This window comes from Furipterus horrens, unplaced genomic scaffold, assembly GCF_987537825.1.
Source record: "Furipterus horrens unplaced genomic scaffold, mFurHor1.1.pri manual_scaffold_10, whole genome shotgun sequence".
In the NCBI taxonomy this organism is placed as follows: Eukaryota; Metazoa; Chordata; class Mammalia; order Chiroptera; family Furipteridae; genus Furipterus; species Furipterus horrens.
This window is the reverse complement of record NW_028327180.1, coordinates 28,143,724-28,287,902: the sequence shown is the minus strand read 5'-3', so window position 1 is coordinate 28,287,902 and position 144,179 is coordinate 28,143,724. Positions and strand designations below refer to the sequence as shown.

The 144,179-nt window shown below is 34.8% G+C and overlaps 2 protein-coding genes and 1 pseudogene across 3 annotated transcripts in view; 2 read left to right on the top strand and 1 right to left on the bottom strand.

Moving 5' to 3' along the window:
• The window catches only part of LOC149999407 (putative ATP-dependent RNA helicase DDX60), a 71,008-nt gene extending 12,665 nt beyond the window's left edge, over positions 1–58,343 (top strand). The window contains exons 8-37 of one of the 2 annotated variants that reach the window (XM_090288832.1): positions 1–111; positions 904–1,059; positions 2,086–2,188; positions 5,963–6,072; positions 7,773–7,939; positions 9,936–10,188; positions 11,546–11,709; positions 12,159–12,314; positions 14,973–15,122; positions 16,768–16,887; positions 17,356–17,451; positions 22,239–22,354; positions 23,002–23,141; positions 24,747–24,856; positions 24,956–25,060; positions 25,655–25,780; positions 29,740–29,867; positions 31,202–31,360; positions 33,158–33,302; positions 35,203–35,355; positions 39,826–39,930; positions 40,886–41,086; positions 41,800–41,904; positions 42,048–42,192; positions 43,914–44,035; positions 46,393–46,540; positions 49,834–49,976; positions 51,632–51,783; positions 58,065–58,127; positions 58,226–58,343. The exon at positions 1–111 is cut by the window's left edge and continues 31 nt beyond it. In XM_090288832.1, coding sequence (XP_090144958.1) covers positions 1–111; positions 904–1,059; positions 2,086–2,188; positions 5,963–6,072; positions 7,773–7,939; positions 9,936–10,188; positions 11,546–11,709; positions 12,159–12,314; positions 14,973–15,122; positions 16,768–16,887; positions 17,356–17,451; positions 22,239–22,354; positions 23,002–23,141; positions 24,747–24,856; positions 24,956–25,060; positions 25,655–25,780; positions 29,740–29,867; positions 31,202–31,360; positions 33,158–33,302; positions 35,203–35,355; positions 39,826–39,930; positions 40,886–41,086; positions 41,800–41,904; positions 42,048–42,192; positions 43,914–44,035; positions 46,393–46,540; positions 49,834–49,976; positions 51,632–51,783; positions 58,065–58,127; positions 58,226–58,328 — 4,055 coding nt within the window. In that variant the 3' untranslated portion in view covers positions 58,329–58,343. Of the gene's footprint in view, positions 112–903; positions 1,060–2,085; positions 2,189–5,962; positions 6,079–7,772; positions 7,940–9,935; positions 10,189–11,545; positions 11,710–12,158; positions 12,315–14,972; positions 15,123–16,767; positions 16,888–17,355; positions 17,452–22,238; positions 22,355–23,001; positions 23,142–24,746; positions 24,857–24,955; positions 25,061–25,654; positions 25,781–29,739; positions 29,868–31,201; positions 31,361–33,157; positions 33,303–35,202; positions 35,356–39,825; positions 39,931–40,885; positions 41,087–41,799; positions 41,905–42,047; positions 42,193–43,913; positions 44,036–46,392; positions 46,541–49,833; positions 49,977–51,631; positions 51,784–58,064; positions 58,128–58,225 lie in introns of both variants that reach the window. The other variant, XM_090288830.1, reaches the window with a different exon arrangement.
• Positions 9,029–9,763, top strand: LOC149999408 (large ribosomal subunit protein uL6 pseudogene; annotated as a pseudogene).
• A 4,415-nt stretch (positions 58,344–62,758) lies between the features above and the next one.
• Positions 62,759–132,719, bottom strand: ANXA10 (annexin A10). The gene is made up of 12 exons (XM_090288494.1): positions 132,431–132,719; positions 104,205–104,286; positions 96,503–96,597; positions 76,960–77,073; positions 75,071–75,161; positions 74,008–74,087; positions 69,638–69,691; positions 69,450–69,543; positions 68,655–68,750; positions 66,595–66,653; positions 63,702–63,824; positions 62,759–63,019 (listed from the first exon to the last, which is right to left on the bottom strand). Exons 1-12 carry the CDS (start codon positions 132,446–132,448, stop codon positions 62,951–62,953), a joined length of 975 nt encoding a protein of 324 aa, XP_090144620.1. The 5' UTR covers positions 132,449–132,719; the 3' UTR covers positions 62,759–62,950.
• Between the last annotated feature and the right edge of the window lie 11,460 nt (positions 132,720–144,179).

Below are 144,179 nucleotides of genomic sequence, written 5' to 3'. Positions count from 1 at the left end.
AATTAAAGGCTAGAAATAATTGGAATGTGGATTTCACTGGCCTACCTGATTTAACCGATAGTAGTTTGTGGAAAAATATTGCTTATTATTATGAAATTGAATATAGTAGAGGTATGTTTTAAATAACTGTGTAGTTTTTAAATTTATTTTTGGTGGGTGGGTGAGAATTGTTATCTGACAAATCATGACAATGAGCTATTCATAATATAACTACGAGTGGATAGGAAGCTTTCTTTGCAGATATTTTCTATGGAAAGTCTGCATTTTCATAAAAGGTAAATGTTTCCATTGAAGACCTTGTAAGGATTTTTTTTTCAAAATTGTGATACAGTATCAGCTACTGGGAGGGGAGAGTTTAGGCGGAAGGACTATGGGAGCTACTCCTAGAACACTACGGTAAATGTTACCACTTATTGTATATCTTTCATATATTAGATAATTTACATATGCTATAAAATGACACTATCGCTTTGCTGCTGATTGTTTTGGGCAAGGTACTGATTCTGTGAAAACTGAAAAAGGAGTGTCAGGTTGACACTTATGTGAAGAAAGGAAGATGCTCAGTGCTGAAGCCCTGCCCCATTTCCTCCAGCATGACTTTGAGAACTCGTGATACTCACTTCTGACTGCTTCACCTATCATATTGAAGCCATGGGCCTATCTGGTTTTGTTAAGAGTGATAGAAAAATACAGCAATGCCAGTAACAGTTCAAAGATACTTTTACTTTTTTATAACATTAGTTACATGAAAATATGCCAGATCCTATTCTATTTTGTTTCAAGCATCCAATATGAAATACAGACAAATGTGTAAAATAATGCATATACTCATAAAACATAAAATATGGTGACTATCACACAGATTTTAATCATTACTTTGGATATGTTTTTCCTTCTACCTAGGGCTAAGCCTGGAATTGGGTGGCATGTTGAAACAGGGCTATCAGAAGTTGTGGGACACAGTTTTAACATTATCAGGAGATGGGGATTTTGGGGAGCCCATGCCCGTGAGGACAACGTCCAGACCATTTCTTACACAGAAAGAAACATCACCTAGAGGTACTGATGAGTTTCAAAAGTACATATTATTCAGGACAGAAAAAGATTAGTAATACAATGCATGTTTAGAAAATAAATCTGACCTTTTAAAGTTTTGTCTTTTTGCAGGGTTAGTCCTGCTGATTAGTTTCCGTAACTACACACCTTCTTTGTCTTCTCATTTACTTGTTCATTTCTTTGCTTATTTATTATTTTAAGGAAATGAGAAAGAGAGCTAACCTTTATTAAATACTCATTCTGCCAGGTATTGTGCTCTGCCATTCAAAACAGCCATACTCATGGTATAATCCATCTCATATTACAGATAAGATTTTGGGAAGGTCTAAGGTCACATAGCAAATTTATGGTAGAAGATTAGAATCCAAATGTCTGTCTCCACAGTCAGACATAGAGGACACCTTAATGATATCTTTATTGTATTTTCTACAATAAGAATAAGTTTTGCTAAGGCTCATATGAAGACACCCGTTTGTATTTCAGTAGACCTGTGGGGATATTGATTGACAGATTAGACCAGCCTGTTTATGTGGCAAACTTTTATTTGGACTAAATGAAATATACAAAGGTTCTTTTAAGTTTCAACTAATCAAAGAAACATAATTATTTTTATTACTATTTCATGTTATTAATACTGATTATTAAATTTGAAAATTTTTAATAAAACTATATTTCTTTTGGTCCCTGGGAAAATAGGCATATTTCTTATTGTGATTCAGAATAAATACTTGTCCTTTCTAGATTGCTAGTGGTTTCTTCACCACTTCTCAAAAGCCTTCAGTGCTACTTCAAATGAAATTCTACATCAGTTCACACAATACATATTTACACTTGTGACTTAATAGGTATAAATAATATAAAGTTGATCTAAACATCCTGATTTGCAATAATTCTATTGAAGTGTTAATTATTTTGAAATAAATCATGAAAATGTTTAACTTGGCTGTTTCAGAAACATTTGCATCACAATGGTAAATTATTATTAGAGTTTTGTGTTCAAATATTAATTGTATTTCTAAATAATACCAGGATCAAATCAAGAAATTCATAAATTAGGACTCATCCCTCTGAAAGCCGAGATTATAGAGGATTATGCTGGAGATATTTTGTCAGACCTACTTTTTCTAAGCAGGTATTTATTAAAGAACTTTGCCTGTTTGTGGTATCACTGGGTGTACTGAACTGGATTTATTGCTGCATATATTGTGTACATGGGATTAAAATTTTGCATTGGAAGATAAATTTTAATGATAATTTAGTGAATTTTCCTTTATATATAATTATTATAATTTTTAAACCCTTCTAAACCTTTCTTAAATGTGCCTTTTTTTTTTCATTTCTCACATATAGAGATACCTCCTTTACCTTTTTCTCTGTAATAGGTATGACAACTTAAGGGTATGATTAATGAGTAGCTGAGGCATGGTGGTAGCCAAAATATAGATATTAAAGGCCAGATATGAAATGTATCCTTAGTGTGGATCTTGAAACCATCAAGAATTATGTGAGAAGAAAACAGTAGGGAGAAAGAGTTAGGTAGGTTTATACCTTCAGTGAAAGAAAGGGAGCAAAAAGAAGACAGCTTTCCCAACGAGGAGGGTTGTTGATGCTGACATGGGAGTAAGGCTGCATGAAGTATCCTTATACTAAAATGCATTCATTGTTTATATGAAATTCAATTTTACCTTTGTATCCTACATTTTTATTGGCTAAATCTATGACCCTTATATCAGAGTCATATCAGAGTCACTTATTTCAATGGAATGGAAAAGGGAACAGATGTCCAGAAGTGGTTTAGACGAGCAAGGAGGGTATTCCCTTGTCTCTAGACCCAATAGTAAGAGAAGGATGGGAAAAAAAGGGCAAACAATTAAAAACAACAAACAAAAACAGAAAAGTCCTCAGGGAAGAGTGAGATCTTAGAGGAAGTTGGATGAAGGGAATATTCAAAGAAGAGTTTATGAACAGAGGGAATTACTAATAATTACTAGTCTCTAAGTCCTAGAAGATGTAGTGAAATGATTTAGTGGGGCAACCAAAGTAGATCATGTGAAAATTATAGTTTGGTAATGATGAATGATGATATTATAATTGTAGACTTTGGATGAAGAATGAGATAAACATGCCTGATGGATCTATGGTTCTGAAGATGGTTTACATAGTCCAATTATTGACCATCATGCTAGGAATGTGTCTTTTAGGCAATTAATGGTGATAAGACCAGGAGTATGGTGGGGAAAGTGTGGACATTGGTTGTCTCACAAGGAGAAGGAGCATTTGGAAGTAAAGGTGATCCTACCAATAGCATATATAGAAGACATGACAAAACTAATCATTTTGAAAATAACAAATTATTTTGTAAATGTCACATATTTTTAAAATATGTGTATATATTTTTCAAAAGTGAAATTTTGTCTCTACAAGATGCCATGTAACAAAATAAATTCTAAGTGAATAGAAATCTAAGTGTGAAAGTCAACAACCATACCTGTGGGGAAAAATGTAAGAAAATATTTTTATAACCCAAGGTGGAGATATCAGAGCATTTAAATACCATATAAAGCACATCACTTTAAAAAAGTGATTTTTGACAATATTAAAATTAAATACTGCAATATAAGAATATTGGAGATATTTAGAATGTCTGTAACCAGCATAGGATTAATTTAAATAATTTAGTGTAAAAAATTCCTGCAATTCGTTAGAAAATTCTGAATAAGACAGAAGAAAAGGAGGGAAAGAAAAGGTGAGCAAGTATGGTAATAGCGAATACAACTTTATAAAGATGTTTAACTTCATTGTTACTGAAGGAAATAAAGATTAAAACTATAATTAGCTGCTATTCAACACCTTTCATTTTGGTAAAATTTGTAAGACTGATGCCAAAGCTATGCAGCAATGAAAACAATGCTTACATCTCCAGAACTTATTTCTCTTATGATTAGTTTGTGTCCTTTGACCATTATCTCCCTATTTTCCCCAGTCCTAGGCAGCCACCATTCTACTCTCTGTTTCTATGAACTTGGCTTTTGAAAAAACTTCCACAGAAGAGTGAGATCATATGGTATTTGTCTTTCTCTGTCTGACTTATTTCACTTAGCCTATGAGTGCCCTCTAGGCATATCCATGTTGTCTCTAATGGCAGAATTTCCTTCTTTTTAATGACTGAGTAATATTCCATTGTATATGTCTATCTATAAATGTACTTCTATCTATCTCATTTTCTTTATCCATTTATTATTAATGAATACTTCGATTGCTTCCATGTCTTGGCTGTTGTTTTTCATGAACACATCAGTCCCGCCTCACAGCCTATCTATTTGCTGTTCTGTTTGCTTGAAATGATCTGACACAGACAGCCCTTATCCCATTGCTCAAATACCTTCTCAGCAAGACTTTTCCTGACTGTTCCTCCTAAAATCACACCATCTCTTCCTCCCAGAATACACTATCCTGTCTCCCTGCTTTATTTTTCTCTTTCATGCTTTTCACTGTCTCGTACGGTATAGGATATATAGTCATACACCATATGACCTTTCAGTCAACAATGACTACATATACAGCAGTGTTCCTATAAAGTTATAATGGTTTATAAGCAAAAGAGTTTGTTTGTGATGTTGAAAGAAAAAGATGGATTCAACTACCATGTTGAATTTACTGTAGGCTCTGGGTTGTTCAAATAGCCAAGGACGCTCAGCATGCTGTCCTGTGCCTGCCCAAGACTGCGGCACTGAATTGGCAAGGGAGAGAGAAGAGTGAGCTGGAAAGAAGCAGAGCCAGGAGCCTGTCCCTCCCATGGCCCAGCCACTGCATGACCACATGCATGTGTGTGCACACATACACTGGCACAAACTCATGTCCCTTCCTGCTCTCATTATTGCCTTCCTCCCAGTCCCTTTCTGCTCTCCCTCTCCCTCTCTATTCTATCCCCTCTCCTTTTTATTATTTCTATTCTTAAACTTCATGTCTTTGGGTTGCTTTCAATCTCTGCTCTCCCTTCGCTCCCTCACTCTTTCTTCTTCTTCCTGACATCTGTTCTCCCTCTGAAGCACCCCTCTCCACAGTCCTCTCCCTGTTCCTGCAAGTGTGGATGTGTGCACAGATATTATCTTTTATACCATATTTTTACTGTACCTCTTCTGTGATTAGATACACAAATATTTAACCATTGTGTTATAATACAGTACAGTAACATGCTTTACAGGTTTGTAGCATAGGAACAATAGGTTATAACATTTAGCTAAGGAGTGCAGTAGGCTATACCATCTAGGTTGTGTAAATGCATTCTATGATATTCACACAATGAAGAAACTGCCTAACAAGGCATTTCTCAGAACATATCCCATCATTAAGTGATAAATGACAGTATCTTACCTTTATATTTTTTTGTTGTCTGTAACCCTCTGTTAGAATACATAAAATCCACAGACATGTTTTTGATATTTTTTAAAAGTCTGTTTTGTTCAGTAATATATTTGTAGCATCTAGAAGAGTGCATAGAGCATAGCAAGAACTCAGTGAATATCTTAGAATAAATGAATATTTTCTATTTTTTTCCTCTATGCTTGAAATATCTTATAAGTACACACACATACACACAAACAAGCTAAAATATCATCTCTTATAGGTAATAACACATAAACTTCATTATTATTTGGTATGTAATTAAATGCCACATACAAATAAATTCTTAATGTGCACTTTTTATTGCTATAGAAATGACATTTCTCCCAATATTTTGCCTATTTCTTGACTACTTCTTCATGAGATTCATTAAAAAACATATTTTGTTCATTTATAATTATAAAATTAAGGGTAGAGACCCTTTAAATAAATTCATGGCTTATTGGAGAAACTAAACAAATATGTGTGTATTTTAATATATGCTTTTTGATTTTTTCTCCAGTGATGATCCAGATGTTACATCTCTTTCTAAGAAGAAAGAATTTGATGAACTGACACACTGGCATTCTTCTAGACCTCTCAGTGATGATTTTGAAAGGACAAGGTGCAACAGTGATGGTAAGTATAACTAATATCGTCAACATTTTCAACATTCTTATCTACTAAAGAATTTATCTTATGTATAAGAAAAAAACGACTCACCTGAGATTAATGAAATCTAATGTATAGTCTCTCAGGCCACTATACAAATTCCCAATACCTTTCACATCAGAATCAGGAAGAAGCTAGTTTTTATAGTATGAAAAATGAGATTCCAATCAATTTGTTTGGAAGTAGAGAAGTTGTTTTGTTGAGACAGGATTTAAAAAAAATTTTTTTTGGTTTTTACAACAAATTACTTTATATATTATTGTAAATATTTATTTAGTTCTTTGTTCTTCTCAATTAAAAATTCCTGTTGTGTTATGAGACCCAATACCTTCAGTAATCACATTATATTTTCATCATTTGCCCAGATTACTAATTCTATTAACTACTTGGTTTAAAATAGTTTAGTAATTATTAATTAAGTGATATAAATTATAAATGTTCAAATAACTTAGTAATTACTTTGGCAGTGAGACATTATGGGCCAATATAATTTTCTAATCTTGTTATTTTCTTGATTTAAAACTGGAACAGGAAAATCAGCATAGGGATATTAAACATCAGCTGCACACAATTAGGATTCCTTGTAAATTGGGAAGTGGCAGCCATATTTGGTATTGCAAGTCTCTGACAGACTCATTCAATATCTATCCTATGAACTGAGAGTTCCTATGTGGGCTGCGCTCCAGGCATCCAGCTAGGAACATGAAAGATACGTTCCTGTTCTTGTAGGGCTCGCAGTCTATCAAGGAAAGCAGATGTTAAACAAACCATTACAGAGATACTTTTTAAAAATTATGATGAATACTGCAATCAGGTGCAAGGGGCGTGAAGAGGGTCGGCTCAAGGGTTTGGGACATTTTCCAGACAAATCTGAAAGAGGACTATAGTTAGCAGGGTGTGTGTTAGTGGTGGGGAGCAATAAGAAAGTGGTCAGAGAGCCTGTAATACAGGGAGTGATGTGAGGTGAGTCTGAAGCATGCAGGCTTTAGTGAGGATTTTGAATGATAGAAGAGCAACAGGAAGCCACTAAAACATTCAAACCGCATGAGCAGCATGCTCAGGCTTACATTTACTTGGGGCAGCAGTGTGGAGAGAGGCTCAATCCTTTTAGTTGTGTCCAGGGCTGGTGCAGACGAAAGATAGTCTGCAGAGTGTTGAGACCTTGTCCCAGAGTTCATTCTGTGATGTTCTCTGGGATTTGATTAGTTGTTTTAGCCAAATGTTTCTGACCTAACTTTGGGGTAATTTTCAGACATTCTGTTTCTAAACTGGAAGCTCTTACAAAGTACTCATGTCTTTAGTCCTTGACTCTATGCCAAGTGCCATCAAAAATACCAAAGGACTGACATTTCTTTTGCAATTTTGATGTCCTGGAAGAAAAGTAAAGCATGAGCTCGCCATTGATTTATTTTTGGGAATAAGGTCTATAGATTGTAACAAAGTGGAAATGCAATGACAGGCACTGATTTAAATTCCATGTTATTTATAGGTGGCTCAAGTAATTTGAATTTCTCTATCTCAAACTCTAACATGTCTAAATTAGATTAGTGCAAGTTTTAAGGGGATCTGTCAAAGCCTTTGTCATGAATGCTTTCTATGTGAAATTCTTGTTTATAAATGGCATTGTCAGCATATTTTAATAATGTATTTATTTCCTACAGCTAAATCCAAAGGTGCCAAGGAAAGAAGGGAAATACAGAAATTACAATGTTTTTATCACCTCTTTGGAAAATCCATGATAGGAAGTAACAGATCAGTAAGGGTTATAAGAGGAAGAGATCTGCCACCTCCAGAAAATTCTTCAGTGCAAAAGAAAAAAAAACACCAGGTACATTCCTGATCTATCAGGGCTCAGTCACGTGGGGGTCCCAAGACTCAACACCTTCCATGTGGGATCTTCCTTAACAATATCCAGTGTTGTGCACATATCAGTGATCTCATGTTTTATTAGAGAAGAAGAAAAACACCTTTTTCTAAAAAAAAAAAAAAAAAAACAGAAAAACTTTCAAATCAAGTGTAGTCTGAATACTAACCATGAGTTAACAAAGATACTTTTAAGATACTTGTCAAATGAAAAAAAAAAAGTGAAATGAAGAAAACATAATCCTAATAAGATTTTAACATTTTGGTGCATTTCCTTATAGTCATTTTCTCTTAATGTTATTGAAAATCTTCTGGAACACATTTTTATGATTGTATAATCTATAGTATAGCATGCTTTTATTTGTTTAATTATTTCTTTTGAAATACAGAAAAACAGGTAAGAAAAAAAGGAACAAAATAAAAGTCTGTTCTCACATCCCACAGATAAACACTATTAACATATTGACATACATCCTTCCAGTCATTTTTATTCATGATGTTCATTTAAAAAAATTCCTCTATATACTTCTAACCTAGTTCCTCCCTTATCAATAGATACTGGACATTCTCTGTATTGTTAAATGTTTCCATTATAGCACATTATTTCCCAAATTTTAAACAGCCTTTTAAAAAAGATTAAAAAGGTCAAACATATTTATTAAATTTAGACTATCTAGAAAATAATTTTAAAAATCACTAAAATTTTGCCCCACCCCCAAAGTTACTTTTGTTAACTGTCTGGTGACTATACTTCCAAGATTTTTAAATCTATACATGTATTTCTTCTGGGAATCACTGGGCAAGGTTATATTTGTTTTCTTCTCGAAAGCATAGCATGCTACCCTCCTGGCCAGTTTTTGTGATTATATTGAAGTACCACACTTTGCCTAGTTTTATAAAAGATAGATATTCCACTTGGATATAAGTTTGAAATGGTTTTTCTTAGACCCAACCCCACAGACTTGGAATGCCAGAAGACTGTTTTTTTTTTTACATGATGAATTATGAATATAATAGCTGAAGATAGAAAGAAGAGAATGTTGAATTATCATTTATGTATGAATATGGATGTTTGCATTTAATTATTCAGGACCTCTAAAGTCCTCTTTGCTGTGCTACTTAATGTGCTAAATGTAAACTAATGGCCTGAGATTAAATATTCCTTTCAAAAACTATTAACTGTGAAAGGTGTTCATTCTCTCTGCCTTGCTGCATCTACTGACAGGATAAAGACCATTTTCAGGGATCAGATTGACATTCTAGAAAATGTTGACATCACTCTGAAGGGACACACAGTTATTGTGAAGGTCCCGAGAGGCATCCTGCAGAGTCCCATCAATGTGGAACTCAGTCTCCTCATAAAGAAAAGAAGAGGCTCCAGATTGAGTAAATAATGGGAAATAGAAAGTGGCTACCATTTGCACTATCTGTAGTCCTATACAGAACATGATCAAGGGTGTTACACTGGGCTTTCATTACAAGATGAGGTCTGTGTTTGCTCACTTCCCCATCAATGTTGTTATTCAGGAGGATTGTTCTCTTGTTGAACTCTGAAATTTTGGGGGTGAAAAATGCATTTGAAGAGTTTGTATGAGTTTAGGTGTTGTTTGTGCAGTATCTCAAACCAAGAAAGATGAGTGAGTTCTTGAAAGAAATTACATTGAACTTGTATCAAAGTCAGCTGCTTTGATTCAGCAAGCTACAACAGTTAAAAACAAGAATATCAGAAAATTTTGGGATGGTATCTATTTCTAGAAAGGGAACAGTTCAACAAAAAGCTAATGAATAAGATTCAAGTTGCTTAGCAATAGGAATAGTAAGATGCCAAATGATTCCTCAGACTTATTTTTGATATTTTAAAGATGCAATAAAAGCCATGTATTGAAAAAAATAAAATGTATTATCATGGAAACATTTATTTTATTGTTGATATTCCCTGTTTCTCTGTTTTTTTCCTTTAGAAGACAAGTGCAGAAAAAATTATTGAGGAAAATCAAAAGAGACAGCTAGCTAAACTAGAGAAAAAAGAGGAAGAAAGATGGAATAACATGTCCAAATATATTGAAAAGGAAATTAAAGAAAATCCTAATTCTGGAATAAAAAGACTAGAAGATTTTATCCAAATGTGCCCTGTTAGATCTGTAAAATTTGCTGCAGAAATTGTAGGATTGGATGCCTGTTTCAAATTATGGATGGAATACTGTTCAAAACCAGGTACATAAACCATTAATTTTAGAAATTTCTTGAAATATTAATAAAAGATCAGTAAGAACAGAGCAAAAGAACTGATCCTGGCCACATATGCTGATTTTTCTGGTCTGTATGACTTCAGGAACTCTTTGATGCCTAAGAGTAAGAACATATTCTTTTGTTTGATTCGCTAATAATATTGTGATCATTTATGTATGTGATGAGTATTGGTGACTAGATTTAAGTTGAAATTCAATTTAGCAAACAGTTCTTCAAGGTCAGTCATGAGCTGAGTACCTTATTAGATGTCCATGTGGCTTCTGGAGACAGAGCATAGGACCCACTCTGAAGGTGCATATTGTGATAACCACAACCAAAACTGTATACAGTTAAGTCTCATCTAAAGTAATTTATAGGTTCTGTGACTTCAAGCAAAACAATGTATAGTGAAACTAATTTTACCACAGGCTTATTGATATTCACAGGAGTTAAGTTCCTAAAGCATCTCATTAACATTATAACAAAACAATATTGAACAAAAAGTTATTCAAGAACCTACTATATACATGTATATAAATTCTCACAATACTCTGAAGTGGGTTTCATTACCCTGATATTACATCTAAGAAACTGAGGTTCCAGGAGAACAAATTATGTGCCCAAATGTCAATGACAGAGCAAGAACTTTAACTTGACATTCTTACTCCAAAGTATATGCACAATTTAAATAATTAACTAAATTGGGACACAGCAGTGTCTGCATGATGACCAGAGAATGAATATTTGACTGAAGGGAAGATGAAAGATATTTATCTCTTAATTGTATTCACAGTAAAGTAAATATTAAAATAATAAAATATGGAATGACCTTTTAAAAATGTCAATTCAGTTCATTCTCCATATTAATCCTTATGATTAATAACTTCTGCCATTATTGTATCATTTTATATAAATTAATTTATTTAATCTTAATAATAATCAGATGAGAGAGACCTATTATTAGTATCTCATTATCTATATAAAGAAAATGAAGTTTAGAGATGTAACTTTTCAGGTTCCTAAACCAAGTACAGGCAAGTTAAATTTGAATTCAGATAAATAACATTTTTTTGGTATATGTCATGAAATATATATCTCAAACAGGATCTTTTGTATTTTTATTTGCTAAAGCTGGCAATCCTACTCTAACTTGAGGTCACACTCTTAACTTCTATGCATTTGACTAATCACTATGAATTCTTCATTTTTTTATGAGTGATTCATATGAATATGCTTGCTTTTCTTATGCTGCAATAAAATTAAATCTGGCTTGGCAGTTTTATTATCAATATCTTGTGTAACTTAAGTTATACATGCCAATGTTTGTTTGTTTTTTTAACAGAAGCAGGATCCAGAGATATAAGCATAATAATTAACTTGATGAAAAGGATTCACATAATCAATGAAAAATATTCAGAACTATTACAAAATACACATCGGCAAAAATTAGCCAAATATCTAAAATATATTGGATTTGACAATTTGGCACACTTATTATGTCCTCAGGTAGAATTCTTTGGTTAAAATAAATTGTACAATGATGTGTACTTATTATATAGATCCTTATAAGAATTTTTTTTTTTTTTTTTTACTAACGATGCCGTTTTAAGATTAGGAAAGAGTCCTTTCACTGAAACAAAATTTCAGTGTGTGTGTGGGTTGGGGTTGTTCATATTTAACAACTATCAAAGGTTACACTGAATTATAATTAAGAGATTAATTTCATATTACATTTTAATTATATTCTATGGAACATAGCATTGCACATAAAACAGTATTTAAAAATTATAGTGGAGATGTAGTATCTATTATCTTATTCTCCATTGTTAACTCTGAACAATTGTGAAACACAAAATGGTAATCTTGTTGAAACAAACTACAACATGATTGATAATATTTTTTGCCCAGGTTTAAAATTGAAAGTATGAACATCTAACCTGTAATACTTATTTTAGGTCCAGGAATCCAGTAATGAGAAGGATATTTCTAAATATTCAGTTCATCTGGGAGCAGCTCGGTTTCAGTTAACATATATGGGCCCCTACTTATTTCGAGAAGAAAGAAGTGATCCAGATCCCAGAGTGCATCATTTTATACCAGACACCTGGCAGGTATGTACTGAAAAAGTCTGCATCCTGGAAAAGCCAAGAAACTTGATGGAAGAAATTGGTTCAGATCTCACTGTGCAACATATTTTGGATGAGTAAGTCATTATAGAATGCAACATAAAGACAATGAGAGACTTCCGGCCAAGATGGAAGCTTAGACAAACATGCTGGGTCTCCCACCAAAACTAAGAAGGAATACAACTACCTCAAAACTAGAGATAACCAGAAGTTCCAGAAAATCAAGCTGCATGGAAGTCCAACAAACAAGGATATAAAGAAGAAATATTCATCCACACAGGAACCCAATATTTTCTTCTGTGCCTGGGGCCTCAACCAACATAAATCCATCTCTTCCAGGGCAACAGCTAGAGAGGCACCAGGCCCATATGGAAGTGGGAGAAGTGCCTGGAAAAGGGGCAAGTGCTGAGCGAGTGTCATTGTTCCCCTCCTCCCCACACAGCGCCACAATGTGGTGAACTGGCTTGCCCTGTACTGATGAATCCCTAAGGCTCCACCTCTTACAACGTAACAGGAACAACAGCTCTACCTAAGACACAGCGGCAAACAAACACAGGAGCCTGTCAAGATAAGGACAAAGAGAAGTATGGTTGAAAAGAGGGAACTGATCAAGATTCCAGTAGGAGAACTAAGCAACAAGGAGACAGCCAACCTAACAGATGAGGAGATAGCCAATTTAACAGATGCAGAATTCAAAACACTGGTGATAAAGATGCTCACAGGCTTGAAAGATATGCTTGAGTATGGCAAATGCATAAGGGAATAAGGGAAGAAGTGAAGGCTATGTTAAGTGAAACGAAGGAAAATCCACACAAAACCAATGATGAAGGGAAGGAAACCGGAGTTCAAATCAATGATTTGGAACATAAGAAAGAAAAAAACAGTCAACCATCACAGGATGAGGAAACAAGAACTGAAAAAAATGAGGTGAGGCTTAGGATCCTCTGGGACAACTTTAAACATGCCAACATCCAAATCATAGGGGTGTCAGAAGGAGAAGAGGAAGAGCAAGAAATTGAAAATTTATGTGAAAAAATAATGGAGGAAAACTTCCCAAATTTGGCGAAGGAACTAGACATACAAGTCCAAGAAGCACAGAGAGTCCCAAGCAAACTAGACTCAAAGAAGACCACACCAACACACATCAAAATTAAAATGCCAAAAGTGAAGATAAAGAGAGAATCTTAAAAACAGCAAGAGAAAAGTGGAGAGTTACCTACAAAGGGGTGCCTATAAGACTGTCAGCTGATTTCTCAAAACAAACTGCAGGCAAGAAGGAACTGGCAAGCAGTATTCAATATGATGAAAAGCAAGGACCTACAACCAAGATTACTCTATCCAGCAAAGCTTTCATTTAGAATGGAAGGGTAGATGAGGTGCTTCCTAGACAAGGTAAAGCTAAAGGAATTCATCATCACCAAGCCATTATTATATGAAATGTTAAAGGAACTTATTTAAGAAAAAGAAGATCAAAACTATGAACACTAAAATGACAACAAACTCACAACTATCAACTGAATCTAAAAAATAAAAACAAAATTCAACTAAGCAAACCAGAATAGGAACAGAATCATAAGTATGGGGATGATTTGGAGGGCTATCAGCTGGGAGGGGGGAGGGGGAGAAATGGGGAAATGGTGCAGGGATTAAGAATCATAATTGGTTGATACAAAACAGACAGGGTGAAGTTAAGAATTATATAGGAAAGGATGAAGCCAAAGAGCTTATATGCACAATCCATGGACATGAACTAAGGGGGGTGGGATTGCTGGAGGGAAGGAGGGTACTGGGTAGAGGGGAACAAAGGGAAAAAAAATGGAACTACTGTAACAACATGATCAATAAAATATACTTAAAAAAAGACAATAAAAATAAATTATGTCTTTACCAAGGACATAATGGAATAAAGAAAAGTTAATTGGAATTTAAAAAAAAAATGGTTCTGTTAAGTGATAGAGCCTGGATTAAGAATTAAACTAATTCTACTTAGACTGCTCCTAATGATTATACTATGTAATTTTTATCCACATTAATTTAATTTCAAAATGTAGTGCTTGATTTTTAATGATATATACTTGGCAAGAGTTTACTGTTGTTTGAAAGTAGTAATGCTTTCAGATTGTCCCACTGTTTAGAAGCAGTCATTCAAAATACATAGTGATAAGTAATGATAAATATATAGCCTATTACATATGTGCATGTTTTATATTTTTTAAAACTGCCATTTTCTACACTGTATTTATTTGTTGACCCTATATTTATAAACAGAAAATGGCAACTTTAAAGAACAGTAGATTTTGGTAATTTTGATTTTAGTCTACGTTTCTCCAACTCAAGCTAAAAAAAATGCAGAGAGCTGGGCTATATGATAACCTGGGCAGACCCCTCTGTGATGATGTCTGTTTACTTGGATATTTTTATCCACATTTAAGTGAAGAATTTTTTAGTAGAAAGTATGATGTGAATTGAGTTATATCCAAATAACATAAAATGACGATTCCCTGAACTACCTGCCATCTGGAACACTAACCACTGTGTCTCAGAAGAAACTGTGAATACTAATTTGCTGTCAAGTTGCCTTTAAATTAAAATTTGACACTAAATATGTACTTTCAAAATGAAATGTGATTTCTTTTTATCTAGAGAGAACTTCTCGATGTCGTAGATAATAACGAATCTGCTGTAATTGTTGCCCCGACTTCATCAGGGAAAACCTATGCTTCCTACTACTGCATGGAGAAAGTGCTGAGAGAGAGCGATGAAGGGGTGGTTGTGTATGTTGCTCCAACAAAGGTATTGTGTCCATAGGACATTATCTATATTACGGTAATTTTTCTCAACTGTAGTTGTGCCCTTAATCATAGCGCGGTACCGGAGTGTACAGGTCCCAGCATTGCAGTCATGGATGTGCGTGCTTTTGTGCTGTGTGATCTTGAGCCAGTTTCTTACCTTAGTTTCTGTACCGGTAAAAAGAGGATGATAATGCTTGCCTTGTACGGTAGTCCCCATTCATGCATGATATTGCTTCCCATGGTTTTTGTTGTCCACGGTTAACCGTAGCCCAAAAGTATTAAATGGAAAATTCCAGAAATAAACAGTTCATAAGTGTTAAATTGTGTGCTGTTCTGAGTAGCATGATGAAATTTTGTGCCAACCCCTTCTGTCCTGCCCAGGACCCAAATCATTCCTTTTCCAGTGTCTCCATGCTGTATGCATTCCCCACCCATTCATCACTTAGCAGCCCTCTTGGTTATCAGATTAACTGTCATGATATTGCAGTGCTTGTGTTCAAGTAACATTATTTTACCAAATAATGGCCCCAAAGTGCAAAATTAGAGGTGCTGGAAATTCGGATATTTCAAGGAGAAGCCATGACGTGCTTTAAGTGAAATGGTATGTATGTATAGGAGAGAACATGGTATTGTATGTAAGGTTCATTACTATCCATGGTTTCTGGCATCCGTGGGGAGTGTCAGAAAATATACTCCGTGGCTAAGGGGGGACTGCTCTACTTTAATTCTAAGCATTGAGATGATGTATGTAAAGCATCTAATGTATTGCCTGGGTGTAAACATTAACCAATAAGTGGTACACTTCATCCTATTTTTTGTTCATTTTATTGCTTAAACCCCCTTAGGTCCAGCAGTTGTTAAAAATCAGAATTTAACACTTTTGAGAATTTTGCTAAAAGAAAACATTTGATTCTGTGCCAGGGTTAAGATAGTATAGACAAGTTCACAAGAGACAGTAGGAGAGGGAGAAGCAGCCATTCTCATTTTGCCTTCCTGCTCTGAGGAATCGCCCCTGATTATTGCAAGTGCTATAGGCTTCTTTATTTATAGCATCCTGTATAAAACAAAGTCAAGAGGTTCTTAGCTAAATCAGGATTTTTCTCTTTACCTGAAAGGGATTTAGAGTATTTCTTCCTCTGTCTTTCCTAGGAGAATACTTAATTTCAGGCCTTAAAGAGGCACTGAAAGAAGAAATTCAGAATGCTAGAGTTGCAGGACTCATCTCTCATGTCACCCCCCCCCCCCCCCCCCCCGCTTTACATTTGAGAAAACCGAGGAATTGTGAAGTTAAGTAATGTGCCAATACTGGAGAACCCAATAGATTTTTGAATAAAAAATCATCACATGATTTCACCTGTATAAATAGGTATCACATTTATGTGACATAGATTGTTGTTTATTGTTTTTAGCCATCACATTAATAAGCAATGTAATATATTAAACATTAAGGAAAACTTCAAAATTAAATTAGTAGGAAGCATTTAGTGCAAGTAGTTCTTTTGTTAAGAAACAGTTACATAAAATAAAATCGGTACTGTACTTTTTTGCATGTAAATTTGTTCCAGAATTTATTTTTTTACTTTAAACAATTTTTTCAGTGTTGTCATTAATTACTGACTTGCAGATTATGTCTTTTATGATTTAAGGCTCTTGTTAATCAAGTGGTAGGAACTGTCTACAGTTTATTTACCAAAGCACTGCCCAAAGGATTAACGGTGTGTGGAGTTTTTACACGAGATTACCGTCATGACACCTTGAATTGTCAGGTATGTCATAAACATGAGCAAATAATAAATAATGATGCCTATTTAGGCACTTAGGTAGGCACTTCAAAGTTTTAATGTACTATAAAGTAAATTCACAATTGCCCTTAGAAATATATTTACATTTTAACATTGTTCATATTATTTTTTATTTAATAATTTGATTAAGTTTCAAAAAATTATATTTTCTATACAAAATAAAATACTTTTTCAACACGAGAAAGTAGTTCCTTCAATGGTAATGGTTTCAAATTGTGATGCTTTAATATCCCCAGTGTATGAAGTGGGAAAATGTTTCTTAATGAAATCAGTTTAACGTTTTTTGATACATTTGTTACACAAATTTGTTCTACTTTTTCACAAATGAGATTGAACATACTGTGTCATTTAACATATTTTATTGATGTTTAAAAGTTAAAGCTTGAGATTTAAAAAAAATTAAGTTAATGCTTTTCTATTATTTTAAAACAGATATTGGTGACAGTGCCTCAATGTTTGGAAATACTCTTGCTATCACCTCGTAATCAAAAGTGGGTGAAAAGGATGAGATATGTCATATTTGATGAGGTATGCTACCTTTCATTACTATTATTTCGCTAAACATTTTTATGTACATAAAATATGCAGCTATGTATTTAGTAAAGATGGCAACCATATGGATAGTTTTTAAAAGAAATATTCACTTTATGGAAGGGATAGACTGACCGTGCTGGTGGTAAGAGATAGATCTGGAAGGAATTAAAATGGGAAAATGAAAAAGAAAATCTAGAATAAAAGTGATAAAAGCAGAGGAAAAGTATCTCAGAAATCATTGGACACACCAATGACATTAGCAATAGACATTTTTTTCTTTAAGCCATAGACTTTTATCCCACTGAACCAACTATCTTTATTTTATTTTATTTTTAATTCTTTTACCTTCACCTGAGGACATCCTTATTGATTTTAAGGAGAGGGGAAGGGACGGAGAAAGAGAGGGAAAGAAACATCAATAGGTTGCCCCTTGTACGTGCCCAGCCTGGAAACCAACCCACAACCTAGGTACATGTCCTGACCAGGAATCGAACACAAGACCTTTCAGCTTATGGGATAGATGTTCCAACCAAACTGGGCCTCAAAGGCCAGAGGTGAATTCACTATCTTTTAATAGATACTTTCTTATTACCTTTACTCGTTGCATTAATGGCTAAAATTATTCATGTCACTCTATTGCCTGTTTAAAAGTGCCTCATACTGCTAGACAGCATTTATTTGATGGAAGGGATATCAGGAAGGAAATAAAAACAAAATACAAATAAGCAAACAAAATAAGTAAACAAACTAAAATAAATAAAATAGACAGGCTGCAAGTTTAAGAAGATGACATAATTTGAACATGTATTCTTTGTTATTTTCATGTATGCATTCTTTTCTAATACATTAATATATTGAAGTTTATACATTAACCTTAACATACTGCTTTAGCACATTTGAAAATTATATTTGTTATCATTCAGTTTAAAATATCTTTTAATTGCCATCATGATCTAGTTTTTGGTTCATTGGTTAAATAAAAATTATATTTCTTAATTTCCAAATATACTTTTTGGTTTGTATTTCTAGAATAGTTACATCAAGGCCAAGAATATATCTTTATATTTTTTATCCTTTGAAATTCAAATTGATAAATAATTTTCATATCAGCAACACATATTGAGAAAATAAGATAACCATTTTAATAGCATTTGTAATATTACAAAATATATAGAGTAGTTTGAAATACAATTTTTAAAAATGTACAGGGTTTTTATATAGAAAGTGTTAAACTTTACTAAGTTATATTTAATAAGATTTTTTAAGAGAATAAAATAAATAGAGATAGTCCATGTTTTTACATTGGAAAATTCAATATTACGATTATAATTATGATAGATCATTTTGGATACAAATAGGTCATTTTGGACAATTAGGAACTCCAGATTGTCCTATAGAGTCAGTGTAAGCACAATAAAAACTCAGATTTTTTTCTGTCCTTTCATGGTATTTGTGTATAAGTGTGTGCATGTGTGTGTATGTGCACATTTGCATATTGGGAGGGGGAACTGATTACCAGATTCTGAAATTTACATGGCAATGCAAAAGGCAAAAAGTAGCCAAGATGCATTTGGAAAAGAAGATTAAAGTAAGCAGAAAGATGCATTTGAAAAATAAAATCAAGGTGGACAAACTTCCTCTTTTAAGTATCAGGATTTATTGTAGATCAGTGGTAACGAAGTGATGATGTCTTTTGAAACAAGGATAAACATATAGGCAAATGGACCAAAGAACCCAGAAATAGAATCATGTATAGACCTTTTATTTAAGAAAAAAAGTGGCACTGGGAACAGTATTGGAAAAACTGGGAATCCATATGGAGATAAAAAAAATTAGATCACTTCCTCACATCATACACAAAACCAATTTCAAATGGCTTAAACATAGAAATGTCAAAGGCAAATTGATGAAACTTTTGACTATATTATCTGAAGAGAATATCTTTATTATTTAGGAGTAGATAAAGACCTCTTAAACTTGAAAAGTACAAACTATAAAAAATAGATTAACCACTTTAACTGCGTTAAACCAACAAATTTTATTCATTAAAATATATCATTGAGAGAATGAAATTATAAGTCGCTGAATGGGAGGTATTTGTAACTTACAGTTGGACAAAAAGCTATCATTCAAAATATATAAGGATTTCTTTAAAATATTAAGAGGAAAAGAACTCACAAAAGGAGATTTCCAAATGTCAAATATACCCCTGAAAAGGAACTTAACTAAAATGCAGATGATGCTTTTTTGAATTGTACATACTTAAAATGTGTGTGGCTTTGTGAACCAATGTAACCCCAATAAATTACATTAAAAAACATAGTTACATTAAAATCACAATAAAGAAGTCTAATCAAGGAACTTGTATAAAGGACCCATGGACATGGACAACAGGATGGGGATTGTCTGTGGGAGTGGAAGGAGGGGTGGGCAAGGCAGTGAAGATCAACAGGGGAAAAACAGGGACAACTGTAAAAGAATGACAATTAAAAAGGCAAAATAAAATAAAATAAAATATAGAAAAATCCCAGAAAAAAATCACAATAAAACACACAAACCAAACAGTAAAGTTTAGAATCTGGCTGTGTTGAGTGTTGCAGAAGTGAAGCAATGGAAAGACTCATACACTTTGGAAATTGTCTTGACAAAATTTAATGAATATGACAATAGTTCATGAACAGGAATTCCAATTATAGTTATATACCTGAGGACTGGAAAAATATATTTAAGATCTTCAAAAACAAGACAATTTAAGAACTCCCACACCTGCGGACCAGGAAACATACAAAATGTTTAGAGTAGCAACTCCAATGTCCACTAGTGTGGAAATAATAAAATGGGGTATATTTATACAATAGAATACACAGAACAATAAAAATAAACATATAAAAATAATCTTAAAATCATAATATTGAGTAAAGGAAGCTAGACACAAAAGGACACATGCTATAATTTCAAATTACAAAACCTTACAAAACTGACAAAATCAGCTTATGTTTGTGAGCACACACATATTCATATATAAAGACATACAATGAAAACCAAGTCATAATTAAAAACAACAGCAGCATAGTAACTATCGAAGGAGTTTGTTATAACATGGACTTCTGAGAGACTGGAAATATTTGTCTTGGTTTATAATATTTGTCATTGGTTTGCCTCAATGAGTTAATCTGAATAATACTTTGTTAATATAAAAACCTATTTTACACAATTTATTGAATGTCATATTTCACAATAAATCAGGTTAAAAAGGGCTACAAAGATTGAATAGATAAAAATAATTTTACATATTGCTATACATAAAGTTCTAATAGCTACCATTATTTCAATGTTTACTGTGGATATTTATTCTAAACAAGTTCTAGCTATAATGCCATTTACTCTTCAGAAAAACCCAATAAAGTAATTACTATTTTTATTGCCACTGATTTGAGGCAAACAGATTAACTTTCCTGAATTCACCCCACATTAAGTGCAGAGTGAAGATTAGAACGCAGGGAAACCTGCTTCCATTTTCTGTGCTTTAAATGCTATATACTGCTTTCCTGTGCTGTAATGCAGCACAGAGATACAGAGGTATCTGTACATGTAAAAAGATGAAATTAAATGTCCTCTAATATAACAATGAAGGAAAAAGCTGAAAAGTGTTCATTTTAAATCTTATCTTTTGCATCTTGAGTTAAAACTAAAAGGAATGCTTCTTACCAAATCTTACTTTGTTACAATTTCCATATTCATCTCTGATTTATTGGTATTTCAAACACACACACTTTATTTATTAAAATGACATTGTTATCAATATATTTCTGATGTCATTTACATATTTTTCTTTTTGGTCTCTCTGTATCTTGACTAAACATTTTTAAAAGGTTTTCTTTACCTCTCCACAGTGCCTGCTTCATAGTGGATAAGTACTTCATGAAGGATAAAGGCTTCAGTAAAAATCAGAAATAAAGTATAGACAAGACTTTTGAAATAGAGTTGGTTTTAATCTCTTGTATTAATTCTATAAAATATAGGCTATAATATACATAAGGATCTAATTTTACTAAATGAAAGTTTATTGTTGGCTGGGAATCTTACAGATATTGATTAAAATCAACTCTTTTAAAGTTGTTCTGGGTTTCATATATTATTATTAATTGCCCATATCATTGTGGCAAACTAGTGATGAATTGGCTAATAATCACTGCTCTTATCTTATCTCCATTTATAGTCAGAGGACCAGGCTTTCTCTAGATTTCTAAGTAGGACAAAATAAGTGCCCTGTGTGTATTTATAGACTGAAACCTGGAAAACTTTATTTACTTCAAATTAATTTGTTTCATAAACATTTTTATATGCATTTCAGTGATAAGATTAGTCACACAAATAAATGTTTTATTTTTATAGAGATTTTTCTTCATCTTATCTTTCTGTGGGAATCACTATAATTTAGCCAGTATTTCATTTGTAAACAAGACTTACATAGTGCATTCTTTAGCTCAGTTTGTTCTTGCTTATGAGTATTATTTACATGGTATATAATAATCTTTTTCACAGTCCCAATATAATCATGCATAATAGAGTAAGTCATCTCTCAATACGTTATTCTCAAACCCAGTTTAATTCTTCTCAAAATCATGTTGGGATTCTTTGACCAACTTTATCAGGAGAGAATGAACATTACTGAATGTGAAGAGAGATATAAATGATAAGTTCTGCTAGTATAATCTATTAATATTTTAGAAAAAAAGTATAACCGATCTTATATGTTTTCTATTTAACCACATTGCCAGGTACACTGTCTTGGGGGAGAAATTGGAGCAGAAGTTTGGGAACATCTTCTTGTTATGATTCGGTGTCCCTTTCTGGCACTTTCTGCTACTATCAGTAATCCTGAACACCTCACCGAGTAAGCCTGAGTTTTGCATTCATTGTAATTGCTATTTGTGATGATGATGATGATGATGATGATGATGATGATAATAATGATAATAATTAATTATCCAGTAGATTTTTAAAGCATAACCTCTAAAAACAAACAAAAAAAAATCTCTTCAAGTTAAGACTCATTTTCTTTAAATTTTGTTATACTTAACTAGAAAACATGTGCTCCCATTCTTTGACTAGATGTAATTTACTTACCTGGTTCTTCAAGAACTTTGTGTGAGAGTTATTTAATTTTTCTGTTTATAAATTGATAGATTCCCAGAGAACAGCATAAGGCAATTTAGAACTATCCTTCCAATATACTATGTACACTACATTCCTATGCAAAATAAACATGTTTTCACAATGAGTCAACACATACAGCAGAAATGAATATAACCATTTTTATTGCAACAATGAATTTCATAAGTAACCTCAAAGTATCAGTTCTTGGCAATTGCATGAAAATGAGAACTGATTAAACTATGTGAATATAAATATAGTTTTAGTATGTATAAAGTTCAAAGAAAATTTTGTTCTCGGAATCAATTTTAATGATTTTTCTTAGAAAAATGATATTATAGTTTATTTTTTCTGTGGTAATAATACCTTTCTTTTTTAAATAACTAGATGGTTGGTGATAATTAAAAGGTACTGGCAACATGTTGAAAGCACAGTGGAAAATTCTGATCCATCGCAAAATGCCTTGAAAGTTGCAAAGAAACAGCAAAAAAAAAGAGTAGAAAAGCCATCACACAGAGTTAGACTGGGTATGACTGTCTTAACGTAGAGAAGGGGAGCGCTTTGTGCTTGTAATATATTAGGACATCTTATACATGTAAATCAATTTGATTCTTACTGCAACAAAATCAATTTTGTTTTAATATACAAGGGAAATTAAATAAGAATATTAGATTTAGGAGATTGACATGCTGAAGTGCATACAGCTATAGCAAGTGGTGGATCTAATAATCCTTATGATCAAACTCTTTGCAAAGATTATCTATTTTGAAACAATGTGAATTCTTGCATTATTATTCAGTGTGGTTTAAGACAGAATGGTAACACAGATAAATGTTTCACTCCCTATTTTGTAAGAAAAAAATTAAAAACAAAAACATTTCTAGAGGGCAGCTCCATTTTGTTTTGCTGAAAAATCATTGTTTCAAAATATCCTGTTTCACTGTGGTCTAATTCTGTGCTATCATTCTGTTCTCATACCACAGTAGTCTTTCTCTTCATGAATTTTCTTGACATTTGGGTTATTCATTATTTCTCAAAACTTGCCTTTGCTTTTTAAATTCCTTTTTCTGGAATAACCTTTCATCTGCACTTGACCAAATTTTATCTATTCATTATTTAAGATAAATTGTCTGGATGCACAGCTCAAATACAACCTAATTCTTTCATTTCAAGTCCCATAGTATGTCCTGCATTATGACATTTCCTACTATCTATTGTAACTACTTTTATATGTCTTATTTGCCTTGGAAAACACTACACATTTTAAGCATATATGTAGATATATTTAAGTAAGTATATAATATAAAATGTATTATATGTAAAAAATATTGTTTTTAATCCATATCATGGTGTCTTTTATTTTATATGTACTCTCCATATTTTATGATTGAATTAATGAATGTTGTTTTATGCTATATACTTGTGACTGTTTATATATGAATTCTGTGGAGTAGTATAAAATTATATATTTTTCTGGCTACTTTTCAGCTGCAAGCTGCAGATACCCATATGTGCCACTCATACTTTCACTTAACAGAAGTTAAAATACCTGCTGTGTGCCAGGTCCCATTATTGTCCCTAGAATTACAGTAGGAGAGAAACATTCTGCTTTTCTAGAGCTTAAATTTTAATGTGGACATTGATTAAACAAAATGAATAGTAAATAAAATAAAAGTAAAATAAAATAAGAAACATGCTAGGTAGTGGTAAGTGCTAAGAAAAAAAAATAAAGCCAAGTGTTATAGTAATAAAGATATTTAGACTATTAGCTTTTTAAAGATAGATAATATAATAATAATAGTAATAGTGATAGCCAATGTTTCTCATTAATTGTATGTCTATATAGTTATTTATTTATCTCATGCCCCATTACACAAAGGCATGCTTTACAAGAATACATAGAGAAATAAGTTACTGAGAAATGGTGATATAATACAATAGATGATTAGACCAGGAAGAAAAGTAAAGCACTGATAGGCACTGAATCCTCTTTCAAGGTTCCTCCCAATGTTTCTAACATTTTATTGGCGATGGGCTTATGCATAGGTCTTTCTAGGCCTGTAAAATCATAATCGGGTCATTGTTTTGAAAGCAAACAAATCTTAATGATCATTTCCATCCTATGATTACAGTATGGTACAAAGAGCGTTACAATGACCTGGAAAAGTATGTGTGTTCCCTAAAGGATAATGACTTTATCATTGAACATTATCACCCATGTGCTGCACTTACAGTCAATCATGTAAGTATAAACCAGTTTGGAAAATGAATATGTATCCAGATTGTTAAAAATCTGTAGCTGGAATAGAAAATTAATAATTTTGTTTTTTATGGTTTTTAGATAAAGAAATATGGAATCCCTTTAGATCTTGGATTTTCTCCACGGGAAAGCATACTGCTATATAATGCAATGGTACATGTTTGGCCAGAATGGACAAGAAAGCAGGTGTGTAAATATACACACTCTATGGCTGATATCTTAGTTCTTTGGCTACGGCAGTCCATTAATAATGAGCAAATTTATGAATGGTATTTATTCTAGTATAGATAAAGGCAGCATGTTTTATTGTTAAGAATTTAAACTCCAGAGCCACAATGCTCCAGAATTGAGCAAATTGGTTCTATTTTTTTCTGTTATCCATATTTTTCTCTACCCCTCCAAAAATATCTACTTCATTGAGTTATTATGAAGATTAACTAAATTGTGATTTGTGAAATGCTTAGAGTAGTGCCTTGCCATGGTAAAAAGAAAAAAAACATGTATTTTTAAAATAAACATTTTAGAAATTTTTATTTCTTTTATTTCTAAAGCTAACTACAGTATTTAAAAAACATGTATGTGTTGGTATGTTCTAATGAAAAGACTACTAAGCAACTGTTACATGGAGAACAGAACTGTCAGCCTACATGCAGTTAACTCTAACTGAATGTGGATGAGTATTGACTCCTTGAGAGATTTCCTTCATAAGGTGTATATGGAAAACTTTAGAAAGGATGATGACTTCATTTTTCTTGGTATTTGTGGGTCTTCATTTTCAAGGAGTTAGAACCTGAAGAATTCAGCTGCTTCAAAAATAAAATAGTCATTATGAGGGCAGATGCCAAAAAATATGAAGAGGAACTGAAAAAGGAAGTGATTCGTTGGATTCAGCTGGAACCAAGCAAGGTACTGGATTAAAACCATTTAGGGTTTCTTTAAATTTAATATTAATAAGAAATGGATCTGACTTCATTTAGGGTCAGGAGAATCATCCATAAAGCTCTCAAGCATTTGAAGGTGAATACCTCATTGCCCGGCTTTGCTATTCTAGCTTAAATTTAGTTAGCTAGATGTGGAAAAATGCAACGAAACATTACTTGAGCTCCAGTTTGGACAACACACACATACTAGTAACATGTATTCCCTGAATCTCAAGTTGGGCTATTGCTTTTCATGGACAGGACTTCTTTGATTTCTGACACAACTGGGTCATTTTTCTGATTTTCTTCCCCAGTATTTTTCCAAGGAAGATTGTTTGTTTGTTTACTTATGTGAATAGATAACTGCCTAGTTTCTTTCTATTGCCAACAAACTGAGAAGATAAAAGAAATTATAAGTATTATTTAATTCATCTTACTTAATATAAGTTCTATTCTTTGCTTTTTTGTCATGACAAAATCCTGATGATGCTTTACTTCCTGAAAGTGGGTACTACAGTATTTCAATGCAAAGGCAGTGGCACACATCCATAGGTATCCCAGACTGATTCACCAGGCTACAGAACACGGTCAGCCTCGTTTACATATACTGACGTGTAATATCAAACAATCTTCACAACTCGGGGCCAAAGTCATGGTTAACATGTGATTAGTTCTTAAGCAGCATGGTTCAGGTAATAGAAGCGAAATTTTAATCCATCCCTATTTTCTGCCCTCTTTTTCCACATTAAAAGGAACCCATGGTTTTTTGTTTTTATTTTTAAATTTTAATTGCACAGACTACCTGATCTGCCAGTCTGAAAACCACTAAATGTCAAGAATTGCTATTATATTAAATAGAGATTTTCAACACTAGCTGTTTATTTAAAAAATGCAGCTTATTAAAAATTCTGATTTGATTGGCCTTTTGTGAGGCTGGTACACTGGAATTTTAAAGCCAAATCCTATGAAATTTTAATGTGCAGACAGAGTTGAAAATCTTTGGTCTATCATTGCTGTTATCTGGCTTTAACACACTGGGATATATAGATACCAGCCTAGATCAAACTTAATTTACTTAGTCCCCTTGACTTACTATATTTTAGGAGGTGGCAAATCTCTAAGCTCTAATTAGTTCCATCCAATATTCTTTCCAGTAGGCACAAGTCATATATTCCTTTCCCTTACAGCTTATGACATGCCTTGTAGCAATAAGCTGTGCCATTCCTAATGTGAAATCCTCTTCTCATCTATTGTATCTTGTATAGAAATTTGTGTTGGACATTTTATATTCTTTTCACCTAACATTTTAGTTTTAAACATTTATTCTCTTAATTTTTAAATTTTAGATATTTCATTAAAAATATTATTTTTATACCAGTAGAGTAAATATATAGAATATTGATTGAATGAACAAATGAGGATAAAATGATCTCTTAAATTTATTTTTTTACCATATATTCTCTGGTATAGTAATCTAAATTTTGCTTTTAGTTGGTATTTATGTGGCTAGCTTTTTCTCTTGCTATACCATAATATTTTTACTCTATATTATTTCTCATTAGAAGACTGGTTATAAATATTTCCTAGATAAACTTAAGTTGTTTTGATTTTTTAGTTATATCATTTCTTTGTGGTTTGATATGGCTTTGATTAATGTTATAATTTTACACTGATGAGGATATCAACACATTTTCCAGTTATGAATTGAGATACCTCTCAGCAGATATTTAACAAGTCCTAATTGACATCAGTCTTAGAGTTGGTAACAATCTTTTTTCTTGTGTTGGCATCTATAATGATTTCTTGTTTATCTGAATTTCATGGAAGTCTGTTTAGAAAGTCTGTTTTACTGTATTCAGGAAAAATTTTCATTGTAAATCTCATGTTTCAAAATTTCTTTAAAATTTTTTTTTCTTTTGTATTTTTTTTCTACTTTAGTTGATTTTTTAAAAATCCATATATTTTCTTCTTTTGGCTCTCTTGGCACTGAATCTATTTATTTATATTTTTCAGAACTTCTTATTCTGAGGTTATTTTTCTACTTCCAAGTCCTTATCAGCTAATTTCAACATCTTTATAATCTTTTATGTTTTTCTGGGATAATTTTCTTTCCTCTTGAGAAGGGGTCATATTTCCCTTTTTCCTTATATGTTGATATTTTGGAGGATATTCTATTGTGGGAATTCTGTATTCTGTTATAGTACTCTGAATATTTTTCTTTTAAATTTTATTTTAGAAGGCAATTATAACTTAAATTCAAATTACAAACCCTGTCTTCTGAGTGACAGGTGAAATGTCCATTCTTCCATCCTTAGTTGGGCTGTGTGGAGTTTGTCTTGCCCATGCGTAAGTCAATAGACAAATTTGGGCTTAGTTTATTCACAGGTTTTAGGAATTTTTGTAGCTCTCCTTTTCCGGAACTCTCCCCTCACTTTAGTGGCTATTGTTCTTAGCTGGATTTTTTGTTTCTTTAGACAAAAGATTGCAGGACAGGGGTGGGAAAGAGTTTGTCAACATTGTGGCTTTGCTACACCTCCCCAGATTAAAAGCCAGGAAGCTGTGTTTTTCCACTCCTGTTGTTCCCGTTCCCGTATACTCTCCTCCAGAACCTGTCTGCTTCTGTTTCACTTTTTGGGTCATTGGTTGTATTTTTCCCCAAAGTGACCATTGTTACCTGTAAGAGGGTGGGGTCCAGTAAGAACTCATTCACCTGGAACGGAAGCAGAACTCCTGCTTTTCTTTTTGTTCTGAGAATTCCTCTCACACTCCTGAAGGAGAATTTGTGTCATACTATATTGCCATAACTTTCTGGGAATTCTATTGGCACTTTTCACCTATATTGACTTATCTCCTTCTGCTCCATTTTACCTATAGTATATAGACTGTTTACTGATGAAAGCACATCTCTTTTTTTCTCCAAATATGGGGCAACAGTATCTCATAAAGAAAACAATCCTTCTCATTTAAAGGCAGAGTAAGCTTCACCACAGCAATTTTCTTCAATATTCAGCTTCCTTTACTGAAGCCAGAGCTACTGAGGCCTACTGGGAGTCCTTTTGCAGGCCATAGGCCTGGCCAGGGAAGGTTGAATCATTACCTTATAATAGTTACAGATGGCTCGAGAGGTGTTTCTTCAGGGTGAGTCAACTGCTTGAGTGGAAAAAAATGAGAGAATGGAGCAAAGCTTGTTCAGACTTTTTACAATGTATTTATTTATTATGTATAAATTTAGTCATTAAATATTGACAAAAAACATAAGAAAACATGCTATACATAATTTTGAAAATTGGAAGAGTTCCCCTAGTGTTTTATTACTCTGTGAGCTTATATGGAACTACATACTGCTCTAATCCCAACATTTACAGGGTTTTTTTGCTTTAATAGTTGATTTGTTGTGTCTCACATGGCTGGGTTCCTAAACACTTGGTGAGTTAGATGAATTCTTCTCATAATTGTATTTGTTCGCATTTCTTAGTTTTCCCAGGACACCCGTGGTTTGCCCCTCTTGTTTTTAGCTTCTGCAATCTTTCACTCTTAACATTAATTTAATGATCAATTTGGACAAATACATGATATCTGATATGTATTTGTAGAATTTTGAGCAATTTTGACACTTTATGTTAAAGTCTTACCATACCCTGTGTTTACCCTATTAATAACCAATATCAATTTGTGACAATCTATATCCCCTTCCATAAACACCGTGCCATGATATTACATAGACGTGATTATAATTTTGTTGACTATATCATTCAAGTTTTCTTAAATTTTAATTTTACTTAAAAATGTGCATGATTTAAATATAATTTCCAACTTACTCCATGAAAATGCACTAAGCCTTACCACTTTGATTTTCAGTCTCAAATGCTAGCTGATTATATCATCTTTTCTTTACAGTCACAAATATTTAATGATTTCTCTTTTACTTATGATAATTTTATTTAGGTAAATCAGTTACTAAAGTACCTTAAGCCTCAAACATTTGACAGTGCAGAAACTGAAAAGCGAGCAATGTTTCCCCGTTTTGTAGAAATACTTAAAGAAATGAATATGCTGCCTGCAATATTCTTTTCGTAAGTAACATTTACTTAGTTTTATCTTATTATTGTATAAATTTGAAGACTTTTGAAAACAATGATTGAGGAAAGATATATATAACCTCTGATTCATATTAGTAGAATTTTAAGAAATTTTAACTCTATGTTGAAGTCACACAATATCAAGCTGGGTATAGGATGAGAGGAAGGAACTCTCATTAAATTACACTGCAGTAGAATTCTCTGGCCTATCAATTACTAGAAAAGTTCTTTATATCATCAAAGTAAGATAAGGAAAAAAAGGGTAAAATATAGTGTGCACTTGCCAAAAGAGAGCATATACAGCAACACATGCACATCACATGCACACACACACGCACACCACATGCCCACATGTGACACACATGCATACCATATGCACACATAATGGCTTTGCTTTTTATGTTCTGTGGGTTCTTTGCAAAAGTGGTTACATCTGAACTCTTCACTAAAAAGGAAAGAACTTCAGTCTGCTAGTTTCCTTTTTCTACTTTTCCCTTCAGAGCATTAAAAGAAAAATTAACTGGGGCTTAGTCGCAACATAAAATAATTAGGAATCGTATTTTCATTATACTTAAAGATTTTCCCTTTGGGGAATATTTATTCAATCTATATGGATGAAATGAGCTCACATTTAGTTCATTGCACTTTGCTTCTTGGTGCTGGGCCCAGGGCTCAGGGGTACAGAAACAATCTGTGACTTGACTGCCCTTAAGAAAATGATAGTAAGAAGAGGGGTTGTAGATGACCTTGAAACATTTAAATTCAATAGTTTAGCCAGTCACTATATAAATAGTACTTAACATTTTAGTATTTAAGGCATTCTGTGGATGGTAATAATGAATATGAAGAGATATTTGTCACCTCTGGGAATAGATGGTAAATTGTTAATTGTAAAGCATAGTCTGTCCCTCAAGGATATAACATGATATACATTTTAAATAAATGTGTGATAAAAACATTAGGTGTTTCAGAGTTTGATGGGAAGAGACAGGAATGCGTTAGAATGGTTATAGATACTTTTACAAAGGGACTGTCTCAAAGTGCAGATATTCTAGACAAGGAGAAGAGAGGAAGAAACCTAGACCAACTTATTCCATTCCATTTGAAACAAAACCAGATCTCCAAAGCAAACAAACAAATTAAAGGTAGGTGATGAATAAAACTTACATGATTATATGCATATATATATAATCTATCTCTCTCATATGTATCAGATATACCTATAAGGTATAGGAGTATACACACACACACACACACACACATATATATATATATATGATTAATACAAAGATGAAATTATTAAAAATTCTTATAAATTTTTAATTTAGATTCAACATTCATTCCGTGGAACTATCAGCTTCACGAGTTCTTACTGATTTGATAACCAAACAGAATACTCATAATGATCCAAGTTTTGAAAAAGAGAGGAAAAATTTAAACAAGAAACTAGACAAGGCAATAAAGTCTCAAAAAAGAAACTGTGCTGTGTGAGTATTTTTACTTGGGTTATGAAATTTTTAAAGTTTTAAATAAAATGTATTAGTCTTTAGCTGTTTTTATAATTCAAACTTGTTTTTATAATATGATGATTGTCAGGCTGTGTTTGCTCTGAGAAATCACCCAGAGAACAGCCTAAGATTTTACACCAGGTTTATTGAAGGAAGGGAGGGAGGTATTGGGGTTAGAGATAAGAGGAAAACTCCTGGACCAGCTGGAGAGACCGTTGGAGTCTCCTGCTTGTGTGGCTGCAGGTGTCATGTCCACACTTTTCCGAACATACATTCAGTTAGGGTGAGTTTATATATTCAGCAGGTTATTTACATCCCCCTGCTTGTACCCCACAGGGCCAGTCAATATATCATGCTAGGTCCATCACCATTTTTATTTCCTATGGGAGAAACTGGGACCATATTAATTTGTATATGGTTCATTTGCATATGTCAAAAGTCACGGTGGGCAGACCTGCTGCTGCCCTGTTCTGACAATGATATGACTTTTTTCTTTTGTATGACACATCCAGTTAATGTAATTATACTTCACTTTTGGGAAGACATCCAAAAGAGGACTTTTTGAGTATTTTACAATAATAATTATATAATAATTAGCAATAATTTTCTTCGTTGTACTAGCTTATTTCCTTTTTCTTAGATGTGCAAGTTATACATTTGTTTTTTAGAAATTACAAGTTTGCAGATTTGCTAAAAATAAATTGTATAATTGTTTACATTCATTTTTAAAAGGTACCCATTAAATATCAAACAGCTAATTAGTCAGAATAAGTTCACTAACACATTTGTCTTTTAATATAACACAGGAAATATGGTTTTTCTATTTTTATGCCCTTATTGTCTTAACACAACATATACAAATATGTAAAGAAGTGCTTCTATTTTTGTTTTGGCCTAATGTATAAATTAACCTGGAAAACATCATACATGAATTTTGTTACATAGTTTTATTTGATAGCATTTACACAATTCTCACTCTCACGCAGGATTCTTTTCTAGCATTTGCCCTTACCTAATTTTTCTGACTGCTTCAGGTATATATCCGAGATGGGGATGGTCATATAGAATAGGTTTGGATCTTAAAGAGTGACATTGCAGAGAGGATGACTGATACAGACGATGCTAATGGCCCAGCAGGCCACGCACCCTTCCTCCGTGTGCCGTTCCGCCCCAGAAGTGGCTCAGTAAGAAGTACCCAATGTATCTCAAGGCTAATCTTAGCATATCCAGAAAATGAACTACAGTATATGTTAGAAAGTAGAGGGTCTTGCAGATAAAATTTTTCTCTACTTCTTCAACTGTAAAGAATTAGCATTTGTATGCAGTTATTAGGAAAATTAAATTTTTCTATCAAATTTAATGTCAAAAGTATTGTTCTACTGGATACAAATTGATGTTCCTATCTTCCTCTCCCTTCCTCATGCTCTAAAATCAATAAATTAAAAAAATTGTTGTACATATTATTCCACTGGATATAGAAAATAAATAACATTTGGGTAGCATGAGAGATAGGAGAGGTGCAGAAGGCTTTTCTGCTTTGTGTAAATGCATTTTAATTAATATATTTAAATATACTTAAATGGGAAACAGATAAAGAAACAATTGAAGTAAATAAGGCCTGATGAATATTCTCTAATAGGCATCTTGTGTTTCAGATTTAAATTTTCTGGAAATCTTTTCCCCAGCATTTATGCATATAATTTCAAACTTAAAAAATAAAATGAAAGAACAAGCTATACAATATATTTACTAATTTTCTAACTTTTTTATATTCAGATTTTTTAATTCATATTCAGGTGCTAGAATCCAAAGAATCATTTTATTGGCAGCTGAAATAAGGGAAATGAAGAAAAGCCTTAAGAAGTATTATCAAGTTCCTCCAGACTGTACTTATGCAGACCATACAGTTGTGGATAACCGGGTAAGGGAAAAGAAACAAGGATGCATTCAGGGTGTTCAGGTATGCATATTGACTTGCTAGGACTGCTGTAACAAAGTGTCACTGAGTGAGTCGCTTAAACAACAGATATTTATTTTCTCCCAGTTCCGGAGAGTAGAAGTCTGAGATCGGTGTTGGCAGGGTTGGTCCTTCTGAGGATTATGAAGAAAGGATCTGTCCCAGATCTTTCTCCTTGGCTTGCAGATGGCCATCTTCTTTTTGTATCTTCATATATTCTTCCCTTTTATGTGTCTGTGTTCAATGTCCTCTTCCTGGAAGGACACTAGTCATATTGGATGAGGGACCACCCTAATGACCTGATTTTAACTGAATTACTTTATAAAGAACCTCTATCAAAATACAGTCACATATGGATGGTGAGGGTTAAGACTTTGACATAAGGATTTTTGGAGAAACACAGTTTAGCATGTAAAAGTCAACATAGTGTCTATATTGTGATAAGGAATCTACAAAACATACCACATAATCTAAGTTAATCTTGAAACAATAGATTGGAGACTAAAGCTGAAGGCCATAAACATTAAGATCATTTGTATGAGTAGTTTATACAGTTATTAAAAGCAGCTCAAAGATTTGTGCCAAAGTATAACTTCAATATCTATGAAATTGCATTTATTAATTGAAGTTAGTTCTATTTCTATATTAAAATTAAATGTAAAATATTTTTTCTGAGCTATCGGCTTACGCAACGACTAGCTAAAAGAACCTCAAAGTCATATTTGTCTTTCTTCTAAAAATTCTTGTCCATGTTTTTACCTATCTTGTACCTAGTTCTTCAAACTGGAAACTGTGGAGTTATGATGTCTTATACTTCTCCCTTAGGCCACACCTCACTCAGAAAATTAACTCTAGAACATGTATGGACACCCTACACAATGGGTGCTCATAAAATGTTTGTTGGTTTACCTAATCGTTCATGTAGTCGTCAGAGAAATGTGGTTATTACTTGTTTATGTTTTTTTCTCTTTCCTTAAGTAATGGGAGAGAGGGAGAAAAAGGCAGAATGAGAGAAAGGGATGAAAAAGAAAAAGAGAAGAGAGGAACAATAACAGTGATTGACAGAGAAAAAGTGCACAGAAATAGACCCAGGAAGTTTCAGAAAGAGAGAGAAAGGAGAACAAGAGAGAAACTGGGAGGGAAGAGAGAGGGAGGGAGGGAAGGAGGGAGAGGAGAAAGGCACAGTAACAGACACAAAGATAACACACAGAAAAGATAGGCAGCAAGACACAAAGAAAGAACGAGGGAGAGAGAACAACCAACACTGATCAGACAGGACTGGAGGTGCTAATGAAAAAGAAACCCAGTAAGTTAGATTTGAATTAACAGCAAAAATAAAACAGAATTGGGGTGGTAGCAAATTAGACTAAGCTGAGAATGTAGGCGGGGTGTGTTTTGGTCTTGGCCTCAGGGTACTCTGGTCCCTCCCCCTTCTCATTTTTTCCCTCTGGTATTTCCTTGGAGCACTTAGTTCAGTCCTTTGGAGCAATAACCAGTGATTAAGCACTTTGGGACCAAGGGTAGGTCTCAACCACTCAGTGGGTATGGGAAAGAAAATGGTGTGCATGTTATGATGGATAAATAAATGAAGAAAGCATAATCATCTGTAAGGTTGGGTTACATTTGCTTGTATCAGATATCAAACTTTGAATGTCAGGGACTATGAAACCATTCTACTAAAATATCATATATTGGGCATCTTATAGTTTAAATAAGGCTTTGGGTTCTGACCACAACTATTTTTAGAAGTGTGTCCAACTCTGCATTGATTTCTAAACAGCTTTTTAACACATAACATCATTGTTAAGTTGAAGGAGAAATGTTTTAATGTGATAATGCAGAGTCTTTGTTTGGGGTATTTCAGACTTTAATAAAGATCTTACGCAGACTGAGAGGAACAAGAAAACAGTACAAACTGCAGAGTCTGTTAAAGCGGGGCATTGGATATCATCACGGTTCAATGGAATATAAACAAAGACAAGTTGTAGAGATGCTTTTCAGACTGAAGCATGTCAAGGTTGGTGAACTTGGAGGATAAATTTCCTAAAACCAATGCCCTCATTCCTTTGCCTTGAGTAGGAGAAAGAAATGTACTCTGACATAATCCCTCCACTTGGAGGGGTGTTCTGTTCTGCTAACATTTCAGTGTATTATATTCTGTTCTTTCAAATATATTTTATATTGTTAATATATAATGTATATGCAATTAGGAATCCTTTCTGCTTTGCCTAATAGTATATAATTAAGTCTATTATGAATTAGCATTATATAATAAACAGTTTACGAGTGTACCATAATATACATATACAATTCACTTAAACATTCTGCTAATGTTGAAGTTTTTTTATAATATATATATATCTAATTATTTATGATTGTTGATGGGATTAGCTGATTCTGCAAAGTGACTGTTTCAAAGAGCAAAAGTAATTTTCACGGTCCAGGATACATTGCTAAATTTCTTTCCTGACTTATTCATTTGTTTCCTTCACCTTGACAAATTTTGAGTATTATGGTTTAAAAATTGGAGTTGTGAATACAGAGCAGAGAGTATCTTGTATGGCATGCACTCAATTTCCCATATTAACATCTTACATTAGTGTAGTGCATTTGTTACAATTATCTAACTAATATTGGTAAATTTTTATTGACTAAAGATTATTTTTTATTCAGACTTCTTCAGTTATTCCTCTAATGTCCTTATTCTGTTCCAAGATCCCATCCAGGTTACAATATTTTATTTATTTGTCAGACCTTTTTAGTCTCTCTTGCCTATGACAGTTTCTTAGATTTGCCTTGTTTTTAAAGATCTTGATGGTTATGAGGATAATTGTTCAGATATTTTATAGAATATTACTCAGTTGGGATTTCACTGATGTTTTCCTCATGATCACACGGGGTTTATGTGTCTTGAAGGAAGACCACAGAGATAACATGCAATTCCCATCATATTATATCAGGGTTATAGACTACAGACATGAAATCACTATTGATGTTTATCTTGAGCATGTGGCTGAGATCATATTTGTTAGACTTTTCACTATAAAGTTACTTTTACTGTCACTTTCCATATTATCCTCCTTGAAAGGAAGTCACTACACACAGCCCATACTTAAGGAGTAGGTAGTTCAGTTATACTCTCCTTCTTACAGTTGGAGTATCTACATAAATTATTTAGAATTGTACAAGAGCTGTGTCTCTTCTCCATTATTCTTTTGTGTACCCAACATTTATTTACATCAGTATGGACACATGGATATTTATTTTATGCCTTGGATATAATTAAATGCTACTTATTTTCTTGTTCAAATTGTTCCAGTTTTGGCAATTGGGAGCTCTTTCACTTGCTTTCTATAACCCTTTGGTGTGCTTCCATCATTGTGAGTTGTTTGTTTTTGGGCACTTCCTTAATTTCTGGCAAAGTAAGATGCTCTCTCATGTTGTATATTTTTTGCCTGGTCTTAGTATAAGTCATGTCTTCAAAGAGCCCTGATTTCTTTTAGACAAGCCTGAGAAAGTGTTACAACCAAAAAATCAAAGGAGGCATGCCTATCAAATGCCATATGGTACTGTGGGTGGATCCAGAAAAAGGAGATTAGATAAAACTAAGAAAATCTGGAAAAAATATGAGCTTTAGTTAATAATCGTCGGCAGCCGTCCGTCTCGAGAGACGATGGTGTAGCTTCTTAAGAGTCTATCTGCACCGCCGAGAATGGCTGTGCAGTCCGACTCGGGAGTGACACGGTATCTGTCTCCTCCCGTGTTGAATCGACATCTTGCGATGACGCTGGAGTGTCCTCTCCAGTGAAGCTGAAGCTACAGAGCCTGGGCAGGGTGATATGGAGGGTCTGCTGTTGCCCATGCAGCAGACCCCCCCTCTCTTTGCAGCTGAAGGGTCCAAGGGAAAGACAGAGTCAATACATCTTGGCTTCAGGTGCGCCGCAGGAGTTGCCGGTGTTGACTACAACGTCAAACCGCCTTAGGGACTCCGGCTCCGGATTTTCTGTCGGGGTTTACTCCCTTAGCCTTTCCCCTGAAGAGGTATGCCGCAAGGCAGCGGAGGTTTTTTGGAGTCAGAGTTTTCCTTCTCTGATGTGCCCTGACTGGAAGATCGAACCAGCGACACTTAGCTCGCAGGCCGACGCTCAATCCACCGAGCCAAACCAGCCAGGGGTATTTAGTTAATAATACTGCATCAGTATTTTATCATTAATTGTAACAAATGTACAGGACAAATTTAAGATATTAATAATAGAGAAAACCTGATGCAAAGTATAGGGACTCTGTATTATCTTTGCAAATTTCTATTAAGTCTAAAAGGGTTCTAAACACAATGTTTATTTATCAATATATTCTATACATGCCTTAAAGTATGTGTCCTGAGGGTACTGTTTTCAGTGTTCTATGAGGCTTCTTAATTAAAATCTGTATTATGGGTACTTTTTAAAAACATTCTATCAGAATTATAAGTGTAGAAAGTGTTAAAATCTCTCATTCTTAATGTAAATTTTTCATTTCTCTTTGTAGTTCTGCTAGTTTTACTTTATACATTTTAATGTATAATGTATTGTATAAGAAAATGGCATTAAGGATAAAGCATATTGGAAGCACTCTGAGGAAATAGATTACTGTAGTTGAGTGACATCTGACTTGTCTAAAGCAAAATGGAAATCAGAAATAAGTGAAATTTTATCTTCAAAAGTTTAAAGAAAATAACTTCCAAGTTAGATTTTATACACAGCAAAATTATTTTTCCAGGATGAGGGCAAAGTGGAGAATTTTAGACAAATAAAAGCAGAGCTTTCACCATATTGCCTCATCGCTTAAAAGAAACTTCTAAATTAAGCAGAATGGAAGAAATTTCAGGAAAATAAGAGTTGTTTAAAAATACGTATGATAATCCTACAAAAAATGCAAATACAGTTTATTATCTGAAGAAAAAATAATGCTTTGGAATAAAGAAAAGAGAAAATAGGTTACACCAGTGTGTGTTTCAGAAATGGAGGTTATTTGAGGTAATGTCTAAAGAGAGAATAAAATTATTGATTAATCTTGGACCTTTTAAAAGTAAGTACAGGTTATGTAAGTTTGTCAATACCCACTGAAAGAACAGAATTTGAGTGTTCAACATCCAAACTACAGAAGGAAAATAAATGGCATTAAAACATCTGAATAAATGAAAAACTAACCAAGAAAGCAGACAAAAAAATTTTAAACACTTTGACTAACAGTATAAAATGACAGCCAGATCATAAAATACAACAATTATATCAATTATGTTAAATAAACTGATGCATATGAACATAATGATTCTAATTTAGGGGAATATTTTTAAAGTTGATTAAAAAAATATTCTACTAGGCGTTGATTATATGGGACACATTTAAAACATAAGAAGAAGAAAAGAATTGAAAGGAAAAGAAATATAACTAATAACCAAAAGAAACTTGATATCACTATGATTATATTAAACAAAATATATTTTAAGATAAAATCATTAATAGAGGTACACATGGTCCCACCATTAGAAAGGTATACTAATTTAACATTTTTACATAATCACAATGTAAAAATATATAAATAAAAATCATAATGGAATTAAGAAAATATAGAGTTCATAGATACTATAGAGCCAAACTAGTACTTAGAGAAAAATATAGAACCATAATTGTGTCTATTTTGAAGAGAGAAAGCCTAAAAGAGAAGTAGGAAGGGGTATGAGCAATCTCAAGTGGGGTTGGGATTAAAAAAAGAGATTAGACATTCTTGCTGTTAGATTCAGTTTTTACTAAAAAAGGTTAGTCAGAATAGTATTTTAAAATTAAGGTAGGAGAGTGAAATCTCAGGAAATATGCTTTATTTCATATATTTTATCTCAACTGAGAATACCATTTTCTACTCAATACACCATCAGATCATCTGCAAAATTTCTAAACACCCCTATCAGATCATTAGCTTCCATTCTTCACCTCCTAAAATTAGTTCACAGACTAACCAAAGCAATTTTATAACTATTAATTATCTCATGCTACTCTCCTTTCTCTTAAAATCTAAACTCCTTAGAGTGCTTTTTTTAAGGCTTGTTGTGACCTTGTTCCTGCCCTCTCTCCCTGTGTTTATACCCTGCTGTTTTCTTAGAAATGTTTTCATGTGAAATAATACTCTTATTAAAACTTGGTGCTTTTATCTATGCAAAATAATTCCAAGCTTACCGAATGGCTATGATTTCACTTTATTTTGCAATCTAAAAATGCTAGATAATTGTAATATTAAGGAAAACATTAAAGTAAATGCAAATCTCTATGATAGTTATTATTTGAAAGAAAATGTAGAGTTTGTAATTTTGATGACATTGGCTTCCCATTGGAGTTTACTCAAGAAAAATTATTTTAGGAGATGGGTTTAATCTAATCAAGGTTTAAAGACTATGCATACATTTATGTATTCTATGTTAAACTTATGTATTTATTTTACCTTTCACCCTTAGGTGGTAACAGCTACCTCCACTCTTGCGTTGGGAATCAATATGCCATGTAAATCTGTTGTTTTTACGGAAGATTCTGTTTTTTTGGATGCCTTGCACTTTCGACAGGTATTTATACAATCTGCCTGTGTTACATTTGCATATAAAGGGATTGGGAACATCTTTTCAGTGAGCCAAAATAAACCATGTTTATTCTGAAATATTTGAGGATGAATAATATTTTACAATGGGTTCTAGATATATGACATTGTATAAATATGATCACACTTAAAGGCATTTTGAGCACATATTGCTTAGCTAAATGGATTAGTTTACTTGAGAATGTTCCTGCTTTGGTAAATATTATTGAACTTAAACAAAAATAATATAAAGGAGAGGTAACCACATCTTCTGAGAACACAAAGTTGCCAAGCACCTACAATTTAATTTGAGCATCTACAGTGTTCTCAGTTCAGACTAGTTTCTGGAGAGCCATTGGTAAATAAGACAGAACTTGCCTTTATTTTTTCCTCTTTCTAATCTATACTTGAGGACATGTTTATTGATTTTAGAGCGGGGGAGAGAAAGAGGGAATTAGAGCGGGGAGGGAGAGAGAGAAATCAATGTGAGAGAAAAATATTGGTAGGTTGCCTCCCATATGTGTCCCAACCAGGGAGCGAACCCACAACCTAGGCATATTCAGACAATGTTCCAGACAACTGAGATACCAGGCCAGGGTTTTATGGTTTGATTCTTGTATGTGCCCTGACTGGGAATTGAACCTCCCACCTCTTTGTGTATAAGACAACACTCCAACCAAGTGAGACACCCAACGAAGGCATCCCTACTTTAAAAGTCATGATCTTAAAACATAGGCATTACTAAAATAGCAAACACTTTGATGATATATTTTTTAAAATAAAATAATATTTTAACCTTTGCTAAAATTAATATACCAAGCAACATAGAACTCTTTCAAGGTTTTTGAAAATTTGTTTCTCATGGTATAGGTAAGTCAGACATCAACCATTTACAGAGGCAAGATTTGAAATGACTGAAAAGTGTTATGTGATCATCTCTTTAGATGTCTGGTCGTGCAGGAAGACGTGGAGAAGATCTTACAGGAAATGTGTTCTTCTATAATATTCCATTACCTAAGATAGAAAGGCTCTTAAAGTCGAATGTGCCCAAACTGAAGGGCCAGTTTCCTTTAAGCATTTCCTTGGTTCTCAGACTCATGCTTTTAGTTGCCAAAGCAGATGACAAAGAGGATGCCAAAGCAAAGGTACACTTTCATATTATTTAAATTGCCTACCTAAATATAAACATTTAAGCTCAGTTTTATAATAAACTACATAAGTTGAAGAGAATAAAATAATGATGTGCTATAAATAAACTCACTATATTTGATTCTACTTTATACTGTAGTACCCTTATTCAATACAGAAACTTGCTTTTAATTTTCATACTTTCAAACATATGGAAAATTAATCTCATGATTGTCTTGTTATAATAACCCCTGGACTCTATATATATTAGAAGAGAAACATTTTTTATGTAATTATATCTGGTCTAAAACATTTAAAAACAAATTTCAAAGAAATGACTAATGGTTGAAAAACAAAACGTTCTGCAACATTCATAATTATTGGTTTTACACTTCTTTATTTTTATTTTACTTTTCACCTTTCATGCATAAAGGTGTAATTATTTATCTTCCCCTGAAGTTTTTCTTACTATTTTCAATTACACACACATGTAATATAAAACACTATGGAATGCCTAATTATAGTAAATATAATAATTATAATAATATAATAAATCAATATTCAATGCCTAATATAAAAATATGTCATATGTTGTATGTAGTACATAAGTATATACAGCACTCTCTTCTATAACAGAAATGTTTAGTTGTCCTTTGGATATTACATTTGGAAGACACACTATACAATTTGCTTGATATCTAACTTGGTATTTTGATATATGTATGTATAGGCATTATCAGTTCTCCAACATTCATTGATGTCCTTCAAGCAACCAAAGATCAAGTGCATGTTAAAGTTTTATTTCATATATTCTTTGCAATTTTTGGTCAGAGAGGTAAGATTTAAACCTATTTCCACTAAATTAGGGTGCTGGTACACATGTTTAATTCCACTGTACTAAACTGCCGTTTAATAATAACAACTCATTTGTTCGATATTTCTGAGGCCTGGAGACTGAAGTTAACATTAATTTTATAGGAATACTTGAATCAAGAATGCATTCCCATTGGATATTCTGGACTTGTGTCCCATTTGCACTACCATGAACCTGCAAACTTTGTTTTAGTGAGCTTTCTGAAGAAAGGTTTATTTCATAAGTTGTGCATTCCAACCAACATAAAAGGTAGGCAGATATTCCTTTACCCACCTTTGCTCATTAAATTGTGTGCACAAACACACACACAGACCGCAAGTGTATTTACATATATATCCACAAAATTCCCCGAATACATTCACTCTGATGGTATGATTTTCTAATTGTGTTCTCTCTTAATGTATTTTGAACATTTACTTTATTTTATATTATTATATATGTTTCTCAAAATATTAATAATGCATGGTATATTTATAAGTGACTGTAAATATTCTAATGGTCACTTAATGTACTTTAAAAATAAATAAATAACTCTTTAGAATAATAAATATTCTTCTAGAATCACAAGGCACTTTAATATATACATATATCAGTAGAAATAAATTGCAATAATATATGTAAAATCACTAATTTGTCTTTTTTGTATCTGGTCATTGAAATGAAAAACAGGCCTCTTTGTGATAGCCTCACATTTAGGTCCTAATCATTAGCTGTATCATAGTAAAACATAAAGGTAACAGTTCAAAGTCAAATATATACTGTAGAAATATATTCGCATCACAACATTGTCCTCTGAAGTGATGACTTCCTTTTTTAAAAATCATAAATTATTTTTCTCTTTTCCATAACTTTAGCATAATGAAATTTAATTTTCTATAGAAAGAAATAAAGTGATAGGATCCAAATTCAAATGAACTCAAGTATATGATTATCCCATTGTTCATTTAATTTTAGGAAATTACCAACTTTTAAAAATAACTTTAAAAATAATGTAACTATTATATAATTTTACCTTAGAACTAACCATAAAGACTTTGATACATTATTAATCTATATTTTTCATGAAAAGATCATAGAAAGTAATCATCACTAAATTTTACTTTATACATATTGTGAGCATCACAACATTAAAAGAATAAAAGAAACTGAAAAGAATTTGCCAATACACTATCAGTATAAACACATCAAGTTGAGGTGTTTTTGTTTATTTTCTTGGTGTCTGCAAGCTTCGCTCTTAATGCTCTGCATTTCTCTGGTAGTGTTAGTGTGGCTTGTTTCCAGGTTCTCCCATGAGTCTGCATTAGTGTGGGCATGGCGCTCTGTTAAATACTGTGGCTGATTAAAAATCAGGAATCAGGCATAGATTTTTCCATGAAAGTTAGTACCTAAAATAACGCTTGTCAATAGGAGTAGTTGTGAGACTGATTTTGGATTGTAATGTGTGCTAAAGACAGAGTGAGTGCAGGCTAACATTGGGCCTCAAATGGCAGATAAAGAATTTTGAAGCTGCATTAGGCCTTCATTCCTTGGTAGGTTTTGAAAACAGGTGGAAAAACTGAATGAAACAAAACACTAATGGGAAGGTTTGAAGCTCATGATGGAATCCAAGGCAATTCCAGAACTAAAGACCAAACGGCAATTTTGTTTTTTGGTTTTGGTTTTGGTTTTGGTTTTGGTTTTGGTTTTGGTTTTGGTTTTGGTTCTTACAGCTAAGAGTGGATCCAAGGATACCAGGGTCTGTGTCCGTAGAATGTCAGTTAGTCTGCATTATTATAAAGTGATATTGTAATTTATTTAAAAATTCACCAAACATCTAAAAAGTGTTTTTTTCAAATGTGTCTTACCTTAAAATGTTAAGTTTAGGTATTAAGAACTGATTCCGTATATTTCTTTTTTTTAAAAGTATATTTCTAAAATGATGAATTTTGTTTTCTAAAGTATTGGAAAATTAAACCCTTTATTTCAAACAGGCCAAAAGAGCTTTTCTGAAGATGTGATGGAAACCTTAGTGGTGGTGTTAGCAAATCTTTTTGGAAGACGGTATCTTCCTCCCTGTGTGAACAACTTTAAAAAGAAAATTTCTCATTCAGTGGTAAGAAAAAATATATACTATGACCTTGTAATTTTATTTTTTAAATTTCCATTATAATGTGCAATGCAATCGTATTTTCCCAATAACAAAGTTTTGCTGTCATTTACTACAGTTACCTTTTCATCATGCCTCAATCTGTTCTTGGTATATACAGTGAGTTCTCCGATGAGGAAAAAATTGAGGTCTTGTTTGAAAATGGAAAACTTGCCCTGGCTGGTGTTGCTCAGTTGGCTGAAGTGTCAAACCATAAACTGAAAAGTTGTAGGTTCGATTCCCAGTTGGGGTGCATATGAAGAGACAACTGATAAATGCTTCCCTCTTGTATTGATGTTTCTCTCCCTCCCTTCCCCTCTCTCTTAAGATAGACAAACATGTCCTCAGATGAGGATTGAAAAAAAAAGGGAAAGCTTTATTTGTTAGAGATTTTTAGCAAGTGAATGACATAGGTTTTTTTTAAATTAATTAATTAATTTGTTTATTTATTTTTAGAGAGAGGGGGTAGGAGAAAGAGAGGGAGAGAAACATCTCTGTGTGGTTGCCTCTCACTCGCGCCCCCAACTGGGTACCTGACGTGCAACCTAGTAATGTGCCCTGACTGGGAATCGAACCAGTGACACTTGGCTCGCAGGCCGACGCTCAATCCACTGAGCCACAGCAGCTAGGTGACATAGGATTTTTTATTACATTGAAGATAATCTCAATCATTACATTTAATGGTGAAATAATGGCCACAGTAATATTTAATTTGAAACAAGAAGGCTGAATTTAACAGCCATGATTGTTCTGGGAATTCTACTCATTGCCAAATGACAAAAAATAAAAATACAGTATAATTATGGGAAAGGTAAGCATAGTAAACATGAAGTACTGTAGAGTAATTTAAAGCCAGAGAGAGTCCTTGACTTCCTCCCAACTCTGCTACTTAGCACATAGACGGCCTTAAGCAAATTTCTTTTTCTGGGCATTTTGCTTAAATGTAAGTTGGAAATCATAATAGTACCTACTTTAAAGGATCAATATGAGGATTAAATTAATTAATATATGCAAAATGCTTAGAACAGTGCTTAGCACTTAAGAAGCATTCAGTAAGTGTTAGCTCTTTTTTTAACAATTATTTTTATTTACAGAAGAAATGAAAAAGCCAAAAGGATGAACACAAAAATGATTAGAATTAATGACAGTTCAGTAAGCCTTCAAATACAAAAAAGATGTAATAAAATATAAATATTTTTCATATACTAAAGTTATGAAAAAATAAAATGTAAAATAACCTTACCACTGGTAAAGAAAAGGATATTATTCAATAACAAGATACTATAGTTCACTTATTAATATGGCATATATTTCAATTGACAGTTATGTTGACAGGACTGTAAATAGATATGTCATTTAAAATATTCTTTAATGCAGTATTGCTACTTCTTGGAATCTATAATAATGATATAATCAAAATAGAAATTAAAATTATGTAAAATTATGTAATTATTTTATTAGTTTCCATAGGCAGTTATAACAAAGTACCACAAACTACCTTAAACAACAGAAATTCACTGCCTCAGTTTTGGAGGCCAAAATGTAGATAGGATTGCTTACTTCTGAAGACTGAAGGAAAAATTTGTTCCATGCCTCTCCTAGCTTCTGGCAGTTCTTTGGTTTTCCTTGACTTATAGATACATCACCCCAATCTCTGTCTTCATGTTTACAAGGCGTTCTCCTGTGTACATGTCTCTCTATCCAAATTTTCCATTTTCATAAGGATACCAATTATGTTGGATTAGGGGCCCATCCTATTCTAGTATGACCTCATCTCAACTAATTCCATCTGCAATGACCCTATTTTCTAATAAGCTTACATTCTAACCCTTAGGATTTCAACATGTGATTTTTTGAAGGACACACTTCAAACCGTAATGTATCATAATTATTTAGAAGTGAAAATTAGATGCCACCTATATATCCAACAAAAAGAGAATGGTTAGAGGAATTTTAGCAAACCTTTATGTGGCAATATATAGCCACTAAAATTTATATTTTTAAATAATATTCTATGACATGGGAAAATCCTTCAGGTATAATATTGAGCATAAACATCAGACAGAAAAGAAACTGAATACTACAACATTTGTATATAAAAGACTGGAAGGAAATACTAGACACCCAAATCGTTATTACCTGTATTCTTGAGAGGTAGGATCACAGGTGATTTTAGTTTTTGTATTTATATTTTTATAAATAATGGAATTCGTACTTAAAAATATTTTTATATCTAGACTTTAAAGTATTTTATGACCCTCTGTATCACAGACTTTAGTAACCCTCTGCTTAAAAAAAAATTGTTACAAATTTGTTGTTCCTAGGTAATTCTAGATGAACTTCCCAAGGAATTTGCTGAAGTTGTAGAAGAGCACAACAACATAATTCACAAACATTTTGTTTCCTTCCTCCTAACAATTTCTAAGTTGGCTGACATGAGAAAAGAATACCAACTGCCTCTCTCAGAAATTGGTAAGGTTGTGAATGTACGTAAATAGAATGAGAAATCAATAAAAGAAAATGGAAATGTTTTGAGATAAAACTAAACTTTACAAAATAAGGACAGAACTATGGCAAAAAGAATACACTGGAAACTAACACAATTGTTCAGACCTATGCTGTGGAAATTATATTCTGAAAACATTATTTGGAATTAGCTAAGCCAACCTAGACTTGATTTGATATTGAATATTTAAAATATTTATATGTTTTATAGTGTCATTATAAGATAACAGACCATTAAATGGTCTAGATTTATTCTAAACTATCCTCTTTCCTATTGGTGCTATATTTAGTCGATATTGATGCTCTGAACTAGTTGAACTTTCAAATCTGAATAACTGAAAACATAAGAAAAATGAATATTGGTATATCTATTAGTATGTTGCACTTCCTCGACTACTCTGGGGGACATTAAAGTTAAGGCATTGCCCAAGTCTTTGAGGAAAGACAGAATAAATTAAAAAGAAAATAAAAATAGAAGAAAAATTCTGTAATGTATGCCGGATAAAGTAAAGGTATTAGAAGTAGAGAATATACTCAGTGCTCTAAAATGTAAAGAAAGAAAGATTGAGAAATAAGAGGAAAATGAGAAGGGGGAGAATTCTGTCTTCTAGAATACAGACGAAGCAAGGAGAAAAATATGGGAGCAGTAAGGACTGATTTTGTTTATTCATATTTCTGGGTAGAGTATTATATTGTAATGTAGAAGGCTTATAAAGGATAAAGAAAAAATAGTCAATTTATTCAACCATGGAATGAGAAATTAGCCAGTAATGAGGCAACTTCATGGAAAAAAATGTAAGTGCTCCCAGGCAGTTCCCTACATTTGGGACTTGACGGTGTGAATACAATTATTATTATTTTTTTTCTGAGATGATTACTGTAGTAGGCAGAATAATAACCTCTTCCAAAGATATCTGGGTCCTAATCCTGGGAACCTGAGAATATGTTATATTATGTAGTAAAAGGGAAACTAAGATTGCAGATTGAATTAAATTTTCTAATCAGCTGACCTTGAGATGGAGAGATTATACTGGATTATATGTGTGGACCCATTGTAATCATAAGAGCCCTTTTCAATAAAAGAAAGAAGCAGAGGAATCAGACTTAGGAGCATGTGATATGAGAAAGATTTTATCGACCATCACTGGCTTTGAAGATGGAAGGGGCTACAAACCAAGGACTGTGTGGCAGCCTCTAGAAGCTGGAAAAAGCAAGGGAATAGATTCTCCACTAGAGCCTCCAGAGAACAAACAAGCTTTGACTATACCTTGGCTTTAGCTTAGTGAAACTCATTTCAGACTTAGATTTCCAAAACTATAAAATAATAAACGTGGGTGGCAAGTTGCTACATCATCATTAGGAAACTAAAATGATTTCTAAGAAATGACATGTGAAAAACATAATAGTTACAAATATAGGCATACATTTTCAAAGTGTTTTTAAAAATTGAGATGAAAGTTATATAATATGCAATTATATAATTTCCAAGTAGTGTATAATATTCAATAGCATTTGGTACAGTAAAATATGCACCCACAAGCTCTAATTAAAACAAATAACTTCACCCTGTCAGGGCACATTACTAGGTTGCACATCAGGTCCCCAGTTAGGGGTGCGAGTGAGAGGCAACCACACAGTGATGTTTCTCTCCCTCCCTTTCTCCTTTCCCCTCTCTCTAAAAAAATAAATTAATTAATTAAATAAATAAATTATTAAAAAAAAACAAATAACTTCAGATAATAGTAATTGTTAAAAATGCAGGGTTACTTATTAATAAATCAAAGTCATTAATTCATGGCTTAAGGGTCAGACATTAAACCCTTGTATTTGACTCCTAAACTTGGGATCAACTGAACAAGTATAGGGGTTAATATAGATAAAGCTGAATTAGAAAGCGTGGTTTCCATTTTCAGTCAAATGTGTTTCACAAAGCATTGCCCTCCGTGAAGCTGCACTTTCCTGTCCCCTAGATGAAACAGCAATACCCCTCTCTTGTAATTCTCTCCTCTAAATTACCACACATACTAGGGAAAATAGTGGAATGTATTTCTTAGTCATCAGATGGATCTTAAACAGAGATTGGAAGACAGATAGAAATGCAAGGACAGACAGAAAGACTGACAGGCAGACACAGAGAAGTGTGCATTGGATGGGCAGAGATACACAGAGGAATAGATGCATAGAGTGACACACAGAAGAACAGAAAGAGAGAGACAGAGACAGAGATTGAGAGAGATAGACCAAGAGAGAAACAGAGATATAGAAAGAGACAAACACATGGACAGAAAGACAGGAGAGAGGCAGACTTATAGAAAGAGAGAGATTAACAAAGAGGGACTAAGAGAGTGAGACAGAAAATACAGAGACAACAATACAGAGAAAGGTACAAAAGAACAAACATGATGAAGAGGTAGAGAGAGCTACAGAAGAGAGGCAGTGAGTCAAAGAGAAACAAAGAGACACTGAAGCAAGAGTGTTGTTGTCATAGAAGGAAGTCAGAGAAAGAAGGAATAAAGAAAGGAAGGTAGGCGGGAAGGTGATAGGTAGGTAGGTAGGTAGGTAGATAAATAGGTCGACAGGTAGGGAACCATTTGAGGTGGACATGACAATAGCTCCTTTTCCCTAACTCATTCCTCAGGTCAGAGGTGACATGATTGATCTCCATAAGACCTAGAAATGTTCCTCTATTACTTTTGCCTCCTGATGAGTGAAGTAGGAGTGTTTTCCCTTCTGTTGGGATGTGTATAGTAGAGTTAGTGTAAGAAAGTGAGCATGGTGTCAATTTTAACTTTATTATGAGAAATTTTGCAGTTTTTGTAGCTCCATATTGTCTTGAGAAGAATTAAATGATAATGAAATTCATTCTGAAGGACAGGTGGGTGGTGCTGGTTTTTGACCTGGGGTTCTCAGATCTACTCATGTCCCAAGAAGCATGTTTTCTACTTTGCCAGTAGTGTCTGTGTGATAACTTTCTGAGTGGATAGACATGGAGTTACACAATTGGACCAATTGATAACTACAAATAATACAACCACTTGCAGATGCCAGAATGATTTTAGTTTGTGAAGAAAGTCTTCTCAGTGGTCATCTGGCAATGCACTCCTTACATTTTTGTCTTAAATATTTTTGTTAAAAGAAACTTTAATAATTTGCCTAGTAGTGATGGTATAGACAAATATGATTTTTAAAAAATCATTTGTGTTTAATAGGAGAACAGTCTTCAATTTTCCTATTTGATTTTCTAATTGACTTCTTATTAGACTTTTCAGGTAAAGAATGTGAAGACTCTGAACTGGTCTCTCATTTGATGCCTGGAACCGAGAGCAGAATTGCTGTCTCCCCGTTTGCTTGCCTGTCCAACATAACTGATCAGGATTTATTTCATATTAATGTATTAAATGATGTATGTAAAAAATTTTAAAGACTTTATTTATTTTTAGAGAGATGGGAAGGGAGGGAGAAAGGAGAGAAACATCAATGTGTGGTTTCCTCTCACTCAACTCCAACTGGGGAGGTGGCCTGCAACCCAGGCATGTACCCTGACTGGGAATCGAACCAGTGACCCTTTGGCTCGCAGGCCGGCTCTCAAGCCACTGAGCCACACCAGCTAGGATGATGTATGTAAATTTTACTGTGAAACTTTCTTGTATTCTATTTATCACTTAAGATAAATAATTTTGTGATTATACTAGCTAAGTATCCAGTAAAACAAAGCTATTGTATTCTCATTCCAGAATAATAGTATTTTTCACTGAAGTGGAAAAAAGTTCTCTCTCTCTCTCTTTCCATAAGTAGTTTTAAAAATAGAAAAATTGAGTTAGATAATGAAAAGAATGTTGTCTCTCAGTTAATCATCATGTATGAATTACCTTGTCTTACTTGGGTGAATCACTATAGCATAAGCCCTTGCTACTCAGGTGGGAATCAGAGACCAGCAACGTCAGTATTACCTGCTACAAATGTTTCATTAACGTGAAACAGACTCATAGATAACAGAGAACAGACTGATGATTGCCAGTAGGGAGAGAGGGTGGGGGGCTGGGTGAAAAAGGTGAAGGGGTTGGGAAGTATATATTGGTAGTTACAGAATAGTGAGGGGTATGTATAAAGTATGGCATATGAAATATAGTAAATAATGTTGTAATAGCTATGTATAGTGCCAAGTGTATACCAGAAATAGCAGGGGAAACACTTTGTAAAGCGTATGATTACCTAATCACTGTGCTGTGCACCTGAAACTGGTTCAAAATAATACTGCAATACAAAGCAAACTGTAATTAAAAAAACAGTCAAAGATTTAAAAAATAGCATAAAAAATTTTTAAAGAAGCCCTGCTATAAACCATGTGAGGACAGTTTTTATTTGCTCCACCTTTGTGATCCTTGCACCTAAAAATGTGTTCAGTACAGCGTAGAAACTCAATAACTGTATATCAAGCGCTATGATTGTTAAAACTGATGCAAAAGTCACTTTGTTTACCGCCCCACGAGATTGGGAGCAGTGAGACTACCAGTCCTACCTGGACCTCTGACAGCTTATCCATAGCATGTTGATGGAAATAAATTCCAATGACTGTGATTGTATCATTGACCAAAATCACATACTTATATCCTGAAAGAAAAATTAGATGCACGTGGGGGAAAAAAGAGCAAGCACTATTACTATTATGTGTAGCTGATACCAATATAAGTTCGTAAGTTCACAAATACCTTATCAGGAAAAATGATTAAAAAAATATTTGTAGCATTTTTTCTGTGGTTGTAAAAGTGACTAGGTCTAGGTCTCTGAACTCTGAATAAATAAGCTATATCATTTTTGTGAGTTCAAAAATAGTTTCAGTATCTTGAATATTGATGTTTTTACTGATTTTATTTGGTCATTTATGGTGAAGTTTGGGTAACCTTAATACACTTAATATTTGATGACATTTCATTAAAGTATATTGGGGTATTGTTTTAGTTAGCTAGATGTAATTAACCACAGTAATCAAAGTTTATAATAGATCGAGGCATATCTCAAAAGAAAATTATAACCATCTAAAATCTCTGCATTCCTCAGGCTATGTTACGAACAATTAATGTGGATGTTACAAAAATTCCTTTCTTTTGCTTGAATAAATATGATAAGAATGGAAGGAAGTGTCCATTGAATGGTTATGTATTGAACTTCTACAAAAACCGTTCCCTTTCAGCACTCACTTCGGATAATTGGTATAAATTTTTCTATTTAAACATTCTTTATAGATATATATGTGCTTGTGTAATTAATGTTTATTGTGCTATGGCATTATAACTTATGAGGATAATTTTAAGATGCAGTAATTTAAGAAGAGCCATAAAGATGCATTTTACTTGGAACTATTTTTAAAGGCTATTTATTCTTATTATTGAGGGGAAGTCCATATAACATAAAATTAACCATATGAAAGTGAACAATTTTGCAACATTTGGTGCATTCATAATATTGTGCAATGTCTATCTGCTAAACATTTTTATTATTCCAAGGGTAAAATCTGTATCCATTAAACAGTAACTCTCTTTCCTTCCTTGCCCCATCCTCTGGAAACTACCAATCCGTTCTCTGCCTCTGTGGACTTACCTCATCTGAATATTTAAAAAAATGAAATCATATGCAACCTTTTATGCTGACTTCTTTCATTGTAACATTTCAAAGTTGTAGTTTTATCAGTATTTCACACCTATTTATAGCTGAATAATACTCTGTTGTATGTATCTATACAAATTTGTTTTTCCAGGTGATAAACATTTAGGTTGTCTCAACTTTTGGTTATTGTGAGCGGTGCTGCTATGAACATGCATATGCATGTATTTGTCTGAGTACTTGTTTTTAATACTCATGGGCGTATTTCTAGGAGTAGAATTGTTGTGTCATATAATAACACTATATTTAACTTTTTGAGAAGCCATTGAAATATTTTCCACAGCAGTTGAACCATTTTACTTTACCATCAGTAATGTACAAGGTTTCTATTTCCTCCATAATCTCACCACATTTGCTATTTTTATTTTTAAAAAATTATAGCCATTGTAGTGATTGTGAAGTGATATATATCTCATTGTGGTTTTGATTTGCATTTCAATGTACGCTGATGATGCTGAGTATCTTTTCATGTCATGAAAAGATGTATATATATTTTTGGAGAAATGTTTATTCAAATTTTTTGTTCAGTTTTAAATTGTGTTCTCTTTCTTTTTGTTCTTGAGTTGTAGAAGTTGTTTATATATTTTGGATAATAGACCCTTATCAGATACATGACTTAGAAATATTTTCTCCTTTTCTGTAAGTTATCTTTTCATTTCCTTGATAATGACCTTTAATATGCAAAAGTCTAATCTAGTTTTTCTTCTGTTGCTAATGCTTTTGGTGTCATATCTAAGAATCCATTCACAAAATCCAAGGTCATGAAGATCTATCCCTATGTTTTCTTCTAATACTGTTATAGTTTTGGCTCTTCTATTTAGGTTGCTAATTCATTCGTGAATACATTTTGTTATACAGTATATGAAAAGGCCCAATTTTATGCATTTGCATGTGAGTATACAGTTATCCCAGCACCAGTTTTTGAATTCTTTCTATACTGAATGGTCTTCACACCTGGTCAAAAATTAGTTGGCCATAGATATATGACTTTATTTCTGAACTCTCAATTCCATTCCAGTAGTTTACAGTGCTATATGCGAGTACTGCACTGTCTTGATTACTAAAGCTTTTGAAATAGGGAAGTGTGAGTCTTAAAACTTTGTTTTTTTGCATTCAATATTATTTTGGCCATTCAAAGCCCTTTGCAATTCCACATGGATTCAAGGATTGTCTTTTCCACTTCTACAATAAAGATTGGAAATTTTGATAGGAGTTTCAATGAATCTATAGAATATTTTGGATAATATTGTCGTATTAACAATAATAAGTCTTTCAGTCAATAAACATAAGATGTCTTTCCATTTTTTAGGTCTTTAATTTCTCTCAGCAATGTTGTTGATTTCAGTGTATAAATCTTTAACCTCTTTGGTTAAATTTATTTCTAGGTATTTTATTTTTTGAATTCTATTATAATTGGATCTTTCCTTTAATATCCTTTTCAGAATGTAACTTGCTTGTATATAGAAACACAACTGATTTTTTAATATTGATCTTGTATTCTACAACTTTACAAAATTTGTTTATTAGGTCTAATAGTTATTTTGTGTATTCTTCAGGATTTGTTATGTATGGGATCATGTCATTTGTAAACCGAGAGTTTTACTTCTTTTCCAATTTGGATTTTTTTTCTTTCTTCTTCTTACCTAATTGCTCTGGCTAGTATTTCCAGTAAAATGCTGAATGGCAAGAGTAAAAGCAGATATCCTTGCTTTGTTTCTGATCTTTGGTAAAAGATTCCAGTCTTTTATCATTATGATATTAGTTTTGATATTTTCCAGAAATGTCCTTTATAATGTTGAGTAAGTTTCTTTGTATTTCTAGTTTTGCTGGGTGTTTTTATCATGAAAGGACTTCTTTCCAGTGCTTATTCTGCATTAATTGAGGTGCTCATGTAGCATTTTTCCTTTATTTTATTAATATAGTGTATTACATTAATTGATTTCCTTATGTTGAGTTTTTTGCATTCCTGGGATGAATTTCTCAAAGTCATAGTGTATAATTTCTTAAATATGCTGCTACGTTCAGTTTGCTGGTATTTTGTTGAGAATCTTTGTATCGGTGTTCATAAAGGACATTGGTCTGTAGTTTTCTTGTAATGTCATAGTTTAGTTTTGGTATAAGGGTAATATAGGCCTCATAAAATGAGTTAAGAAAGTTGGCATTAATTATTTTTAAATAGTAGAATTTATCAGTAAAACCAACTGGTTTGGACTTTTTTTGGGAGGGGGCGCAGTTGATAACTAATTTAATCTCTTTACTTGTTGTAAGTTTTATTAGATTTTTCTATTTACTTTAAGTTTTGATAATTTGTGTATTTATAGAAATGTTTCAATTCAACATAGGTTATCCAATTTTTGGTATAGAGTCAGGTGTTTATAGTACTCTCATATAATTCATTTTTTTTCGGTAGCATAGGTTGTAATGTCCCCATTTTCATCCCTGCTTTTATTTATTTGCATCTTCTTTCTATTTTCCTTTGTCAGGCTAGCTAAAGGTTTGTCAATTTTGTTGATCTTTTCTGAGATCCCATCTTTGTTTAGTCAATCCTCATTATTATTTTTCTATTCTCTACGTCATTTATCACCACACTGATCTTTTTTATTTCCTTTCCTCTGCTAACTTAGGTTTTAGATTACTCTCTTTTTTTCTGTTTCCTTAAGGTGTAAAATTAGGTTGTTGACTTGAGATCTTTCGTATTTTTCAATGTAGGTATTAACTGGTATGGATTTCCTTCTGAGGACTGTTTTCTTTGTATCCTGTAAGTTTTGGATGTGTGCTTTCACTGTCATTTGTTTCTAAGTGTTTTCTAATTTTCCTGTGATTTCTTCTTTGATCCATTGTGTGCTGTTTAATTTTCATATATTTGTCAATATTCTAATTTTTTTTCTTTTTAAGATGTAGCATCATTTTATTGAGGTATGAAAAGATACTTTGTCTGACTTCAGCATTTTAAAATATATTGAAACTTGTTTTGTAGCCTGGCATATGGGCTCTTCTGGCAAATGCTTGATATGCATGTAGGAAGAATGTATGTTGTTGAGTGTAGTTATCTAACTATGTCTGTTAGATCTGGTTGGCTTATTGTGTTGTTTAAGTCATTTATTTTCTTATTGCTAGATGTTTTATCCATTATTGCAAGTGAGGTATTAAAGTATTCAACTGTTGTTTTAAGCCAGTCGGTTTCTCCCTTTAATCCTGTCAATGTTTGTTGCATATATTTAGGAGCTCTGTTGTTTGGGATCTGTATGTTTATAATTGTTTTTCTTCTAGATGAATTAACCCTTTTATCAATATATAATGTATTTCTGGTCTCATGTAACATTTTTTGACTTAAAGTCTATTTTGCCTGATATTAGCATAAGCCACCCCAGCTCTCTTTTATTTATTATTTACATGAAATATCATTTTTCATATTTTTTTGTTTTGGATACAAAGTAAGTTTCTTATAGACAGTATACCTTTGGATGATGCTTATATTTTATCCATTTAACCAATCTTTAACCTTTCATTGCATAATTTATTTACACTTAAAGTAATTATTGATGAGGAAGGCCTTATTTTTGCCATTTTGACGTTTGTTTTTTATGTCTTATACCTTTTTTTTCTTTCTCAGGGATAATTTATGATATTTTATGCCAGTGGGCACACTTTCCTTTTTCTTTCATACTTAAAAATTTGTTGGAGAACTATACATTTTGAATATTATAATGTAATTCTGGAATTTTCTCCCTTCTCATTGTTTGTTGTTTTTGTTTCTAGTAGTCCACCATAACTGCTGGTTTACTGAGTGACTTTTATAAATTATTTTTTAAAATCTATATTCTTCGTTATGTGTGATCTCTGAAGCCCTTCTTTTTCTTTTAGTTTGTATTCAGCTAGTGTTTTGACAGATTTTTTGAACACAAGATGAGAAAGAAAGAGTATGGGGAAGGAAAGAGAAAAAAAGGGTATGTATGTGTGTGTGAGAGGGAGAGAGAGAGAGAGAGGAGAGGAGGGTGAGGAAGAGGAGAAGGACAAGAAGGAGGGGGAGGTGGGGGAGAGAGTATAAATGTGGAGGAGAGAAAAAATGAAGGAAAACTCACATTTTTTGCATGTTGACTCTGTGTTGGGATACTTCTATCAACACTTAGTCAATTTACAATTCTGCCTTACCATTGGCTTCCTGCTTGCATTAATCTTGGAGATTAGCCAGAGGGGCTTCTCAGGTCTTTTCTAAGCATGTGTTCTGCCCTAGGCATGAGCACGGCCTTCTACAATAAATTCCCCAATATACTGGTTGCTCTTTCCAAGATTATCCTCACAGGCTTTCATTACTTAATTGTGTTGACTCGATTGTAATCTTTTGCCCTAGGCAGCCAGCTGCAGTGATTCCTTGGCCTTTTCAGTTTTGTTCCTGAGTGAGTTCTGAGCTAGGCAAAACAAAGACAAGCTCCTCACTCCGTCCTTTACAAAGTTCCCAGAGATGCTATAACAGACAGATAAACACACTCCTTGTTAAAAAGGTCAGATCTGCTTCCTCTAGAACCAGGGACCAGGGCCACATTGGGAACACAGGGTTACTGAAGAGCAAGTGGGGTCCCACGGTCCACTGCCACCCTCTAGGCAAAAATTCTGGAGGCAGAGGTTTGGTGAAAAAGGAAAGGAGTCTTTATTCAAAAGCTACACAATTTTGGATTAACAGCTTTCCCACATGCATTAATCACTTAAGCCTATCAACTAAGGCTAAAATCTTTAACTCTTGAATTCCCCTATCATTCCACCTGTTAGTTTTTAATTATCTTATTTATGTAAGATTTGTTTACAAACTAGAACAACATAAGATATAAAAGTTACACAATTTTGGAAGAAGGCAGGCTTCTGCCTCAGAATCCATCCCCTCTAGAACACCCAAAGATGAATAATCCCACCTCCCTCTGCCAGGCCAGATGAATTCTAGGCTGTGACCGGAGTTCCTTCTCCCATTTAAAATTACCATCCTTTGGAAATAAGGCTGTAGCACCACAATCATCCAGGCAGTTCCCCGAGGAAGAGAAAGAAAGAGAGTCTCTGCTCTCCTCCTGTTTAAATCTTTTGGCCCATAATTCCATGAGCTCTGGAAGCATCCAACTTCTAAGCCAGTCTTGTCCTAGACAGGCAGACCTGCACCTCCCCCTGCTGGGTCTCTGCCCAAGGGTAGGGGGATCTGTCACCTCCAACTAGCTTGTTTCCCGTTGCCCAGGGCAACCTCCTCCTAAGGCTCCTCCCTTCCTCCTCCTGGCACCATATAAGTATCAACAGGATGCTGTCCCCAAGCTGGAAGAAGAGTGGGGAAAGGGCAAATAAGATGTCACAAAACTTCTCTACCTTTTCTAACCCTTTTCACTATTCGAGTCAAACCTTTCACTGTTTTCCAGAGCTTGGACAAAGTTGATTCTGACAGTTTTGGCTTATATACATATTTTTGATGTTTCTGTGGAAGGATTTGCCCTTGGAGCTGCCTATCTGCATTTTCAGTGACATTACTTATATTTGGCACTGTTTTTAACAAATGTGAATTACTTAAATATGGTAGTACAGTAATAATGTACTACTATATAAAAGAACTGCAAGTCATACATTTTTTCGATAAATGATTAGCCTCTACTATTTTAGTCAATTTAGGACTAAAATGAGCATAGTAAAAGGCAGGTGCAGAGGACACCAACACTTCCCTGCAGTCTTTCCAGATCTGTTTTTGTTTTGTTTGTGGAAGAGTCAGCAATTAGGTGGTAATTTACTTCCTTAATGTAAATGGATAACACACAAAAACCAATTTAATCTTTTAAATGTTACTTTGTCTTTTTTCTTACAGGTTAAATATGGGAGATGCTTATCATTTAATCAAAGATTTTGCACTTACTGTTCTGTCCATCAGGTATAGTAAACAATTTCGCATTAAAGATCACATAACCAGCTAAACATCATTTAGTACAAATAAGCAATGATAATAATTTAAACCTTAATCTTTTACAGGATTTCACTGAGTGAATTATGTGATGATGAAGATGACAATGTTATATTAGCATTTAAACAACTAAGTAAAGCATTCAGTCAAATCTTAGGGAAAAAAGACTGAATGTTGAACTTTACTTAAGAACTGTGCTCCTAGACAGCAGATGGCCAAGAAATGTTCTTGCTCTTTTGTGTTTCAAGAAATGGTTTACTGCAAAGAACCACCCTTTCTTATGTGACTTAGACTTCAGATGACCCCCTTACTTACCTATGACAGTCCTCAGCATACCATCCAAATTCTCATTCTTTGTCTCATAAATGATTAGCTGAACTGTTGTCTCCTGATGACAAAATACCTGCTTACTTGACTGGACCAACTTTAGTTGGCTTCTCCCCTCCCCACAGGCCCTGAACCTTAATCTGCCCTTAGGTGCCTCCTGAAAACTGCCTGGAACCATTCTCAGATCAAGGTCCCTGATCAACTATTTCAGATCAATTATGACTGGGAAGGTCACATTCCCAGACCAGTTGTCCACTCACACCACACATTCATGCCATTCCCTCATACCTGATTATTTCCAGTCTTGTTTCCTTATCTCTTGAAATTAAAATTCTTTTCTGGCTGACATTGGAGACTGCTGAAAATCCCTGAGGCAGAATATTCTGTTTTGTTTTTTTTTGTTTTTAATTTCATTAGTCTTCTTTTTACCTATTGCAGTGGGCCTCTTCACTTATTGCAATACTTTTTTCAGATAAAGTCTCATTATTTAAGTTTGGATTTGTTTTTGCTTTGATTTTCATTCTGTGCCAAAGAAATAAAATGTATTACGAAAGTACAGTATAGATTTCACAATTTATTGAACAACTTATCAAAAGGTGTCCTAGTCTGCCCTGACCAGTGTGACTCAGTTGGTTGGTTTCATCCTGCAGAACAAAAAATCACTGTTTTGGTCCCTGGTCAGCACACATGCCTAGGTTTTGTGTTTGCTCCTTGGTTGGGGTACGGTCGGCAGCCGTCCGTCTCGAGAGACAATGGTGTAGCTTCTTAAGAGTCTATCTGCACCGCCGAGAATGGCTGTGCAGTCCGACTCGGGAGTGACACGGTATCTGTCTCCTCCCGTGTTGAATCGACATCTTGCGATGACGCTGGACTGTCCTCTCCAGTGAAGCTGAAGCTACAGAGCCTGGGCAGGGTGATATGGAGGGTCTGCTGTTGCCCATGCAGCAGACCCCCCCTCTCTTCGCAGCTGAAGGATCCAAGGGAAAGACAGAGTCAATACAGCTTGGCTTCAGGTGCGCCGCAGGAGTTGCCGGTGTTGACTACAACGTCAAACCGCCTTAGGGACTCCGGCTCCGGATTTTCTGTCGGGGTTTACTCCCTTAGCCTTTCCCCTGAAGAGGTATGCCGCAAGGCAGCGGAGGTTTTTTGGAGTCAGAGTTTTCCTTCTCTGATGTGCCCTGACTGGAAGATCGAACCAGCGACACTTAGCTCGCAGGCCGACGCTCAATCCACTGAGCCAAACCAGCCAGGTTGGTTGGGGTACATACAAGAGATAATTGATCAACTGAGAGATGTTTTCCTCTCACATTACTATTTCTCTCCCTCTCTTTCTTCCTCCCTTCCACAATCTCTAAAAAGTAAATAAATAATTTTAAAAAAAGATGTCCTTGTTAGAAAGTTATTTAGATATCTAAATTCTCATCAAGAATTCTAACAATATATTTTCTTTTAAGAATTTTAGCTAATACAGTAGCTATGCCAAATGTCTCTAACAATTACCACACTCAGCTTAAAATGTGATGATTTTTTAAAGATAGAAACCAAACCAGATTTTATTTATTTATTTATTTATTTATTTTAATTGTATTGAATTTATTGGAGTGACACTGGTTAATAAAATTATATAAGTTTTAAGTGTACAGTTCTAAAGTCAAGTCTCCTGTCACCCTCTTCTACTCCCCCCCTAATTTCCCCTCTTGTAATCACTGTGCTGTTGTTTGTGTCTATGAGTTTTATTTATTTATTTTTTTCCCTAATCCTTTCTCCTTTTTCACCCAGCTCCCCAACCCTCCTCCCTTCTGACAGCTGTCAGTCTGTTTTCTGAGTCTGTTTCCATTTTGTTTATTTATTTTGTTCATTACATTCCGCATATAAGTGAAATTGTATGGTATTTGTCTTTCTCTGACTGGCTTATTTTCCTTAGCATAGTAATCTCTGGGTCCATTAATGTTGTCACAAAAGGTAGGATTTCCTTTTTTTTAATTGGCCAAGTAATATTGATAGTGTAAATGTACCACAGCTTTTTTATTCACTCATCTACTGATGTGCACTTGGGCTGCTTCCAAATCTTGGTGATTGTAAATAATGCTGCAGTAAATATAGGCATGCATGTATTCTTTCAAATAAGTGTTTCAGGTTTCTTCAGGTACTCGCAGAAGTGGAATCACTAGGTCATAAGGCAGTTGCATTTTTAATTTTTGAGGAAACTTCATACTGCTTTCTACAGTGGCTGTACCAATCTGCATTCCCACCAACAGTGCAGAAGGGTTCCCTTTTCTCCACATCCATGCCAACACTTATTATTTGATTTATTAACGATAGCCATTCTGGCAGGTGTGAAGTGATATCTCATTGGGTTTTGTTTATTTTTACCTCACCCAAGGACATGCTTATTGATTTTTGGGAGAAGGAAAGGAGGAAGAGAGAGAGGAAGAGAAACATCAATGTGAGAGAGAAACGTCAATCGATTGCCTTTCTAGACTGAGTCTGCAACCCAGGCATGTGCCCTGACTGGTTTGAACCCATGACCTTTCAGTTTACAGGACAAAGCTCCAACCCACTGAGCAACACTGGCTAGGGCTCATTGTGGTTTTAATTTGCATTTCTCTGATGATTAGTGACATGGAGCATCTTTTCATATGTCTATTGGCCACCCGTATGTCCTCTTTGGAGAAGTGTCTATTCAGGTCCTTTGCCCACTTTTTAATTGTTTGTTTTCTTGGTGTTAAGTTTTGTATAATTTTTATAAAATTTGGCATACTAATCTTTAACAGGTGTATCATTGGTGAATATTTTCTCCCATTTAGTGGGTTGTTTTTTTCATTTTGATGATGGTTTCCTTTGTTGTGCAATAAAGTTTTAGTTTGATGTAGTCCCATCTGTTTATTTTTTCCTTTGTTTCCCTTGTCCAAGGAGACGTATCAGAAAAAATATTTCTACAAGAAATGTCAGAGATTTTACTGCCTATATTTTCTTCTAGGATTTTTATGATTTTGAGTCTTATATTGAAGTCTTTAATCCATTTTGAGTTTTCTCTGTGTATAGTATAAGAATGTAGTTGTTCTAATTTCATTTTTTGGCACATAGCTATCCAATTTTCTCAACACCATTAATTGGATAAACTATCTTTTACCTTATTGTGTGTTCTTGGCTTCTTTTTTAAGTATTAATTGACCATAAAGGTGTGGGTTTATTTCTGGGCTTTCTAGTCTGTTCCATTGATCTATATGCTTTTATGCCAGTAACAGGCTGTTTTAATGACTATGGCCTTGTAGAATAATTTGATATCAGGTAGCATGATTCCTCCAACTTTGTAAATATGTCCTCATTTTTCATGTGCAGCTTCATTAATCTCTGCTTCCTGTGAATCTCAGTTTTTGTGTTTACCCTTACTTATGTTGGGAGCCCTGTGTTGTGGGCTCATCCATCCTCATCTTTGCTTTTTTTGTAGGTTAGATTGTGGCATTAAGCTCTGTTTTTGTTTGTCTGTTTTGCTGCTCCTAATATACTGATTGTTGAGACACATAAGGGACCAGGCTCAACTGATGGCCCAAATCATATAACTTTCAAAATCTTTGATGGTGAAAACAGCTTGTCCTGGCCAGTGTAGCTTAGTTGGTTAGAGCCTCATCCCATAGACCAAAAGGTCATGAGTTTGATTCCTGGTCAGGGCACATACCCAAGATGCAGGTTTGATCCCCTGTCAGGGTACATAGGAGAAGTCAGTCAATTGATATTTCATGCCACTTTCTCTCTCTCTCCCTCTCCCCTCCTTCCTCTATCTCCCTCTAAAAAGCAATTTAAAAATGTCCTTGGGTGAAGAACTTTTTTTAAAAAGTGAAAACAAAAGCAATGGGCAGGGTTGGTTAGGCCCCAAAGTTTAAACAAACAAAAAAGGCTAGAAATACATTGCTTTTACCAGGGTGGTTGTCAAACACACGCACCCACACATACGCGCATACATCTATTTTTATATCCAGGTGTCCACACCTAACTCTGATAAGCATATACCTGACAGCATTTTGCTGTGTTCTATCTTTATTTTCTTTTAAAGGTGGCTTTCCATGTTCATTTTAACTATATTGCATCTATGCAAGAGTTTTGAAAACCCTTCTAAGAGACATGGCCACATACTGTGTTTTTGTTGGTTTTCCCAGCATGCTAAGGATAGCCATAAGCAGAGCCTCTTGATGTTTCATATTTAAATAAAATATAACTCAAGGCAATAATTTTTTATTATTCCATTAAACCCAATTTAATAAATTGTTGATTGAGATAAGGGAAATGTAGTTGCGCATAAGTTTTTCAATAGAGTTTTCTTTGACAGAATAATGTTAAAGGTAAAAGAGGAAATATGATTCTATAGTTTTATTATAATGCTGCTAACAATGAAAATTCATGACAAAAAATGTCTATTTAACATGTTTATAAAGAGGGATGCACAGTCTCCAATGCCTTCCCTTGATTTAGTAATCTTCAGCGTCTCCAGCACAGATGGCAAGCAGGGCTTTCTCATAGTGCCCTGAAGCAAAATTCTGAAAAAAAAAATGGAATATTTAAAATAAAATGTCACAATATCTCCAAAAAGAACCGTAATTTTTCTGAACTACAGTATGAAAGACCCATGGGACACTAGCTTTCCAAAATTATTTACTTCTTCATCTAAAGATTTAATATGTCCTGAGAATTATTCCCAGGGGAAGTTTTTGTAAAATAATACCATGGTCAATAGAATGGGGTTTATATAAAATTAATTGAACCCTAATGTGTATTTATAAAAAGAATAACTTGAAGTAGAATTAAATTTTCTCATCTTTAGAAAGAGGTGTCCTAGTATTCCTGCTATAAATCACTACGGGGCAAATTGACAACATGCCTCTTCACAATCTAAGTGGTCTTGTTACGAAATGTATTTTTCTCAGTGCTGATCATACTTCAGACTTTGGCTCATAAAACACACTTACACAATTAGTGAATGAATGTTTTACGTGACTACATCAATGATTTTTGCTTAAAACACACAAAGAGGAATGAGATCTGTAACGGATGTGAAGAGATTTTCACTCAAGGGCTGTCTGATGTACTGAAGTCGATTATCCCTGTCAGCCTATTTAACCTTTTAGATTCTAACATGAAGTTATGTAAATGAAAGCTCTTATTTCAGTTTCAAAAAAGGACAAACTCTGGGTCAAAATAAATCGGCTGTGGGAGACTTACTTTGATGTCATGAAATAGGGATTTTCCATATCTCTCTTTGTATCGTTTCCTTATGGTCATCAGGTCTATCTCACTTCTGGCGATTAGAATCCTGATCACAGTTTTATTATGGAAACCAAAGTCCTAAAGGATACAGAAAAAAGATGAAAGAAGTGAGAAAACAGTACCTTACAGTTAATCAGTCTAAAAGAGACTCATCCTCTTTTCTGAAGGGATTTGCTCTTCTTCCCGTATTCCTCAAACTCTGGCGTCCCTACCCGGGGAATGCCCAAGCCAGATACTGACAGTGACCTCTCTGCCTTCCTTTCTCTTACAGTGTACACAGACGACGAAGTATTGGACCTATTTTACTTCTTTATCTCTTATTTCCAGTGTCACTGTCTTGATGCCGACCCTTATCATTCCTCCCTGATTCTGTAGTTCCCAGCCTTGTCAACCTTCACACTCTGCACTAGAGAAAAGGCAAATCTTACCATGTTTTCTTTCTAGATAAGAACTCTTCTTGGCAATGTGAGGGGTGGGGAATCTGGGGCCCCGTGGGAGGAGATTCGAACTCTGTTAGATGAATGTTCATATGTCTAACACAGTTATAGTTTTATTTTATAGTCTGTTCATTATTGAAAATTGTAAAAATAAAAAATCCAGGTACTTGACATATTTGCTGATTTAAACACAAATACTAAAATTACAAAACCATCCATTTTTCTGTAGTAGCCTCAGAAAGAATCTTGTCTCACAAATGAATTTTAAGCTGTCTTTTCAAATGGAGCAATGGTGACACCCAGTGGCCAGTAAGCATAAACGAATACAGTATTTGATGTCTAAATGTTTTTTATTTATTTTTTATTTATTTTTTTTATTTTTGGTTTTTCAATTATAGTTGTCCCCTTTTCTCCCAATTTCTCTCCCCCACCCAACCCACCCCCTCTCCCACAATCATATCCCTCCCCGTTGACAATGTTCATGAGTCATTTATATACGTTCTTTGACTAAACCCTTCCCTTGATGTTTAAATGTTTTAGGGGTACAGCTACTAACAACATTTTCCTAACCTGAGGTGACTAAAATAAATGATCTAACCAAATTTTCACATCCAATTTTTATGGCATTTACTTAAAGTCCACTGAGGAAAAGCACAGAAATTTTCTTTGGGTATAGGTGGTGAAAACAGCTTTTGACCAATGTTTTACATTTAAGGGCCTCATATATTAAAAAAATTGATTACTTGAGTATATAATTCCCACATTGACCTTCAAAGTACTTGGGAGTACACATACCTTCCTTTTTTTCATTACAACACACCCAGAAGGAATACAGTTTTTATTTATTTTTAGAATAAGTAGCCTCATTTGGGCATAATTAGAATCAGAGCAATTGGGATTATGCTCCCATGATCACTCACAGGTGAAACTTTATTCTGTTGTTGGAGAAGAAAACTGTTGAAATCATCCAAAAGCATTGCCGAGCACACCATTTTGTATAATTTTAAAAATCAAATTAACATTTTTTGCTTGGAAATAGAACAAAAGGGAAAAAGAGGGCAGTAAGCATCTGATCTTCCTCCTGTGTTCTGAGGATATGTAGGTTCTTGTACATAAATAAAAAAAATACTCTTTACCATATATATAACAGAAATATTCTTGACAATTAGCTTATTCCCCCAGCATGGTGGCTACTTTTAAGAAGTTCATCTATTAAAATTTATTTGAGGACAAAACACTCTGATGATTAAAATTACTATACTAGTGCATTGTTTTTAATAACTTCATTGAGTTTTCAAGGCTATGATGTCTGTATAATGATTTGTATCAGGCCTTTTCTTTTTCTAATTATGTTTCTTGCACATTTTGAATAAGGTGTGAATTGTCTAAGGCATTTAATTGTTTGTTTCTTTAAATGAGAATGTTTTTCAGAGTTTAGTGCACTGGTGAATCTCACATCCTTTTGTGAATACTGTTTGTGTTCATTTTTTTTTTTTTTGTACGTTATGAAGTTTTCTTTTTTCAAAAATTTATGCAATATTTGGCATACTTCTTGCTTGTTATCCATGCTACTATGTGTTTTTTTCAAATTATAATCATAGGTTTTATATTATGCCACATATTATACTTTGAAAGCCACATTGAAGGAAAGAATTTATTTTTTCTAAAATAACTGTTATAATAAAATAATTTTAATGCAATAATTTTTTTGCTAAATTGTGTAAAAGAACACTGCTTACAAAAGAAGAGTATATTTACTATATGTCGTGAAATTTTCAGCAACTTATTATGAATAATAATGTTTTTATAGACACTTTTTATAAACTCTGCATTTCTCAGCAAGAGAGCCTGGCATTTCTCGCATGAATTTTAACAGTTACACATGGCACTCAAAGGGTTAATGACAAAAAAATAGCTTTAGAGTTTACTGTTGTCTAGCTATCTTTTTAAATATTATTTTTAAAGTAAGAGTTTGTATTTAAAAATAAGCTATTTTTTGTTTTTAAACTTCAGGAAGGTAGCGATTTCTTATGGAGGATTTGCAATGTTTTGACTTTTCCTTCTTGATGCCACATGTTTTGTACTTGTACAAGTATGAGGTTGTGGTCTTTGGCAAGATACAAAAGCATCTGGATCTACCAGTTCGTTAGTTGCTAAGAAACACTAAAGCAATGGAGGAGATAGGCCCCAAGGAATCGTATTTCTTAGGTTCCTCTATTTGATACAGAAAGCACACCTTTGTTTTTATTTGATGGGTTTCATTTTGGGGTGTACTATATTTTTCACTTGAGCATATTTGCATAACAGGTTAAAAATGAAAATTAATATTTAAATAATGGAAGTAAAAATAGTTCTTTTGAGGCAGGAGACACAATTTCTGGAGAAATTTTAAAAATATAGGTGTTACTTACATGGATTGCACTATACAATCTGTAAGCAAAATAGGCTGGTTTGTCTCGAACACAGAGCACTACAAAAAATCAGAAAGAGAAAAAGGAAGTTTGAGAGTGACAATATATATTTTCTTCAAAATTTGATAAACAATGCACTTTTTTTCTGTTACAATCTTAGTTCAGTCTTTGTAGTTTTATGTTGGATCTCTTCTTATACATCGTATATTACAACTTCAACATTTCAATGAGTAGTACAACCACAACCAATAAAAATATAAAGAAACAATATTATAATGATTAAATCAGATTTTCATTTATCTTTATCTCTTGGAACTCTCTTATATTCTTCATATAATGTATCCTCTTTTTCTGAAAATTAAAGAAATAGAGCTTCAAAGAGACCCAGGTTACCACCACTATTATAGATTTTTGTTTTTGTAATATTTATTGTGACACAGTCCCATGAAAATGATCCATCTTCCAAAACACTAATTTTAGGGTATAGACTTGTGGATAGGTCTGAGGTCTCTTAAGGAGAAAACGTGGACAATGATTGGTCTATTCCAGTGTTAGAAGTTATCTAATTCAAACCATGATGGCATTAGAAGAGCCTCGTGTCTAGTTAACAGTTGCCCTTGATTGAATCAGTTGATTATAGACATTCAATACTGTTTATTTGAATACATAAATCAATAAATGAATGAGTAATGTGCATGCATCTGTTACATCTAGGCAAAATAAAATCATCAAAAGAGTATTTTCTCCATAGTTCAAATGATTCCTTTAGACTGAGGCTCTTACTTTTCTTCCTACCTGTGAACCCCATAAGCACTCTTGAATTGCCACGACAGTGTAAGTTCCTTAAGGACAGGGACTTCAGTTGCTTTTCTTTTTGTCTCACTATCTTATCTGCGGTGACTAAATCAATGACCAGACTAGTAAATTACTTAGTAAATGTTTGTTGAGTGAATGAATGAGGCAGTTAAATTGTTTTCCGTTATTTCTAATGTCCACTATTTCCTCTCTCATGCCTGCTGCTTTGTGTGTGGCTGTAGTCTAGTGGAAAGAGAGCCATCTTGAGATTCAGATGATATGGGTTCTAGTTATAACTTTGTTGCTAGTTAGTTATAGGTGTTGGAGTAGTCACTTAAACTCCTTGGGCCTTGATGTATGTAATTATTACATTATGTCGAGAATCTGCTGAAATATATGCACCTTATTCTCAGAAAAATACACAAATATTCGTATTTTGTATTTTAGGGATTTCATAGAATGAACCAAACCCTTTTTATGGAACCCTAACTTAAAACTCCTAAAAATTCTATGATCTCTCAGCTTCCATGCCCATGTATGTGTGTGCCACTCTACAGATGGAAAAAGACAATATTCATTTAAACAACAAATACCTAAGTGAGTACTTCCTGTGTACCTACTATAGACAATATATCACAATGACTCCTCATTTGTAGTCCTTGCAATGCCAAGTCACGACAGCACAAAGTTATGCATGGTTAGTTAACGGTAGTTCTTATGGTTAGCTACCACTGTTTTCCCCTTTATGGAGGGATACTTTTTCTTACTTAGGAAGAAGCAAAAGGTACACCTCTCTCACAATAGCCTGCAGAAATCACTACTGAAATAACAATGTGGGCAAATTTATTGGAGATGGTGAGAAAACACTGTTTTCCTCATGGAGACAAAGAACCTGTATTGCTAGCATTTATCTGCAGTTTAACAAGGGAATAGATATCATTATGTAGAAAATTAATTTAAAAGTGTGAGATCCAAATTACCAGAGAGACAGCATTTGAGAATTCAATGTCTCCTAGTATGAAAGTTAAAGCAGCTATTAGGGAAGGTTGTTCATTCATTAAAGTTATCCAGTTGCCAGTTTAGAGCATTGTATCAGTAGCTGAGGTACTCTTCCTCTATAAAGTTGACATCCCTTCTAAATAATTAAGTCCAGGAGAAAGTGACTCAGTCAAGAGCTTACTCATGCACATTTAATATAATCAGAGCCAATCAGCATGTGTTGTGGAATAAAAGGTCTGCTGTACACCCAATTAATTATTACTTACCTATTGCAACTAGCAGCTTTTGGAAGTATCCATCATAACATTCATTAATGGCATCTACTATGTCTTGCCCAGAGATATTTTGAAATTCCTGGAAAACTTGAACAAAGTTATATAATTTGATTGAAATATTATTAATTTGTAAATACAACACATTTAAAACACAAATATTGATTCGATTTTTATATATAGCAAAGGTTAGTAAAATATAGGGATGGGAGTTAGGTTGAACTAAACTGTCTTTTAAAAAATTTTATAGATTTCTCTGTGTTCTATGGATGTAAAAACACGGAAAAGAATTTTTTTAAGAAAAAATATATGAGGGAAGCAGAAAGATACAGCAGTTTGAGGAAAATCAAACAAATGAGTGCACCTCTTAGACCAATATAACATCTTCACATAAATCATGATGTCAATAATAATGATCATGACTCATAATAGACTGATTAAGCTATGTTCACTATATTTTTTTCAAGGAAATATATAATATTGTATAGTAGTAAGAAGCTCATATATTTGAGTATGCTCTCCATCAAAAACAGAGATGGTTTTTAAAGTTTTGATATTTTCAGTTTTTGAAATAATTAGAATTATAGGGAAACTTTATTCTTTAGAAATGTCATTAGAGGAGGATGCCTGTATAAACATACTTCAAAATTAGTCCCTTTGAGATATTGGCTTTCTTCTATTCGTATGTAGTAACATTTCCCCAAATCCTTACTTTTTAAACCAGGTAACTGCTTGCTTTTTATTATATAATCAGTTAAGTATCTGAGCAGAAACCTGGTTAGTAATTACCCAGCCATAGCTGTTGATAACTCTTGTTGCACAGGATCATTTGTAGCATGGTTTTGTGTTCCCCTGTCTTCTGCTGACAGGCTTCCCACAGCACCTGAAACAGCACACAGGCAGAAGTAGCACCATAACCTCCCCAGGCCAGTTTGACACAGGTTCTTTACAGTCATTTTGAGAGCCGGTTCTATTACCATTGCGTCCTGAGCAGCCATAACAGGGTCTGTGTATCCTTCCTCTCTGCTTCCCTGTAAAGTAAGCATGGGTTTTTCTTTGTAACTGTTCTTTAAAAAAAAAACAATCTATTGTATATTTTTTACATTACCCTTTGGTATGCTTATACCCCTCTCCCCCCAGCAATCACTACACCATTGTCCATGTCCAGGAGTCCCTTTTCCTTTTCTGAATTGACAACTCATATAGAATTATCGGGACAAAAACCTTTGAACTGCAAACACATTGGTGATTCCTAAGTTCTAGCATTAATTAGAGTTAGTCCTATATTTCTTGAATACTTTATGAAATAGCTTGTCTTAAAATGTGGGTTCTTTTTTTCTTCTTTGCAGCAGAGATAATATTTCAAAGATTTTAATATGATTTTCACTTTTTCAACTTTCTGTGCAGTATCTTCTTCCCCACTGAGAAGAGCATCCACTGCCTGGCCATGGGTGGTAGACATGGGATTTAACGTTGTTGAATGAAAATGCACAAAGAAAGAATAAGTTAATATTCAATCTCTGACATATGAAATAGGATATATGCAACAGTAAAATAATTGTGAAACCTAGGTTTTGTGGAGTGAATGTATTTTGTAAACTTGTTTCATCCCTATCCCTTCATCATATAAAGAACAGACATGGCCAAGTTGACCTAAGGAAAGTTCATTTCAAAATAGGAGGAAAGGAGGGCTAGCCAATGCAGGAACCTCTGGTTCCTGAATATTATGAGGACAAGATGGGAGGAAGAGGTAGGAGAGATGAGTGATCAATTTATTTAACCTCTCCTTTGGGTTGAGATCCAGAGGAAAGGCTTTTAAAGTATATACATTTTATATATATATAAATAAAATCTATCCTAAGCAAACACTAAGGATAAAGTGGTTTCTGTTCCTATCATTTTTCCAGATGATGGAAAGGGCCACATTGCAGCATGACTGGGCAGAGGGAGGTGCTAAATACAACTCTTTCTTTCTACGTTATTGGTTAGTCCTTCTCAATTTTGTGTATTGGTTCCCTTTTTACTTTTCAGTCTCTTAATATTGGAAAGTTGTAGTACTCAGTCTTTGGTCCTGTCCTTGTCTGTACATACAATCCTCCCTTCGTTAATCTTAACCATGCATGTGGCTTTAAATCATTCAAGTTTTTTTAGTGATTTCCAATTCAACTAAATAGCTAAGTAAACTTGTACCCTTGGAAAGTTTGTGAGAAATATTTGGAAGTTTCTGTAGTTCTGTGGTGCTGAAAAATTTTTTGAAAGATAAGATTTTTGGACATTTAACTTGAAGTGGCCTCTATCTGTTTACTTCTTTGTGCAGTTAACTGCCGAGAGTATTTTAATCAGACTGACAGATTAAAAGTATGTGAATAAGTAATTTGTGATTTAGCTATTTCCACCAAGGCTGATTCTGTCTTATAAGAAAATCCTAAGATAGTAGTGTAGTATGTGTAATTGATGTAAATGCCAGAGAAATGGCATAAATGAGTGCAGAATTTGGATTAGGGGCAAGGCAAGGTCAAAGGAAGATATGAAAGGAATTAAAATATAGCTGAAGATATCTGGAGCAGGTAAGTTGACTACAGAGGGTCACTGAGAGATGTTTGTGGCTAACATCCCCAGAGGCCTTACTGTACAACTCTGAGAAACCATCATAAGGACAATCCCGATAGCCAAGATGAGGAGTAAGCATCCATTGGGTAGTTTCCATTCTTTCTCTTTGTGAAAACATTTGTCATCTCCAGGGTGATTTGCACATATTGATTAATTAATCCCTAAGTGACTCATTTTTCATTATTTGACAGATAATTATATCTTCTGTAAATCTAGTTTAATAAAAGCACACGGAAAGTGTTGTGAGCCAGTTTAATGATTGGCATTAGTTTTCAAGAAGAATGTGTTCTGACTGAGTTGTTTGTTACATTATTAGAAATAGTCCTGTAGGAAATTACTCTATAGTTAAGTGAAAGATCTTCTCTTCCATAAAATATCACCATAATTTTCAGCACTTTCCATTTCATGAACACCTTAAGGCTCCCATGCTCTACTTCCCTCAATTTCTGTTAATTCACAAGAAGAGGTGTGTCTTAATTTTCATGAAGTGAAAAAGATGAAAGCCATGGACAGTCCTTTCCTTTGCCTCTGAAGGTGGCCATGCAGAGGGAGGTAGAGAGTGTAACTATAACAACTGGACAAATTTAGAATATTTGTATTAGGAGGGCATTGAGAGAAAAATGGGTTTATATCCCTTAATTTACAAAGTTTCTTTTGAGAAATCAGCTGATAATCTTATGGGAACTCTTTTGTAGATAACTGTCTTTCTCCTGCTGCTTTTAAGATGCTCTCTATCTTGAACTTTTGGTATTTTAATTATGATGTGTCTTTGTGTGTTTGGGACTCTCTCTGCTTCCTGGACTTGTATGTCTATTTCCTTCATCAAATTAGGGAACTTTTCTTTCATTATTTTCTCAAATAAGTTTTTGATTTCTTGCTGTTCCTCTTTGCCTTCTGGCATCCCTAAGATTTGGATGTTAGCACTTTTGGAGATGTCGCAGAGTCTACTTAAACTCTTCTCAATTTTTTTTTTAAACTCTTGCTTCTTTATTTTGTTATGGTTGAATGTTTATTTCTTCCTTATGTTCCAAATCATTGATTTGAACCTCAGCTTCCTTCCCTTCACTGTTGCTTTCCTGTGGATTTTTCTTTATTTCACTTATTTTAACTTTCATTTCTTCCCTTATGCTTTTTCCATATTCAATGAGCTCTTTGATCATTCTGATCACCAGTGTTTTGAACTCTGCATCTGATAGGTTGGCTATCTCCACTTTGCTTATCTCTTTTTCTGGGGTTTTGTTCTGTTCCTTCATTTAGGCCACATTTTTTTTTGTCTTCTCAATTTGGCAGCTTCCCAGTGTTTGTTTCTGTGTACTAGATAGAGCTGCTTTGATTCCCTATCTTAGTGCACCTGTTAACTTGTATAGGGCAGAGCCTTGGATATTTGCCAGGGTTGGGCAACCTGCTTCACTGCTTTGTGGCTCCATTTGGTGGAAGAGAGGGGTCAGAGAGGAGACAATGCCACTGCTGCCTGGCTTCTGGAGGCTTGCTTGCCTGGCACTTGTCCTGTTTCCAGTCACTTCACCCATTTCCCATATGTGACTGGTGCCCCTCCAGGTGCTGCCCTGGTGGTGATTCCCAGAGTGGGTTCATTTTGCGTACGTTCAGGGCCTATATGGTCTTTGTTTGGATTAATATAGCTTCTTTAAATCCTTGGTTGTGAGACTTCCATGCAGTCTGATTTTCTGAGAGTTCTGGGTGTTTTTGTTTTGAAGTTAGTTATGATCCTTCTTATGGTTGTGCAAGGAAGCAAGGTGTATCTACCTATACCTCCATCTTGACTGGAAGCCATTCTTGTGACATTTAAAAGTTAGAAAGTATTAAAGGATATGACAAGTGAGATTGTTTTTAAATTTAATAGTAATTATTACTTTTTTCCCTTATAATAACTTCAACTTCTAGTACAAATTAAAATAAGCTCATTTCTACAACTTACACTGAAGTCTCAAGTTGGGCTATAAAAAAACCAAACTATGTACTCTCTACTGATGTTATAATCCTAGATTTAGAATCCTCAGAAAAGGACTTGATTGAGGTTGGTGATATGGGCAGTTTATGGACTATGCAGCCAAACCATGCAAATCCAAAGCAAATCAAATAAAAAGCAAACACAATAAAGCAAATTCTTAATTTTTTAATTGAAATTTTAAATTTAATTTGCTTAGTACTATGCTGTTTTCAATTCAACGATTTGAAGGAATCCAATCAGTGCAAATTATCATTTTCTTCAATTCAAGGCAATATTACTTAGCTTCCTCAACAATGTCTTCTTTGTACTTTTTTCCTAAGTCAAAACTGACAATAACTTGGGGACACACATAAACACACTCACAAAGACTTAAAATCCATGCTTCCTGGCAATGAATGGAATTGTTAGTTTGTACTCTGGCTAATATATTTATCCATTCTTTAATTAACTCATAAAAATATATGTAAAATACAGTATGAAGTTTTTAATCACATTAAGCACACATTAAAATAAACCACACCTTCTGTCTTTGATAGCAAATCAACAGCAAATTAACAGAGATGGTATACTATTCATATTTGTTTGTCTCAATACCCAACCCATGTTTCTCTTACAGTGACTTAAATTGAGTTAGTATTCAGTAACTGTTATTATATACAATTTACTGTTAAACTGGAATAAAATGGAGTTTTCTATTCCATTTTTTGAAAATGAAACTTATCTATTTTTGTAATAGTGAAAATTGATGTGAAGTTTTGAGTATCATACCTGGACTAAGTTCATGAGAGTATCTCTGAAGTGTCCTGAGGTCTCTGAATAAATGTCTTCTTGAAGGTTACTGTTGTATTCTGGGTAAGAAAATATCCATATTAAAGGTATGAGTGATTATGACCATATACCACTGTGCTTTGAATAACTTAATGCTACTTCATCAGTTGAGAGTAAGAAGTGCAGGAAATACAATCAACCTGTTGACATTTCTTTGTCCTTTACTACCTTCTACTCAGATGAAGCCAATAAACAGTTCACCAAAGAAATATGACATGTAACAGTAACCTAGGCATGGATCTGTTTTCTTAAAAAGTATTATCTTCATTCCAAAGTTGTAAAAATAACATTGGAAGTCATCTCACGTTCTCTAATTCTCAAAATTTGGAATTATGGATTATATTTCCAGAGACTGCTGCTCAGCCCAGAGCTTTTTCCAAGTGCTTTGTTTCACTTCAACATTTAAAATGAAGGATCTTACTTCATTCCCCTTGGGAAAGTCTTGTATTTGTTCAAATGAAATATAGCATACTATCAGGAATATTTTCTTAACATTCAATGTCATATAATACGTAATGCATTTACCCTTTTTGAAAATGAAAATACTTAACATTTCTACTTTTAAAATGTGTAAAAAGCTGATTTTTAGATAGACTACAGTGATTATGAAATTTATGTAAAGTGAAGTAGTTACCCATATTTGTACAATTAGCTGAGCAGTTATTACACTTGCTTTCTTTGGTCTCTGCACTTGGTCTCTCCTTGATAAAAGGCTCCTTGAACTACTGTGCTGGGCATTTTCCTGTCTTACTGTAAATATTCACCTCATAGAAACTTGTAATTATTTTCCTGGAAAATTTGCTTAATTTGATTATCTAGGGAATTGTTTCATATTTAATACCCTAATCATCAATTTCACTTAGTGTGTTCATTGGTCTCAAGTGAGTAATATTTCAAATATAAGCGTATCTTCTAAAATCCTTTAAAATATATAAACACATTTTTTGTATTATTGGAAATATATAGGTTTATATATGAGTAAAATATATGTGTTTTTCCTTACGCATACTGTAGGCTTCTCGCATTTGGAAAATTTCTCCATTTGTTCTTGAAGCTAATATATCAATCAGGCAATTCTCTTCAGTTCCTGCTCCCTGGAAAGACAGAGACAGAGAGAAATATGAAGGCATTTGTACTGGAAATAATAGTGCACCTTATGTAGTACAAAGGGATACAGTATTTCTGGAATTCTGAAAGGTGGCAGAGGCCAAAGGAAACATGTTTGGGTTCAAGAGAAGCCCGATTCAGTTCTGGCTCTGTTATTTCCCAGCTGTTTCAAGATAATATTATTTAAAATCTGTCCCTTCATTTAGAATAAAACAACATGAGCACTTCTGAATAATGTGGGAAAAGATGGTTAAATGGTGCTCATGATGCTGATTTTTTTGCTGCTCAAATATCAGTTCTTTGGCAAGCTGAAATTAGAACCTAGGTCTCTTAATTTCCTAAAGGATGTTTAGGGACCTCTCCATGCCTTTTCTTAGATGTAGAATTTTGTACCATTTGCCTAAAGATTTGAATTGGGTACTTTCCACAGTCTCTTACAGTCAAATGAATATACAGGGTGGGGCAAAAGTAGATTTACAGTTGTTTGTATGGAAAATGATACAATAATTATTAATACAAGAATAAATTCTGTGTTTTGCATTCTCACCACAGTAAACCTGCTTTTGCCCCACTCTGTATTCTTCTCTAATAGTAGTTTTAAAAACAGCACATCTTTTTCAGAAAAGCTTCAGAAATCCTTACTATCCTATGAGAGATAAATAAAATATTAGTTTCATCTAAATGGTAACATGACTACTTTCTTATAGTGTTTAGTCACATCATTTTGCAAGAGGTAGGAGTTGACATATGCAACTCAAAAAAAAAAAACAGTTAGTTCAAATTCATATGAATTTTATACAATGCCTATTCTGGTTTACAAGTACACGATAGCAAAAATTCAGGTTCCCTTGATTTTTTTCCCTTTCTTCTTTTCTGTTGCACATTGTTCACAGAATGTGGTAATCTGCTCATTGGCAGGCATTGTATTGGAATGATTTCAACAGTTCTGCAGGTGTTTAATACCAACATTTGGAAAGAGGCAAAAAGCCTTTTTGTCCCCCATCCCTTGCCAATGAAATCTCTAACAAACCTGTAGTCAGTTTATTTCATCGAAATTATTTTCCTGTCAGAAAGAAGATTCTAATCCTTCAGAAGGAAATTTGAGATACATTTCAGCAATAGTATTTGTAAAGGACCAACTTAAGATCACAAAAATATCTAAATAAAAATGTCATCTATATTTGTGTCTGACTCAGTAACCTATGTTTATTTAATGAGCCAAAATTTTACAAATAATTTAAAGAGGTTCATATGACATAACTTTTCTCCTTAATATGTGAATAGACTACATATTGGGGAGAGACAGATCTGAATAGGTCCTTGAAGCTTCTTTACTTTTTCCTTTTGGTAGCTCAGTGGGGTCAGTGAGTCTGAATTTGTGGAACAAAGGAACAAGCTAATCCCAGCCAGTGGGTTCTAGAGGCCCCCTCTTACTAATAGGACCACTTCTCCTGCCCGCAGCATTTTCATTGTTTCTTTTCTTTTTTTTAAGGTTTTATGTATTGGAGAGAAAGGAAGGAAGAGAGAGAGAGGGAGAGAAACATCAATGTGCTAGAGAAACAGTGATAGGTTGCCCTGACCAGCAATGAAACATACGACCCCCCTGGTTTGCGGGACGACACCCAACCCATCGAGCCACACCAGTCAGGACTCTGTTGTTTCATCTTTGCTCAGATATTCCCTCCCCTCTCCCTGATCACATGTAGCAACATTACAGAGTAGTTCTCTTTCTGCCAAAATATGGACCTGTCCCTGTTACAGGCATATTTTGCATCAGACCACTACCTTCATGGCATGCCAGAGTTCGTGAGCATCATAAGATGGTGGTGGGTACATGAGGCCAACCATAACATCTTTGAAGTGATCTGAAAGCTTTTCCTTCAAATCGCTGATCAGGTCCTACAAAGAGAAAAGTAAATATTATTATTATATCAGTTACCAACTTTACAAGAGAAATGGGATAATTGCAGAAAGTCTTCTAGTAAAACCTCCTTTTCAATGTTATTTCACTTAAAAACAAGTATGGTTTTGATTCACATATATATACATGATTACACAAGATGATGGACTTGAATATGACTGATGTAATCACATGTCTCCATGAGATGTCATCTCTCTGGACATTCTAGTCATATAAACATGGAATAAGCTTTTTCTAACCCTCTTTTGACCTCATCATGAAAAATAGAAGTTGAAACCTAAAAACATTTTAGTTAGGAGTTCTTAGTTTTGAAATTAATGAAACATTAGTCCTTAAACAAAATATGTATTTTATTTTATTATTGTAGCAGTCTCTTACCAGAGGGTTCCTGGTTGTAGTACTATATTGCCAAAAAGCTTGTGTAAATGATTTAAGTAATATTAAACTTTCTTCAAAAAGCCACTTTACTACATTTATGTAAAATATTGAAAGTTAAACACTTGTAGAGAAAAACAAGCATCCTGAATTTTGGGCATTGGAAGACATATATAAAACTGAAATCAGTCATTTTATTTTGACTTTTACTTTATTTTTAGTATAGAGTGGATATTTAAAAACATACATGTTGACTACTTCCGGCCAAGATGGAGGCTTAGACGGACGCGCTAGGTCTCCCTCTACAACTAGAGAGGAATACAACTACTTCAAAACAAAGGATAACTAGAAATTCCAGAAAATAAAACTACACGGAAGCCCAACGTATGAAGTTATAAACCAGCGGCGCCCTTTGGGCAGGTAGGACGAGAGAAAGGGGGCGGAGCTGTTTGCGGTCGCACCTGGGACAGCAGCGGGGAGAACAACCCCGGCTGCAGTCGAACCCCCGGCAGCTCGCGACCCCAACGCTGGGGAAAGCAGCCACCACATCGCCTTGAACAGTGAGGCCCAGGGGGGCGGGAGGACGGATCCCGGTCTCCTAGCGGAATAACTGCGTGAATCCATCTTGGACCCCCGCCCCCAAAGAAAGCACCACAGGGCTGTGAAATAGGTCGCGGACAGGCGCCGGTCGCTGGATTGTGACGACTACACAGGCACTGCCCCCTACAGCCGGCCCAAGAAAACAAAACGCATCTGTCAAAATGAGGCAGACAACTATAGAAATCCCGGTGGCACAGCTCACCAGGCAACAGATGGAGAACCTGACAGATGAACAGATAAGAAACCTGTCAGATGCTCAGTTCTGGGCCATTGTTATCAGGTGGCTTACAGAATTCACAAAAGATCTGGAAAAAGATGAGAAAGAAGCGAAAAACACTCATAACGAAAGGAACAAAACCACATACGAGACAGATGGTGAGGAAAAAAAATCCAGAGTTCATTTCAACAAACTGGAATATGGAGAAGGAACAAGAAGTCAACCAATGCAGGGAGAGGAAATGGGAAGCAACGATGAGAGGATCAGAAACCTCTGGGACAGCTATAAAAGGCCCAACATAAGAATCATTGGTTTGCCAGAGAGTGAGGAAGATGAACTAGAACTTGAAAAATTGAGTGAAAATATAATAAAGGAGAACTTCCCAGACTTGGGGAAGGAAATAGACTTACAGGTCCAGGAAGCACAGAGAGTTCCAAAAAAACTGGACCCAGGGAGAACCACTCCAAGACACATTATAATCAAAATGTCAAAAATTAAAGATAAAGAGAGAATCTTAAAAGCAGCAAGAGAGAAGAAAAGAATTATGTACAAAGGGGTCCCAATTAGACTATCAGCTGACTTCTCAAGGGAGACCCTGCAGGCAAGAAGGGACTGGCAAGAAATATTCAAAGTAATGAAAATCCAAAACCTACAACCACGAATACTCTATCCAGCGAAATTGTCATTCAGAATAGAAGGGCAGAGAAAGTGTTTCCAGGACAAAATAAAACTGAAAGAGTTCATTAGATCCAAACCACTGTTATATGAGATGTTAAAGGGACTGGTTTAGAAAAAGGAGGATCAAAACTATGAAATCTAAAATGAAAACTGCATCACAAGAAACAACAACAGAAGCTAGGGAATTGAAACAAAGGCAAACTAAACAAGCAACGAGAGTGGAAAAAGAACTATAGGTACGGAGAACATATTGGGGGGAGGTCAACAGGGAGGGGGAATGGGGAGAGGGAGGGAGAGGATATAGGAATTAAGGATCATGGTAGGAGGGAATGGAATAGACAGAGAGAGGTTGAGAAGAACTGTATGCACAACTAATGGACATGATCTAAAAGGGGGGGACAACTGGAGGGAGGGGGGCCACCGGGTGGAGGGGAGCAGAGGGAAGGGAAATTGGCACAAATGTAATATTATAATCAATAAAACACATTAAAAAAATAAAAAAAAATCTAATTGGAAAAAAAATACATGTTAAATTTATCTTTTGTAATGTTACAAAGGTATCTGCTTAAAATTTATCATTTTTTGCTGAAATGTATAAAGTATCTTCAGTGTTAATTTAAAACACACAATATTTTAGATCTGAGGAGGCTCAACAATAAAATTCAAGTGAAGGATCCCAATTAGGCATAATAAGCTTTAATACAATGGAAAACAAAATAGTTATAATTTTAATTTTATTTGGTATAATCTGACAGCACCTCTCCTATTACTGTAATTTCTTTGTCAGCTAATGAAAGCGTTCATCCACATGGTGGTAATTGGTAATACAGAGGATCTGTTGAATTTTTACTAGGGTCAATGCAATTTATTTAATGAGCAATTATATCTAGAATTGTGTCAGGTGTTTGAGTACACATAAAAGTGTAAAATCTCCATTTTCATGGAACTTATGTTCTGTTTAATTCCCTCATTATCTGCCAGTGACTTTTCTAATTCCTTTACCAAATAGTTGTTAAGGTGCTATTATAAGCCAGGCATTCTTCTAAGTACCAGGACTAAAACAATAAATAAAAAGAAAGGAACACATGAGCTTTTAAAGCTTATATTCTCATTTCCACAGGAGGTCAATGAATATTTTTTGAATGCAAGGTTGCAGTTACTCAACAGATACTTATTTAATAGTTTCCCAGACATGGTGGTGAGGGAAAAATGCAATGCAGTCTGTTTTCAAGGAGATTCACATTCTACAAATCCAGAGATAACATAAGTAAAATTAAGTAAAAATGTGAGCTAACGTACTTTCTGAGGCTTTCAATATCATTTTTCACATATGATCCTTATGATATAAGAAGATCAGATGAATTCAGATAAGCAATCAGGATGGATTTATAGGATTAGGGGAGTGGGACATGTTTAGACAAAGAAGAACCAACTGCATTGTGATAGGAGATAGAGAAGCCACTTGCAATGGCTCATTTTCTGTCAACGTGACATTTTATGGGTCAATGTTTGACCAGTTATTTGGCCAAACATTATTCTAGATGTTTCTGTAAAGGTATTTTTAATGAGATTAACATTTAAATCACTAGACTTTGAGTAAAGCAAATTACTCTCCATAATGTGGTGGGCATCATTCAGTGAGTTTAAGCCTCAATAGAAACAGACTCTGCTCTCTGGAAGAAGAGAATTCCACGCCAGCAGACCGCCTTGGGAACTAACCTGCAAATGCTCCGCAAGCTGCTGGCCAAGCACATGCATTCTGAAGTTGCTGGCCTCTACAATCATGTGAGTTAATTCCTTAAAATCTATATAAATATAAATAGAGATATATAGATATAGATGACACAGATATGTGAAGAGAAGAGATGGAGAAATACTGAGATTTTTTTTGGTGCGTGGAAGGCAGCGAAAGGATTGCCTGGATGTGCTGAGAGTCAGGAATGGCTCAGGTAATGCACGAAACAGCCTTGCCTGCATGCAGCTCAGCTGCCGCGATCCACTCTTCCCAGTACAAGTCTGCTCCCGCGGGATCTCAGGAGTTCGGGTTTGCTGCCCTGAGAAAGGCGTGGGTGTCTCTATGCGGAGGCCGGGTGTCTCAGACTCTTCAGTAACGAGTCTGGCTCATGCCACCCATCAAGCGACTATGTACACAGACGTGTACAAAACCCTAACTTCTACGCCATCCAGGAAGGTAAGTCGGTTGGTAAAGTAAAATGTGGAGTCGGGGGTAATCCTGTTCCTGTGTGCTTGCAATTGTGGTGTAAGTCAATCAGAGGCGCCCGAAATACCCACTTGGAGAGAAGATGGCTCTTATTTAACTAGGCTGATAGCGCAGAACTCTGTGGTGATTGTGGATCGTTGCTCTTGGGGGAACTCAGGAACCAGAGCAGCTTTTGATGACGAACTCTAAGCCCGTGTTCCATTACTTCAGCAAATGATAGTGACTTCTTGAAATGATGATTTTCTCACTGTGCGTCAGTAAGAGATACACCCTTAAATGATATTAGTTATTTTTACTCTAATGTCTTCCCTTTTTTAATTTCAAAATGTGATATCTCTTAGAAGACTTGTGTCCTTAGATTTATTTCCTTAAATAATTTCCAGTTAGTTATTTTGTTGTTTTAAAAGTTTAGGAGACGACTCCTATTTTTTTTTTTCCTTAATGGACTCTCCCACATTAAAAAAAATTTTTTTAAGCTATTTAAAGGGAATCAGAGGTCTTCTAATTTAGTAGTTTTTAGTATTTTTTATACTAAAATACCATAGGAAAAGTATACACCCCATATTAATATTGGTCCCAGAAAGTAATGATTCCTTTAATAGGGCCATGTGAGAATTCTGGGTGAGAGGAAGAGTTTCTAAAGTTGTTCAAATTAATTTAGTATAATACCGGTTTGAAAGTGGGATGCTTGTTCCTTTACTCCAAGTGAACATCACTGAAGTGGAAAAAACAGCATATACACAGTTAAATCAAAGCTATAATCTAGTATATATTACTACAGGCCAAACTGAGGCTCTCATGGGCAGTGCACTGAGACTCACAGAATTATAGAAATTTGGTAAAAGAAAGATCCTGTCAATAAATGAAGGTGTGTGAAAAGTGTAGATGAGCTAAACCTTGAAAGATGAGGTGGGGTTGCGTTAGGGAAAGACATGGAAGATATCAACAATGGATAATATATAAGGATAGAGAAAGCACTGGTCTGGGTAGAATAAAATGTGCATATGAAAGGGATAAGCTAGCTCTAAATAAACATTGAATTGATTTGAAATCTAAACATTTTCAAGGAGACTTTGTTTTTCTTTTGTCTGTTCTAGTTCCGAGTGGAAATACCCTGATAGTGGAAATTCAAGCAGGTCAGGCAGAAGAGTGTGATGATTCCAATAACCGCTAGTATTATTGTTTACTGTGTCAGCTAGGATTCAGAGTTGTAGAAAAGCTGTAATAATTTCCTGCAACAACCCTATGAATTAGGAACTATAATTATCCCACTGTATAGATGAGAAAATGGTGGTACATTGAGCTTAAGTAGCATGTTTCATATAAACCAAGAAATAAGTGATGGAGCCTGGATTTTAAATCAAATATTTTGGCCTTTTAGCTTCCTTTTTATGTTACGTAGGCCATAGGAAGCCACTAGTCATATATCAGCAAGGTGATGAACATGACATATAGGTGGTGAATGTAGTATTTAGGGACATTTAAATTTAGTGGCAGTGCTTTGAAGGTTGAAATGCAAATAGATCAATAGTGGTACTACTTGGCAGTTGCTGGAAAGGTAGAGACATTAGACTTATCATCTCTTTTATGAACCTTCCTCTGATTTCAAGTGAAGTTCATCATTTCTTTGCAACCACTGCTCTGATCGTCCCATTTTTTACACTAGATTTTAATGACCGTGTTATTTGCATTTATTTTCCCCAAAGTCTATCAAGATGTGGATTTTCTCATAAATTTTCCTAAACCCATTATTTAGATCTAGCACAGTACTGAATATACAAAATTTTCAGAGTATAAAGTATATGTAACATATAAATAAATCTTTAAACAAGTGGAAGAATAAACAAAGGAATGTGGAAAGAGAAAACCCTTACTTTACTGATTATATCGCAAGGGTAAAGGAAACGTTCAAGCTGAAAATTGCTTGGGCATTGCAAACATCTTTTATTTAATCTTTAGTCACATTTCTTTTATCACTGTCCCTCCCAAACATTTATAATATTTTAATTTACTTTGTATACTAATACTGAACACCTCAGTGTACATTCCACGGTAGATCGAGATTAGTAATGCCACTAGATGGCGCCGGTATATTTTTGTTTTGTAATTGAGGTGTACGCGTGTGTGCGTGTCTAGATGGCTGTAGTAAACTGATTTTATAAAAGATTGCAATGAATTTATATCATTTCAGTGAAAGAAATGGTATCAGATGTCATCTAACACTATTAGAGTGTACCAGTTCTGGAGGTAGAGTGTGTAATTTTGGATCCTGGCTGTGCAAAGTACTAGCTATGAGCTGGCACTAAGTAGCCTCCTTAGGTTACTTAATCTCTTTGTATCTGCTTCTCTATCTGTAAAGTAAAAATAATAACAGCACCGACTTCAGACCCTTGAACTAAGTATAAAAATATTAACTTAGGTGAGATTCTCAAGGTCTATGCTTTTGTCCTTCCCTCTTCTTTGAATGTTCTTTCTCTAGATATTCAAATTGCCCATCCCTCCCTGCCTTCTTCGTGAAGCCTGCCTTGGTCGCACTACTTAAATAACACCTGGTCCCCGGATACTTCCTGTATTTCTCACCAGGCGTCTTATTTTTTCCAAAGCATTTATTACCTTCTAACATGACACATTTCACTAACATTTTATGTGTTTCACCTGGGTAGAATGCAAGCTCTGTCACTGGCAGGGCTTTGGGTCTGTTTTATTCATGGCTCTTTCATGGCCCCCAGAACTGCACCTTGTACGCAGTAAACACTTACAAAATCAGTGTAAAATTAATGAATGAGAACCACTTGTAATCCAACCATTATTTGTTTGAAGTCATTCTTGTCTGTCCAAAGAGAAACAAGCAGTTTTATTTAGTGGAGGGTGCAGAAACACAGATATTAGCATTTTCCTGCAGTGCAAAAAGTGCTAAGTGCTACAGCAGTGAAAATAATATAATATTATCAGGACACCGAGAAGGAGATATTACTTTTGATTGGGAAGATAAATATTGAATAATATGTTTAAATAGCTAAACTTTGCAAGTACAAAGAGGAGCCTTCAAATAGGTTCTCTAATTAGAGTCTTGAGTTCTCACTTGGAGTTAAACAAATAACTTCGGAGACACGACCTTGGGAGTATGACTTTCCCCAGGCTGACTGCCTCTGCTTTCTTGTCTGCCAGAGACTGGCCTTGAAGGGCTCTGTGGGCATTGCAGCTGGGCCATGCATTAGGCTAATGAGTACTTGCTTTTCGAATTACACTGATGAAACTGCAGATTACCCCTGTTGCAGCCCTTCAGACCGCTCCATTTATGCTAACACTAAAATGGCAGTTTCTTCCTTGTTCCTCTTTCCTTTATCTAATTATATTTAACCAGGGGCCAGAAGTAGAAGTAAGACTAATATTTTTCTTGTGGGGATATGTTGAGGGGAACAGTTTTATGTTTTTAACCTAAATGTTTTTTTTTGTATTATAAAAAATACAATACTTGCTGTTTAAACACTCAGTGATGTAGGTCTGTACAAAGTGTAACTTAGAATTTATCTTAATTCTACCCACCCCAATATTTATTGTGTAAATACTTGCACAATCATATATTATAGAAACATTGGTACAAGTTGTATCTTCTGAACAGCTTCGCTTTAGGAATGTTTCACAGTTTAGTTACTGATTCACTTTTCACTGGAAACTGGAATTGTTAATTTTTGTCTGATAATAATGATAATACTTCAGTCTTTTGGAGAATCAGTATATAAAAGCTAAAACATTCCTCCTCCAAACAACAAAATATAACAAACATTCCTTCAAACATATAGGTGATCTCAGAGGAAAGAGAAACCCCTGGGTGTAAAAACCAGGAGACAGATGAAAACCAGAGGATGAGCAAATGAGCTCACCTTGGCAATGAACTTTCAGGTGATTGGGGGAAAGTAGAGCATGGTGGAAGAACTATTTATTTTGGATGTCAAAGCCCAGTGTGAGACATTATGTGAGGACTGGAGAACAGTCATGGGGCCAGTGTAATAGAGGAAACTAGGGGAAAAATACAATTGATTCTTGAACAATATGGGGCGGGGGGTGGTTAGGGGCACCAATTCACTGCACAGTGGAAAATTTGTGTGTAACTTAAGTCAGCCCTCCCTGTACATGGATGCTCACCTGCAGACTGACAATCCGTACCATTCAGCATTGGAAGATGGGCAGAAAGCTCATCTCTCATTGTTTGGGATTTGAACTGAAGTATATTTTTTTTCCTGAGAATTTGAAATAATAGACCTGTCTCCCTTGGGCTTGAATTTTCATATGAACTGCAACGTTGATGAAGAGAAGTCATCATGAAAGTTGGTCCTGAGCTGGTGATTCTTTTGGGACACCAGGAAGAAGCAAATGCAAAATAAATCTAGAGACATTCTCTGACTCCTCGGGGGGAGATTTACGTGGGGGATGATCCTCACTGGAGAAAACAAGCTATGCTTTGAAAGTTCTCACAATAAAAATGTGATGTGCACTTAGAATCAATTTTTCAGAGGGATAGATGGTAGACTCTACAAAGAGCAGAATTCAAAACCCATAAACTTGAAACAATAACCAGCTGAAAGAACACTATGAAAAAAAATAACAGACTTGAAAATAAAGCAAATAAAATTCCAGAAATTAAAACTTTTACAACTAAAAAATACAATATATATTTTAAAGAGCTAATAAGCAGAGAAATATGAAATTGATAAATTGGAAAACTATCAGAAAAAAATGGCAAAAAATTCCAGAGACAGACAAGAAACAGGTCCTATGAACATAAGGTTAAGAGACTTGGAAGAATGAATGACAAGAACAAACTTTTGTTGAATAGGATTTATAGCAGGAGAGAATGTAGATAATGCCAGAGAGATGCTATTTCAAATACTATATAATATATGAATCCTTTGCTATTTAGATAACAATACACAAACCTGTTGACTAATGCAATGAAATTGCAGAATACCAAAGATAAAGAAAATACCTTAAAAGCAACCAGAAAATAAAAAGTAACCCAGAAAGGAAAACTCTTAATGAGAGAAGAGATAAAAGCATCAAAAGAGATCAGGGAAAAAAAAAAAATATATATATATATATATGCAAAGACCTAAGGAAAAATAACTAAAATGTAGCCTAGAATTCTATAGCCATCTAAACTAATATTCAACAATGAAGAAAGAAATGAAGACATTCTTAAAGTAAGGACTGAAGTAATTTAACAATTATCTGTTATTTCTGGGGGGAAAATGCTGAAAAAATGTCTTTTGGAAAGATGACATTGAACTCAGAAACATGGAGTTGGATATTAGAAGAAAATTGAACAATTAAGTTGAAAATTGCAAATGAAACTAAAAAATCATTAACTTATAAACAGAGAAATAATGATTATTTGGGGGAGTATAAAACAAGGTAGATAAAAAAATATTCGATAATAATAATATGCTGCCTAGAAAATACCCCTAGCCTTTATGTTAATACCAGGCATAAATTGAAGAGGTGTCATTTTAAAGATGGAGCAACAAAAGGTACTGAGTCCATTTCAAAGACAAATTTATTTTAAAAAAACTTCCCAAGTGTGAGCCAACTCCCAATCAGTTTCATGGCCGTGGCCACTAAATCAAGAGTATCCATAGCTGAAACATACGTTGTCTGCAATGATGAACTTCCTAACTGATATAGAACTTTGCGTAGGCCCAAAACATAAAAGTTCATTTCATTGAGATGCATACAGCAAACACCCAGAAAATAAGTATCTTGCTTACTGATACTGATCTTTTCTCTCTCCTTAAGTCTTTCCCTCCCTTCTACTCCAACCTCTGCTGCATTCAGGAGAGAAATAACTAGGGGTGTGAACAAAGTCTTCCTTGTCCCATTGTGGACTAAGGGCCATTCATACTTGTCTGACTATGCAGAAAGACACTCAGGAGCAGAAGAACTCAAGTTTTTATGAATTTGTTGGGTACAGCTACCAAGTCACCATTCTGTGCGTACCCACTGGTTGAACTTGGAGAATTCCCAAATTCAAATGATCACTGTGAGCAAGGTTTGCAGTGGAAGAAGGGAAGCTAAAGGAGCTTGTGATTGGGGCCCTTTGGGCTGATTCACTATACTATGCTAATAGCTTCTGTTGTTGAATATAGTTTATGTTTATGTTTTATTTGTTTCTACTGTGAGTGCTTATAAGTACCAAAGGGGATGCTCTTGGTAGGAAAAAGCTACATACAGGGAAGTGCTTCTACCTGTAGCCACATATGGGAAGGTCTTGTAACCACAATGGTCACTTTCCATTACAAGTCTCTGTGACACATGCTTTGTTGATGGGAACCTCCAGCAGAGGAGGAGGCTTCCCAGAAGTTCCCCTTGCTGTTTCACGCTTGTTGCCTTTCTCATATGAGTTCCAGGTACATCACTTTTGAAAATCAGCCATTGCTTTGCTACTGAACTCTTTTAGAAACCTAATGCCTGAATCTATGGAGGCTTGGGACTCTTGCTTGATAGTCCCATTTTGGTGGGACAACTGGGGCTCAAGTACTAGCAATGGGGAAAGAAATCAAGTCTCACTTGTCATATGGACATGGCACACTAAAACAAATAGCTATTCTGGCCCCAGGAGCACCATGACTTTACATGAAAAAATGGCAGCTATTATTTTTTTAAGAAAGCCTTTAATCCCACTTCAGGCTTGAAAAAAACTGCTGAATCAATGGAGACTTTAATCAGTTGCCCTACATGCCTTGACCTGGTTTACTTATGGTTCAGAAAACACTGAAACCAGATGGTGTCCACTGGGCCACTGTGGTTGTTCAACTCAGTAATAGCTGTGTAGTACCAAGAATGGATGACTTTTGTACTATGGGCAGAAACCAAAGCTGTTCTCATAGTTCTTGCCAGTGCTCCCCCTGATAAATTTTATATCTTTTTACCCAGTCCTGGGCTATTAGACCTATCTCTTTGTTTTAATGCTTGGAAAAGTACTGATTGCATATGAAAATGGGGTTTCTTTGAGGCTGTAATCTATAGAAACATACTGGTAGAAACATATTGTGGCTACTGGTAGGAACTTTCATGTCATTCTTATAGATGTCCACTGTAAGGGCTTATTCCCTGTTGATGCCAATTGGCACCCAAGTGCTGATCAAGCCTACAGTGGCCAGATAATACCATTGCTACCTGGATTCATCATCATATTACATACACATCATGACACATGCATCATTATAATCTGAGCACACACAAAGTATTCTGTGTCTGATGCCAAGGTTACCACTGCTTGTCAGCTTTGTGACTGCAGTCAAAAGTTGCCTTTCTTTATTCATGGTAAAGGAAGTCGAAATTCAAAGGGTATTGCTCCTGCACAGCCCTTTCAGGTGGGCTTCATCGGTCTTTGATCCCTGCTTAGGGCTACTAGTTGACCTACAAATATTGACACTTTTTGCAGTTACAGTGCTTCTAGTCCTCTCCAATCACCATTATGGTCCTTGAAACAAACCTGTGTCATCTATTTAGCTTTCCAGACTACTTGCAGTCTTACCCTGTGCAATTTTTACTACAGAAAGCACTCAACAATAGACTGATAGTCAAGGTATTTGATGAATCTTTCATGCTCACCATCATTCATAGGCTTCTGATATTGGTGATAATTGATCAATTCAGTAAGATTTCTGCCTGTCTCCTTTAGCTCCTTCTGCTGTACACAGTTCTGTGAGAATTTGGTCCTGAATGCAGTTGTCCCTACTGACTAATGATGATCATGAAGGTGGAGAGTTATTGTGATATAATTATCACTATATATATTTGGTTTTCATCCCAGTTCTGGAAATAGAGCTCCTAAAACCCTATAATTTTCTGAGTGATAGGGATGAGAGTGGCATCTTTTATTCTTTATAACAAGTCCCTTTCAACCATACCTGAGTTTATGCTAATGAGAAGAGCTGGTGACTGACTTATTCATAAATAACCAGTGAGTTAATCGATCATGCCTATGTAATGCAGCTGCCTTAGAGCTCTAACTTAAGAGTCACAGGGTGCTACCAGGTTGGTGAACACATCAAGATGCTGGTCAGGTGATATGCCTAGAGATGACACAGACGTTCTGCACCTTTTCCCATATTCTTTGCCCTATCCATCTCTTCCCCTTAGCTATTCCTGAGTTGTATCCTCTGTCCTAAACCAGTAATTGTAAACACTTTCCTGAGTTCTGTAAGCCATTCTGGCATATTATCAACCCTGTGGAAAGGGTTGCAGGAACCCCCGATTTATAGCCAGTCAGTCAGAAGTACAGTCAGAAGTGACAATCTGGGACTTCCGCTTGGCATCTGAAATGGGTTGCAGTGTTTTGTGAGACTGAGCCCTTAACCTGTGAGGTCTGTGGTAACTCTGGGTAGTTAGTATCAAAATTGTTTAATTTGAGGAGAAAAATTCCACACAGTTGGTGTCAGAAGTGAAGTGTTGAATTTGTGTAAATGTAGAGAGAAATCGTTTTCTTTTAGTTATATAAACATATTTTGAAAATTTGGGACTACCCTAACCATTCCTGGGCATGATGATTCTTTCTCCTAAATTGTCAACCTCAGAGTGTACTGGTTGGTGTATTCTGTGGGTGACAGTGTAACCGAAAGTGGGCATTGTTAGGACTAGAGATCCCATGTTGCCTTCCCCATAACCTGTCACCTGTGTCAGGTCTTGTAAAATGGGCTATGGCAAGTTGTCACTGTCTTCTCAGAACTGTGGCCTGCAGTCACACAGGACCTGAGGTGCCACCTGTGCTGAAACAAAGAGGGTCTGCACCACCTGCCATGCACCCAATCATGAGGTTCCCTATTAACAGAGGCAACTGAGGCATAGACGCCGGCATCCTACTGAGAACTAATTAGCGCGCCCCACCCCCACCCCATTGCCCCTGCCCTTCTCCCTTAATCATTTCCCAGAAACAAGGACTATAAGTCTCCTGACAGCCATCCTTAATCAGAGGACATTGTTCTTTCCCAAACACCTATACCCTGGAATCAGGAGCCAATCAGCAGGGTGATCCAACCCCTGAGGGTCTGCTCCACACCCTTAAAATCCCTCTTTCCCTTCCCTTGGGGCTGCAGTCTGCTTGGACTCAGCCCGCCTGCTTAACATCCTTCAATAAAGGCTTTGAACTGGTCTACCCAATGCCTCTCTTCTTCCAGGCACAAACCTAACAGGCGTAGGATTTCAGACAATTTTGGTTCAGCCACGCAGTTTATCTCTGGACACTCATGATTCTAGATCATAAAGATAATCACTACGTGGTTGAATACACTGACTGTGTGTGGGACATAATGACTTTCTTGAAGTTTTGTTACAATGCCTTCATCCCTTCTGCACCTGACCATTTCAAAAGAAAGTTCTGAGTGTGATTTGGAAATAATAGGAAAAATGGCAAAGTTACAACTACTAGAATAATGACAATTTTCTAGTGGTACATAAGAACAAATAACCTTTGCCTCTGGGGAGGGAATGTCTAATCACACCACTTTGGACTTAGTAGGTTTTCAGAAAGCCTCAGTTCACTGGCCTAATTGTTATGGATAATAGACTGGCCCCGGCCTTCCTCTTTGTAGGCCAAGGTAATATCTGTGCCGTTGCTAATATCTAGTTGAAAATTTCAGACCAAGTAGAAAGGTCATTCCTAAAACCTAAAGAGAAAGTCATGTAGTTTTTTAAGATAGGACCTAATGATTTATGGGATTTGTTTGGCTCCTTGGGTCCAGGCCCCTATGGGGGCATGGTTGGGATCAATACTGCCAATTGACCTCCCCCTGCTTCTTGGAGTCCTTTGATAATTAAATGCTGTGTGAGACAAGTTGATGGATTTAGTCCCAGCTTTTGTTGGTCAGAATCATAGAAGTGGCTTAGGGATTGGTGTATTCAGAAAAATAAATGTCAATAGTGAAAGTAGCCTAGAAATGAGGGGTGATACTGTTGAGAGACAATTTTCTCTAGTTTTCATGAGTCTGAATGTTCTGCAGAGTGAGCCACTCACAGTTCTTTGTTCTGCATTACCTTCTGAAGGATGTTTGTATAAAGAATAGCATTGGGAGGGAGGGCTAGTGTCTCCCTGTGCTTTCTGTCTGTTAGAACTGATTCAAGTTTCTAAACTCCTGGTTTTTCTTCAGCTGTGCAACATCTGTATGTGCAGGTGTTACCCAGTCATCTTTGCATGGACCTGTGGGATTGAGGCTTGGGGAATTGGTGCGAAAATTCTGATACTCTGGCTACCACTATTACTGTAGATGGTAAACTGCCTTTTGTCTTTGACTCAGGAGTCTCCTGGGTTCCACCAATATCCCCGTCACCTTGGCTGGTTAGCTTGCTATTTTGTAAACATATTATCATCTCATACCCTTCACATTTCTTGATACAAGATTGACAACATAGTGTGAAATGAATCCATATGCTTGAAGAAAGTATTTTCAGTCTACATACACAAGTCGTAACTAAGGTCCAATTTATATACATAACTATAAACTAATAAATAAATTGCAGGCTGCTGAACAAAAAATACACAAACAATATAAAGAGTTAAAAGAAGTAGGAACCAGAATGTAAAAGAAGTCTATGAAAAGGTGCTCAACGTTACATATTATTGGGGAAAATGCAAGTTAAAACCACAGTAAGATTCCACTTACAACTGTAAGAGTGGTCAAAACCTAAAAAGTTTTATGAGAATTTAAAAGAAATGAGAATCATTATACATTGCATGTGGGAGTGTAAATGTACAGAACTGCTTTAAAGAGTGTTTTGAAGCCTAATGGGCTCTGGCTTTAACAATATTGAATTTTCTTCCTCTCTCTTTTCTTTCCACCCTCCTCCCTTCCTCCCTGGCAGAGATTGTGTATGTTATTTCAAAGAGAAATAATTGTTCAGATGTAACAAACATTCACATGGGGTTTACTAGACTTATAAAACTTTGATTCTATAGAAAACTTTTTTGAAAAAAAGTTACTTTTTTGATGGTTAAGTTCCCAGTTTCACCAGAAGGAGTATATTTAACCCATGATATATTTGAAAGATAAGGTAGATGTACCATTTTAAATTATTTAATTCATGCTTATAAAATTGATCTGTGATAAACTGCACAATACATTTCAGCTTTTGAGGATAAAACTACATCTACCCCATCACTTCCAAACTAAAAGTGAGGATAGAGAAGATACAAACCTATTACTGGTACTAGTGACATAGTAACCCTACCTCTAAAGTAGATAAGTTAATTTTCTAGCCATCACCTCCTAGGTATGCTGATACTTCAAGATCAGTGTTTTTAACCATGAAGATGGGAAGTAATAGGGGGAAAAGTTGTGAGAACAAGATGGATTTGAAGAGTGCACTTGAACTTGAGTAACAACTGTATTAATCTGCTTGGGCTGCCATCACACAATACCATAGACTGTGATTTAAACTACAGAAATTCATTTCCTAACAACCTAGAGTCTGGAAGTCCAAGATTAAGGTGCCAGCACAGCTGGTTTCTAGTGAGGCCTCATTTCCTGGCTTATAGCTGGCCACCTTGTGTCCTCCCATGGCCTTTCCTTTGTGTGTGTACCCCTGGTATCTTTTCCTCTTTTTATAAGGACACCTGTTCTATTGGATTAGGGCCCCACCTTTATTACATCTTCTTAAAGACCCTATCTCCAAACATAAATATTGAGGGGACACATTTCAGCCTGTATCACCAGTTATAGGCTTGCCAGTGTTGTAAATACTGGGGACAAATTCGTGAAACAAAAGAAAGGTTCTTTTCCTTGCCAGGCTTGTGTTCTAGAGGGGAGTGACGAGCTAAATATTAATATAATATGTAAATAAATTATCTAATATGTTAGAATGCAATAAGTATTATACAGAAAAGCAAAGAGCAGGTGGAACAGATATGGAATGCTAGTATAGGTTTTGGGGTGGGTGACAATTTTAAATAGGGGAATTAGATTAGGCCCCCTTGAGTAGCTGACATTAAAAAGAGCTTTGAAGGATATGAGAGAATTAGCAGTATAGGTATCTGCCCTTGTTAAGTTTGGTGTTTATCCAGTTGCGAACAACAGGCATTATTGAATAGCTTTGCCAGACTTGATTAAGAGTCAGATAACCTTGGTGCAATTTCTTACTTTGTGTGATTTGGGGCAAGTCAGCCTCTTCAGTGATTTGCATAACCAACACCACGGGGTCATTGGATTCCAGACACCAGGATATTTCAGAGCCAATCATCCCTGCTTTAAATGAAAACTGGGAAAACAAATGGCCTCAATGCTGAACTTGAACCCCCTCATTATCAGGTATGGATAGGCTGTCTGCCAGCCTCAGAGGCACCTCTTTGTTTCCTTGCTTTCACTGCACTGTTGACAGAATAGTGCTTTCCTTGGTGTGGAAGATCAGAGTGACCTTATTAATGATATTGATAAACATGTCAGTCAAAGGCATTCCAAAGGGCTTTTCATTTGAGTCTAGGGATCAATTTCTGCTTTGGGTGAGGCAAAACTGTTGGAATTCGGCTGTTCTTCACTGATGTTAAATATTACATAATGAGTATTTATGGAGCAGGCCTAGAATTGCAGTTAACTCTGTAGCTAAGAAAATAATTCTGTCAAACCTGGATTACCCATGTTAATAAAAATATAAAATAAAAATATCAATGATTAAGATACAGGAAACCTATAAACTGAAAGGGGAGGCTATCAGATGACACACCTTGGTGAAAGGGAAGAAGAAATTCTGAAAGTGAGCTGCAGGGGAGGCCAGGTCGGTTAACCTGGGAGCAGCTAGAATGAGGGAAAAGAGAACTTTAAGCACTTTATGAATATTCATTTTAACTATAAAGTGGCTAATAAATGGGGTGTTTTCCTCTTTTTAAAGACTAAAAGCACAGAGGCAGAATATAATTCCTGAGATTTCCTTATGCTGTAAGTAAAGTGCTTCTTCTGTGTCAGACCCCGGGCTGAGCTCTGCAGCCAATAACACAGTCCCTGATGTTTCAGAAGATTACAATCTGGTCAGCAAGGGATAACAGGAAAGCAGCACAAGTCAGCGTGGCAAGGCCGTGGTAGCATAATGCGTGGGGAGCTCTGGGAGCCTAGCAGGAAGCCCCAGCCCAGAGCACAGACTGTGCCAGGCCAGAGTTTCTGGGAGCAGCCTATTCCTTATTGCATATTATGGGAGGAGGTGCAATTAACTATGCCTTCACATTGTCATTCAACAAAAATTAATTAATCAATCTTGGCATGTGAGACAGATATTTGTGTTAACTCCAGGGATGAACAAGAGGCATTCCAGCTTTCAAGGTTTTAGACTCCGATACACAGAAACATATAAAAAGCTCATAATGTGTCATTGGGTACCAAGGGGAAGTTCCATAAAGGGTGCCGTAGCAGCACAAGTCTGTCCAACTCTTTTGGGGGGAGTAAGTGGTGTGAGGAAAAGTGTCCAGTGCCTGGGAAGATGAGCAGGTGGGCAGAGCGTGGGGTGGCAGATCAGGCCATGGAAGCTAGATGAGACACGGGGGCTAATGGGGAGGGAGTGGCAGTGGTTTCTAGAACTGCACATAGTTCCTCTTGGCTGCCTGTGGAGGGGTGTGAAGAAAGGGACAGAGCTGAAGACAGAGAGCAGAAACAAAGCAGGCAAGGCTCTGTGTGCCCTGGGCGAGCATTTGGATTTATTCCATGGACATAGAGGTATTTGTTAGAATTAAGGTAAGGACTTGGGATTAAAGTGGGAAGTTTACATTTGGATTGGGAATCATTCTGCCTACCAGCGTGGGATGGAACTGGGACTAGCAGCTACCGGCTAGGAGTTTGACCACCAGTCTGGACCCCAAATGATGAAGGCCTAAATCAAGGCTGTAAGTGAGGGAGAAAGAGAGACACAAAAGAGGAAAAGTAATTTAGAAAACATGATAGCTGATTTCATGGCAAGGGTATTTCAGAGGAAAGGGGCCGGCATAATTCCCTGTCTTCCAGTGGGTACGATTTAGTGTAGTGGCCCCGCTTTTCCACACGGTGTGGATTATTCAGCAAAAGTGAGAGTCTAAGCAACTTTGAGACCTCGTACGTACAGTGAAAGTGCTCCACTAGAGTATAAATGTTTAATGGATTTTACATTCCTTGAGTGAGTACCTCATTTCTTGTTCATTTTAATCTGTTGTAGTGTAATATTGTAGAGATCGATAAAGTAATGGTTTAACCTAAAGTTACCTGATGTATGAAAAGCAAAGATGTATGTAAGTCTTTTGGTTGAAAAAAAGTCACTTAAAAGTGACCTCTTATATCAGTATGCATATTAAAACAATATTAGATTACTAATGCTTCAACCTTATGGTCTTTACATTCTCTTTCAAGAGAAAACTTGCACCTGTGTCATAAATTTAACCCAGTTTTACGTGGATTAAAAAACAAAAAACATAATTGGCTTTCTTTTATCGCCTAATTCAACTAATTTCACTAGTAGTTGTGGCTTTTTGGATTATTAATTCATTCTAAAATGCAGGGCTAGCCTTTGTTTTATGTATTATATAGTTCAAAGTCTGAGGTTTCTAGAGAAGATAAATTTATATGGTCTAACTCTACAGAAAAGAGTTTTATGATAGTGTTTCACTGCTAATGCTCAGTTGACAAAGTAATTGATATTTCAGGCCCTTTTGGCATGAACAGTTTTGGTTCTGAATCTGTGGTTTAAATGCAAACCGAAAGAAAGAAATTTTTAATGGTACTTGCTTGAAATTAGAATGTGATTACTTTAAAACACTATGGAGAATTTTATTGCCTTAAACTATTTTTAACTGTCATTCTTCTTTAATGATCTCTATAACTGCATACTGTAAAGGGAAAAACAAGTAGAAAATTCACTTTGGTTCAGAGTTAGGTGAAGACCTGTGGAGAATTGCAGGAAAAAAAATCTTACTTTTTGATCTTGTGATCATTATTAGTTCCTCCTATGTTTTCCCTAAAACTTGACATGGGTATTCCCAGTATGACATTTTTAACCTAATTGGACCAACCAGCAGTGTAAGGCTAGCAGAACTTTCATTCTATGAAGCTAAATGATTTTTGACAAAAGACTGGTGGAGTCACTGTGAGTGTGAACATAGCTCACACATGTATACATTTGATGCTATCTCTTTCTTGCATTCCTTGAAGCATTCTAGAGACATTAGAACTATTTCTGATACAGATATAGTGGACATCTGAAATCTTTGTCATCTGTGAGACTGAAAAGAAGAACAGTACCTGTTCTCTGAGAGTGTTGTCATTTCTCAAGCATTTGCCCTAAAATTACATTGGTCAAGATGGAGAGAACTTACCCGGCCACACATGCTCTGGTATGCCTCTGCAATCATTAGTCTTTGTGCGTTACAGCGTTGAGTTAGAATGCTGATCAGCATGTCTTTGTCACAGCCTGGAAAACAATGATAATTGAAGATTAATAAAGTCTACTTTGTAGTTAAGAAGAATCCATTATCTAAGAATTGAAACCAATGTGCAAGCTTTATTCCTGATGGTACTTCAAAGCAATTTTAACTAAGATGGGAGATCCCAGAACAACACTTGATGAAGCCGGGGATCTTCCTATCTCTTACTTTGGTGCTATTTGTACAGATTTCCCATTTCAATAAAAAATACAGGGAAGTAAAAATGTAGTCCTTCTTCGACCACCGCTCCTACTCCACCAGAAAAGGCTTCCCTTACCTTCAAGCTAATTAGTGTTTAACTGGGCACATTATCTTTCTTATTTTATAGTCGAAGAGATGTGACTTATGATGAACATACATCAAGACTCAAATATATTAAATAAGACAAAAGAGAACCTCCAGAAGAAGAAAAAGAAATAGAAAAGGAAATTATTAAAAAGTATGAAGTGTTCACCCTTCCGAGGGATGGCGTGAACCTCCCATGATTTGCATGAAACATGCTGTCTCTTGTAATAAAGGCTTGTTTCTGGGCTATGAGACATTTAGTGCTCATTGAACTGACATCACACCTGAATGCACAACTAGTTTAAGTTTAGCTCTAATTACAGTAGAGTATGAAGAGGCCTTAACACTTTCCTTAGCCTGACTAAAACTTAAGTTTCTTCACAACTGTGGACCCTTGATCTCCATTTTGTGAGAATATTTAGTTTAGAAAACTTGCAATTATAAATTCTCTCTTTACCCTTTTGAGATGTGAATCTTCTCCCAACCACTCATCAGTTTTATAACCCAGAAATGTCTTTCTCAAGGACTTGGGATCTATCCCTTTAAAAGATAATTGTCAAGAAAGATGGAGTCCCTGTCTCCCTGTCTCTGTTGGAGGGTAGAAACCTAACTTCCATAAGTACCTATTAACAGACACAGATGGCCTAATCACATTGACCAGTGACCACAAGCCCCAGGGCCCTCCAGTACCTCTCCACTAGCTCGCCCCAGGCTTAAATACTCTCCTACATTTTGTTTCCGAGGACTTGAGTTCAATCTCTCACCTCAACTGAAAAAAACAACACTTGATCCCTACTGCAGTAGAATTAAATAATCTTCCTTGCCTATTCAGTTCTTTGTGGTACAGATTTTCTCTGACAAAAGTAGCTATTTAATGGAGATGAGAAAAAAAGGAATGGAAAGGCTAGGCTGTTAAGCAGATCACCTTTCTGGAAAATGAAAGCCATCCTGGATGGCCTTTGGCTCCTAGGAAAGCCGTGAATCAGGTGCGGACTGTGCCAATGAGAAACAGGAGAGCAGGGTGTTTTCTGTGACTGAGAGAAATGGTCTGAAAGCTGTAAAGTGGAGGAAGGGAAGCATAGAACCAGCTCCAAAGACCAAACTTTATGATTTGTGAAAAAAAAGGCAGCACCCAGTGCAGAGGCACAGAGCAACATGGTACCAAGGGGCAAGTCTGTGAAAGCCATGGACTCAAAGGGCCTTAAGGAGTCCTAGAGGAGGGTGTTAGGTGTATAATAGGCATGTCAAAATTTACCTATTTTAAATAGTAAATAGAAGAATTTTCAATTATGTCCATTGTTGCTTTTACTGTCATCACATTTAAGTAATTATTATTATTATATTTTTGTTCTGTTGCCATTATCCACTTAATCCACAACCTCCCTCTCTGACTTACTCTTTCTTTTTCAAAGTGTTCATACCAATTCTTGCTCATTTATACTTCCAGAGATATTTTGGAAGAATTTTATTAAAATTTTTAAATTAAAATAACTATAAACTTAGGAATCAATTAATGAGGGTTTTCTCTGTCATTAATATGATGGATCTGCTGAATTATTTGTTTTTCTTTCCTAAATGACTTAGTAAAGATTTGTAGAATTTTTGAAAGTGACAAGAAACTTAATTTTGTTAAAATTATTTATTTTTTGTCTTTCTATTGATATTTTAAATCATATTTTTATTTTGTTAACACACAATTGCTTAAATAAATTATATCAAAATTTATGTTTACCTTATATTCAGAAAAATTATTGAACTAGTAATTTTTAATAACTTTTTAGTTGATTACCTTGGATTTTGAGATGTACAATAATATTCTCTGTAAATAACAAGAATTTAGATTTCTTCTTTAAAATCATTGCATATGTTTCTTATTCTTGCCTTATTACATTAGGATAGGAATTTCTATATGATTCTTATTTTCTGCTTTAACAGAAAAACCTGAAACAGTGAACCACAGCGATTTATAGACTTTCATGATGTACTATTGATTCCTGTTATTTGTGGTATTTTTTCTACCAAGTCACCATGAGCATTGCATTAGTAAATGTATTGCTTTTGGGAAAAATATAGGGTTAGATTTTTATGACCTTGTGGTCATAACATTTTTGTTAGCAGAAATGCCAATTGTATTATATATTTTTGTTCATAAATGTCCTTGTAAAATAGTCTCTAATCAGCATTGAAAATCCTCTTTTCCACATGTGCTTTTCCTGTACAAAACTTAGGGGGAAAACTTAGGGGGCAGTTTTAAAGGAAACCTTCAAGAGGTGTTCTTCTGCACCTTCCTGATCACAAGACTGAGCATTTAACAGTGTTTATGTTGGATCATCATTTGAAACTTGCAAGCCAGCCAGCACTACTTACAAAAGAAAGCTGACCGTTACACTTTTTACTATTATTTTCAGTTATCATCTCATGAACTCACAAATTTATCTGCTTTTCCACAGCTTTGTAACATTCATATTACTTTAGCATATTCTGGACAGCCTCATGCACAGATCAATAAGTCTTCTCTTTTCTTTTCTATTTCAGTCATCAACAAAACAAAAAAGCAGCCTACAAAATGGAAGAAAATATTTGCAAACCATGTATCTGTAATTAATATCTAAAAAATATAAGTCTCTTATACAACTCAATAACAAAATACAAATAATTAGATTAAAATTGGGCAAAAAGAGCTGAATAGGTACATGAGAAGGTACTTAACATTGGTACTCATCAGGGAAATGTAAACCAAAAGCAGGAGATACCACCTCACACTTGTTAGAACAGCTATCAAAAAACAGATGAGAGATGTGAAAAGGGAATCATTGATCATTGTGCACTGTTGTTGGGACTGTAAATTGGCATGGCCAGTATGAAAGACAGTAGAAAACTTTTTTCCTTTTTTAAATTTTCCTTTCCTCAACTATTCTTAACTTCCCCTATCTATTTTGTTCCTACCTACTATGCTTCTTAATCCTTGCACCATTTCCCCATTGTTCCTCCTTCCCCCTCCCAGTTGATAGCCCTCCAAATGATCCCCATACTTATGATTCTGTTCCTATTCTGGTTTGCTTAGTTGGGTTTTGTTTTTATTTTTTTAGGTTCAGTTGCTGATAGTTGTGCTTGTTGTCATTTTAATGCTCATAGTGTTGATATTCTTTTTCTTAAATAAGTCTCTTTAACATTTCATATAATAAGGGCTTGGTGATGATGAACTCCTTTATCTGCCCTTCCATTCTAAATGATAGCTTTGCTGGGTAGAGTAATCTAGGTTGTAGGTCCTTGCTTTTCATCACTTTGAATACTTCTTGCCAGCCCCTTCTTACCTGCAAAGTTTCTTTTGATAAATCAGTTGATAGCCTTATGGGAACTCCTGTATAGGTAACTCTCTGCTTTTCTCTTGCTGCTTTTAAGATTCTTTCTTTATCTTTAGCCTTTGGCATTTTAATTATGAGATGTCTTGGGTTGGACTTCTTTGGGTTTAGCTTGTTTGGGACTCTCTGTGCTTCCTGGACTTGTATGTCTATTTCCTTCACCAAATTAGGGAAGTTTTCTTTTATTATTTTTTCAAGTAAGTTTTTAATTTCTTGCTCTTCCTCTTCTCCTTCTGGCACCCCTATAATTTTGTTGTTGGCATGTTTAAAGTTGTCCCAGAGGTTCCTACTCCTCTCCTCATGTTTTTGTATTCTTGTTTCTTCTTTCTGTTCTGGTTCAGTGTTTATTTCTTCCATTGTTCCAATCCAAATCATTGATTTAAATCCCAGCTTCCTTCCCTTCAATGTTAGTTCTCTGTATATTTTTCTTTTTTTTTTAAGTATATTTTATTGACTATGTTGTTATAGTTGTCCCAATTTCTTTTCCCTTTGCTCCCCTCTGCCTGGTACCCTCCTTCCCTCCAGCAATCCCACCCCCTTAGTTCATGTCCATTTGTCATGCCTATAAGTCCTCTGGCTTCACTCTTCCCTATATTGTTTACTTCACCCTGTTTATTTTGTACCAACCAATTATGCTTCTTAGTCCCTGCACCATTTCCCCAGAAAACTTTCTTTAAAAATGAAAATTAGAACCACCATATGATATAGCAGTCCTACTTTTGGGTATTTATCTAAATGAAGTGAAATCACTATCTTGTGGAGATATTACATCCCATATATTCATTGTAGCAATAGTCACAATAGTCAAAATATGGAAGTCACTTAGATGTTCAGAAACAGATAAATAGATAAAGAAAATATGATATATACATATGTATAGATACACAGTGAGATATTATTCCATTATAAAAAAGAAGGAAATTCTGCCATTTGTACAACATGGATGAATCTTGAAGGCAATATGATAAATGAAATGAGTCAGAGTAAGACAAATATAGTATCACTTATATGTAGAATCTAAAAAAGCTCAATTCATAAAAGCATTCACATGATTGGGGCTGGGGAAAATGGGAGATGTTGGTCAAAGGATACAGACTTCCAGTCATAGAGGAATGAGTAACAGGATCTAATGTACAGCATGGTGACTTTAGCTAACAATGCTGTATTGCTTACTTGAAAGTTGCTAAGGGAGGAAATCTAAATGTCTCACCATAACAACAAAAATGGTAATTATGTGATGTGAAGGACATTAACCTTTATCATGTTAATCATTTTTCAATTTATATCAAATCATCACGTTGTACACTTTAAATGTACATAATGTTATATGTCAATTGTATCTTAATAAAGCTGGAAAAACATCACAGTCACCAAGGACAACATTAGTAATGGTCTTTCACAGCTGCGCCTTGCCAGGGTCATTAGGATAGATATGCTTTTAAAGCATTCTGAGCTGCGTCTGTGCTCCAGCAAGCTGGAGTGGACATGCAATCAAAACCAAACTTCCTCAACTTCTTCAGCCTAAAACACTGACAAACAAAAAATTACAATGGTCAGAATGAATCTGTATTCTTTCTCTAAAATTACAGTGGCAGGAAAATGGGAACTGGAGCAAATAAAATTTTATCCAGTGAATAGATTGCTCTGATCTACAGTTTTTAAAAAATATGTTTATTGATTGTACTGTTACAGTCATCCCAATTTTTTTCCTTTGTCCCCCTCTGCCTGGTAGCCCCCTACCCTCCAGCAATCCCCCCATTAGTTCATGTCTGTGGGTCTTGGCTTGTAAGTTCTTTGGCTTCACCCTTTCCTATGCTGTTCTTAACAACCCCCCCATCTATTTTGTTCCTACCAATTATGCTTCTTGATCCCTGCACCGTTTTTCCCTTCCCCCTCCTTCCCCCTCAAAACTAATAACCCTCCAAATGATCCCCATACCTATGATCCTGTTTCTCTTCTGATTGTTTGTTTAGTTTGTTTTTTAGATTCAGTTGTGGAGAGTTGTGAGTTTGTTGTCATTTTTATGTTCATAGTTTTTATCTTCTTTTTTGTAAATAAGTCCCTTTAACATTTCATGTACTAATGACTTGGTGATGATGAACTCCTTTAGCTTTACCTTGTCTGGGAAGCACTTTATCTGCCCTTCCATTCTGAATGATAGATTTGCTGAATAGAGTAATCTTGGTTGTAGGTCCTTGCTTTTCATCACTTTGAATACTTCTTGCCAGTTCCTTCTTGCCTGCAAAGTTTCTTTTGAGAAATCAGCTGATAGTCTAATGGAAAATAATTACTCTCCTGAGTAAACTTTCGCCCATAAATTTTTATCTTGTCTCTATATTTTTTCTAGCGATTATTGATATTTTAAAAGGCATGCAAGCATTGCAAGCTCCTAAAGTCAACTTTATAGAGCACATTTAAAGTCCTTTATTGTTTTCCTATGGGTTCTACTAATGAATAAAACACAAAGTGAATCAAGTTCTCATAAAGGTGACATTGTCTTTAAAGTTAAGAGCTTGCTTTCTTATGAAAGACTTTGCATGTTTTAGGCTAACGCTTTCTTTATGTTGCTAATGTTTATCTTCATGCTCACCAGAAGTCTTCTTAAAACAGCTATTACTTAATGAGATATATGGATGTTTAACAGTGCCATATCATATCTCACAGATTAAATATCTTTTTTAAAAGAACCCAACACATTTTTCTCCCTTCTTTATATATTCCTTTTCTACACTCTGGTTTCATTCTGTTCCCATCCATTTATTTAACACCTGCACAGACTCAGTGCTCTGGGAGCTCACTAACTAGTCAGCAAGTGAGAAAAAAAGGAGGAGCACAATGAGATCAGTGACACAGAAGTGCAGAAGCAAGTATATCTGGTTGTGTTTGAAGTTCCCAAAGAAGGATTTAAAGAGGAAGATTCATTTCAGAAGAATCCTGAAGGAAGAGAATTTGGATGCAAAGTAAAGAAAAGCAAACAGCACTCCAGATAGGGGCCAGTTTATGAAGATGTGGAAAAACAGATATTTTGCGGGGGGGATAGTAGTAAGTTTGATGTAGCTGGAAGAGGAGGCAGCAAAAGAAGCAGGCTGGGAACCAAAGCAGGGCAAAGAAGGATGTTTTATCACCAATTAAGGTTTTTGGCTTGGAATTTTATTTAGTAGTGAGTGATAATGTTACACAGCAGAGTCCCCAAGGAGATGGGAGGGGCTTTGATTATGGGATGGTAATGAAAAACCTATGAGGGCCTGTGTAAAATTGTACAAGTAGCCGCAATTAGTCACCCTGCCTACTGCATCACAGGCCGTAGTCAGGGATTTAAAAATAAGGTGGCAGACACTTACAGAGAGAGAACCATGTGGCTTTGAAAGGCAGGAAAGAACCATGCATGATCCAGTGCAACACGGCACATGTTTTCCTGGACTGTTATCTGGAGGCTGATGACATTGTACCCCAGATTCTGAAGGAGAGAGCTGACAGATAAGGGATGGGGAACTTCTGGGCTTGGTTTTGGTTTGTAGGCTTCTGGGGAGCAAGGGAAGTGCTGGGTCCTGTAGGAGAACAGGGCTCTGAGCTGAAGTGCTCACTGTCCTCCCCAGGTTGAAATATTATAAATAAAGACCTGTTTTCCTCAACACTAGTTGTTGGGTTTTACACCAAGACGCCACGTGAAAGAACCCCCTTTTGCTCAGTAACAATGAGACATATAAGGATTTAAGGCAAAACCATGTCAAGATCAGATTTGCAATTGAGAAAGAGGCAAATCTGTTCACCGTTATTGTCTTGTTCTATTATTTTTCTTCTTCTTTTACTTTTTTGCTCAGCTTTTAATAAAAGATTGTCTTCTGTTATACATCAGCTATTTAAACCCATATTACAGTTTTGGAAGAAGGTAAAAGAACAACAACAAAAAGATTATTATATAAGGTGATAGAAATTATCAGGCTTACCAAATCCTTGGAGCGCTCCCCCTAGCATTTGGGCATCCATTATGGGATTGAAATTGGGAGCTGGGAAGATGGTTCCTTGCACCTTGTGGGAAGAGTTCATGAAAGAGATTGCAGTAATTTGCACAAAAGATTTCAACAGTATTTTCATATAAATGAAGACAAAAGTATATTCTATACATTTAAATTATTCTGAGATGTACACATATGTTTATAAAGTCTGGCTTAGGTAATATAATCAACAATATCGTAATAAGTATGTATGGTTCTGGGGGGGCACTGGAAATATCAAAGGGACCACTTTGTTAAGTATATGAATGTCTAACCACTATGCTACATACCTGAAACTAACATACAAGATAATTTTGAATGTAAGTTGCAATTGAAAATTTAAAAAAAGAAATCACTTTAGGAAAAGAAATGTGTTAATTGCATGTTAATTACAGAGAGCAAATTTGGTTGAATTTAAAAAATCCATTGGTCTCTACTATATTGGCATCTATTATTCATCCTGGAAAGTTAAATACTGGAGTCAATAATAGGAATGTGTGAGAATTGATTAAATATATAGCTTCTTAAAAAACAATAAACATTTTAGGAATTGTTAACTTTTATAGAAACTGAAGAGAACAGTATTGGGGAATTCATGTCATTTATATCAATTATAAGTGGCATTTGCCATCCCAGCTTTTTATGCATTAGAGACTCTAAAATAGTGGAGAAAATTGAAATGTTTGAGTTTAGATTATGTGACTCATGGAAATATAGATGATGTAGCTAGGGTAGAGAATTTTTAGCTGAAGCTTGCAAGCTGCAGAGGAAAACATGGACACTGGACAGACATTCCAACATTCCATTTAAATTCTGTCTCTTGCCAATAATAAAATGCAGAACCTTTAAGTTAGGCTTTGAAACCACACGGTCTTTTATTTCAGACAGAGCCTGTCAGGACTAGGCATCATATGACCACACTCAGCACCAGGGAACTGTCAATCAAACTTCGTGAAAGAAGGGAAGCTCTCCCCCTGTTTGTTGTCAGTGTGCCCAGAAACATTGGAAAAAATGCTTTTCCACAGCAAACAGATCTACCAGGCCTCAAGAACTCAGGCATTCCCCAAGCTCTTCTGTAGCAATAACAGCTTAGCTGAAGATGGAGCTTTCCGGTGCCCATTGTCTAATGGTAGAGCGTTAATTAATTAATGAGAAGAGACTGGACCATAATTTCTAGTCCAAGAAATATACCAATACCAAAATATTTATGAAAAGATTTTTGAAGTATTAAGAATATTGTTTACTTGAGTTAAAACTAAGAATTAAATTCAGTTTGAATTCCATTTGACTCAATAATAAACAGGAATCTATTTAAGGTTGATTGGAAACCATATATTAATCATGATATGGTCATATTTTTATACTTGCAAGTACAGCCTTGTTAGTGAAATATTCTTCTTAAATGCCTTTGTGGACAGATACACGTAATTAAAATAAGGACATAGTTTTCACCTTATTTTGCTATAGTGCATGCATTTACAAACTAAAATCCACTTCTGATATCTCAAGTTTATTGGAGATGATGTAGAAATGAAGTTCTCTTGAGCCAATCCTCAATTCTAGAAGCTATTTATTATGAGACAACATGAGTTTTATCTTCCTTATTTGCTAACTTGCCCCATTGGGTGAGACTCTATTAGGAAAATAGACTTTGATTCTTCTTTTATTTATTGAGTTTGGATAGCTGATGGTAATGTAAATTCCAAGGTTGAGTTTTTCTCACCTCAAGGGTTTCTTTTTGCATTTTATAATCCTAGTGGAATTTAAGATTTAAACTTTTGAAAGAACAGCCATACCATTGAATGTGAAAATGATTTTCCTTTCTGCTATTTGTCATTGTCTTTTACTAAATTTTTTTTGTCTGCTTAGTTCTTTCTTAGTCCCTCTTCCACCCCGCCCCACTGGGAAAATTAAGTTTTTTTGAGGCATGAAAAAGAGAAACTTTATTTTCCCTATTTTAGGAGTAAGAAGACTTATTTGACAAGTTTTGTGCGGACAGTACCATTTATTGACTTGGTGACTTTAATCTTTCTGAGTGCTATCAGCCAAAGGGATGTTTTAAAGTATAAAAGAGAAAATGTATTTGAAAACAATAGGACATACTGATAAATATGCATAAGTTATCTAGGCAATTTTCAGTACAGCATACACAAATATTCACCACAAAACATATCATTACTGGCCAAACTAGGATCCCCCAGATTTTCTACTAGAATAAGTGCTATACAATGAAACTATATAAACAGGTATCCCCCATATAACACAGTTGTTAGGTTCCTAACAAATGCCGTGTTATGAGAATCCATGTTATATGAGACAAAGAACTAGTACAAAATGGAGGATTAGAGTCCAAAAATTAAAAAAAATACTATTATATCTTTATAATTAAGAGAAATATCTTCCTTAAAGCAGTTTTCATCAAAAGTATTACATATTAATATGAATTAAGTAACGTTTTCTTCGTCATCACTACTAAGCTTCATTAACCGAATGCGTTTTCTTTTTTACAAGATATCCTCATCCTCTGAACTTTCCTTAGCATTATCTTGATGTCTGTGCTCTACTTTTTGCAAAAAATCTGTTATTTTAGATTGCTTGCTTTTAGCTGAGAGATCTTTATAAATTTTGTTTATACAGTGCTAAGCACTTTTGAAGTTCTCTCTTAAACTTTGTGTTCCTTTCAGTGCAAGGACCTTCATTTAAGAAATATAACTCTAACTGTTCGGCTAAGTCTAGGTTTTTCTTAATGCTTTTTAGAGTAAATTGTTTAATTTCTTTGTTTTCATCAGTGCTATCATCCCCTAACTTATCTTCCACATTCCAGATGTCATTTCCACCAAAATTGCTTCATCAGTTTCTTCTACCAGCAATTCTTGGGTATCTTCTACAGTCATATCGTCAAAACCTTGCCCTCCTAAAGATGTAGCAAGTTCTACTATTGCATCCAGCCTGTTTTCTGCTGGCTCGATTAGATTTTCACTTTGAATTGACTCCAGCCATATATTTTTTTCCAACAAGCATTTAATGGTGTCAGTTTTATTTCTTTGATGGATGAGTTTATTAGATTAATACAGTCCAAAATTTTATCATGTTCAGTATTGTACGGGGATTTCCCTAATTTCGTGTTATATGGGAGTTTTCCCCAATTCTCTAACCATGTTAGAGAGAAACTGTGTTATGGAAGTGCTGTGTTATACAGGGGATACCTGTACATATATTTTAAAAGCTTTTAAAGTTATACATAAGGAGAGTTAGAAATAGCTGCAGTGATTTTTCAGACAGTCTGTAGGCAAAAGAAAGAAGTCCATGGTTTTTTATTCATGGTTTTTAAAATCCTGTACATATTACAATGTATTTTTAAAGTATAATATAAAAATTTCTTTTTATTTTTTTATAGTTCTCATTTCCTTTGCCATTTAAGATTATTATCTCTTTGTCATTTGGCCCTGAAATAATATACTAAAAGTGTTTTGGAAGTAAATTCAACACTAAAATATAAAAAACTGTGAATGAGGCCCTGGCTGAAGTGGGTCAGTGGATTAAGTGCCAGCCCGAGAACCAAAGGGTCGCTGGTTCGACTCCCAGTCAGGGCATATGCCTGGGATGTGGGTCAGGTCCCCAGTTGGAGGCATGCAAAAGGTAGCTGCACATTGATGTCTCTCTTCTATTCTTTCTCTCTTGTCCCCTCTCTAAAAAAATAAATAAATAAAATCTTAAAAAACAAAAAACTGTGAATGCTTGTAATTTACAAAACAAATTTTCTAGTAAGCATGTATCATTTCTGCCCACTTATATAGCATATTAAATCATTTTATTCATTTTATGCCAATCATTATGCTTCAATTAAGCCCAAGTCAGTGACATTTCATGTAAGGCACATAATGTTCCTTTTACTTATTTTGTCATTGGCCTATTGAATTTTTCTTTTCATGATCATATTTCCAGCTCTATTGTGATATAATTGATATATAACATTATGTGATATAACATTATGTAAGTAAGGTATTACAATGTGATGATTTAATATGTATATATATTGAGAATAATTACCACAATAAGGTTAGTTAACACATCCATCATCTCACAAAGTTTCCTTTTTTTTTCTGATGAAGACATTCAACATCTACTCTCTTAGCAATTTTTAGTACACTATACAATACAGTGTTGTTAACTGTAATCACCAGGTTGTATGTTATAAGCCCAGGGCTTACCTTATAACTGATATGCTTTCACCAATGTCTTTCAATTGCCATAACCCAACCCCACCCTAGCCCTTGGCAACCACCAGTCTTTCAATGATCATTTTGATTGAACTCACTTGTTAAGTTTATTGAAACAGTTAGTTACCAGTTTTAATTTTGTCCCTTGAATCAAACAATTACTTGAAAAGTTTAGCTGATTAATTGTTTTCAGTCATAAATTTTTTTTCAAATGACTACAGTATACCTAGAGGTATATATTCGTCTACTTTAAGGTAATTTGATCTTCTTTGTATTTTTTTCCCAAAATTGATGCTTAACCATGTTCTATGCATTCCTTAATACCAAACACCACTCTTTCAGATGAAGTCAATCTATACTGAGCATTTCTTTCACTGACTCCTTAACACTCCCTGAATTTTTATTTATAATCAGTACCTTAGGTTTTCTTATTTGCTACCTGTTCTTAAATTTGGGACTTTGACTATGTAAAATATAGTATTGTTTTACAATATATTTACAATATATTGCTGTACCAAATAGTTGGTCTGTGGCTTCATTTCTTAATTTCTAATTATATTTATGTCCCTTTTTGCAGAAGATATATCGAATCTGTACCATGATTTTCTGTGTGGGAGACTTGTTTTAAAAATATTCTCATTTACTGGTGATGTCACTTATGTTAAATAATTTCTTTGAAGCCAAAGATTTTGGCTGAATAAGCTCCTAACTTTATATATAATTAACATAAAACATTTTTTTTTATTTTTAAAAATCCAGAGTATACATGATTAATCAGATTCTTTTAATCATTATATTAATTGTTTTCTATTAGAAAAACTGAAGAGATACAAGTAAGAATTAGCCAGGAGAAGAGGGTGTAGTGGGAGATGTTCCTAGTTGACAGGGCAACATTTCTCTAATGATATGTGTGAGCAAATAAGTAAGAAGTAGGAATACAATCAGGCTTGTCATTTGACTGCTGTCAGAGGCAAAAGGTGAGGTGTGGCAAAGACATAATTTTAAAGGGACATCTAAAGGCTTTTAAAGCAAGAGAGTGAAATAACCTAATTTGAGTTCTGGTAATAACACTATAACAATATAAAGAATGAAATGAAAATGATGTTTTAGGTTGTGGGTGGTTAATTTGAAACCTAGTTGAGATATAAAGCACGTTTGAATTGAAGCAAATATCATGCTTTCTAAATAAATACAGATTGCTTGGTTAACTGAATGTGATTTAACTTAATAAAATTTGAGGTATAAGTTAACTCAGTAACTTTGGTTTAACCTTTTGAAAGAGTCAGAGGCTGTTATTTTAGGTGTCTTTTAGCATATATACCTTTTCCCCTTCAGCTGAGGATATGTTTATTGATTGTGACAGAGAGAGAGAGAGAGAGAGAGAGAGAGGGAGAGAGAGAGAGAGAGAGAGAGAGAGAGAGAGAGAGAGAGAGAGAGAGAGAACGAGAGCGCCTAATGGGGAATCAAACCTGCAAAGTTTTGGTATACAGGGCAATGCTTCAACCAACTGAGCCACCTAGCCAGGACACATATATACCTTTTTAAGCAATGTCCTTTTTAATATACATGTTTCTAATTTTTCATGTCTTAGAAAAAATTTGAAATTTTGAAAAGGGGACACTTTCCAATTTGACATGAAAATGATATGTGTATGTTAAATGTATTTTATTTTTCTTGCTTTGAAAATTGACAGATTCAGAAATAGCATCACTTATATAAGGCAAAATAAATCCTGATGCTTATCATTTCAATTTGAATTCTTACCACAAGGTAATCAAAATATAATCTTTGCTTTTAGCCATTTGTTAATTTAAGTTTTGAGAGAGGAATAAAAAATACTCTTTTTAAAAGACAAAATAAACTGCTTCATAGTCTCACTATACAGAAGAGCATGAATAATTTGTAGATATAAAGTTGGTTCTAGACTATCCTCTCAGTAAATAATGAATAGATTTCTTTAACTGACACAAAAATGTCAAAGTTATCATCTGAAACTGAATACATACAGACTGGAAATAATTTATATATTTTGCTTATGAAGTAGATGAAATGATTTTCATCATTTCACAGCAACAGGTACCTCAATAAGTGCAACTTATTTCATTCATTCATAGCTAATCCAGTGGTTGGAGATCATAAACCCATATCCCTCCAAATACAGTGTTTATAGGCTACCTACATTTAAATTTTTTCTCAAGTGGCTTTTGACTCGCATTCACATTGACAACCTGAGCACCTCAAGACTTTCAGACTTTGAAATATTACCCATGGGAGTTGGTAATTTGACTAATTGGATGCCTCTTTAATGAATAATTCAACATAATTGAAATAATACCTTAGTTTCAGTGTGGTTGAAGATTACTAGATCTCAAGTTAACAGTGGATTTTTAGAGCCCTTAGAAGAAATTATACAGAAATCTTGGGATACCTTTTCCTTAGGGCAACTCCCTTGAACCAAGCATTTACTCACATTTGGGGCATTGGTTTTGGATCTCCCTCCGCTCAAGTCAAAATCTCCTAAGCTTTCCTGAAGGTCTTCAGCCTCCCTAATCTCTTTTGACTCGTATCTGACCAAAGTTTTTCTGAAGTATTTTCAATGGCTTTGAACACAAGCAACACTGAAGGATGGAGTAACAAGCATATTGTTCCTCTCTCTTACTCTTCCACAACTAACATGTCCTTCAGTACAACACTGTCAGTTCTATCCTCTAAACAGCTTTCACGTAATTCCCCTTCTGTTTCTACTACCTTAGTAAAGCCGTTAGCACTTTTCCCTTGGGTTATATCCAATAGGCTGCTAAGTAGGTCCAATTTGTTTTCACTGCCAGAATGGGACTTCTAAAAGAGAAACCCATCATTTGTCTTCGCATGCCTGAAATCCTTAATTCCCAAAGTAATGTTTCTCAATATTTGTTTTCTACTCTGGCGCACAGGATGGATGACTTTCATATGAAAGAAACATCCCTGGGAATGTCTGGGTTTATGAACACATTGCAGTATGCTAGCCTTAATGACATTCCATTCTTGCCATCTCAACGGAGTATATGGTAATAGAACTGAGTGAGAATATCATATTATAGGGCAAAACATAAACTGTATAGAATAGAAAAAACATTCATATTTTGCTCATTATTATTGACAATATTTTTGGTGTAGTATACTACAACTCATTCCTATGACTGAGGCTAGGAATTGTGGATTTCGATCCTAATATTTTAACATAGTAAATGATGTCCTTCATGACCTGGTCCTTTTCTATCTGTGTGGGTTTATTTGCTCTCTCCTGAACCTCTGTATTCCCACACCATGGCATACACCAGTGCACAGTCTAGCTAAAGGGATTTCTGTGGCATTGTTCATTTTGTTCCATCTGTTTGATGGAACTTTTCCCAACTCATGATGCCATATTATGATCATGCTGAACATCCATTCAAGATTTAACCTTCAAACTTTAGCTCCATTGTCATCTTTCACATGGAGCCCTTTTCCCTGTCTGATGCCCCTCGTAGAATGGTCTACTTTCTTCCTACTGCTTCCAGTGATGAAGCAGATCTGCAGTGCATCCTACTAGAGCACCAGTAGTATTAAATGAGAGGAAAATATCCATTTCTGATTGTAACAGGTTTCTAAGAATAATGAGTCCTATTAACTGGGCTCCCTTTGTTTTGTTGAGAATAAATGTTAATGGGAGTGGTTGCACAAATTTGAGGGTTGAACTGTTCTCATGAATAAAGTAAGACTATTTGGATACCCAGGAAACAATTTTGGAAGAGCTGTGATATGTAACAGGAATGAATAGTGAGGTCGTGTTCCTGTGGTTTCTTCCTGCTATTCATAACTTTTCATTTATATCTGTCAAAAGGGATTGTATGTGGACTTTTTTGTGAAGAAGCTAGGGAAAATGATGAGTTATTTGGGTTGAGTCTGGGTGAAAAAAGAAATAACGTGTAGCTCTAGAGGTTCATATGGAGAAAAGATGACAACCTAAGATGTTAAGAATTTGAAGCCTGGGGCTCTAGAGTTCACATCACATACTCAGGACATTTGAAAGAATCTTATGTGTGCATCCCTGTCCCCCCTGCCCCCCCCCCCACACACACACATATTTTGGCTTGTTTTTCTTCCTTCTACTTCATGGCTCTCAGTACTCAAAGACATAGTCTGTGTGGTGTTATTTTATTAGAGATTCTAGATATGATTTGAAATAATTGATGATTTAGCCTTTTCTAAGTTGTTAGTAGATTGTTAGAATTTTGATAACACATATTTCTCCACCAAAGTAACTTGAAATATAGGCTAATTTTATATATTGACACAGTTCTAGGTATTTTGTCTCAATATTTAAAATTCACACAACTGGAATTTGGATCTACACTAAATAATATTATGACTGGATGTACAGTTTACGTGCAAATTCCCAGTTAAGTTACTTACTAGATAATCCAGTTGAATTATTTCCTAATCATATGACTCAGTCCTAAACTCTCCCTCCTTCCTCTTATCACCCTCATATGATTAGGATGATTGAAAAAGATGTCAATATGTCACTGATCCAGAGATACTGTAATTGGCATGGATTTTAGAGAATGGGTCTTACTAGTGGAAGGTGAAAATGGAGAATTAAAAAGTTGAGAACTAAAAGAAAATGCATCTGTGTAAAAAGAACATATTCAAGGGAAAAATTTAGAGTATATAGGAAATAAAGAAAATATTTTTAGTGTGTACACTAGAATGTGAGATGATGTTAATTAACATCTTAAAAGATTTGAACCCAAATTTAGTTCAGTAGCACAGCAAATGTTCTCAGTTCTTAACTCTAAGTATTAATATGTTGATAATACATTTTAGTCAAGTTTTGGAATTGACTGATATCATCATAGGAAAAAATGAGACCATTAGGTTAAAAAAATTGTGTATGTGGATATAACTGTAGGTCATGCTTACTATAGTTTTATAGAATTCAAATATTCTGGGTCTTATACTGAATAATTAGATAAGTTATTTCATGTCCATAGGCAAAATAATTTCTTATTTTTATGCAGATTTTTACTTCATAATTTAAGGTACTTTAACTATTAATTGATTTTAGCTATACATCTAATGGTTTATTACGTTCCCCATCAATTTATTCATTTATTCTTTGAAGAAAGTAAAAATAAACAATTAGTATGTGTAATAGGTTGTGCTACATACTATTACTAGTTCTACTACTGTAAATGCTGTACATATACACAGCTAATTAAGGGAAGAAATGATAATATATCATAATAGTCTAACAAGAACCCATAGAATTTGGAGGAAAGAGATAATCACCAAGTGAAAAATAGGAAAGAGTTCAAGGGAAAACTTCTCGAAGGGGTTGCATTTGAGGCCAAAATCTCATGTTTGATTATATTTCAACAAGTGGAAATGCACTGCTTGGTCATCTCATTTCTTCCTGAGGTTCTACCTCATTCCTGAGACAGTTTTATGGACTTCCATTATTAGTTCATTTTTCTTTATATCATATTATTTCTAGTGTAATTTTCTCATTAGAAAATAGTACTAAATGCTTGGAATGAAGAGAACAAAAGACCTATGAGATACAGCCTTATACATAATGAAAAAAATACATATCTTACTATATATTATTATATGTAATGTGTAGTACTGTATGACATTTTATATATAATGTATCTGAAGAAAAATGCTAAATAGAAACAAAACTATTCATAATTAAGTATAAAACAAGCATTATAGATACTAAATAGTTTCAATTAGTAGAACTTCTATCATCTTTGATTGTTTGTACAAATATACTCTATGAGCCAGATAGCTTAGACTTAATGGTATAAAATATAGATAAAAACATAAAATAATAATTTTTACTTCTCATATTATTTTTCTCCAAATAAATAATAGACCATACATAAAGATGTTATTACACATGTTAACAATATTTTCAAAATTATTTCCTTCTGATTTAAAAATACATATATTTAAGCAAATTTCTAAAAATTTCTTCTCACATGAAATGATTCTGATTGAGAAATGCTCTGTAGTACAGAATATATTCTAAAAGACTTAACACCTTCCTCTGAGTGAACCGCCAGCTGGATTTTGAATTATTTAGGCACCAGCTCCCCCTTCATTAGTATGACTTATTAGAAAAGACAGAACACTGGTACCGTCATGCAATGCCTCCTGCTCTGAGAGAGCAATCACATTATGATCACTTGGCCCTCAGATTGGTCTAAAGGCTTTTTTCAGGAGCTAAGAGTCCAGCATAAGTCAAAGAAGAACCTGTAGAGCTACAATAGTGTCCTCCCCAGAATGGAAACATGTAACTTTGACCACTGTGTGACTGATCATCAGGCAATACTCTACATAATCATTTCAGCTGAAAGAGAGGAACTTTGTCTTTATTAATCTTTTTGAAGCTAAGTTGTTTCCTTTCCCATTCTAACAAGACTGACTATGCACTCCCCTCCCCACCTCTTATTTTTCTTTATAGCTTTACAACTGTCAGCAACCCTTATACAGTGGCAGAACTACAAACAGGTGAGTCAGTTCCTGTTCACGTGGGGCCTAGTCCTTAGCTGGTAAAACTACGACTATGATAAAAAATCATGGTACCGTATGGTTTCTGCCTGCTAAAAATTTTCCTGTTTTTATTTTCATCAACAATATATTCTTTAGAGGTCTGAAATAACATTTAAATCTAATGAACCTATCCATGTCCCAAATAAAATAATGTATTGTGCAAACCATGGTGTTCTAGAGGTGAAGGAGGCACTATATTGCTTTCTATTTGCATACTTTGCAATTAAACAGCACTTTTATATTCTTTTTTTAATTTGAAGTTATCACCAAGGTTGTATCAGACAAAGTAAGTGTTCTTATTCTTACATTACATGTCAAAATGATGACTCACTATTTATACAAAGCCATTGGCTTAATGATTGCCAGTCTGGAATGATACTGCTCTGACTTTGAATCTAGTACTTTTCCAGTGTATCTTATCTCCCAGTCCTCTTCTCTTTTGCTCTGTTATTATTTCCATTTTTCAAAAATTAACACTACTTTTATATTTATTATTTCTTATAAAATGGTTAAAAATTCTAACACACATAATGTAACCTAGAGGGAATAAAATATATAATAACATTTTTAAAAGGTTAAATGAGAAGCACTTAAAGTAGAAATTATGCTGACATTTAATGTGTGAAGAATTGAATTTCATGAATTCTTTAATTTAGGTAATAGTGCTTTATTGAAGTATAATTTGCACATAGCAAATACACAAATATATGAATATAGCTCTGTTATTTGGGACATATATGCCCTGGCTGGTTTAGCTCAGTGGATTGAGCGTCGGCCTGCGAGCTAAGTGTCGCTGGTTCGATCTTCCAGTCAGGGTACATCAGAGAAGGAAAACTCTGACTCCAAAAAACCTCCGCTGCCTTGCGGCATACCTCTTCAGGGGAAAGGCTAAGGGAGTAAACCCCGACAGAAAATCCGGAGCCGGAGTCCCTAAGGCGGTTTGACGTTGTAGTCAACACCGGCAACTCCTGCGGCGCACCTGAACCCAAGCTGTATCGACTCCGTCTTTCCCTTGGATCCTTCAGCTGCGAAGAGAGGGGGGGTCTGCTGCATGGGCAACAGCAGACCCTCCATATTACCCTGCCCAGGCTCTGTAGCTTCAGCGTCATCACAAGATGTCGATTCAACACGGGAGGAGACAGATACCATGTCACTCCCGAGTCGGACTGCACAGCCATTCTCGGCGGTGCAGATAGACTCTTAAGAAGCTACACCATCGTCTCTCGAGACGGACGGCTGCCGCCGCCGATGTATATACCCATGTAACTATCACTCTAATCAAGACATAAAACATTCCAGGACCCCACCGTGTTTTCTTATGCCCTCCCAGTCAATCCCCATGACATCCTTAGATTCAGGCAACCACTGTTCTTTCTGTCTCCTACATTAATTTATCCTGAATCCTTCAGTATGCCCATTTTTGTGGCTGGCTTACATGTTGCTCACATTAATTTTATTTATTTTAATTTTTATTGAAATTATTAAGGTGACTTTATTTAGTAAAATTATATAGGTTTCAAGTGTACAATTCTATAATACATCATCTGTATATTGTACTGTGTGTTTGCCACCCCAAGTTAAGTCTACATCTGTCACCATTTATCCCTCGTTTACCCTCTTCTACCTCTTCCCACCATACTATTGTCTATATCTATTAGGTTTTTATTTTTATTTTTATTAATCCCTTCACCTTTCTCACCCAGCCCCTCTACCTCTCCACCCCTCTGAGAGCTGTCAGTCTGTTTTCTGTATGTATTACTCTGGATGCATTAGAACAATTTCTACAAAATGTTGTTGCAACTCTTAGATGGTGATTCTAACATCTCAGCAACTTTTCTCTAATTTGGTATTTTTAGGGAAGTAAGTAACCAGCACTCTCATACCATAGTAATCAATTTGGTAATTAAATATTCTTTAGCTTTTAATAATAGAAATCAATGGAAATGTTATCTGGTGAACTGTGTGTTCTTAGGATGTTAGTGGGAAAAAATGGTCTCTTTTTGCGTACCAATGTACTTCCTTTTAGGCACTGAAAGACTGCTTTGAAAAATACCATAATGCTCTTTTCCCAACAGACTTTACCTTAATATTAATGCTTGGTTTTAGCTGGCTTTACCATTTTACCCCCTCTGAGAAAATGTTACCTAAAGCAAGAGAATATAATATTAAAGAAAAGCCTGTTTGCAGCTCAATAAAGTCTCAGCTGGATAACCCTAAAAAAGTTGTATATCTGTATAAAAAAGGAATTTTATATTTTCTAGATTAAAGGAAACAACTAACACAAAAGTTTTAGAATTTTGGAGTTAATCTTGATAGATATATGATTAATATATGTTACAGAGATCGAGTAATGGCTAATTTGTTTAGGGTAATTTTTGCCCTAAACTGTTTTAAATAAATGTTCTGCATAGCATTTCTACTCTATTCAGTGAGTTAAGATGTACAAATCTCAAAAAATATCTATACCAAAGGAAAAATATGGTATCATAGTAAAGATAGAAGGCATTCATTATTAGAATTTTTTTTTTACAGACATTGGTTATTTATTTAGCCATAATGTGCCCTGGTGATGAAGGAGGTAAAAGAAATATATTACATCTTGATTGGTTTTACATCAGTTGATTTACAGCTTTCTACTTCTTTAATAAAATGCATTGATGGCATTATCATAAGAAATTTAAGATAAGTAAGGTATTTTAGTTATGTTTACAAATAACTGAAATTCTTTTAAAATGTTTGAAGCATTTTAAGCTAATCTTTAAATTTCTCAACAGTACCTGTTTTTATAAGGACATTGGATTTAATATTGTTATGCTTTTACTTGCAAAAGTTGATCGATGTTCTGATGAATAGCAACGGATGTGATCTCATTGTGTAGTATACATTTCAGAAGTTAACAAGTGTTTAGAAAGAAAACTCAGAAAATATTTATGCTCACCAAATTATATGGTAGGGTATCTCTCCTTTTATATTAATCTGCAACATAGTCTGTCAGCCATTTGCCAAACCACACAATAATACCATGATAGTCAGCCTTCCAAAAGGGAAATCCAATCTAATCTTGTTATTTTATTGTTTGAAGTAATACTCAATTGTTTATGTTTACACTCTGAAGCATTAGTAATGCACCTAAAATTTTCCTAATATGTACTCCAGTACAATTTCATTTTCTGCCTTAAATTGTATTTGGAATGTTTTTATAACACATTTCTTCATTTAAAAAATGTGATAGCTACAGAAATGAACAGAGTTTAAGTTAAAGTAGTACTAGTATTTATATAATTTACACAACTTGAGAGCATAAGCCAAAGGGGCTAAAATCCACCAACAGTCATATGGTGTCTTATGTTGAAGGGAAAATATCTGCCAAATAAATATGTTGCATTGGAAAGGAATCAGTTATGGATTGCTGCATGCAAGACATATATCAATCTCCTTTCTGGAAAGTGAGGGTTGATAGAAATGTTCATTTGATAGACAGAAAGTTTAATGTTTATATGACACTGTAATATTCTAACTTTGGTATCCTCATAATTTAGTTTTCATTGAGGCTATAACTCACTGGCAAGTGCATCCATGTTTCAAAGTGAAGGATAGGCTATCTAGATGGGGTTTGCAAAGAAAATTCTAGAAACCAGTTTATATAACTCTAAGCCACTCCACAGCTTAAAGGAGTTGAAGAGGTTCTATTTTAAATTGTAGAAAAGATTTATTTGGGTAGAATTGGTAGTGTTCTGTGAGACCTTCCTGCTGCCTTGGAAAGCGAGGTGAAAGGTGAAGGGTGGTGACATCATCAAGGAGACCACCCCAAGAATCAGATATGTAGTCATGGAGTCCAGGGAACACAATGGACTCACGCTGGAAAGAGGCGAAAGCTGAGATTACACAGCTAACTAGCTGCTTTAAGTGAGGGGGTGGCTTCACTTAGCCATACACTGAACTCTAAGAATTTATTGCACTTCCAGAGTGTATTGGGGCAAAGGATGTGTGAGTATTTACTATGGACCAATTGACAGCTGCAAGTCGGAAGAGTTAGTCATGTCATTTTTGAAGGAATCTGGTTCCAAATCTTCCTTCAGGAAGAGTAACAAGAACTCTTAGAGCAGACTGATAAACTTCAGGATAAGAGTACTGGCAATAAGAGGTATTTAAAAAACCTGCAGTGGTCCCAAAAGAAGCATCTTCTGTGGCCGGGGAGCATTAGTGACTGGAATAGCTGTTAAACAAAACCAAAGACCTTCTTCAACTTTTAGAAGCCTCAGTGAGACTGCCTTCAGGTGTGAAGGACTGACCCAAAGAAGGATCCAAAATTCATTCTTGCCATCTTTACTAATGTAGGTTTTTGATTGGAAGCTGGTAGGAGCAGGTGAGGTAGAGAAGCTTTAATTAGGAAGAAATGTTCAGAATTTTTACCTTGCAAAAATGTAGATATTTAATTTTTATAAATTTTTATGAGTGGAATTGATTTATGAATACTTAATTAGTTGAGAGTAATACACAAGTCAGGATATCTCTTATAGACTGGATGTTTGGGTCCCCCCAAATTCATATGATGAAGCCTAATCCCCCAGTGTGATGGTACTGGAGGTGGAGACTTTTGGAGGTGATTAGATTTAGATGAGGTCCTGAGGGTGGAGTACTATGATGGGACTGATATTCTTATAAACAAAACTGGGTTTCTCTCTGCCATGTGGACACAGTGAGGAGGAAACCTGCAATTTTGTTTCCAAGTTATTTTACATTAAAATGAATTCCATGTTTGATTTGTAATCAAGTAAATCTATGCTTTCCCTTTTTGATTGGTCTGCCAATCTAATATAAGAAAATCCAATGCAGCAATATATAAAAACAATAATGTGGCATGATTGAGTGAGGTTTATCCCAAGAATGCAAGCTGATGTGACATTCAGAATCAATCAATTTATTTCATCATATTAATAAATTTAAAAGAAAACTCATACAGTCATCAAAATACGATACAGAAAAAACACTTGACAAGTCTAGCATTTTATTTTAAAAACTCTCAGGAAAGTTTAAAGAGAAGGCAACTTTTAAAATCTGATTAAAGACACTTACAAAAACTTTGCAACTGTATTTTACTATACAACATTACATTTAATGGAAAAATATTGAATTCTCCATCCTTCTTCCCCCACCATGGCCATCCCACATTAGGAAGAATGCAAAGTTATATTTTTGTCACCATTTCTTCAACATGTTACTGAAAATCATAGTGCAATAAGGAAATTGAAAGAGGCATATATATTTGGGACACAAAAACAAAACAGTGCTAACTATAATTAAAGAAAACCTAAACAAATGGAGATATATGCCATTTCATTGCAGGAAAACAGCAGCATTTTGTGTAGCTTTAGACAATTTGATTCTAAAATACCTGTGGAAATGCAAAAGACCTAGAAAGCTGAAACAGATTTGAAAAAGAAAAATGAAATTGAAGGAATAATGCTAATTGATACTAAGAATTTTTATGAAACCAAAGTAATAATGAGAGAGAAAAATTGACAGACATTCCAGAAAAATAGATCAATGGAATAAAATAGAGAATCTAGAAATAGAGCTATATAAATACAGACAAATAATTTTTGACAAAGTTGTAAAAGCAATTTATTAGAGAAAAATCACTTTGCCAAGAAATGGCTATAAAAACTGTATATATAAAAAATTAAACTTGATCTATACTTTATAGCATACATAAAGATTAATCCCAGGGACTTCCGGCCAAGATGGAGGTGTAAATACACACACTGCATCTCCTGACAGCTAAAAGGGAATTTACAACCACTTCAAAACTAAGAAAAGAAAAAAAAAAAACCCAGAAAATCCAGAAAATTGAAACTACAGGGAAGTTCAGCAAAGAAATAAAGAAGAAATAATCAGTCAGGAAGGTAAGAGGGGTGGAGCCAAGATGGAGAGAAAGAGGCGCAGAGTAGTGGCTGCAGGGGTGGTGCTTGGTGGCAGCCCAGCTAGAGACTGCAATGGGCTGGTGTGGCCAGCAGTAGCCATGCAAAAAACACAGTCACACAGTTTAAACCCAAGAAGCAATCCCAGCCCCAAACCAGACAGATTCCAGCCCCAGACCAGACCATGTAGCTTGCAGTTTCAGTGCTGGGGAAAATAGAGCCACATTGCTTCCGATTGTGAAAGCCAGTGGGGGTTGGGGTGGAGGAAGAAGCTACCAGGCTTGAAAAGGAGGCAGCTTGCTTAGTACAGGAAGGTGGGGGAAAGAGCATGGAAAAGTGGTGACAGCCGGCACTGTTCCCTCTCAGACCCCTCCCCCACATACAGCACCAAAATGCAGTGAAAGAGTTGCCAGCACTAACGAATACCTAAGGTTCTGCCCCCTATAACTTAAAAAGTATGACATTCCTACCCAAATCACAAAGGCAAACACAGAAAACTGTCAAGATGAGGAGACAGAGAAGTATGGCCCAGAAGCGGGGAGCAGATCAAGGTGCCATTAACACAATTAAGCAATGAGCAGATAGTGTACCTAACAGATGAGGAGATAAAGAACTTAACAAATGCACAGCTTAAGGAATTGGTGATAAAGATGCTCACAGACCTGACAAGGTTAAACAGGACTGGGAAAGAATGAAGGCTATTCTGGCTGAAATGAAGAAGAATCCACATGAAACAAGTAGTAAAGGAAAGGAAACCAGGGTTCAAATCAACAAATTGGAACACAAGGAAGAAACAAAGAGTCAACCAGTACAGAAGGAGGAAATGAGAATTGAAAACAAAAAATGAGGAGAGGCTTAGAAACCTCTGGGATAGCTTTAAACATGCCAACATTGGAGTCGTAGGATTGCTAGAAGGTGAAGAGGGAGAGCAAGAAATTGAAAAATTATGCAAAAAAATAATGAAGGAAAACTTCCCTAATTTTGGGAAGGAAATGGACATATCGGTCCAGGAAACACAGAGAGTGACAAACAAACCAGACCTAGGGAGGGCCACACCAAGACACATCATAATCAAAATGCCAAAGGTTAAGAATAAAGAGAGAATCTTAAAAGCAGCAAGAAAGAAGAGGGGAGTTACCTAGAAAGGGGTACCTATAAGACTGTCAGCTGATTCCTCAAAAAAACTTTTCAGGCAAGAAGGGACTGGCAGGAAATATCCAAAGTGATGAAAAGCAAGAACTTACAACCAATATCCAGCAAAGCTATCATTCAGAATGGAAGGGCAGATGAAGTGCTTCCCAGACAAGGTAAAGCTGAAGAAGTTCATCATCACCAAGCCATTATTAAATGAAATGTTAAAGGGACTTATCATATTTAAGAAAAAGAAGATCAAAACTATGAACATTAAAATGAAAACAGTATCACAACTATCAACAACTGAAGCTAGGGAATGGAAACAGGCAAACTAAGCAGGCAACTAGAGTGGGAACAGAATCATAGGTATAGGGAGCATGTTGGGGGAGGTCAGCTGGGACGGGGAAGGGGGGAGATGGTGGGAAATGGTGCAGGAATTAAGAAGCATAGTAGGAGGATGCAGACTGGACAGGGGAATGTTGAGAAGAGCTTTATGCACAACCCATGGACCTGGACTATGTGGGGGGGCAGGTGGAGGCTGGGGGGCTGCTGGGTGGGGGGGAGCAAAGGGAAAAGAAATTGGGATAACTGTAGCAGCATTATCAATAAAATATACAAAAAAAAATTAATCCCAAACTGAAAAATAGACCTATATGAAAATATGTGTATAAAATATCTGAAAGAAAATATAGGAAAAAATCTGCATGACTTTGGGTTAGTCAAAGAATTATTTTGATGGCAACAAAAATATAATCTATAAAGAAAAAATAGGGAAATTAGACTTTGTCAAACTAAAAACGTCTGCTCTGTAAAAAACACAGTTAAAAGAATGAGAAGGCAAGTCACTGAATTGGAGAAAAATATTGTCAATCACATTTCTCATGATGATCTTTTAGCCAAAATATATGAAGGACAATACAAAATAAAATAATCTGATTTAAAAAAAATAGATATTTTAAACAGACACATTCCCAATTAAGGTATAGTAACTAAACATAAAAAAACCTCAATATCATTACATATACAGAAATGCAAAGTAAAACTACAGTGAAATACAATTGCAATATGTTATTTGGTTGGAATGCCACTTTGTATAGCCACTTTGAAAAAACAGTTTGGCAGTTACGTATAAAATTAAACAGACTCTTACTGGCAATCCTACTCCTAGATATTTATGCAAAAGAAATGGAAACTGATCTTTACTTAAAAACCTGAACTTGCATGTTCACAGTAACTTATTTGTACTTTCTAAAGTTAGAAACAACCCAAATGTTTTTCAGACTGAATAGATGAATTGTGGTGCATCCATACAAAAGACTACTTATTCAGCAATAAAAAGACAAAACTATTGATTCATTCAACAATGTGGATAATCATTAAATGCCTTCTATTATGAAGTGAAAGGAGCCATATCCAAGAAATTTTATCATCTGTGATTCCATTTATATGACAGTCTGGGGAAGGTGGAACTATAGGAATGGAAAACAGATCAATATTTGCCAGGGTTTGAGGGCTGGGGTCATGGGTAACTATAAACAGAAAGTATGGAAAATTTTTCAGATGATGGGAGTCTTCTGTAAGGAATGCTTTCATACAACTGTATACCACAAGAACATATTTTACAATTCATAATTTTAAGGTAACAAAATCGGCTATAATGTAGGGAGAACCAAACAGAGAATGCAGGATTGTAGTAAACCAATTTGTCTAAATTAAAGTGGGTTGGGAGAAGGGACATGCCTGAGTAACTTTGAAAAATAGTGTCTGGCTGAATACTGTAAAGCTAAAAGAACCCAAACAATGTTTTCTTGTGGGAAAATTGTTTCTACAGGACTATTATTTAGCACGTTTTAATCCACATGTATGTAGGGTTGAACAAATAAGCACATACATTTTAGATTCTGATAATCATGGTTTTTACAGGGTGAGAATTTATAATCAGAAGGCTAAAATTTTGGTACTGGTAGACTCAAGGTATCAATATGAAGATAGATGTGTGTGTGAAAGAGATAGAGATGGAATGGTAGATATATAGATACATACATACACATATACATACAAATGTACATACATACATACAGAAATAAATATAGAATAGATGTATGCAGGTATATAGGTTAGTATATGCATGTATTTCTTTGCTTTGTCATATGAAAGAGCATATTAGCAGTTAGTCCCCTGTAACAGTGAGTGCACCTAGAATCTAGATTTTGGTTTTTAAATATAATTTTTTAATTATGGGGATAAGGGCTCCTTGGAGAAGTGGTTAATTCCAGGGCTGAGGCAGAGAAAAATACAATAGACCCTTTACCACTCTACAAAGTTCACTACACCTATTCTAAAATTAGTTTCTACATCAAATTCTAGACTGCATAAATTTTCTTTTGCATACTTTCTAAATATACAAAAAGAATTAAGAAATTGAGAGGAAATAAAACTAGATCATAAAGGTTTGCTCCAGTATCTTTTAGGAGAGGCTGACCCATCTGTTTCTTCATTGTTATTGGCAGACAAGTTTTATGTAATCCTGTGATTCTAAGAATGGCTATTACTTAATAACTATTTCCCTCTGCTAAATAACTGAAACCATTTTCATGTCTGAAACATGTAAATCACTTCAAATTTGTATTATAAATAAGAAAAAGGCCAAGTCCACGAAGTCACAAAATTAGAATATCTTGTAGGACAAGGTGGCGTGACCATGTACAGTCATCCCACTGTTCATGGTACCTGGGATGAAGCAAGAACTGTAGGGGAGTGAGTCTGGAAGAGCTTCTGTTGGTCAGTAAGTTGTTATAGGTTCAGTTGTAACATTCTCATTTCAAAACCAATAGTTTACCCATCACTGAGGGTTCATAAGTCTGCCATTTTTGGCTGTGAAGGGAACGCTACACTCAGTTCTAATGTGTACTTTTTAATATACAGTCTACAGGTCTGACTATACACACAGCAGTCAGTACAACAGGTGATGAAATGTACCAAAGGTATGTGTGCCCGCAAGTACCAGTGCCTCTGTCTTTTGGTGCCTTCGACTGTTTCCTTATTTGCCATTTAAAACAATGACATTTTGAAACTGGCAGCTAAATGAAAGCTTAAAAGAATCTGTACATATATGTGATATTTCTAAAGAATTAAACAATAATTCTTGAAGATTACTATTGTGATGATGGCAACAATACAAGAATCATCCAACTATAAAATATAGTATGAATCTTATATTTTTTAAAACCATTACTAATATACATTACTTAGAACAATGTATCTGTTGGGGTTAGAGTGCTTTTTTATCACATTTGAGAAATATTTAAAAAATTATTTCAGTTCTGGCTTATTTAAAAATAAAATAGCACAGTGTTGCAATTAACAGATGATAAAATACATTGGGTTATCCTGTTGCTTAATTACAGATTGACACAAAATAAAGATTAAAAACCAATCCATAGTAGGCTGTGAGTGAAGTTGATTCCACTTTATCCGTAAGAGGAGTACATAAAACACATTATCTTATGTACAATAGCCTATACTTACTCTTATGTTTTGTACCTCATACTTGTCATGGTCTGTTAACTTTTTTTCTGGTTCCTTCCAGAAAAATTGCCAGAATGTCTTAGGAACATAAATAAAAGTGTAATTGAGAAAGAATATGTTCATATTTGCGTGTTGTGATGAGATGAGATGCTGAAAAAAATGGGTCTTAAAAAGTTCATCTTCTGGAAAATAATGGCTTCTGCATTTCTTATTTCTCTCTCTTTCTTTATTTTTATTGTTGACACTATCCCCCCCCCCTTTCCCTCTTCCTTCCATCTCCTACTCCCCCTTCCCTCTGGCTGTCACCACACTGTTGTCTGTGTCCGTGGGTTATACATATCTGTTCTTTGGCTAATACCTTCACCATTTTTCATCCAGTTCCCCCTCCTTCACCCACTCTGACAGCAGTCAGTCTTATCTATGTATTCATGCCTCTGTTGTTATCTTGTTCATCAGTTTATTTTGTTCATTAGAGTCCACATATAATGACTGGCTTATTTCATTTCACCATAACAGATACTTGGGTGTGTATATATATACATATATATATACACACACACCATGTTTAAATTTGTAAAGGCAGTCTCTGATATGAAATCTTATGAGGAAGTCCAAGCAAGTATGGTGAATACCATGCTCTTAGTTTAAGACCAAGCCCTCTGAAAAAGGTTGAAACAGTGTGGGGAATAAAAAGCAGGTACACTTTTTACATTTAAAAAAGTGGTCTTTTCTGTGCCTTGCCTGAGAAAGGCAGGTACACAACTATGCAGTTTTATGGCTCATTGGAGACAATCCAGAAGAAGCTGAGACAGGGAGATTGACAGTATAAATTCTGAAGTACTTTGAAAAATTCCTGTAATTCTTTCCTCTTTGGTGAGTCAGGTTGAGCTACTCCTGATTACAGGTGTTTCTGATAGTAGGAGAAATCTATGGGGTGTTGGTCCAGGAAGTGGTACTCGTCGGCAGCCGTCCGTCTCGAGAGACGATGGTGTAGCTTCTTAAGAGTCTATCTGCACCGCCGAGAATGGCTGTGCAGTCCGACTCGGGAGTGACACGGTATCTGTCTCCTCCCGTGTTGAATCGACATCTTGCGATGACGCTGGAGTGTCCTCTCCAGTGAAGCTGAAGCTACAGAGCCTGGGCAGGGTGATATGGAGGGTCTGCTGTTGCCCATGCAGCAGACCCCCCCTCTCTTCGCAGCTGAAGGGTCCAAGGGAAAGACGGAGTCAATACAGCTTGGCTTCAGGTGCGCCGCAGCAGTTGCCGGTGTTGACTACAACGTCAAACCGCCTTAGGGACTCCGGCTCCGGATTTTCTGTCGGGGTTTACTCCCTTAGCCTTTCCCCTGAAGAGGTATGCCGCAAGGCAGCGGAGGTTTTTTGGAATCAGAGTTTTCCTTCTCTGATGTGCCCTGACTGGAAGATCGAACCAGCGACACTTAGCTTGCAGGCCGACGCTCAATCCACTGAGCCAAACCAGCCAGGGTTTTAAGAACATATATATATATATACACATATATATGTAGTTTTTAAAATAAGTGATTTGTGATAATATAACTTTTCTTCTGTACTGTTTGTTAAACAGGTTGATTAATTAGAATATATAAAATTGAAATATGATTAACTGCATTTTTTTCTGTTATTTACGTTTTACAACTTCCAATGTTATATCAATTTGAAGAGGGTCTGGGTTTAACCCTTTGCTCATTTAAATGAGTGCCATGTATTAATGTTAATAGTAGAAATATAATGTCTAAGTAACTTGCCATGTAATTTTATAATCATCTGAAAATGTCTTGCATTAAGAGAAGTTAACATATCTAGAGAGGTATGAGAGAAAGGTGTGTTATCTTTCACAAGGCCTGTGATCTATATCCTATAAGCACTTTGGAAAATGCAAATGATTCTGCAAACTTAAGCTTTATTATTGTTTATGCTCTTATGGTAAAATACAATACTCTAAGAGCCTATAAACGTGACCCAAAAGCTTTCTCGCCATCTCCTCTTTAACGTTTCTGTGACTAATTCCAGAATGATGCTGGCTCCTGTACAGCAATGGAATGCATGTTTCAAAAGTGCAGTTTTTGACAATCATATTCACTGTTTTCTCCATAACACATAGAAGTGAGAGCAAAGCTGGAAGCAGAGACCAAGTAGGAGGCTACTGCAGAGAGTCGGGAAATGATGATGGTGAAATCGTGGACCAGGGTAGTTGCCATGGAAGTGGTGAGGGGTGGTCTGATAATGAGTATGTTGTAAAAGTAGAGCCAAAAGGTTTTGTTGTGGATAATTTGTATGATGTGAGAGAAAGAGGGGAATCAGAAAAAAATCCAGTTTTTAAATTTTGACTTAATTTTTTTTTTTCTTGAACTAATAAAAAGATGGAATTTTCACTCACTGAAATGACACCTGGTCATATGAATCTGGGGTTCAGGCATAGATTTTAGGTTGAGATATAAATTCAGAAAGGACTCTGAATACATTGCATTCAAAAGCATTATATTGGATGCGATGACCAAAGGAGTGGTTATAAATAGGAAAGAGGGAAGTTTAAAGAAATTAGCCCTGGGGCATTCCTGGCAAAGGAGACTGTGTCACACAACACTCATATATCTAGTAAAACGAGAAATGAGAAGTAGACATGGATTCGGGCACATGGAGGTCATCGCTTATCTTTATAAGCAGAGTGGGGGAAAATTCAATTGGAGTTATTCAGAGAGAACTGGAGGAGGGAAATTAGATGTAATGAGTACAGTACACTTTTGAGGAGTTTTTCCATAAAAAAGAGTTGGCAGTAAGTGTTGAGGGAAGCGGGATTATGAAATTTTTTTAGCATGGCAGAGCTATTTATACAAAAAAAATAATGCTGAGTTTAAGAGAATATATTTATATTTCTACTCATAAAACAATTTTACTCAAATTTATTTATAAATTTTATGAATAACTACACACACACACACACACATACACAAACTTAACCTTAGTAATAGTTACAAACTTAAGCTTAGCTCTACAAGGAGTTCCAGGGGTTTTTAATTAGAGTTATGTTCCAATTTGGCACTGTTAACTAAAATTGTTAATAATGGATCATCTTTTGGGGGCTGCTATTTATGCTCCAGGTATTCTTAGTGCTTTACCTACCACTTCTCAAGAGACTCTTACATTATAGATGCTATTATCACACTCATTTTACATACAGGAAAATTGAGGTACAGAAAGTGTTACATAAATTGTCCTCAGTCATATGGATCCTATGGGGTAAACCTGGCTCTGATTGTATGTTTACTACTTTAGAGTCATATTTGCCCAGCCCTTATATTAAAAACAATCTGTAGCTAGTATAAGGAGGTTTATAAAAATTTAACAACTTGCCTACATATCAATTCAAGGAAAAAAGTTACTACATTTAATTTTTCCAGTTCAATATGTATTAGTTCAAAAGAGGCTTTAGTAAAAGTTGAAGCCTAACCAGCATGATTCATAACTTTTGTTGAATCAAAGTGTGTAAAGTTCAGACAATGTAGTCTTGTGATAGTAAAAAACAAACTAAAATATGAGTAACCTTTTATTAATATTTGTTCAGTAAGTCATATTGCAGATAAACAATCAAAGTCAGATTTCTTGTATGGAACCTTTTCTCCCAGAAACATCTTTCAGTAGGAAAAGCCTGCTTTGAGAAAAATTTGACCTGCTCAACAGCCTCTGCTCCCATGGGAGGTCTTCTCAGCTTGCAATCCCTCCTCGGTAGAATACCCCAGACTGGTTTCTGATGTTCTAAGTGCTCTTCCTTCATTATATGTTGTTCACTGCTACACACCAATCATTTATTCCATACTAGTTGGGCTAAAATGCAGAATGTCTGGTTGCCGACACTAGACATTGCCCAAATTGCTATTGTCTGACTTTATTATTTGAGCCATTCTGGGGCAAATGTATTAGTAAGAGCATCTTTGTAAAGATACTGCTGCTAATTTTATATCTCTTAATTGAGTTCACAAATCTCTATTTTTTGCTTCATAATATGAAGTCAGGACAATCATCATATTTAGGCACTTCTACCTCTTTTATTTTTGTGGGAGAAATGTTCTTGGAGTTAGGCAGGACCCTATTTCACCACTGCCTGTCTTTTCACTCTTGGGAAAAGTATTTAACTTCTCTAAGCCTCAACATATACATGTGAAAAATGGAGATGAGAAGACTTTCTTTGAACGTTGTCAAGACTAAACATATATGTAAAACCACTGAGCAAAATATCTGGTGTCTTAAAGAAGATTTTCAAAACCTTTGCATGCTAAGCGGTATTCTTGTAAAAAGATTTGCTTTGACTATTAAATTAGACAAGGTATACAAAGCTCCTAATAAAAAATGCAGGACATTTTCATAATTGTTTTTCTACCTTAAGTAACATATATAATATTAATTTAAGTGTGGAATATGATATATGTTATATTGCTTATAGTACTCCTATGGTTAACATTTTCCTATCGGTGAATAAGTATGATAGAAATAGGAAAGTTGCAAAAGGATAAGATTAAAGTTTACTTAGAGGCAAAAAGAAAGGGTCTAACCAAATAAATGATTCTATAATAAATAAAAGACTGCTATACAAAAAAGTGGGGATCAGTTGATGACTAACAGGACAAAAATAGCCAACAATTTCATTAGAAGAATCAGCACATATATTCAAAAGAGGCAGTATATTTTTACCTTGAATTACATTAACAAAGCAATGCCTGTGTTTGGATCCTAGCTTGGGTTTATTTATTTTTTTAATGCTCTACAGTGCAATTTCCTCCATCTAAGAGGAACACTATCTTCCTGAAAGGTGATTTATATCTGAGTAATTAATAAATCACAACAATTCCCAGGCTTGCCATAATCATTTAATTAAATCTCGCTCTCAATAGACAGTCTTACAGTCAAGCACATAAGTAAAATACATTTATGAATCAAAGGTAAATTTACGTTCTTAATGTAACTAGCCCATTTAAACTACTTCAATCATGGCGGGCCATCTAAATCCATATTTCTAGAAATTAAATATGCTTATTTCTTACAGAATTGTAACTACTTTTTTGGGATTCTTTCCTCTTGCTTGACTAACTTAAATTTTAGTTTTAGTTCTGTAACAAACTAATGAATTACATCAGCGACTCCTAAAAATTGTCATAAATTTATATCAAGCATATAAATTCAGAGGTCATATATATTAAGTCAGAGCTACTGAGTAGAGGGCTTAGCCTTCTTTTTTTAACAAACAACCCAATCAGTTATTATCCACATTATAATATAAGAACTTTTGCTTTCTTGTCTATGCAAAAACAAGTTTTTTTGCTTGAGAACACCAAACCCAAAATGAAGATTAAACAGATGAACCTGGCCTCAAATATTGATCTCTTTAATATCAAATTCTAAGCACTTAGGCCATATGTCTTGAGATAATAAATAACTGCTCTAAAATATGATAACACTGATTATGTAAAATCATTTTATCTTCAAAACCTGCTGAGGAAATACATAAAACCCAAGAAAGTTTAATCTGATATAGATGAGTAAAATGAAATAAATTTTAGGTATGTTTAAATGCAGCTCTTTAATATCTGATATTCTTTATCTGTTTCAGAAGCATAGCAAATAATTACAGTTCTTTAAAATCTTATGCAATTTTTAATAATCCCTGAAATTAATTTAAATATCCTCTACATGTTTTGATAAATTAGCATATACATGTTAATGTAAGATATACATAGCACATAGACTATAATATTAATAATTTCCAAATAATTATACTTGAGTGAATAGAAATAGAGAAAACTATATGGCTTTTTACAAATTAAATAATTTACTCTATGGGCCTAAATTACCTAATGAATTTTATTTCTCTGTTGTGAAATGTAACTGCCTGACAACAATAATGAGAAGTTTCAACTGCCAACAAGATCCTGAAATTTCAAGGTGAAATTAAGATTCTTAACAGTGGTGGAAAGTAGTCACATTTTAGGTCCTCATCTAATATTTAATTTGAAAAATAAAATCAGTCAATTAAAATGTCCAGTAATTATTACCTTGTAAATAAGGAAATAATATTATTTTGTGCCAAAGTTTAGCCAAATAATTGTGTTGTATTTTTTTACATAAAGTAAAAAGCTTTCTGAAAGCATTTTTCATAATATAGATTTCTGAAAAAATTATCTATACATGGAACACTTAGGTATAATTTCCAAGGTCATGTTAATTGGATATCTTTTCAAACAATGTGTATTTAGATAAGTCAATGTCTGTGTTGGTTCTTCGAAAGTTTGTGAAACTTAGAGAAGTTGGATCAAAATGATTCAGACAAGGAAAAAGAAATGAAATGACCAACCTGAGTTATGCACTGCTTAAATTCAACAGTCGATTATTTAAAAATAAACTGTATTTTCTGAAGAGATCATGAATTTAAATTAAAAATTAGCAATCATGTTTAGTTTTAGTTTCTGATAGAAAGAAATATGGAGATTAAAAAATCTTATTAGAATTTACAGTTATAATTCTAATTCTTACAGTTAGAATTTGAAAGTAAGGATAACTAAATTGCATCTATGGAATAATATATTACTTTAATATTAGCATGGATTTGAGGTTTAATAATATTAACTGTTTAATAGTTATATTGAGCACCTACTAATTAAAAATTTAATAAAATAAATTAAAATGCCAATATTCCTGTTGAAATGTCAAGTACCACAAATGAAATTTTGTAAGTTTTAAATCTCAAAAGACGAAAGTTTTACAGAAAAAGCTATTATACTTACATAGTCTCCACAAAACATTTTGATGATAGTGGTTAACTTCAGTGTAGATCAAAAGATTTTTATAAGTGATCCGCTGAGCAGAGCTCTTTTCCTGTGTAGCTAGAAAGAACCGAAGTTTACTGTTCAATCAAGTTTAAATATGTCTACATTTCACCTCAGTTTTTCAGGCAAGAAATAGTAGGGTCAATTCTGAATATAGTGTATCTCAAGATACAGTATCTGTGCTGAGATACTAGTCATAGGTGACTAGGCAGAATTATTTCACAAAATAAATAGAACCAGTAGCCTAACCCCTGGTCCTGTGTTGATTTAAGAAACATAAATTAGCCAGTCAATGAAAGAAGTGTAATCTTTTGAGAAAGCTGATGACTTATGGAAAGGTAAGTTCATTAATCACTAAGTTAATAATTTACTTTCTGCTTTATCGTTTTTAACATCCAGACTCTTCAGGACTTATAGCCCTACCTTCATTTTTTCTAAAAATTGCTAGGTTTTCTGTGTGTCTGTACCTTTAAAAAATATTTTTACTATTGTGTATCTAGTCTTATATTTAAAAAATCGTGTATTTAGGACAGAATTGAGTAGCCAGCAATAAGAGTCTGAAGAAATGATATATTCACCATTATTTTAATACTTACTATACATTTTTTTTCTATACTTAACTTTATTACATTATAAGAAAACACATTTAAAAATACTTTAAAGTCTTATATATTGTTAGGAAATATCTATCACCATACATTTCATACATTATTCCAAAAATCTAAGTAAATGTGTATTATATCACTATGCAGCTACTTAGCATTTTGTGAACAATATAGTGTTCATTTAGTTTATAAAAGTTTACAATATTTTGAAGACAAATTAGGGATAAATAATTCTTCATTGAAAGAACAGAAATGTACAATAATAAGTATCCACTGATCAGCAATCATAGCTAGGACTATTTCCCCTCAAATAAATCTGATGTTAAAACATAAAAAAAATATATTAAGCAAGATGTCTTCATATAATATAGATTATGAGCAGAAAAATATCTGATTTCTGCAGCATTCACTTCATAATAGAATCTGATTAACTTAATGATATACTTGTTACTGTGAAAGATATAAAGCATGCCTGCTTTTCGAGAAGTTATAATTTAGTAAGTCAACATGTACACGTGAATGTGTGTATGTTTCTTTGTGTCTGAATTTGAGTGTTGTTTTCTCTGTGTATATTTAAGGAAGATAGTAATTACTAACTAAATAAGTTACATTTATATATTGAGAATTCAGCATTAAAAACAAAGGAAAATGAGGTTTTGAACTAAAGGTATTTATTATTTTCTTTTTTATAATTTTTCAAAGGTTGTGTGATTTTTGGCTTTACTTATAGACTAAATGTGTCAACACAAAATAAAAATTGTCAAAAATTTTTAGGCAAACAGATTTCATAATATGAGATTCAATTATATTTCCTAATTTTCCTCCAGACAGTGACTACTTAGTGCTTATTTTTATTTATGATTGTTTTGTTTTTCTCTTTATTTTTTGGTTTTTCAATTACAGTTGTCCCATTTCCCCGCCACATGACTGTTTTAATTATGCTGCCTCTATGAGCACTATAAATTGGTTAAAATGAGTCATAAGAAAGGAAGCTGTACAAAGGACAAGTTTCTTTACAATTAGACAGTGGTCTTCAAAATGTTTTGCATTAATATTCCCTAAAATTTTTTGAAAAACTGTGCACTATTTTATTCTTTTGTAAAGGCTTCATATAAATATTTTCAATGAAGATTAGATACTTGTGATTTTTTTTTACTTTTATAAAAGCATTCAATGAAATCCAAATACCTTAGCAATTCAGTACCCACATCCTTCATCTAAAAAAAAAAAACAATACAATAAGCTCTTAGTTGACTATTTTCTATCATTTCTCTGTCTCTAAGAATAGGAATTTCCATTCTTCCTCCATTATGTTTGAGTGTCTTTTTGGAGGGATCACTTTATCATATATTTATAAATTATGTGGAGATATTTTTTAATCTAATTTTGCCTGTAAAGGTTTCCACTTTCTTTTTTCATTTTTTTTTAGATTTTAAGTATATTTTATTGATTATGTTGTTACAGTAGTCCCAATTTCTTTTCCCTGTGCTCCCCTCTGCTTAGTACCCCCTTCCCTCCAGCAATCCCATACCCCATGTCTATGGGTTGTGCGTATAAGTTCTTTGGCTTCACCCATTTCTATATTATTCTTAACTTCCCCAGTCTATTTTGTACCAATCAGTTATGCTTCTAAATCCCTGCACCATTTCCCCATTTTTACCCTTCTGCCCTCCCAGCTGATAACCCTCCAAATGATCCCCATACCTACGATTCTGTTCCTATTCTGGTTTTCTTAGTTGGATTATGTTTTTATTTTTTAGATTAAGTTTTTGATAGTTGTAAATTTGTTGTCATTTTAATGTTCATAGTTTTGATCTTTTTTTTTTCTTAATTAAGTCCCTTTGATATTTCATATAATAATGGCCTGGTGATGATAAGCTCCTTTAGCTTTGTCTTGTCTGGGAAGCACTTCATCTGCCCTTCCATTCTAAATGATAGCTTTGCTGTATTGAGTAATCTTGGTTATAGGTCCTTGCTTTTCATCACTTTGAATACTTCTTGCCAGTCCCTTCTTGCCTGCAAAGTTTCTTTTGAGAAATCAGCTGACAGTCTTATAGGCACCCCTTTGTAGGTAACACTCTTCTTTTCTCTTACTACTTTTAAGATTCTCTCTTTATCTTTCACCTTTGGCATTTTAATTATGATGTGTCTTGGTGTGGTCCTCATTGAGTCTAGCTTGTTTGGGACTCTCTGTGCTTCCTGGACTTGTATGTCTATTTCCCTCACCAAATTTGGGAACTTTTCCTTCATTATTTTTCACATAAGCTTTCAATTTCTTGATCTTCTTCTTCTTTTTCTGGCACCCCTGTGACACATTTAAAGTTATTGACACATTTAAAGTTGTCCCAGAGGTTCCTGAGCCTCTCCTCATTTTTTTCAATTCTTGTTTCCTCATTCTGTACTGGTTGATTGTTTTTTCTTCCTTATGTTCCAAATCATTGATTTGAACCTGACTTTTCTTCCCTTCACTTCTTCCCTTATGTATTTGCCATACCGAAGCATATATGTCAAGCCTGTGAGCATCTTTGTCAGCAGTGTTTTGAACTCTGCATCTGTTAGGTTGGTTCTCTCCTCATCTGTTAGGTTGGCTGTCTCCTTATCGCTTACTTCTCCCACTGGAACTTTGATCTGTTCCCTCTTTTGGGCCATAATTCTTTGTCTCCTCATCTTGACAGGCTCCTGTGTTTGTTTGCCTCTGTGTCTTGGGTAGAGCTGTCACTCCTGTTACATTGTAAGGGGCGGAGACTTAGGTATTCATCAGTACAGGGTGACCTGTTTCACCATGTTGTGGCGCTGTATGTGGGGGAGGGGTTTGAGAAGGAACAATGATGCTTCCTCAGCACTCGCCCCTTTTCCAGGCATTTCTCCCTCTTCTGTATGGAACTGGTGCTTCTCTAGCTGTTACCCTGGCTGTCATTCCCAGAGTGAATGGGTCTGCGGATGTTCTAGGACTGTGGAGGCCCTTTAAGCAAGCAGACTCTTCTGAGAGACTGGCAGTTTCTTCCTCCATCCCAATCCCTGCTGGTTTGCACAGTCAGAAACAATGAGGCTTTATTTTCTCCAGTGCTGGGACTGTGAGCTGTGTGGTCTGGTCTGGGGCTAGGAACACCCCCCAGGTGTCCTTCCCAACTTTTTAAAATGTGTGACTGTGCTTCCTGCAGGCCTTCCACTGCCGCTGCTGCTGCCACCACCACACTGCGTCCTCTCCTCTCAGGCTCCACCCCTCCTACCTGTCTGGATGACTGTTTCTTCTTTATATCTTTGTTTGTTGGACTTCCATGTAGCTTGATTTTCTGGAACTTCTGGTTGTTTCTAGTTTTAAGGTAGTTATATTCCTTCTTAGTTGTGGAGAGAGACCCAGCGTGTCTGTGTAGGCCTCCATCTTGGCTGGAAATGGCTCTGTATATTTTCAAGGTTTCCATTTTCAATTAAATCTGGAAACAACTGTCTCTGGCTCTTTTCTTGTAATCTTTGTTATTTTCATAAACAACTTAATATAAGTTGTCTATACTCAACTGCATCTGCTTACAATGTGTTATTCAGTAAATTTTGAAGGTTTGTGTGTGTGTGTGTATCTCTGAAACTAAAACCCCAATCAAGATTCAGAACCTTTCCATCACCCATGTCTTAAGGTTTTCCCACATGCCTAAGTAATTTCTCCGTTCATTCATCTTTTCTTCCAGGCAAACCCTGATCTGTTTTCTGCAATTGTAGATTAGTTTACCTAGAATTTATATGGAATCATATGATATGTACTTTTATTTGTCTGGATTTTTTCAGCATAATACTTTTGATATTTATTTGTGTTGTGTGTACGAAATAGAGTTCATTCTTCTTTTTAATAATTTATTTTTTCTTGCATTTTCTCCCGTTACCATTTATCACCTTTATACCCCCTTCCACCTCCACCTATCTTCCCCAAAGAGGGGAGACACTGTTGTCAATGTCCATGAGTTTTTTTCTTTTTTTCCTCAGTTCTTACATACCCCAAAAGCCCCTACTCCCACTCCAGAGCTATCAGGCTGCTTTCTATTTATTAGTCTCTCTCTATTTTGCGTGTTATTTCAGTTTGTTCATTAGATTCCACATATGAGTGAAATCATATGGTACTTGTCTTTCTCTGGTTTATTTCACTTAGCATATTGTTCTCCAGGTCCATCCATGCTGTCACAAAAAGTGATTTTTTTTTCCAGCTGAGTAGTATTTCATTGTGTAAATATACCATAGCTGTTTTCTCCACTCGTCTACTGATGGACACTTGGACTGCCTCTAAATCTTGACTATTGTAAATAATACTGCTGTGAACATAAGAGTGCATATATTTTTTCAAATTAATGTTTCAGGTTTCTTCAAATAAAGTTTCAGAAATGGAATTGTTGGGTCATTATCCAAAATTTACAAAGAAATTATAAAACTCAGCACAAAAAAAAAACTAACAATCCAAATAAAAAATGGGCAAAGGACCTGAATAGAAATTTTTCCGAAGAGAATGTACAGATGGCCAATAAACATATGAAAAGCTGCTCAATGTCACTAATCATCAGAGGAAAGCAAATTAAAACCACAATGAGATATCACCTCACACCTGTTAGAGTGGCTATCAGCAATAAATCAACAAACAACAAGTGCTGGCAAGGATGTGGAGAAAGGGGCACCCTTCTGCACTGTTTGTGGGAGTGCAGATTGGTGCAGCTACTGTGGAAAGCAGTATGGAGATACCTCAAAAAATTAAAGAGATCCTTCCTCTTTATTGCTGAATAATTTCATAGCATAAATATATTGCATATTATTTACTCATTTTCCTGTTGTTCACCTATTATAAAGATGCTTTTATGCCAACACTTGATATTATAATTTAAAAAAATATTTTAGTCATCTAATTGTGCAGTTATATCACATTATGGTTCTAATTTGCAATTCCTGTAAGAATAAATATATAAAGTTTGTTTTTATGCTAATTGGATATTTTTACATTTTCCTGTGTACATTTTTCAAATTCTTTATCCATTTTTCAACTGAGTTGATGGTTTTAGTATTGAGTTGTAAGAAATCTTTGTACATTCTAGCTAAAAATGGTTTAGCAGCTTTGATTTACAAATACTAGCTCTCAGCGCAAACCTTATCTTTTCAATTTTGAAATGGTGTCTTATGAATAGGAAAATTTTTGTTGTTTATTTTTAATTCATAATTGGACAAAATCCAATTAATAATTTTTAATTTTGTGCAATTTTTCTAGCCTAAAATTTTTTGCCTACTACAATGTTACAATGTTTCTTCCAGAAGTTTGCAGCTATATATTTTTCAAGATATTTGATCAATACTCACATATTGTGTGGTATAAAGTAAGTAGTGTTTCATTTTTTTCCCCATAGGTAAACTCAGTTGTTAAACCATTTGTTTAAAAGATTTTCTTTTCTGCATTGATTTATCCTGGCACTTAAGTCAAAAGTCTTTTTATTACATCTGTTTGGCTCTATTACTGGACTGTATATTATTCTCCATTGATCTGAATGTCTTCCCTTTCACCAATACCAACTTTATTAATCTCCTCCTCCTATTTTTAATTGCCTTGGCTCCCATAAGTTATTTTTATTATTTTGAGTTTTCAACAGCTTGTCAATTTCTTTTAAAAAGCCTGCTATAAGCTTCATAGGGATATCATTGAATTTATAGATTCATTTGGGGGGAAAATAAAATTTAAACAACAGATAATCTTCTGATTCATGGACATAGTGTATTTATTAATTTATTGAAATCTTTTTACTTTTATGAATACTTTGTGTTTTTGGTGCATTTATTTTAATTTTATCTGAAATACCTCACATTTTCTGATTCAATTGAAAGTCATATTATATTTGCTATTTCATTTTACTATTATTTTATACTAATAAATGGGTATGCTCTTGATTCATATATATTCACATTGTATACTATGACTTTGCTAAGTTAACTTGTTGGATTTTGCAGCTATTTTGTAAATATTTTAGGACATTTTATGTAAACAACCATGCCAATCTGAAAATATGGTAGTTTTACCCCTTTGCTCTCTAATCTTTATATTTTTTTCTGAATTCATTTTTCTAAATTTATTGGCTAAGGAATTTAGTGTAATGTTGAATAAATGAGAGAACAGACAACCTATCCTTTTATGAATGCTAGAGGGAAACATTCAGTTTGAAATCATTAAATATATTGTTAGTTATATATTTTTAATAAGTATCTTTTCCATTTGGAGAAGTCTCTCCCCGTACATTCCTAGGAAAAAACACGGGTTGGCCATCATGCATTATGTTTTTAATATGTTACTATATTTGATTTGCTAATATTTTCCTTAAAAATTGCATTTAATATTTATAAAGGTTATGATATTGGTATTATCTTTTTATAATGGCTTTGTTCAGCTCTATTATAAGAGTAATAATGGCCCCATAAAATAAGTTAGAAACTATTACTTTTTTTGTCTAGTTTAAAAGACTTTATTTAATAGTGATATTGTTTATGTAATATCAGTGTTATTTCTTTCTTTAACATTTGATTGATTTAACCAGTGCAGCCAAACTTCAAATCAGACCTCCAAATCCTTATAAAAGAAATTTAATTAAAATTCAAAGAAAAAATTACATACTTTAAAATTATTTTCATCACTTTAAAAATTAGATTCTAGCACATTAGTCATGTGTGTTAATTTGAAACAAAGTTCACATTCCTGTAATAATATTTTTTATATATTTTATAGAGATGAGAAATCAGAGAATCACAGTCAGTAAAGAAGAAACATTTGTGCTGCTGAATTGGTCTCCTCTGAAATCATTATTAAGATCAAAGTATATTTAAGAGCAGTATCAAATATTTCTGGATCATATTTACCTTTTAGTTTATAAATATGTTTTCTTTTGTGTTTAAACAAACTACATATAATGCATTTTAGTCATATTTGATATTTTTGACCTGATAATAAGGAGGAGTATGTTTTCTTATGGAGTTAATATGGCAGAATTAGAGCCTTTATTTGATTAAACTTTTCTTGAAATCAGTAGATAAAGCTCATATTATAATATGAAAATATTCTGTTACATATATATGCTAATGTTATCCATTCAAATATGTAATGTTTTAGGTAAAATAGAGAGGTTTTGTTATGATGTTAACTATGAAGTAATTAAAAATAAACATTAGAATTTATATATCCAAGTATGTATAGTCCTTTACCTTGGAAGATTAGGTATTTACAATGTTAATAATGTCAGTGTTCCAGTGCTAAAAGAGAATTTTGTAAGCACCTAATTACCTACCAGCTTTGTTCTAAACTCTTTAAATGATTTAATTTATTTCTCAAAACAACTTTATGAAGTATTATTACTCCATCATATAAATGGGGATTGAGTAAATTGGAAATTAAATTCAGTTCATTGAAATGACTCAAGACTTCACAGAACATCTTTGTATATGAGGCTTCCAATAAATGTAAGGACATAGTATGACAGGAGAAAGAGTTCAGGCAAATAATAGGGTGTGCTTGTCAAGGTCCTTCTCGCTTGCTAGAATATGATTCATCTCCAGATTGAATTGTCATTTGTGCAGTGTATCTTGTTTTGGGAGAGCTTGCTAAAAGTTTCTGTTGGGGTCATTTATGTTACTTTGACTATGTAGCCAAGCCAGGCTGACTAATTAGTAACAGCAGTCACCGGAGTTGTTTTTGGAGTCATTAGGGTGCTAGTTTGGAAGAGATGCATTTTGATACCCACCTCTGATTCCGTAACAAATTTTATCATACAGCACCCACCATGGGAGTTCTTTTATTTTCCACTCACCTTGGGCCCATTTATACTGCACCATTGCAACTCTATCGGCTACTACCCAAAAACTGGCAAAAGTCACTTCTGATGCTGCAAGGAACATCACTCAGTGATGCCTATTTAGCAGATATATCTTTTGCCTCTTAATGTAACATTAACTTTTCAACAGTGCAGCTTTTTCTTAGGCTGAATGTGGTTTTGACTGGTCTTCTATCCTTGAGGACCATCTACAAATCATGCTGCTTTTTTGACACCTTTTGATAATGTATCATAGGGTGGGACCATCCTATTACATCCTTATATAACTCTATAGGAGGAGGGTAATAGGGCCCAAAGGGATGGCAGCCTTTGTTCATATATATGATGAGTACTCTTAGTGCTCCAACCAACTCTGTGTTCTTGCATATAGTATTTTCATTTCGTGAGGGAATTCCTCCATTTCCCTCCATGTAGGATGATGATATGACATTAACCCAAGAACATGGGTACAGTAGTCCCTGTCTATATCATGGTTCACTTATCATGGACTCACTGTATCGTGGGATTTTAAAAAATACTATATTTAAATATTTATTGCGGATTTTTTGCTATATCACAGGATTTTGCAGTACTGTATACGTATGTTTGTTAAAGTTGCATAGGTTTAAGAGTGTAGATTAAATATAAGTTCCTACTTTGTGGGCGTGTCTAGAACATAATACCTGTGATAAGTGAGGGAATACTGTATCTCAAGTTCCAAAATGAATTGATGAGGACTCATGGACAAGGACAACAGTGTGGTGATTGCTGGGGGGGGGGGGGGGGGGCGGGTATAAGGGGACTAAATGGTAAGAGGAAAAATGCAGTAAAGATTAAAAAAGTAGAAAAGAAGGAAAAATTCCAAGGAAATTTCCCAATAACAATAACAAATCAGGAATGGTCTTCAAATGGTATAACTTGTAGTTATGTCAGGTTTGTTTCCAGCCTAAAATACCAGCACTTACCTCTAGATGGCAGTAATAGGATTTTGCCAAATGCTCCAGTCAGGTTTTGAGGGCTACTTTCAACATTGGAGCCTTAGGTGGGCACAGGGTAGTAGGGTCACGAAGGGCTGGATAGTGTTATAGTTGTTTGAAGATCTAAAAAAGAAAACAAAAGGCTGTTGTTCAAAGTCCCACTCAAGTTGAGTTTGTCTTTCTTGTTAAATTTAAAAATAAGGACTAAGAAATTCTTGGAGGTTGTACGTGTTTTCTACAGAAACAAACAACTTAATCAATTTTTATACTGCTTGCTTTTATTACAGAACAGGTTCCCCAATATCCCCAGAGACTGTAGTTGGGGGAAGGAGGAAATGGGGCAGCTTCCAGGATGCCTTTGCATATCTATGGCTGGTATCTAGTGTCTTAGTTGTGCAAATGGCTTTGGTTCTTCCAAGGCACCAAGGAAATGGGAGGAGTTTTGATGCTAGAATGGTGAGGAAAGAGCATATGGGGCCTGAACAAGATTCTGTGAATGGTCAGCACCGCTGCATCACAGGCCAAGGTCAGGGATTTAAAAATAAGGCGACAGCCATCTTGGAGAAGAGAACTACACGGTTTGCAGAGAGGGAAGAGAGGAAACTACGAGGTTTGCAAGGAAGTAGATAGAGGAGAACCAAGTAGTTTGCACAGAGGGAAGAAGCATGCAGTTTGCAGAGATAAGAGAGATCCATGTAGCTTAGAAAGGACAGAGAGAAAACTATGCGTGATCCAGAGAAATATGACACACGTTTTGCTGGACCGTTATAGAGAGGTTGATGACATCATACCCAAGATCCTAAAGGAAAGAGCTAATAAATAAGGGATGGGGAACTTCTGGGCATGGTTTTGGTTCCTAGCCTTTTGGGGAGCAAGGGAAGTGCTGGATCCCGTAGGAGATCAGGGCTCTGAGATGAAGTGCTCACTGCCCTTGCCAGGTAGAAATATTGTAAATAAAGACCTGTTTTCCTCAACACTAGTTGTTGGGTTTTATACCAAGAAACCATGTGAAAGAATCCTCTTTTGCTCTGTAACACTTTGATTTGGGGGTTGGCAGGAACAGTGACCTATTTTTGGTTGTTTGAGTGGTTCCCTAGTCAATTCTAAGAAATGTCTAGTCATTTCACTGTTTTTGCTGAGTCTTCTGCTGTAGTCAGGTCATATGACTAGCAAGCACTTATAATTCCATTTTAGTTTAGGACTTAGATAACTATACTTTTCAATTGAATTGGCTTAAGTTTATCTCTAATATCAAAATATAAAGAACTCACACAACTCAATAGCAAAAATGAGAACAGTCCAATTTAAAAATTGGTATAGGAACTGAATAGATATTTTTACAAAGAAGACTTATACAGATGGCCAACCAGTACACAAAAAGAGGCTCAACATCACTATTCATCAGGAAGTGCAAATCAAAACCACACTGATATATCATCTCATTCCTGTTAGATGGCTATTATTGAAAAGACAAGAGGTAGCAAGAGAAAAGGGAATTCTTTTTCACTATTGATAGGATTGTAAATTGGTGCAGGCACTATGGAAAATAGTATGGAAGTTCCTCAAAAAATTAAAAATAGAATTACCATATGATCCAGTAATTCTGCTTTTGAGTATATATTCAAAAGTGATGGAAATAGTAAAGGAAAGAATATCTGTACTCCCATGCTCATTACAGCCTTATTCATAATAGCCAAGGTATGGAAACAACCTAAGTGTTCATCAATGGATAAACGAACAAAGAAAATGTGATATACATAGTCTGTCTAAAAAAGTCCACCACTGTTAATATAATGAGAATGGTTTGTGTGACATCGATGTAACTTGGCAGCCAAGAAGAGTAGACCAGAATGCGCATGTGTGAAGAATGATGACTTCACTGTACTAGTTAGTGGGTGCGATAGACACCTTTGAGCAAGAATGTGTACAGTGTGACTGTCACAGTCAAAATGACTGAGCAAGTAAAGCAATGAATCTGCATCAAATTTTGAGTTAAGCTTGAACATTCCTCATGGAAACTATTCAGATGATTCAGAAGGCTGCAGCTTATGGACAACTGGTGTTTGGCAGCTTCATCAGGACAACACATCCATTTATGCATCATATCTTGTGCAGAATTTTTTGGCAAAATATCAAATAGCTCAGATGACTCAGCCCTCCTACAGCCTAGATTTGGCACCCTGTGACTTCTTGCTTTTCCCAAAAGTCAAATTACCTTTGAAAGGGAAGAAATTTCAGATCATTGATGAGACTCAAAAAACTATGATGGGACAGCTGACGACAATTGGGAGAACTGTGTGAGGTTCCAAGG

Bases quoted from the DNA above. Each gene is read 5' to 3' on its own strand.
- ANXA10 (XM_090288494.1), bottom strand. The intron at 69,692-74,007 runs GTATGATACTCA...CTTACTTTACAG, and splicing joins CTCTCATGAACTTAGTCCAG to GGAAGCAGAGAGGAAGGATA. The intron at 63,825-66,594 runs GTAAGTAACACC...TGTATCCTTTAG, and splicing joins GATTGTATAGTGCAATCCAT to GACTTTGGTTTCCATAATAA.